General features: G+C 39.2%; 3 protein-coding genes and 1 long non-coding RNA gene across 11 annotated transcripts; 2 read left to right on the top strand and 2 right to left on the bottom strand.

Annotated features, from left to right (window-relative positions):
- Positions 1-13,380: 13,380 nt before the first annotated feature.
- LOC103227147 (olfactory receptor 2F2) lies at positions 13,381-14,642 on the bottom strand. The gene has a single exon (XM_007983315.3). It carries the CDS (start codon positions 14,607-14,609, stop codon positions 13,656-13,658), a length of 954 nt encoding a protein of 317 aa, XP_007981506.3. The 5' UTR covers positions 14,610-14,642; the 3' UTR covers positions 13,381-13,655.
- A 34,759-nt stretch (positions 14,643-49,401) lies between these two features.
- TCAF1 (TRPM8 channel associated factor 1) lies at positions 49,402-99,891 on the top strand. 7 transcript variants are annotated; one of them, XM_037991203.2, is made up of 10 exons: positions 68,478-68,637; positions 69,280-69,453; positions 74,694-75,327; positions 87,598-88,592; positions 88,881-88,978; positions 90,114-90,327; positions 90,976-91,215; positions 92,072-92,409; positions 93,887-94,137; positions 97,105-99,891. In XM_037991203.2, the coding sequence occupies exons 3-10, from the start codon at positions 74,708-74,710 to the stop codon at positions 97,112-97,114; spliced, it is 2,766 nt and encodes a 921-aa protein (XP_037847131.1). In that variant the 5' UTR covers positions 68,478-68,637; positions 69,280-69,453; positions 74,694-74,707; the 3' UTR covers positions 97,115-99,891. The 7 variants fall into 7 exon arrangements, with proteins under 7 accessions (XP_007981489.2, XP_007981488.2, XP_007981490.2 ...); XM_007983298.3 differs by lacking the exons at positions 68,478-68,637; positions 69,280-69,453 and adding an exon at positions 49,402-49,531 and having other exon boundaries at positions 93,887-94,163; XM_007983297.3 differs by lacking the exons at positions 68,478-68,637; positions 69,280-69,453 and adding an exon at positions 49,403-49,531.
- Positions 99,892-101,496: 1,605 nt separating this feature from the next.
- On the bottom strand, positions 101,497-114,227 carry LOC140709718 (uncharacterized). Its single transcript, XR_012090454.1, has 2 exons — positions 114,122-114,227; positions 101,497-106,838 (listed from the first exon to the last, which is right to left on the bottom strand). It is a non-coding gene; the product is annotated as an uncharacterized lncRNA (long non-coding RNA).
- On the top strand, positions 114,139-143,293 carry LOC103227143 (TRPM8 channel-associated factor 2). Of its 2 annotated transcripts, XM_037991201.2 has the most exons (8): positions 114,484-114,569; positions 117,329-117,965; positions 133,395-134,386; positions 135,031-135,128; positions 136,366-136,579; positions 136,919-137,158; positions 138,066-138,403; positions 140,582-143,293. In XM_037991201.2, the coding sequence occupies exons 2-8, from the start codon at positions 117,343-117,345 to the stop codon at positions 140,834-140,836; spliced, it is 2,760 nt and encodes a 919-aa protein (XP_037847129.2). In that variant the 5' UTR covers positions 114,484-114,569; positions 117,329-117,342; the 3' UTR covers positions 140,837-143,293. The 2 variants fall into 2 exon arrangements, with proteins under 2 accessions (XP_007981485.3, XP_037847129.2); XM_007983294.3 differs by lacking the exon at positions 117,329-117,965 and having other exon boundaries at positions 114,139-114,569.
- The last annotated feature ends 886 nt before the right edge of the window (positions 143,294-144,179 follow it).

The raw sequence follows: 144,179 nt of genomic DNA, 5'->3' as shown, positions 1-144,179 counted from the left end.
CAAATACAAGGACAAAAAGAGACAAAGGAATTATAAGAAAACTAGAGACCAATATCTCTTATGAGCATAGATGCAAAAATCTTCAACAAAATATTAACGAATTGAATCAAGCTACATATAAAAAGAATTATACAATATGACCAAGTAGGATTTATCCCAGTATGCAAGGTTGGCTCAACATTCAAATATCAGCTAATCCAATCTATCACATCTGTAGGCTTAAAAAAAAAATTACATGATCAAATAAATAGATGCAGAATAAAAACTGACAAAATTCAACACCTATTCATGATATTAAAAAAAAAAAAACTCTCAGTAAACTAAGAATAGAAGGGATTTTATGCAGAGGTAAAAGATCTGCAAGAGCCAACACAACATTGAAGAAGAAGAAGAAGAAAGTTGGAAGACTGACATTACCTGATATGGATTTATTACAAAAATTTCCTAGATTTGAAAAGAATATCTATCCAAACCTACAAGTAACATCATATTCAATGGTGAGAAACTTGAATCTTTTTCATGAAGATTAGGTATGAGACAAGGAAGTCCCCTCTCACCACTGCTTTTTAACATCATACCGAAAATCCTGTCCAACGCATGCAATAAGAAAATACAAAGAAATAAAATGTATACAAATTGAGAAGGAAGAAATAAAATTGTCTTTACTCACAAAAGACATAATTATCTATGCAAAAAATCTGAAACAATAAGAAAAAAACTCCTAGAACTAACTGACTAAACGCTAATATACAAAGTCAATTACTTTTCTATATATCAGTAATGTTCAAGTGGAATGGCAATTAAAAACACAATTTTATTTACATTAACACCTGAAAACGAAACATGTACAAAACTAATAAAATACATACAAATCTAACAAAATATGTACATGATATATTTGAAGAAAATAAAACTCTGATGAAAGAAACCAAAGAAGAATTAAATAAACAGAGAGAAATTCCATGCTTATTAATAGGAAGACTCAATATTGTCAAGATATTAGTTCTTCTTGACTTGATCCATAGATTTAATGCAATCGCAAACAAGTTCCCAGAAAGCTAATTTATGAATATTGACAAACTAATTTCAAAGTTTTTATGGAGAGGTAAAAGACCCAGAAGAGCCAACACAATACTGAAGAATAATTAAAAGTTGGAAGGCTGACACTTCCTAGTATGGATTCACTATATAGCTACAGTAATCAGAAAAGAATGGTATTGATGAAAGAATAGACAGATCAATAGACCAGAACTGAGAATCCAAAAATTGACCCACATGCATATAGTCAACTGATCTTTGACAAAGGAGTAAAGGGAATACAATGGAGAAAAGGCAGTGTTTTCAACAAGTGGTGCTGGAAGAACTAGACACCCACATGTCAAAAAAAACAAAAAAGGAATCCATGCAAAGAGCTGACATTCTTTACGATAATTAACTCAAAATGAATCATAGTCCTAAATGTGGAAACAAAACAAAAATACAAAACTTCTGGAAGATAACATAGGAGAAATTTTAGATGACCTTGAGTTTGGCAATTACTTTTTAGGTACAACATGAAAGTCAAAGGAATGATCCATGAAAGACATAATTAATATGCTGAATATAATAAAATTAAAATATTCTGTTCTATGAAATAAGCTGTCAAGAGAATGACAAGACAAGACACAGACTGGGAGAAAATATTTGCAAAAGGCATATCTGATATAGGACTGCAATCCAAAATCTACAAAGAACTCTTGAACCTCAAAAATAAGAAAATAAATAACTTGATTACATAATGGGCCAAAGACCTTAACAGATGACTTACCAAAGGAGAGATACAGTGGCAAATAAACATATGAAAAGAAGCTCCACTTTATATATCATAAGGGAAATGCAAATTAAAATAACCACAAGATATCACTACTCACCTATTAGAATGGTCAAAATCCAGAATACTGACAATACCACATGCTGATAAAGATGTAGTTCAACGGAAGACTCATTCAGTGCTGGTGTGAATGCAAAATGTTATCGCCATTTTGAAGGACACTTTGGCAGTTTCTTACAAAACTAACCATGCTTGTTATGAACTGAATATTTGTGTTCACCCAAAATTCATATGTTGATGCCATAGTGTGATGGTAGTGGGAAGTGAGACCATTGAGAGTTAATTAGGTCAGAGGGTGGAGCCCTCATGATGGGATTACTGTTTTGTTTTTCTTTTTTTCCTTGAGACAGAGTCTTGCTCTTTGTGGCTCAGGCTGGAGTGCAATAGCAAGATCTCGGCTCACTAACTGCAGCCTCCACTTCCTGGATTCAAGGGATTCTCCTGCCTCAGCCTCCCAAGTAGCTGGGATTACAGGCTCCTGCCAGCATGCCCAGCTAATTTTTGTATTTTTAGTAGAGATGGGGTTTCACCATGTTGGCCAGGCTGGTCTCGAACTCCTGACTTCATGATCCGCCCGCCTCAGCCTCCCAAAGTGCTGGGATTACAGGCATAAGCCACGGCGCCCGGCCGGGATTACTGTTTTTTATGAAAAGATCAAGAGACCTAGCCCTCTCTCCTTTTGCTCTTCATCCATGCAAACATACAAGGTGACATCCACCTACAGACCTGAAAGTGAGCTCCTGCCAAATGCCTGGTCTTTACCACACTGACCTTGAACTTTCCAGTTTCCACCACTGGGAGAAGTAAAAGCTTGTTATTTAAGCCACTTCGTCTAAGGTAATTTCTTATAGAAGTGTAAACTAAGACAGTACTCTTACCATACAGTTGAGCAATCATGCTCTGTATTTCCCCAAAGGAAGTGAAAACTTATGTCCACACAAAAACCTACACATGAATATGCATGACAACTTTACTCATAATTGCTAAAACTCAGAAGCAAGCAAGATGTTTCTTAGTAGATGTAGACTGTGGTACATCCAAACAATGAAATATTAAGTGCTGAAAAGAAATGAGCTATCAAGCCATGAAAAAACATGGAGGAAACTTAACCACATATTACTAAGTGAAACAAGTAAGTCTTAAAATGCTATATATTGTATGATTCCAACTGCATGACATTCTAGAAAAGACAAAACTAAGAGTACAGCAGAAAAATCAGTGGTGGCCAGGGGTTGAGATGGAAGGAGGGGTCAACACGCAGAGTACAGAGGATTTTTAGGACAGTGAAACTACTCTGCATGATACTACAATGATGAATACATTCATTATAAATGTTCACAAACCCATAGAGTGTACAACTTCAAGAGTGAACTCTCATTTATACACTATCAAAACAATGACAAAGAAGTAAAGGCAATACAATGGAGAAAAGGCAATGTTTTCAACAAGCAGTGCCGGAAGAACTGGACATCCACATGTCAAAAAAAAAAAAAAAAAAAAAAAAGAAGAAGAAGAAAAAGGAACCTATACTGATTTCTTTATATTGTGTATTCCTTTATAAAGATCAGTCAGTGTGCATTGACCAATTGTACAGCTGACCTGTAGGGGATATAGGGGAAATCTTTGTACCTTCTGTTCAATTTTACTATGAACTAAAACTGCTCTAAGAAATATAGTCTATTATGGCTGGGCGCAGTGGCTCACGCCTGTAATCCCAGCACTTTGGGAGACCGAGGTGGGCGGATCACGAGGTCAGGAGATCGAGACCATCCTGGCTAACATGGTGAAACTCCATCTCTACTAAAAATACAAAAAATTAGCCAGGCGTGGTGGCGGGCACCTGTAGTCCCAACTACTTGGGAGACTGAGGCAGGAGAATGGCGTGAACCCGGGAGGCAGAGCTTGCAGTGAGCTGAGATTGCACCACTGCACTCCAGCCTGGGGACAGACCGAGACTCCGTCTAAAAAACAAAAAAAAATTTTAAAAATTAAAATTATTATAGTCTATTTTTAAAAACCTGAAAAAAAGAACATGACAAAAAAAAAAAAAACCCTAGCAAGATGGTAGATTTTAGCCCTAATAAATCAATAATTACATTAAATACAAGTGATCTAAGAGGACTAAAAGACAGAGATTGTCATATAAAAAACAGCAGACCTAACCATATTTCATCTATAGACTAAACTATACCTACAATAAAACAGTAAACCAAACTATATTTTATCTAAAAGAGTGAAAGGATTGAAAAATATATATCATGAGAGTTCTAATCGAAAGAAAGCTGAAGTAGCTATATTCACATCAGACAAAATAAACTTAAGAACAAAAAAAATTAACAGCAACAAATAAGAACATTGCATAACAAAAAGGGTCAACTTATCACAAAGTCATAACGATCCTACTTGTATATGTACCTAAAACCAGGGTTTCAAAATTGATGAAGCAAAAACTGATAGAACCAAAAATGGAAATAGATAAATTCACATTTTTGCTTAAAGATTTCAACATCATTATCTCAATAATTTCTAGAACAAGTCTGGAGAACATCTGTAAGAATAGAGAAGACTTGAACACTGTGAAACAATCTGATTTATTAGGCTGGTGCAAAACCAATTGTAGTTTTGTCACAAAAGTAATGGCCAAAACCACAAATACTTCTGCACCAACTAGTAATTGGCATTTTTGGAACATTCCACACAACAATAGTAGAACAAACATTCTTTTCAAGTACACTAAAAATTTTCACCAAAATAAGCTATATTCTAAGCCACAAAAAGTTGAAATAATACAAACTCTGTTCCCTAACAAAAATGAAATTATAGTAGAAATCAACAACAGAAAGATGTGTAAAATCTACAAATATTAGAAAAATAAGCAACCCGTTTCTAAATAGTATGTGAATCACAGAAGAATTTACAAGAGAAATTTGAATATATTTCAATTACATGATTTTTTAAAATCTAAGTTTGCAAGATGCAACTAAACAGTGTTAGAAATTGAGCACCAAGTTCTTAAATGAGAATACAAGGAAAGCCCCAAATCAGTAATTTAAACTTCCAGGTAAAGAAGTAAAACAAACCTAAATATATACACCTACTATGTAGTCACAAAAATTAAAAATTTAAAGTTTAAAAAAAGAACAAATTGAACCCAAAGAAGCAAAAATAAAGGCAAAATAAAGATACAGGCAGAAAAATATTGATAAAAGGAAAACAATAGAGAAAAATCAGTGAAACCAAAATCTGGCTCTTTGAACAGATGGAATTGATAAACCTTTAGCCAGACCGACCAAGCCAGAGAGAGAGAGAGAGCCATAAAAAGAGTGTGTGATGGAGACTGAGAAAGGCACAGAGAGATAAGATACAAATAACCAGTATCAGGAAGGAATAGGGGACAGCCTATCAAATGGACAAATTCCTTAAAACACACAAAACAAAGCTTTCTTCAGTAGAAATAGATAACGGGAATAACTATATATATACTAAATAATTAAATTCATTGTTAAAAGTTTTTCAACAAAGAAAACATCAGTCTCAGATTATTTCACTGAAATTCTATCAAATATTTAAGGAAGAAATAATACCAATTCTATACAAATGCTTCCATCAATCGAAGAGGGAACATCTTCCAACTCATTACATAAGGTCAGCATTACTCTGCTACAAAAATAAGAGAAAACATTACAAAAGAAAAAAGAAAAACAATAAAGCAAAACAAAAAAAGAAAAACAATAAAATTCCCACATGAATGTAGATATAAAAATTCTTAACAAAACATTCAAATTAAAATAAACAATATTAAAAATTATAGTACATACATACTAAGCAGGGCTTAGTCTTGGAATACAAAGCTGCCTTATTATTCAAAAATTTATATTCAAAAATTATAATGCATCTCACAACCTCATCAGTCTGAAAAAGTAAAATCACATAATCCTCTCAAATAATGCAGAAAAAAGTATTCATCAAATTCAATATCCATTCATGGTTAAAAATAAAAATCAGCAAAGCAGGAGAAGAGACCTTCTTCAAACTGGTAGATGTCATTGACAAAAACTTACAACTAAAATTTTAATCGTGAAAGATTAAATCATGTAATCACTTCATTCTGAGATACGGTATAAGGAAATAATTTCTTTTCACATAACTCCTATTAACACTGTAATAAAGGCCCTTGCCAATTTTATAAGGCTACAGAAATAAATAAAGGATATTCAAATTGGAAAGGAAGAAATAATGTTTTGTCTCTTCATAAATGATATAATTATCTATGTAGAAATCCAATTATTCTATAAAACTAACTCATCAGTTTAGCAGGATCACTAGATATGGATCAATATACAAAAATCACTTATACCTGTAATTACTAGCAATAAATAATTGAAAATTGGAATTTTCAAGCAGTGCTATTTACAATAGGACATAAAAACTTGATAGAATTAAGCATAAATCCAGCAAACTATGTGCTAGGTCTGTCTTCTGAAAACTATGAAACATTGGTGAAAAAAAATCAGAGAAGGTCTTTAAAATGAAGACTTGTTCACCATGCTCATGTTTAATATTTTTAAAAATATCAATTCTCTTCCAAACTGATCTATAGATAAAATGCAAGACCAATCAACATTGCAGTAGGAAGTTCTGTATGAATTAACAAACTGATTCTAAAATTTTTATGCCAAAGAAAAGGATGTTGAATAACTTAAACAATTTTGAAAAAGAATAACAAAGTTGGGCAATTTACACAACCTGATTTCAAAATCTACTATAAATTAAATAATTAAGACAATGTTGTATAGATAAAAGAATTTACACATTAATCAAAGGAAAAGAAAGGTCCAGAAATAGATCCAAATATACATAATTAAATGATTTTTGGAGAAGGTGAAAAGAAAATTTAATAGGGAAAAGATTGACTTTTCAATAAATGGTAATGGACAATTAGACATCTATATGCCAGAAAGGGACCTGAATTCAGAGTTGGAACTATACACAAAAATTAACTCAAATTGGATCATGGACTTAAATATAATGGACTAGAGACTTAAGTGATGATTAAAATCTTTGTGGTTTGGGTTAGGCAAAGACTTCTTAGGACACAAAGAGTACGATTTATAAATGAAACAAATAGATAAATTTGACTTCTTAAAATTAAAACTGCTTTTTAAAAGAAACTGTTAAGAGAATGAAAAGACAAGCTATAGACTAGAAGATATTTGCAAAACATGCATTCCATGTAAGATGTCTGTCTATACTATGTAACAAATCCTGAGAACTCAATAATAAGAAAATAAACATCTCAATCAAAACTGTTCAGGATCTGAAAAGACCGCCCACCAAAAAGTCATTCAGATGACCACAATACATAGGAAAATATGTTCAATATTACCAGTCCTTTTAAAAAATTCAAATTAAAACCACAATGAGATGTTACTATCAATCTATTAGAATGTCTAATTTCAAAAAATTGTATTAAATTTCATTCCTAACAAGAGTGTACAAGGGTCTTTTATCTCTATGCCCTCCCCAACATGTTGCCTGTAGTATAATTTGAAGTTGGGTAGCCTGATGCCCCCAGCTTTGTTCTTTTTGCTTAGGATTGCCTTGGCTATTCAGTCTCTTTTTTGGCTCCATGTGAATTTTAAAATAGTGTTTTCTAGGTTCATGAGGAATGTCATTGGTAGTTTGATAGGAATAGCATTGAATCTGTAAATTGCTTTAGGCAGCATAGCCATTTTAATGATATTGGTCCTTCCTGTCCATGAGCATGTGACGTTTTTCCATTTGTTTGTGTCTTCTCTGATTTCTTTGAGCATGGTTTTGTAATTCTAATTGTAGATACCTTTCACCTCCCTGATTAGCTATATTCCTAGGTATTTTATTCTTTTTGTGGCACTTTGATTTGGCTCTCAGTTTGGCTGTTGTTGGTGTATAGGAATGCTAGTGATTGTTGTACATTGATTTTGTACCCTGCAACTTTGCTAAAGTGGTTTGTCAGCTGAAGGAGCTTTGGGACCAAGACTGTGTGGTTTCCTGGATATAGAATCAGGTTGTTTGCAGAGATAGTTTGACATCTATGCAGCCATAAAAAAGAATGAAATCATCTATGTAGCCATAAAAAAGAATGTCTTTTTCAGGAACGTGGATGGAGCTGGAGGCTATTATCCTTAGCAAACTAACGCAGGAATAGAAAACCAAATACTGCACGTTCTCACTTACAAGTGGGAGCTAAATGATAAGAACCTATGAACACAAAGAAGGAAATAACAGCCACTGGGGTCTACTTGAGAGGAGAGGATGGGAGGAGGAAGAGGAGCAGAAAAAAATAACTATTGGGAACTGGGGCTTAATACCTGGGTGATGAAATAACATGTACAACAAACCCCCATGACATGTGTTTACCTATGTAACAAACTTTCACATGTATCACCAAACCTAAAATAGACATTTTAAAAAAAAATATTTAAAAAGTTGAACTCATAGAAGTAGAGAGTATGATGATGGTTACTAGAGGTTGTGGTGGGGGTGGGGTACAGAGGGAAACAAGGAGATATTGGTGAAAGGGTAAAACGTTTTCATTGGACAGAAGGAATACATTTTGAGATCTATTGCACAGTATGATTACTATAATTAATAATGATGTATTGCATATTTTAAAATTGCTAAGAGCATAAATTTTAAATGTTACCATCACAAAAAATAAGCCTATGAGGGGATGGATATGTTAATTACCTTGATTTAATTACTTCACAATATATGCATATATCAAAACATCTCATTGTATCTCATAAATATATACAAGTGTTATTTGTCAGTTAGAAATAAAATAATACAATAATAATTATCATTAGTAAATGTTGACAATGATGTGGAATAACTGATATATGATAGTATGGATGCAAATGCAAATGCAAAGGGTACAATCACATTTAAAAGTAGTGCAGCACTTTCTTATGAACATAGACATGCTCTTGGCATATCGCCTAGCCACACGACTCCTACAGGAGATTTTATTTTACCCAATTGAAATAAACACTTATGTTTACCTAAAAATCTGTACTTGAATGTTTACAATAGTTTTGGTCCAATTATAAAATGTAGAAACAATGCAAATGTACTTCAAAATAGCAAATTGACATATTATGCATGCATATAATGGAATATTAGTCAGCAATTAAAAAGAATGATCTACTGTAACATGTAACATCATGAGTGCAACTCAATGTATTATGCAAATATAAAAGTCAGAGTAAAAAAGCTACATGCTATATATATTATTTCATGTATATGATATTTTGCATAGGCAAGCATATAAAGACAAAAATCTAATTAGTGATCACCAGTGGGTGATGTCCAAGAAAATAAATTGAGCACAAAGGAACACAAAGGTATGTTTGGGGAAATGAAACTCATATATCCTGATTGTGGTAGTGTTTATGTAATTACATGCATTTTTCAAAACATAGAACTGAGAATAAAAAGGGTGAATTTCATAGTATATAAATCATACCTTAATAAAGAATACAATATAAAAAAGTATTCCTTATTATTTATTAATAGTAGCATAGCATTTAGGCTCAAAAAAATCAAATGCAAATTATGGACTTTGCAGTGTTGATTCAACATCAGTTTATACCATAAAGACTTGAAGCTTTTTGATTGAACATTCTCAGTACTGGTTATTTACTTTAAAAGTTGAAAATCTAAAGCCATCTAAACACATTTATAATACTTACAAAGTCCAGGTTATAAGAAACAGATAGCATTGTGAGTTACTTGAAGACAAAAAGCATTTGTAATTTATAAGAAGTATAGTTCTAAATGGATATCCTAAGGATATTTCTGAAATGATTATATTAATAAAAATCTTTATGTGTTCTTCAGTAGGCTAATTGCTGAAATAAGCAATTCTAAAATAACCATCAGTTAGCACAAAAAAACTTTCTTTCTCATTTACACAAAATTTTTACGCAGGTGATGCTGGTGAAGTGGTTCTTTTGGGTAACTCTCGTCCTATCAGTGACTCCGGACCCACACCTTGTCCACCAGGGACTCTTCTACTGCCTGGGCCCACCCTGTTCTAGAGTTCCAAGACTGAGATGATTTCAGAGCAAGACAATAAGCACCAGACGCTGGCACTCAGGAGGTTTCAACCAGCCAGGTCTGGAGGTGGCATATTTTCTGTGTATTCATGCTCTAGTAGTTAGAGCTTGATCCTATGGCCATAGCTGCCTTCAGAAATAGGCTCATATTTAGTTTAATTCTGTACCAAGGAGAAGAAAAAAATAAGTCCAATTAGCAACTAGCCAGTCCCTGCCACAGAATTAGACACTGATCAGATCAGGTCACAACTGAAGTCACGGGTTTATTTCAGACCTCTACAACAAGCCCCTTAGAGGAAAGCCCTGGATAGTAAGAAGCCTAGGATACAGGCTAATGAATATGCATTTGGAAACATTTAGCCTGATAATTTAATTCTCTGCATAACCTTAGCTTTGGAAAAATTATACCCTTGCATACACCTATGATTTCTCACTATTAAGATTTGACTGATACTCATTCTGCCACTTATAAAATTCTTCCCTCCTAAATCTCCTTATATGAAATTATCTAACCAGTTCTTCTATACACATCTATGCTTTCTTGATCACTAGAGCAGAAGGGATCCATTCCCTTCTTAAAAGTTTTTGGCTGTATCTTTATTCATTTCATAACTCAGAAGACAAGGACCCAGAGGCAGACACTGTGCATACAGTATGCCAACCCAGCCACGCAAGCCCCAGACCAGTCCATCTCTCAGGAAAGTCTGTGGAACCCAACCTACTTCCCTCCACAGGGAGGGATAAGGCCTGGGGAGTGTCTGTTCCATCTTGACACCACACACTTCACACTTCTTAACTCCCTGTCTGCAGGAGCCCAACCAGGGTCATCTTATGAGGATTCAGCAGGAACACATGGTCTTAAGCCTCAACAGACCAGACCACAGAATCTGATCCAGATTGGAGATCCAGTTTCCTTCCAACTTGGTTTGCTCTTGATCCAAGAAACAAGTAGTGCAAAGAATAGGTTGAAATATAGGCAGGGGACAGGTTGTATTTCATAGAAGCTCATCATAAGTCAATAATCCTTGAAGATAATTATGAATAATCTTCAATAAGCCTTGAAGAGTGAGTCATTCATATCAGTATCTTCAACATTACACCATACTCAGCATAACTTTTCTAAATAGTGAGCTAGGTCATCAAGGCCTAATGTCTGGGTAATCAGACTTGAAATTTTTGCTATAATGATAATGATGCAATTTCCCCTTTTATCTGCACCTGTGTTCAAAACTCAGTGATCTCCATAGTTTTCCATTTGGGATTTACCATGAGCTGACCTGGCTATGCTCACCCAGCCTGCTGAGCTCAGTCCTGCAGGCCTAAGACCACCGTCACACCCTTAGTTCAGATTCCTCTAGTGTCTAAATGATATTAATGGAGGAGCCCACTAGATTGACTCCTTGCTTCCAATCTTTTATTCCTCTATCTCATTTGCCAGTGATATTTCAGAAATGTAAAATTTATCAAGCCATTCTTCTGCTTTAAAATCATTACTGACTTCTGGTGGGTGCGGTGACTCACACCTGTAATCCCAGCACTTTGGGAGGCTGATGTGGGTAGATCATGAGGTCAGGAGATCAAGACCATCCTGGGTAACATGGTGAAACCCCATCTCTACTAAAAATACAAAAAATTAGCCGGGTGTGGTGGCGGGCACCTGTAGTCCCAGCTACTCGGAAGGCTGAGGCAGGAGAATGGTGTGAACCCAGGAGGTGGAGCTTGCAGTGAGCGGAGATCACACCACTGTAATCTAGCCTAGGTGACAGAGTGAAACTCTGTCAAAAACAAAAAAACAAAAAAATCATTACTGACTTCCCATTGCTATTAGAATATAGTTGAAAGATAATGTAGCATTCAGTGCCCACCATGAATCAATGCATACCCACTTCATCCTCACTACTTCCTCACTCTTCTCTGCCCTACAAGCACAGCTTCCAGATATTTCTGGATACTCAACTCTCACCCTCTGCACTTTGGCTCAGGTTTTTCCTTTGCTCTAATTCCTTGTCATCTGGATAACTTGCTCTCACTTTCCTGGTCTCAATCTAGATCTTTTCTGTTGTTTTGTTTTAACAGGAAGATTTCTGTGACACCCCTGATGGGCTTACCCTATCTGTAATATTTACAACATTACTTTATAATTGCTTCATTGTCCATCACCCCTGCTATGCAACCCAGAATTGTATCATATTCACCACAGAATCTCCAGAACTATTCATTGTCACTGACACGTACTAGTCATTGTCACTGACACGTACTAGACACTCTATTGATAATGCTTAAGTTAACAGCAATAGAAGTTTTAGTTTGCTGCCATTGACATCTTTGGGGATGCTTGCCTACCTTGCAAAATTTAAGACAGAATAGTAATTAAGGTAAAACTGATATTTCAAAAGGGCTTTGGATTATATGAACCTTCTTAAATACCTGAGGTTCTGTGACAACATGGTTACCAGTGGAAGAACAGAAAATTAACTTACTGAAAGAAGAAACAGGACTTAGATTACTTCAAGGAAGTGAGATGATCAGCTACTATCATATTTTTTCTCCTCTTTCCCCTTCTTTACCTTATATATTTGTTTCTTCTTCTTTTGTATTATTTAGAAATTGTAGCAGCAGTGAGGCCCACTCTCGAGCTCAGATGACTAGGTTTAGAAAGTTGACCAGTGCTCTGTTGTATGTGTGAGAAGGAATAAGAAATATCCTTAATATGGAAACTTGAAAGTAACATTTGCACAGGTGAGGCATCTATCCTGACTCCCCAAAATTCATGCTAAAATTGTTTTCTTTTCACTGGTATTGGCTAGAGTGTCATTTCTTAGATTAACTATGTCTTTGATGTTTTATAAATTATCTCATAATTTATTGCTTATTTTGTTTCTAAACATTCAAAAATGGAGTTTGTGAATTTTCCTGAGATTGGACAATTTTAATATGTTAAACAATACCTCTTATGTGTAAAATTCCTCTCAAACTGAGTACTGTGAAGTAGTGCCTGAAACTTTTATTTTCCTTGGCTAATAATAGTCTTCATTACAAACAACCATTTTTTAACCCTATCAGGGCAAAACAAGAACTTTAGTTGATATTTCTTCACTGAATTACCTCCAGCACTCAGAGTAAAACATTTTGTTCACATTTAGAAAGTCCTGCACAAAATCATTTTAATAAGCCTTGACAACAACATCCTTCTCGGAATGTTGACTCATAATTACTGTATGTGGCTACATAAACAACCAATTATTTTAAGTGAGTCTTCAAATGTGAAAATGCATTTTGTTTTAAATGCAAACACTATAACCTTTTACAAAATGTCAATAAATAAGAACCACTGTTCCAAGGTAAGATGTATGAGTAGGTCTATGATTATAAATAATGTGACAAACCAAAACAGTAAGTAGTACTTTTTTTCAGTTTTTATCAGAACGTAAGAGTGGAGATTGAGATATTGTGGAAGGTTCTGTTACAGCAGTAGCTAACTCCACTAATCATACTGCTGGGATATAAAATTATCCCCACATCCCACACCGCATCCAACTCAACCACTCAGCCTCCCACATAACATCCCTAGTACATGTTACATCATCTCCTTCCTGGTTGCCAGAGCAACATAGTTTATCCTTGCCATATCTGAGTTGGGTGGAGAACAATGAGGCAAAGCTTTTTCTCAAAGTGATGTTCACAAGTCAAGTTGCCAGCTTTGATGTTATCCCAGAGAATTTCTCTAATAGTTTATGCCAGGCCCCCTTCACCTCTTTATTCCTTAGACTATAAATCATAGGGTTCAGCAGAGGCATAACAATGGCATAGAAGACAGAGATCAGCTTTTCTTGAAGGACTGAGGGACCAGAGTGGGGCTGGATGTAAGTGAAAATGGTTGTGCCATAGCACAGGGAAACCACTGTGAGATGAGAGGCACACGTGTGAAAGGCTTTCTTTCTTCCTTCTCTGGACTGGATCTTTAGGATGGTGGAGATGATCTGGATGTAGGACAAAAGAACCAGGCAGAAGGGTGTCATCAGAAGAACAATGCTAGACACCATGATGGCGGCCTCATTGGAAGAGGTGTCCACACAAGCCAGCCTGACCACAGCTAGGAGTTCACAGGATATATGATCAATAAACTTGTTAGTGCACATGGGCAGCTGAAAAGTGATAGCAGTCTGCACAAGAGAGTTGATGGAGCCACTGACCCAGGATGTGATGGCCAACCTAGCACACAGTGCTCCATGCATGATGGCCGAGTATCGCAGGGGGTCACACACAGCCACATAGCGGTCATAGGCCATCACTGCCAGGAGAACAAACTCAATCCCACCCAAGGCCAGGGAGAAAAATAACTGGGCTGCACAGCTCTGGAATGGGATGGATTTATGTTCTGCAAGAAAATGTGCCAGCAGCTGAGGGACTATACTTGTGGCATAGGAGACATCGACAAGGGAGAGGTTGGTGAGAAAGAAATACATGGGAGTGTGGAGTCGGCTGTCCAGTCTGATTAGAAGGACAATGAGACAGTTCCCCAGCACTGTCATGAGGTATGTGACCAAGAACAGGGAAAACAGGGAGACCTGAGTGCACCAGTCACTGGATAAGCCAAGAAGAATAAATTCTCTCACCCACGTCTGGTTCTCTATTTCCATTTAAAAATGTGAGGAATATTAATCTGCAGAAAGAGTCAGAAAAAAACAGAAGCTGTTGAATCAAAGAATCACAAGAATAACTTCTTAGGAATGCATACTGTATATGACATTCCAGCCTTGGCCAAATATTTTAGATAATTCACGAGGCCAAGATAACAGGCTTGTTTCCAACACACAATGTATTTACTTTGCACCAGAGAGACAGTAGGGCTTTCATAAGGACATGGTGTGGACTCACATAAGCCAGTTAAAGCCTGTACATAATGCAGTGCAATTTTTGCAAGCTTTACCTCTTTACTCACTTACCTCAGTATCCAGGGCAGGGAGTTTGTTTTCTGGTGATGTCAGCAAAAATGAAGAATAGAAAGTCCCAGACTCTACTCTTCTCTACAGAACATTCAGCTAGCAACTATCCCCAGACCAGAGTATCTTTTTTAAAACTCCATTACTTGGACACTAACGTGAGACAACCACAAGGTACATGGAATGAAAATGGAATTAGAAGGCTAAGAAGCATAGTTTCACTTCAACCCTGCCACGTTGCCCCCTGCCAAAGTTAACACAACACCAGACAAAGAGGGTTTTCCTGGGCACATGGTTTTTACTAGAGGAAAAGAAAACTAGAGGCAGTCATTCAGCATCTCTAGTATTCCAAGATGCTTCTCAGAAATCCCACTCTGGGCTTACCTCATGGAGAACACTGGAGGTAACAGCATAACTAGACTACCTAGTGTCAAGTAGAAACAAAGAAAGGAGGCAGAGGTCGTAGTGACTAGTGACTAGCACACAGATCATGGCGTTACCTTTGTATTCTTGCTAGCTGTGGTGCCCAATCAGAGACACTAGTCAACTCATAGTTCATTTACTAAGCTAAACTGGTCATCTTCAGAAGCATGGTAGGAAGTGCAATCTAGCTTGAGGCCTTAGATAGCTAGTCCCCATGTCCTGTCTCAGAGCCCATACCAGTGATCTCTGCCAAGACAAGGAGATACACACCTCCACCCATTTCAGAAAGACACATGAGGTAGATCTGCTTGACCCAGGAAGTCAATCCACAGCTCTACTCAGCTAAAAAGCCCCATCAAGGACATCTACATGCCTTTCAGAGAAGCATGAGGGCTAGACCTGCTTGACCTGGGAAGTCAAACTCAATTCAGCCCAAAGGCCATCTTACAGGGAAGAAACCCCACAGGGAAGCTCCATCTTAACAAGCAAGAAACCCTCCACTGTGGGAGTGTAGCCTCTGACCCCCATCATTCTAAGCAGCAACTTCTCCTAACTTTGGAGTTCAGCCTACAGCCCTGCCCAACTGAAAATCCCTGAGGGGGTGGCCTGCCCCTCCACACCTGTGGGCGTTTCTCGTTAGGTGGAACGAGAGACTTGAGAAAAGAAATGAGGCACAGAGACAAAGTATAGAGAAAGAAAAAGTGGTCCCAGGGGACGGCGCTCAGCATACAGAGGACCCACGCCGGCACTGGTATCTGAGTTCCCTTAGTATTTATTGATAATTATCTTTACCATCTTAAAGAAAAGGAAGTGGCAGGATAATAGGATCATTGTAGGGAGAAAGTCAGCAGTGAGACATATGAATGAAGATCTCTGTGACATGAATAAGTTTAAGGAAAAGTGCTGTGCCTTGATATGCATATGTAAACATCTCCATAAACCTTTTTAGTGCATAAAGAGCAGCATTGCGCTAGCAAGTCCCGCCTTTTGCCTTAAGGCGGTTTTCTCCTTTCTCAGTAAACAGGACATACAATCGGGTTTTATACTGAGATGTTCCATTGCTCAGGGAAGGGCAGGAGACAGATGCTTTTCTCTATCTCAACTGCCAACAACCGCCAAGAGGCCTTCTTTCCTCTTGTACTAGTCCTCCTCAGCACAGACCATTCACAGGTGTCAGGCTGGGGGACGATCAGGTCTTTCCCTTCCCACAAGGCCATATTTCAGACCATCACATGGGGAGAAACCTTGGACAATACCCAGCTTTCCTAGGCAGAAGTCCCTGCGACCTTTGGCAGTGTGCGTATCCTGGGTACTTTAGATTAAGAGAACAGTGATGACTTTTAACCAGCAAGCTGCGGCACTTGTTTAACAAAGCACACCCTGTACAGCCCAAAATCCTTTAAACCTTGAGTCACCATAGCACATGTCTCTTGCAAGGACAAGGTTGTGGGCAGGGTAACAGATTAACAACATCTCAAATACAGAACAAAATGGAGTCTCTTATGTCTGCTTCTTTCTATATAGACACAGTAACAGGCTGATCTTTCTTTTCCCCACAATCCCAGAAAGCACAATTTTCCAGCCAGGGAATAAATTCTGTGACTAGTCTGACCAGAAGATATTTAAGCACCCAGTCAGTAGCCCTGTGTGATAACAGAGCCCAGTCAGTGGTCTTGCCAGACAGCAGGACCAGTCAATAGCCCCAGCCAATATCAGAGCAAAGGCAGCATCCCAGGCAGGTAGAAGATCCACAGTTAGCTTTGCCTGCCCAGGGTCATTACCAGCTGGTCCTTGAAGAATTACAGGCTACACTAAATAGTATAGGTCTAGCCCTGCCAAAGAACACCTGTAAAGGCCAGAAGGAGGGGGTACCTCTTCAAATGGAAAGATAACAATGCAAAGACACAGGATTACACAGCACTGGGGAGTTACGACACCTCCAAAAGAAACTAATGAAGTGCTAATAATGGACCCTAAAGAAATGGAGATCTATGGAGTGACAAAGAATTCAGAATAATCATTTTAAGTTAAAAAAAAGTACAAATAGAAATTAAATAAAATTTGGAAAAACTACACAAACAAGATGAGAAGTTTTACAAATAAGTAGAAACAATAAAAGAGAACCAAATAGAAATCCTAGAGATGAAGAATAAAAAGACTGGACTGAAAAATTCAATTAGAAGTTTCAATGGCAGACTCAAGCAGAAGAAATATCAGTGAGCTGAAAGAGAACATTTGAAATTATCCAGTCAGAGGTGCAAACAGACAAAAGAATGAAAAAGAATGAAGAAAGCCTATAGGAATTATGGGAGACCAATCCTTTATATAATAGGAGTTGCAGAAGAGAAGTAGGAGAAAAAGGGGCAAAAACCATATTTAAAGAAATAATGGCTGAAAAATTCCCTAATCTGGAGACAGAAACCAACATCCAGGTACAAGAAGTTCAGAGATCTCCAAACAAATTCAACCCAAAAAGGAGTTCTGCAAAACACGTAATAATCAAACTATCAAAATTCAAAGATAAAAAACAAAAAAAACGATTCTAAGAGGAGCAAGAGATAAGAAACATATCACATATAAATGAGGTTCAATACAACTCTTAGCAGATTTCTTAGCAGAAATCCTGCCGGCCAGGAAAGGTTGGGATGATATAGTCAAAGTGCTGAAAGCAAAAAACTTGCCAATCAAAAATACTTTACCCAGAAAAATCTGCATTTCAGAAATGAAAAAGAAAAAGGCTAAGGGAGCTCATCACCACTAGGCCTGCCTTATAGGAATTATTAAAGAAAGTTATTTAATCTGAAACAAAATGTGGCTAATTAATAACATATAACTTACTAAAATAGAAAATTCAGTAATATAAGTAAAACAGAGCCATACTCAGAATACTCTAGGACTGTAATGATGGTGTATAAAGCAATTATATCCCTAGTACAAGTATTAAAAGGCAAAATTACTAATAACAACTACAGCTAAAATAAATTATCAAAATATACACATTAAAAGTAATGGTAAATTCTGGGTCAGGCACAGTGCCTCACACCTGTAATCCCAACACTTTGGGAGGCCGAGGCAGGCGGATCATTTGAAGTCAGGAGTTTGAGACCAGCCTGGCCAACATGGGGAAACCCTGTCTCGACTAAAAATACAAAAATTAGCTAGGCGTGGTGGCAGGCACCTGTAAATCCAGCTACTTGGAAGGCTGGCACAGGAAGAGAATTGCTTGAACCCGGGAGGCAGAAGTTGCAGTGAACTGAGATCATACCATTGTACTCCAGCCTGGATGACAAGAGAGAAACATGGTATCAAAAAAAAAAAAAAAAAAAAGTAATGGTAAATTTCAATATCAAAAACATAAAAATGTGGCTGGGGGACTCAGGAGTTCAAGACCAGCCTGGGCAACATGGTGAAACCCCATCTCCACTAAAAATACAAAAATTAGCTGAGTCCAGTGGCATGTGCCTGCAATCCCAGCTACTCAGGAAGCTGAGGCAGGAGAATCACTTGAGCCTGGGAGGCAGAGATTGCAGTGAGCCCAGACTGCATCATTGCACTCCAGCCTGGGTGACAGAGCGAGACTCCATCTCAAAAAAAACAAAAAACAAAAAACAAACAAACAAACAAACAAAAACAGACAAAGAAAAACATTATATAATGATAAAAGGATCAATTCATCAAGAGGATATAAATATTGTAAATATATATGCACCCAACATTGGAGCACCTAAATAAATAAAACAAATATTAAAGGATCTGAAGTGAGAGATAGATGGCAACACAATAACAGTAGGGGACTTCAATACACTATGTTCAACAATGGATGAATCGTTTAGACAGAAAATTAATGAGGAAACATTAGACACGAAAAACACTTTAGACCAAATAGACCTAACGAACATATACAGAGCATTCCATCCAACAGCAGCAAAATACACCTTCTTTTCAAATGCACACTGAACATCCTTCCATATAGTACCCAGGCGAGGAAGGATGGTAGGTAAAATGATAAACAATGAAGACAAACATGGTTCAAATCTCAAGGACTACCCTGCATATATCTACCGCATCAAACATGATGAAATGTATAAATAAATTACCAGAAAAGATTCAGAAGAGACAGATGCATAGTAACAACGGAAAGACAGGGTATTAGAGAATCTGGATTTGAATCTTGTTTTTTATGACTTACCAGGTGTGTGATTTGGATTATAAACTTAATTTTTTATGTTCAAAATGGGATAATACTACATAACTCACTAGAATATACAAGCTCAAACATAGATAACTCATGGAGAAACCTCTTCATAAACTGAGCCTCAGAGTCAAACAAGCCACATCCCTTTCTGCTTCTTGAGACTTGGAACAAGCTACTTAGCCTTGATGTGCTTCATATTTCTTTATCTGTAAAATATAGATAAATACTGGTTAATCGAAAGGTATGTTGGTGAAAGGTATGTTAGGTAGTAGTACTCTGGTAGTGCAGATATTGGTGGTAATATGACCTCTACCCTGGGGGAGACAAAGTAACAAACGAGCTTTCCCCTTACATCCCCTCAAGTTCAGACTTTTTGAAAAAGGAAGAAAAACTGTTAATATATTTAAAGTCTTGGAGGTAACTTATACTATTTGAAGTTCCTGGGAACTTTGGGTCTTACTGAGGATTTAGGCTCTTTCAATCTCTGGTAAAAGAGGAAGGGGAGTGGTAAATATATCTTGTTGTTTTTATTTTTCTATTGTTCTGTTTATTCCTACTCACTCTTTTTATTTTTCTAAGAAAGCCTTTGCATAGGGTCTCAGAAAAAAGAGGGTAGGAAAATGGCTGCTTAAGCTTTCTAGCATAAAAGGAAAAACGTGTCTGGTAACCTTTGTTGACTGTATAGCAGATCTGCCTCCAAAGTAGATATTTCATTTCAATTAATTTGGCAAACAACTATGAAGTGCCATTTTTACTAGATGCTGAGATTTCAAGGTGAGTATTACATTTCCCTGTCCTCAAAGAGCTGACCTGGCAAGTGGAGTAAAAGACACAGAACAAATTGTTATCACAAAATGTGTTCCTCTGCTGCACTATGACAGCTGCCTGGAGAACATGCAAGCCCATGACTCATATGCTCTTCTCACCCACTCTGCACATCTCTCTACTACAGCCTTTGTCTCACTATGACTGAATGACAGCATCACATCCTAGAAAAAGCATGAGCCTCACAGCCAAATAATCCACATCCCTTTCTGCTTCTTGAGACCTGGAACAAACTACTTAGCGTTTATGCACTTCATATTTCTTTATCTGTATAATATGGATAAATATTGGTTAATTGAAAGATATGTTGGTGAAACCTAATGCATTGAAGATCTAAAGTTGCTACACTAATGACTGAATCACTTTATGGCTCATCATTTAGTGATGATAATTGGTTGGCCTTTCATTTCATGTCCTTGATAACTTTCAGTAGCATATTCTTTCATTTATTCCCCCTCTAGCATCCTCTGGTTTTATTGCTCTTGATGGACTCCCACTTGCTCATTATAAAAACTATACAGACTCTTTTGGGGAGAAGACCTTTTGCTACATAATTATTATTTTAATTCTCTCTTTTCTTTCACATCCAGCATTCCCAAATGATTGGTATCCACTTGTTGGGTTTATTTCCTCATAACATTCATTCTTTAGGCCCTGAAAATCTAATTTCCATCTTCACTAATCTATAGAAACTGCACTCTTAAAGGTCACTTGTAGCTTCCTAAAAATCATATCCAGAGACCTTTATTCTACCTTCATTGTTTGTCTTTTAACCTATTTAACTATTTGTTTCTTAAAACTCTCAACTCTGTGAAACTCTTCTGTCCTGATTTTATTCCAAACTTATTTTTTTTCTGTATTCCTGGATAATTATTTCAAATTTTTCTTATTCCATTGCTGTTAGTATTTTCTTTTTTTTTTTTTTTTTTTTTTTTTTTTTTTTTTTTTTTTGAGACAGAGTCTCGCTGTGTCACCCAGGCTGGAGTGCAGTGGCGCGATCTCGGCTCACTGCAAGCTCCGCCTCCCGGGTTTTACGCCATTCTCCTGCCTCAGCCTCCGAGTAGCTGGGACTACAGGCGCCCGCCACCTCGCCCGGCTAGTTTTTTGTATTTTTAGTAGAGACGGGGTTTCACGGTGTTAGCCAGGATGGTCTCGATCTCCTGACCTCGTGATCCACCCGCCTCGGCCTCCCAAAGTGCTGGGATTACAGGCTTGAGCCACCACTGTGCTCAGAACTTGCTTTCTCCTTTCTATAGCTTTTTCTTGAAGGACTTAACTGTAATAATCATTATCAACTCTATATGGCCCAATCTCAATTCTACATTTATCTCCTATACTTCTCTCCAAAGGTTCAGTTGCCTCCTTCAACAGCTTAATGAATGTATTCTAAATATTTCACTGTAGACTCAACTTGTAGAGTCAGGTCTCTACAACCACCTGACTCCCATATTTCTATCAACGGAACTAAATGTATCACGTTTAATTTTTCTCTTTCTCGCCCCTGCATGGAATACATCAGCTTCTTGTATTCTTGTATTACATACCTCCCATCTCTCCTTAGTTTTCATTCACACTGCTAATGCCTTAACACATGCCCCATCACTCTCCATCTGATGAAATACAACAATCTCTTTATGAATCTCCCTGATTTGCCCTGTGCCAACTCCAAACCACCTTACACTGTACTCCAAACTGATTATCCTAAAATACATTCATACCTAAATTATAACCATGCACAAACATATCTTATGATGTCTGACTACAGGATTAAGTATATTCTGGACAGAGGAGTGTCCGAATTCTTGATAATAAGTTCTACCCTATCTTTTATTTTATTAGTTGTAGCATTTACTATCATGTATGTGTTTAGAACAAAGTATTTTACTAAAATATCCCCCAATGCTAAATACCATTCATAAGTATGTCAGCTAATTATTTTTAATCCATGAAAGACTATATTTAGCATTGCCTTCATTTTAAAATAATTTAACTTTAAAATAACTGATATCCAAATATTCCTGGTTTTTAGCCATAGAGTCCCTTCTTAGATTCATGGTAGATAAAGAAAAATAGAAATATTGTCAGCATTTAAAAAGATAAATGGAGGAGGAAATGTGTTAGATGATTTTGACACACCTGCAGTTAACACCATCTCCTCATTATCTTGGACTCAGTTTTCAGCTAAATAGAGATGGATTCCTAATCTGTCTTCAGAATGAAGAATGAAATAATTGCTAGATAGTGTTTTGCATATCCAAACACTTGGTGTCAGAAGTCTAAAGCTTGGCCTACTCAACTTCAGTGTTTCAGGGGATCTGAAACTATTCCAAAGCCTGTTGCTCATTGAAAATCAACATCAGTGAAAGATAATATCAAAAAAGATAGATTTTTGAGAACGTTTGATCCATTTTTCTCTGTACAAAGCATTCTGGTTTGGTTACCTGGCTTTTCACACATCTGAGTCCCATTATCTAGACCCAGTTTCTCAAATATGTGTATCTCCGACATTCACCTTTGGTAACATAGTTTATTATGGTCTTGTTGTGTAAATTTTCACCTTTATATTTCTCATCCCCCTAGTCTTTTATTTTTTATTTTTATTTTTATTTTTTTTTGAGACGGAGTCTCGCTCTGTCACCCAGGCTGGAGTGCAGTGGCGCGATCCCGGCTCACTGCAAGCTCCGCCTCCCGGGTTCACGCCATTCTCCTGCCTCAGCCTCCCAAGTAGCTGGGACTACAGGCGCCTGCCACCACGCCCGGCTAATTTTTTTTGTATTTTTTAGTAGAGACGGGGTTTCACCGTGTTAGCCAGGATGGTCTCGATCTCCTGACCTCGTGATCCGCCCCTAGTCTTATTATAGGGCTAAGGACGCAGCTTTTGTTCAAAAGCCAGTTTTGAACATCAGCACAGGTAAGAGTCAGTTCTGTTGAGATCTTCCTCCTCTACAAGCCTGTTTTTGTGCTCTTTTCTCAGTACTCATCCCAACTCCAGCTGTTTTATCTTTTTGAAAGCACCTCATTTTCCTTTAATAATCAATAAAATCCAATTTGACATCTGCTGGGTCCTATTATCCTCATACTGGACACACCTCAAACCATACCTCTCTCTATGTTTTGAGATTTATCTATTCAAAAATAAAGAATGTGCTCTGTCTGTTCAGAACATAGTATTGAAAAATGACATGCCTCTGAGGTTCATGTTCTTAGACATGAGCACCAAGGAAAAAAGACTTCATCATGCCTGCTTTGTGAATTCTGGTGGATATAGAGTAATTTTTGTGGTCAGAACAAATAGAACACAATAAGCGATATAAGAAAGTTGCCATTAAAATATTCTGCTACAAATTATCTCCTTGTTGCCATCACTAATGACTGAAATTCCAATATTAGTAATTTATTATTTTATATTGAAATTTTCTTCCTTGTGAATTTTTAGATGGAATTATTCTAAATGGAATTTTTAAAATATGAATTACCTGGCCTTATTGTGATCCTTTAAAATAAGTCATGCAAGAGCAGAAAACTGAGACCCTTACAAATGAGTAGAGATGAGGAATGACATTTAAAATTGTAGGAAAAATTAGACATGAGGTATAGATAGCAAAGACCAACTCCTCATTGTTAAAATATTACTTTTGTTTGCCCTAGTTAAAAGTATCATCATATACTGTCTGTTATTAACCTTTATTAATAGTTACAGTGAACAGAGCCAAGATGTCTTCTATGACAGACGATAAAAGCAGAAAACAAATATTTAGATTCCTAATATATAAAATGTTTTATATAACAATACAGATAATTTAAAAGTTCAATTGTAGTTAGTTATGGTTTTTTGTGTAAATCGAGAGAATCTAATTATTCAGCATTGAACATATTTGACCTTCTGTTTTGGGGTTCTAAATAATCTTGGCTGGGACAAGTGAAAGCCTAAATACAGAAACAGAGCAAAAAAGGGCAAATGTTTCTTTCTACTAGTCAAAACAACTCAAAGTCATACCTTTATAAAGTTGAACTGTCAATAGAAACGGCACCTTCATTTAGAGAAAGATTTCTCTGACTGGTGTTTGAAGGGTTGGTTGATGTAAACACAGTGTGCGTCCACCATGAGCAGGAATATTTGCACTATCCTAATGTTTGGAAACAAAGAACCCCAGGACCCTCTGGATGATGAATATCTCAAAGATAGGTTTGACATCCTGAAAGAACAATTTTTTTTCCTCTTTGAGATCTTTCTATCTTCTTTCAGTCTGGTTTGATTATCTGACTTTTCACATACCGGAGTCCAATTATTTAGATCCAGCTTCTAAAATAGGTGCAACCCTGATGTTCACTTTTGATAGCATATTTTACTATGGTCTTATTGTGTAAATGTTCACCTTCTTTATATCTCTTGCCACCTGTAGTTAAGAATAGGGCATTCTTTTGCAGTATAAGGTATATAATTCTTTCCATTAGCAAGTCTTCATAGTGCAGTCCCTACAGCCAATTCTAGAAAAACCAACCCTAGAATAAGATTTAGGAGACCTAAATTCTAGCTCTAGTTCACTCTCTGAGTGCCAAAGTTCTTTGAATAAGCTATTAATCAACTTATATTTCCATTTTTCTGTTATTAAAAGGAAAATCATAATTTTGTGTAGATGAAACCCTTAGGGAAATAATTGAAATAGGAAGCTTTAAAGCAATTGGCAATTTATCTTACTTGGAAATGTACTATACTAATATTCCTACCACCTACTAATCAATATCAATACCTAAATAAAAATTTTATACTTCTGGGATTCTCTAAGTATTATTCTCTCTCTAAGTCAGTACTAAATATCGAAATTGAGAAGTCTGTTGAAACTAAAATGTACCCAAGTCTCAAGCTTCTGCAAAGCAGTTATTTTACATTTGCTATAATACTTGGGATGAGACGATTTTTACCAGCCGTGTCCCATACTCCTAATCCAAAGTCCCTAAGAAGTCAAATTATTTCTATTTCATTCCCTTCTCAACCTACAATCCCACATTCTGTGGAAACCTCTCTAACATTAATCAGTGCCTGACAAAATAGGCATGTCTACTTCATTCTAGGTTTAAGTTGGCTTCTAAAGATTGCCTTCCTCCAACAAAGTGACAGACCATGTAGATTAGATATCCCAAACTCCTTGGGCTCCTGAACTCATAAATCACTGAAGATTAATTGTGATTATGAGAAACACTGCTGGGAGGAAGTTGACAGGAGCTCCGAAAACAGCTAGAACACAGGCCTGACTAACGAAGCTTAGCAGCGGCTCCATTGACAATGTAAGTGGACGGATTCCCCTTAGGAGCCTTAGAATGTTAATTGTTGTCACCACTCCCATTTCTCAAGGGCAGGGCCTCTCTTCTGCCCTTCTTCTCCCAGTGGAAAGCTGTTTTCCTCCATTCCTCTCTCCTGTAACAAACACCTTTACTGAAGTCTTAGGTCATTCCAAAAAGTCAGAGAAGCTAGTACATTTCTTATGGTACAATTTAAAGTCCAATTATAGTAGCATCACATAGACATATTGAAAACTGCAAATCTGTGTAAAGTTGGTAAAAGGAGTATTACTGGCTATTGCAAAAATAAAATAAAAAAGAATCAAGATCATCCAAAATCTTTAATTTTGTGAAAGTATGAAATTGCTACAGCTCTTCAAATTTTATTGTCACTTAACCTTTGTATTTTCAGATCATTGTAGATTCATGCATTATTTTATGAAATAATACAGAAGTATCCCTTGTGCCCTTTGTCCAGTTTTCATCAATGGTAGCATCTCGCAAAGCTATACTAAAATATAATAACCAGATATTGGCACTGATATGTTAAAGACACAGAACATTTCCATCACCACAAGAAAACCTAATGCTGATATTCTTTCATAGCCATACCCAACCCAATTCTGTCCTGCCCCATCCTCTCCATAACCTCTGGTAGTCACTATCTGTTCTCCATATCTATAATTTTGGCATTTCAAGAATGATCTATAAGTGAAATCATGCAGTAAATCCCTTTTGTGATTGGCTTTTTTCACTCAGCATAATTTTATGAAGATTCATTTAGGTTTTCATGTATGTCAATACTTCATTTCTTTTTATTGCTAAGAAATATTCTGTTGTAGGTACCTTTTATTTAACCATACTCACGTTGAAGGACATCTGGGTTATTTCTGGTTTCAGGCAATAATTAATAAAGCTGCCACAAATGTTCATGTACAGGTTTTTGTGTGAGCATTGCGTTCATTTCACTGGGATAAATGCTCAGGGATATAATTGCTGGTAGTTGCTTGATTAGGTCTTGGGGTTTTTTGCTTGTTGTTTTAGGAAACTGCCAAACCATTTTCCAGAATGACTGTACTGTTTTATATTTCCACCAGGAATAGATGAATGATCCAGTTTTTCTTCATCCTCATCAACATTTGCTATTGTCAGCCATTTTTACTCTAGTTATTCTGATGGTTTTTCTTTTAATTTTACTAACAGTTAATAATGTTGAAAATCATATGTGCTTATTTGCCTTCTGTATATCTTACTCAGTAAAATACCTCTTCATGTCTTTTGTCCAAGTTCTATCTGGATTGTTTGCTTTTCTACTGTTGGATATTGGGAGTTTTTATGTACTCTAGAAAGCAGTACTTTGTTGGACATTGGGTTTGTAAATATTTTCTCCCAGTCTATAATTTAACTTTTTGTCTTCTTAATAGATTCTTTCTCATAGAAGAAGTTTTTACTCTTGAAGTCCAATTCATCATTTTTCATTTTATGGATCTTGCATTTTGTCTCAAGTCTAAGAATTCTGCCCATTCTACATCTCAAAGTGTTTCTCCTATTTTTTTTTTTTTTTTAAAAAAAAAAATGTGTAGTTTTGCATTTTACATTTAAGTATATGACCCATTTGGGTTAACTTTTTTGTAAGTTGTAAGGTCAATGGAGTTGCTTTTATTTATTTATCTAGTTATTTTTGGCCTATGGATGGCCAATTTCTCCAGCATCATTTGTCAAAAAGGCTATCTTTCCTCCACTGAATTGCTTTTGCACCTTTGTCAAAGGTCAGTAGATTGTTTTTCTGTGGGTTTATTCCTGCTTTTCTATAGTGTTCCAGTTATCTATGTGTCTATTCCTTTGCATTCCAATATTGACTTGATCACTGTAAATCTATAATAAATATTAAAATTGCATAGACTACTTCCTCCCAGTTTATTTTTCTTTTGCAAAGTTGTTATTAGCTCTTCTACATTCTTTGCTATTGCTATTTTATATAAATTGTAAAATACTCTTGTCTATATTTACAAAAAGAAATCCTGCTGAACCTTTGTGTTTTCTTTTTTTATTTTGTTTTGTTTTTTTTTTGTTCTTACTGAAACTTTGATATGTTAAACACATGTATTGATTTGTGGAGAACTAAAAGTTTTACTCTTTTGAGTTTTCTAATTTGTGAACATAGTATTTCTTTCTAGTTACTTAAATCCTTACTAAAACTTTGTTTCATTAAGATTATGTAGCTTTCTACATGTTTCTGTAATTCCTGTACATAATTTGTTGGATTTCTACCTAATTATTTTGTTTCTCAGCTCTTATAAAGGGTATTATACTTTGAATTCCAGTGTCGACTTTCTCACTACTAGCATGTAGAAATACAAGATTGTTGTATATTTATCTTGTATCCTCTAACTTTGCTTAACTCATTAATTCTAGAAACTTTTTAGAGATTTCTTAGGATTTTCTGTGTACACAATTATGTTTCTATCTGCAAATACAGACAGTTTTATTTCATATTTTCAAATCTATATGTTTTTATTTTCTTTCTTACTTTCTTACATGGATAGAATGTTTAGCACTATGTTGAATTGAGAGAAGATATCATCATCTTCTTCCTGACCTTGGGAAAGAGCACTCATTTACCACTGAGTAGAGCATTAGCTGTAGATTTTTGTTGACACTTTCATCAAGCTAAGAAGTTCCCTCCTATTCATTATTCTGAGGGATTTTTTAATCAGAAATATGTATTGAACTTTGTCAAATGCTCTTTATGCAAGAATTGATATAATCGTGTAATTTTTCTTTTCTAGACTGTTAATATGGTGAATTACATTGATTTATTTTCAAACATTGCTTGTCTTACATTCCTGAAATAAATCTTGCCTTGATCATGCTGTATAACTTTTTATACATTTATTAATTCTATTTGCAAGTATTTTGTTAAGAATTTTTGCATCTATATTCTAGAAAGATATTGCTTTGGAGAGTATTACTAGCTTCATAAATAAATTTAGAAGCTTTCCTCTACTATTTCTGGCCAACACTGGATAGAATTAATATTACTTCTTCTGTAAACATTGGTAGAAATTTCCACTAAGATCATATGAGCCTGTGGAGTTCTTCAGGAAAGTTATTATTGTTTTTTAATTACTACATCATCTGAAATCAGATGAGATCAGGTGTATTTGGGGAAGTAAAGACACTATAAAGCAACTACACAATAAAGTCTACAAAACAACTAGCTAACAATATGATGACCGGATCAAAATCTCATATAGCAATGCTAACTTTGAAAGTAAGCCATCTAAACATTCCACTTAAAAGCATAGAGTAAACTAGATAAAAAGACAAGACCCAACTATCTGTTGTCTTTAAGAGATCCATCTCACATGTAACAACACAGACAAGCTCAAAGTAAAAGGATGAGGAAAGATCTATCACACAATCAGAAAACAGAAAAGAATAGGGATCACTAGTCTTGTATCAGATAAAACAGATTTTAAATAAACTATAGTCAAAATGGGCAAAGAATAACATTATATAATGATAATGGATTCAATGCAACAAGAAGACAACTATTATATAGAAATACATACATATATATTCTAAATCTATCTATACATATGCATATATATATATGCACCCAACTTTGGAAGCACCCACCTTCATAAACGACTTTCTCTAGACTGATGAAAAGAGTTATAAATAACTGGGGTCTACTTGAGGGTAGGAGGAAGGAGAGGAGCAGAAAAGATAACTATTGGGTACTAGGCTTACTAGCTGAGTGATGAAATAATATTTACAACAAACCCTCCTGACACATGTTTACCTATCTAACAGACCTTCACATGTACCCTCAAACCTAAAATAAAAGTTACAAAAAAAAGACTTAGCCACAGAATAATAGACTTCAACATCTGATTGACAACATTAGACAGATCATCAAGGCAGAAAACTAACAAAGAAATTCTGGACTTAAACTCAACACTTGACCAAATGGCCTAACAGACATCTACCAAATATTCCACCCAACAACCACATTCTTCTCGTCTGCACATAGTATACACTCTAATATCAACAACATGTTGGCTGTGAAGCAAGTCTCTATAAATTAAAAAAAAAAAAAAAAAAGGAAATCATACTAAGCACACTGTCAGACTACAGGGCAATAAAAACAGAAATTACCACCTAAAAGACATCTCAAAAGCACACATTCCTTGGAAGTTAAACAACTTGCTTCTGAGTGACTTTTGGATAAACAACAAAATTAAAGATAAAACAAAAATTATTTGAAATAAATGAAAATAGAGACACAAGATACTAAAATTAGAGCAGAATTGAATGAAATCGAGACACCAAAATCCATACAAAGATTGATAAAACCAAAAGTTTGTCCTTTGAGAGAATGATATTGATAAACCACTAGCTAGATTAACAAAGAAAAAAAAACAGAGAAGATCCAAATAAACACAACCAGAAATAACAAGGATGACATTATAACTAATCCCACAGAAATACAAAAGACCATCAGAGAGTATAATGAACACCTCTAAGCACACAAATTAGAAAATCTAGAGAAAATAGATGCATCCCTGGAAACACACAATCTCTCAGGATTGAACCAGAAAGAAACTGAAAATCTGAACAGACCAATAATGAGTTCAGAAATCAGTAATAAAAAAATCTACCAACAACAACAGAAGAAGCCCTGGACCAGATGGATTCATGACCATAATCTACCAGATGTACAAAGAAGAACTGATACCAATCTTATTGAAACTATTTCAAACCATTGAGGAAGAACAACTTCTCCCTAATTCACTCTATGAAACCAGCATTATCCTGATACCAAACTCTGGTAGAGACACAATGAAAAGAAAAACTTCAGGCCAATATCCCTGAAGAACATAGATATAAACATCCTCAACAAAATACTAGCAAACTGAATCCAGCAGCCTATCAAAAAGTTCATTCACCATGATCAAGTAGGCTTTATTCCTGGTATGCAAGATTGGTTCAACATATTCAAATCAATAAATATGTAATTCACCATATAAACAGAATAAAAACAAAAATCATATGATCATCTCAATAGATGCAGAAAAAGCCTTCAATAAAATTAAACATCCCTTCATGATAAAAACTTGCAACAAACTAGGCATCAAAAGAACATACCTGAAAATAGTAACAGCCATCTATGGCAAACCAGCACCCAAAGTTATACTAAGTGGGCAAATGCTGGAAGCAATGCCCTTGATAATTGGAACAAGAAAGGATGCCCACTGTCACCACTCCTATTGAACATACTATTGGAAGTCCCAGCCAGAGCAATTAGGCAAGAGAGAGAAATATAAAGCATCCAAATAGGAAAAAAGAAGTCAAACTATCTTTCTTCACTGACGATATTATTCCATACCTAGGAAACCCTAAAGACACCACCAAATGGCTCTTGGAATTGATAAACGACTTCAGCAAAGTTTCAGGATACATAATAAATGTAAAAAAAATCAATTGCATTTCTATACACCAATAATGTTCTAGCTGAGAGCCAAATCAAGAATGCAATCCTATTTACAATAGCCACAAAAAGAATAAAATACCTAGGAATAGAGCTAACTTAGGAGGTGAAAGACCTTTACAAGGAGAACTACAAAACATTGTTGAAAAAAAATCAGAGACTACACAAATAAAGAGAGAAACAGCCATACTCATGGATTGGAAGAAAATGTATCATTAATATGACCATACTGCCCAAAGCAATTTACAAATTCAATGCTATTACTATCAAATTGCCAACATCATTTTCACAGAATTAAAAAAAAAAAAAAAAAACTATTCTAAATTTATATGGAACCACAAAAGAGCCCAAAGAGCAAAAACAATCCTAAGCGAAAAGAACAAACCAGAAGTATCACATTACCTGACTCCAAACTATACTACAAGTCTATAGTAACCAAAAAAGCATGGTGCTGGTACAAAAACAAACATGTAGACTAATGGAACAGAGTAGAGAACCCAGAAATAAAGCCACACATTTATAAACATCTGATCTTCAACAGAGGCAACAAAAAAAGCAATTTGGAAAATACTCCTTTCTTCAATAAATGGTGCTAAGATAACTGGCTATCCATATGCAGAAGAATGAAACTGGACCTCTACCCATCCCCATAAGCAAAAATTAACTCAAAATGGATTAAAGACTTAATGTAAGACCTCAAACCACAAAAATCCTAGAAGAAAACTTAGGAAATACCTTCTCAATACTGACCTTGGTAAAGAATTTATGGCTAAGTCATCAAAAGCAATTGAAACAAAAACAAAAATTGAGAAGTGGGACCTAATTAAACTACAGAGCTTCTGCACAGCAAAAGAAACTATTAACAGAGTAAACAGACAACACACAGAATGGGAGAAAATATTCACAACTATGCATCCAACAAAGGTCTAATATCCTGAACAACCTATAAGGAACTTAAATCAACAAGCAAAAAGTAAATAACCCCATTAAAAAGTGGACAAATAGCGTAACAGATACTTCTCAAAAGAAGACATATAAGCAACTCACAGGCATATGAAAAATACTCATCATCACTAATCGTCAGAGAAATACAAATCAAAACCACCATGAGATACCATATCATACCAGTCAGAATGGCTTCTGTTAAAAAGTCCAAAAATCACAGATGTTGTTGCGGCTGTTGAGAAAAAGGGTCACTTATACACTGTTGGAAAGCAAATTAGTCCAGCCATTGTGGAGGGCAGTTTGGAGATTTCTCAAACAACTGAGAGTTGCACTACCATTCTACCTAGCAATCCCGTTACTGGGTATATACTCAAAGGCAAATAAATTGTTCTTCCAAAAATATACCTGCACTAATATGTTCATCACAGCACTATCAACAGTAGCAAAGACATGAAGTCTATCCAGGTGCCCATCAGCAGTGGACTGAATAAAGAAAATGTGGTGTACGGAATACTATGCAGCCATAAACAAGAACAAAGTCATGTACTCTGCAGCAATATGGATGTAGCTGTAGGCCACTATCTTAATTGAACTAACACAGAAATAGAAAACTAAATACCACATGTTCTCACTTATAAGTGGGAGATAAACATTGGGTACACACAGACACAGAGACAAAGATGGGAACAATAGATGCTGAAGGTTCCAAAACATGACAGAAAAGGAGGGGGCAAGTGTTAAAAATTGCCTACCAGGTATTATTTTTACTCCTTAGTTGACAGGATCATTAGAAGCCCAAACCTTATCATCCATATACCCATGAAACAAACCTGCACATGTACCCCCAATTTCAACATTTCTAAATCCAGTAATAAAATAATAATAATAATAATAAATTTAAAAACCAATTTTCAAAATCTTGGCTGTATCCCCTACTAACAATTTCACATTAAGGAAGTTTCTTATCCTATTTGTGCCTCAGGAATAAAAGTGCCTTCCCCAAAGGGCAGCACTCAATGCTAAATGAGTTAACACATCAGAAGTGCTTCCAACTACTCCAAGTAAGAACTGAAAACTCAAAATTTTCCCTATATTGTTCAGAACTTTTTTTTAAAGTAATTAGTCTAATGCTTAAGGGTTCACAGACTTCATAAGGTAATCCATTACCCAAGTATAATAACTTATTGAAGAATGAATATGACTCCAACTACAAAACAACATTTTGTGAGGTTGCTTTGCTGTATATGCTCTTATTGAGTGGTCTCGATTGGGGCAAATGCCCACCTGTGGACATCTGGCAGTGTCTGGAGAAATTTTCGGTTGTCTAATGAATAGAGGCCAGGGATGCTGCTAAACACTCTACATTACACGGGACAGTCCCCCACAGCAAAGTATTGTATGATTCAAAATGTCAGTAGTGCCAGGGTTGAGAAACTGCTCTAATCTATGACCAACATATGGTTCTGTTGCTTCCAGAGCCAGAAGAGTAGTCAGATCTAGGTTCCAAAGGGCATATTTTTCACTGTTAACACCTGTTGTATGAAAAATTACTCAAGCTGCATCCATGTCCCTACAAAGGACACAAACTCATCCTTTTTTATGGCTGCATAGTATTCCATGGTGTATATGTGCCACATTTTCTTAATCCAATCTGTCACTGATGGACATTTGGGTTGATTCCAAGTCTTTGCTATTGTGAATAGTGCTGCAATAAACATACGTGTGCATGTGTCTTTATAGCAGCATGATTTATAATCCTTTGGGTATATACCCAGTAATGGGATGGCTGGGTCATATGGTACTTCTAGTTCTAGATCCTTGAGGAATCGCCATACTGTTTTCCATAATGGTTGAACTAGTTTACAATCCCACCAACATCATTCTCAGCAAACTATCGCAAGAACAGAAAACCAAACACCGCATGTTTTCACTCATAGGTGGGAACTGAACAATGAGATCACTTGGACTCGGGAAGGGGAACATCACACACCGGGGCCTATCATGGGGAGGGGGGAGGGGGGAGGGATTGCATTGGGAGTTATACCTAATGTAAATGACGAGTTGATGGGTGCAGCACACCAACATGGCACAAGTATACATATGTAACAAACCTGCGCGTTATGCACATGTACCCTAGAACTTAAAGTATAATAATGATAATAATAATAAGAAAAAGAAAAAAAAAATTCAAATGCATAATTTTAAAATTAGGAATATTCTAAAATCCTTTATTTACTTTTATACAACGGAGAAAATAGAAAGACAAATCAAGATATTTTTGATTAACAAAAAAATGACTATTTATACATGTTCTAAAATTATACATATTAAGTAATGTTATCCATAGCGACCAATTATCATAAAGGCCTATGGAGATTTAAAGAGAAGTCAGTCTTTGAAAGCCAGATGTCCACTGCTTCTCAGCCTTTTGGCTAAGATCAAGTGAAAGTCAAATGTCCCCAAAGGGCATGTTTTATAGATAACCTTCAAGGATGTCTTCATGCCTACTGGAGACTGAATCAGATTTTTATTCTCAAATATTTTCTGGTGCTCGACTTTAAAAAACAAATTTCTTCTTAATGGCTTTCTTGGTTAGAATTTCATCTTATTTTGTCCTTGTATCAATAGCTCCTTCCTTCCTCCTATGTGTCCAAATGTCTTTCATAAGCAACTACTAAGTACGAGCGCTTGTAGTCTCAAGGTGGCCCACAGGACTTTAATTTATTAGCACTGGCTGGTAAAATGCCATCCTAAAAACTTAAGACTAGGCCAGGCGCCGTGGCTCATGCCTGTAATCCCAGCACTTTGAAAGGCCCAGGCGGATGGATAACGAGGTCAAGAGTTCAAGACCAGCCTGGCCAAGATGGTGAAATCCTGTCTCTACTAAAAATACCAAAACAATTAGCCAGGTGTGGTGGTGGGTGCCTGTAATCCCAGCTACTCGGGAGGCTGAGGCATGAGAATCACTTGAACTTGGGAGGCAGAGGTTGCAGTGTGCCGAGATTGCACCACTGCATTCCAGCCTGGGTGACAAAGTAAGACTGTGTCTCAAAAATAAAATAAAATAAAATAAAAACAAAGTAAGGCTATAAAATTAAAAAAGAGAAAAATAGAGGTCTAATAGGTTGACTATGACGTACATGATATTCAGTTTCCACATACTTAATGCCCACTCTAACATTTCTTCTTCAGAATGAAGATTCAGATAACCCCTCGGGTGAATAATCCAAACAAGCTAAGGAGCTGTGTGAGGGCAAAGGGATTATGGAATGGGTGGAGCAGAAAAGTCACAAACACTGTGACCGCGTGGCCAGTCACAGAAATGAGGATATAGCATCTTCACAAACTTTTCTCCTTGATGTGTCACGTGTATATTGGTATGTTTGATTAATTCTTCATTCATCTCCTGTCTTACTATTTTATTTGGGTTTGTTCATGGCTGCATATTTTTTAGATTGGTCCGCAGGTTATAGAATATCAAGGCAGGATTTTGACATTCCAGAGGAGGCCTGGTATTCATCGAAAACATCCAGTCTCGGAGATGGATGAAACTCTGACATCATCTGAGAAGATGGCTAGTGTGTTCTAACTGTGCACAGTGTCAGATGAGAGCATTTTAAGTGGGAGGAGTTGTTAACATGAGAAGAAAGAAGTGTGTGTATGTTGAAGGACCCAAAGATGTGAAATGTAAACATCTGTCATGATGTTTTTCTGTCCAGCGTCTTCTTCCTTTGATGCTTGGGGTATCCTCTCTTAGGAGAGGCTAAAATATTCTCAGCGTTGTCTGCAGTAGGGGCTCAGGTTTGTGACCCAGTCTCTATTATTCAGGTGTTTTTGTGCCATTCAAGGACTAGTGATACAAAAAGGGAGGAACTGCCCAGAATTAAATGTGGCAAGACTGACACTAGAGGCAGTAGTAAGTTCAGTTTCCTGAACAACTAGTGTTAACAATTCTAGGATTATCTGGTGTACCATGGGTATCAGCAGCACACACCACCCTGTCTGGGCCCCCCCAAAACACTGCATCAATGCTTCATAGAATCACTTCTGTAGAATGATTTTTTAAATGTTTTTCTTGATGGTAGTCAACCCCAAACATTATTCTCAGAGATTATGTGAACTATTAACACTCCTTAATAAATGTGTTTTCTGCTGAAACTAACCAAAGTTTGCATCTGCTGCTTGCAACTATAAATACCGGATGATGATGATAATGATGATGATGATACATGGAAACTTGGAAAAGGCCATTGCCACCACACCCGGCTAATTTTTGTATTTCTAGTGGAGACAGGGTTTCACTATGATCTTTTAAAAACACCACACTTTCAAGACTTGGAATCAACCCAAATGTCCATCAGTGACAGATTGGATTAAGAAAATGTGGCACATATACACCATGGAATACTATGCAGCCATAAAAAAGGATGAGTTTGTGTCCTTTGTAGGGACATGGATGCAGCTGGAAACTATCATTCTTAGCAAACTATCACAAGAACAGAAAACCAAACACCGCATGTTCTCACTCATAGGTGGGAACTGAACAATGAGATCACTTGGATTCGGGAAGGGGAACACCACACACCGGGGCCTATCATGGGGAAAGGGGAGGGGGGAGGGATTGCATTGGGAGTTATACCTGATGTAAATGACGAGTTGATGGGTGCTGACGAGTTGATGGGTGCAGCACACCAACATGGCACAAGTATACATATGTAACAAACCTGCACATTATGCACATGTACCCTAGAACTTAAAGTATAATAATGATAATAAATTTAAAAAACAAAAAAACCCCCACACTTTCTTAATTACTGTAGCTTTATAGTAAGGCTTAGAAGCAAATAGTGCAAATCCTCCCAATTTGTAATTCTTTTTCAAGAGAATTTTGGCTGTTATACACCATTATAAAATACTTGAGACCAGAAAATAACTACGTGTAAGGGTTAAAAGGAACAAAACCCAGTGCTACAATGGGCCAGGAGCAATGCTTATTCCCATCAATTAGACCAGAAGAAAAAACCCTGCTAATTTATAAGCCTTTGCATAGAGTACTTAGAGCTTCTTGCCTCAGCAGTGGTGAATAATTAACTCTAGAGTAAATGCTGCTCTCATCCTACCGAACAAATTCGAAAAGCAAGACCCAAAAGAATCAAACTAATTCCAGGTAATTTAACTGAATCCCAGAACAAAGTTCATAAATATTTAGAGGAATACAAAAATACCCAGCACTCAAAATGACAAAAACTCACAATGACTATCAACCATGTATACAAAGGAGCAGGAAAATATGACCAATTTCAAGAAGGAAACTTTATCAGTCAAGAAAGACCCACTTGGTAGGCTGAAGTGAGTGGTTGCTTGAGCCCAGGAGTTTGAGGATGTAATGTGGCATGATCTCACCTGTGAAGTAGCCACAGCCTTCCAGCCCGAGCAACATAGTTTGAGATTCCATCTCTAAAAAATATTAAGATTAAAAGAAGACCCAAATCTGGTATAGGCATTTGAACTAGCAGTCAAAAACATCAAAGCAATTATTATAACTGCAATCATATGTTTAAAAGATTAAAGTCATGGAAAATATTTTTAAAGAACCAAAACAAACTTCTAGACATGAAAAAAATACAGTCCCTGAAAGAAAAACACAACTGGATGGAATTAACAGCAGGATTATGCATTGTAAAAAAAATTAGTGAAGTTGGTGACACAGCAATAGGAACTATTCAAAACAAAATACAAAGAGGAAAAAGAGCAAAAATCTAACTGAGCATATATAAAATATGAGAAACTTAATCTACCTTATTTACATGTACTTGGAAAATATTTGGAGAAAGAATTACCCCTCAATTACCAAATTTGATGAAAACTATAAATCCAAAGGTCAAAGAACCTTGGTGATCCCCAAATACACACCACACGCACACACATACACACACACACAAAACTATACTAAGACATATAATAATTAAATTGCTTAAAAATCAGTAATAAAGAGAAAACCTTAAAAATTGTCAGAGGGAAAAAATATACATACAAAAGTACAAAAATAATGATGAAATCTCACTTCTTATCCTAAACAATGCAAGCCGAAGATAGTGGAGCCACATCTTTTAAGTCAGAGATGAGTAGAAGAGAGGGATTGTAAATGAGCATAGGGAAGGTCTTGGAGATCACCTCCAAATGTTCATTATCTTGATTGTAGTAATGTTTCCACTAGCATATACAGATACCAAAACTTATCAAGTTTTACACTGTTAATATGTGCTGTTTACTGTAGGTCAGTTACACCTCAATAAAGCTATTAAAAAAATAAATGTATGAAAACAAGGTCAACTTCACTAATAATGAAATGAGTATGAATCAGATCAACAATGATATTTCTTTGTCTCTTTCATGTGCCTAAATATGTCATTTTGATCTTAGTAATTAATGCTCTTGATAATCTAGTGAGAAATGACACTCAATGAATTTTTAATAGAAACAACACTTTGGAAAACAACTTGGAAGTAAGCCTCAGAAACTTTGAGCCATTAGATCCACTTCTAGTCATATACCAAGAAAATAATCTCAAACAGAAAAAATATTTAATCCAGAATGATTTTTCAATGCAATATTATATGTAAGAGTCCAAAAACTGAACTCAAGGCTACTACTGTGAAAATAAACAACACAATGGCTTTGCACACCAAAGTTTATTTCTTCCTTACGCAAAAATGCAAACCAAGGGGCATTCTTTCATCCGCTGATCAGAGATCCATACTTGCTCTGTCATGAGATTCTGCTATCTCAATACATGGCTTTTACAGGCACTTGTGGCAGGGGAAGAGAATATGACAAACTCATACGTTTACTGCTTCTGACTGGAAGTGAACCACGTAATTTTACTCACAGCCCATTGGCCAGCACTAATCCCACGTGCCCTATCCTGAATAAATGAAAGGCTGGTAACTGTGGAACATACAAACCAGCACCACAGGCGCTACTATAATCCACAAGACAGGAATTGCTTTGTAAAACATCGCCTAGCATAGCTCATGTCTTGGATATCCACCAAAAAATATTACATAGAAATTTATATAACGTTTTAAAAGAGCTGTTAATAACATGAAAGAAAGCTTATGCTAGGATGTTTTAAAAAACACATTATAAACTTCCATATTTTACTCATTCATCTTGCAGCCTTGTGATTTCAGATTAAATCATTTAATCTTTATACATCTTATTTTGTTCATAAGCAAAATGCAGAAAATATATCTCCCTCATCAGATTTCTGCAAAGAAAAACAAAACAGCTATGCATGTTGAATTCTTAGCCTAGTGCCTAAATCTATAAGCTTGTCAAGAAATAATACCAATTTTAAAAATGTATTTTTATCTATAGAACTCATCATCTAATACATATTATATATTCAGTTTTTGGAATTGCTTATTTTTTGTCTCTTCTCAGTAGAGACTCAGTAGACTTTTACTTGCTTAGTGATGCATTCCTAGTATCTAGAACAGGGCTTGGTACATAGAAAGTGTGCAAAAACTATATGTCATTAGGGGTCTATATGGCTATACAGTGGTAGCACAAGGGAGTCTCGTGGTAATGGAATAGTTCTGTACCTAGATTGTGATGGGTATACAAATCTAAACACATGATAAAGTCACATATAACTATATATGCATACATACAAATGAATGCATATAAAAGTAGTAAAATCTGAATAAGCTCTGTAGATTATTCAGATAATCTATTTCCTGCTTGTGCTATTGTACTATAATTATGCAAGATGTTACCATGACAGAAAACAAAGTAAAGGGTGCATAGGAATTCCCTGTACATTTTTCTGCAACTTCTTACAAATCTATCATTATTTCAAAAGGAAAACGTTTATTAAGTTGCTGCACAAATAAACGCAATTTGCAGCTATGTTTTAAAAATAGAAATTTGAAAAGCGAGAAGTAAATCTTTCTTTGGACCTTGTAACGATGGGATATTTATTTTTATCTTTCTATCTTTCTGTTAAAATTCTTAATGGAAAAAAAATTAACATTAGGCCTTAATTTTTGGTTTGTTTCTTTATTTCTTCTTTAGCTATTCATTTAATCTCCTGCCACCGGAAGAGGCTTTCAAATAATCTTTGGAATTTAAAGGCATCAACCTTACCTCAACCTCAGCCCCTAATTCAAGCCCCTAATTTGCACTAAGGTGAGAGAAGGTCCATGGAGTATAGTGAACCACACGGATTGTTAGAGAAGCTGTCTGGAGGTTTTCTGATCCTCACAATCTCTCTAAAAGGCTTTCTAATCTGCTTGCCTGCCTTCTGCCACTGCAACAGTCTATTCTTCTTGCTTAGAATTTGAAAACTCATTGAAAGAACAGATTTAGTTTGTGTTTTTTAGCTACTTTGCCTAAAGGAAATATTTTCTCCTTGCCCCACCCACCTGAAACAGAAAGAGATGCTCTGTGGGCAAGTAGTTGCAAAGCCCAAGCCCACGACTCATTCTTTCCATTCCTGGAAGGCAGTGCAGCTTTTACAATCATACTCATTTAGTTAATTTAATACAAAAGAATCTCCTTTCTTCTCCTTTATGCCACTTTACCAGATGGCCACTTGGCGATAATTTTCATAAATCTGTTGGAACTAGTAATCTCCCAAGGTGCAGAATGTCTCTGATAGTACTTCAGTGAGAAGGCTGTATCAGAACCAATGCCTAAGAAAGAACTTCATTAATAATAATAATAAAGCACATTTTCACAAGAGTACACTATTTCTAAATGGTTTTGTAATTTCTTTCCACACAGCTCCATAAATTTCCTAAGCACAGAAGTCCCATAAGTTGTCTCTATAAATAAATCTCACTGAATCATGGGGAAGCTCCACAGCAAAACTCCAGCCCCCTCCAACCTCCAGTCAAGCCCAGAAAGAAAGATGGCGACGTCTATGAACAATAATTCTGCTTTTCACGCTCTTTTCCTCCTTTTTTAATCTCCAGGCTGTTTGTCTGTCTCTTCACCACTTCTGTGAAAGTAAATCTCACTCTAAGCACATGTGAACTACAACATTAGTAGCAAAGAGGGTGTCTTTACCCCTAGGAGTTTCTGAAATATAACACATTTAGCTTAAAAGGCTGCAAGGACAATGGGGACAGAGGGACAGTTCCTTGGAAAGCAGTCCTAAAGCTTGTGTGCGGTGGAAGCTTTGGAAATGTGTGAAACACAGGAAGGTGTGTCTATGGGTTAGAGGTTCTGTAAGCCCAAAGGGGACAAAAGTGTCCTTGATGTTTATGCTTCTGTTTTTCTCATCTCAGAATTTTACAGTCCTGACCTATTCCTTTTTTATTGTGCAGTGTTGAAAGGGATTCCTCTCTCCTCATTTCCACAGCATGAAAACTAAGGTCCCAAGAAGAAAAAAGATTGCTCAGCATTACACAAGAGTTAATAACAGATCACAGGCTGCTTTCCCCAAGTTCTCGGTCTTTCATCTTGCTCTTCTTACTACATGACCGTTAGACCTGAGCTCATTCACCCACTGGCTCCCTGTGTTGGGAGACTGGAGGCAGGGACACCCCACCCAGCTCTTACTCTTGGCACACAGACCCAGGTGCAGGCACAACTCCTGATGGTGGAGGAGGACACAGCCCTCCCTCTTCAGTATAATTTTCCCACTTCACCCCCTCCTGACCTTCCCTTCAACTTCTCATTTGAAAATCAAAATTGTACTTCATATTTAATTTTCCAACAACCTAATATTTAGACAAATAATTTTAGTACATATATGAATATATATGTATGTACTTGATTTGTATATACTTGATTTTGTATATATACATAAATACACATATTTATATACTTAAGTTTGTTTCTATACAGAATAAAAGGAATTCTTTGGTCAGTCTTCCACACAAGAGATTGCACAGATCTGAAAATATAAATAAACTTTCTGTACATTAATGTGTATATTAAAAGTAAGATGGTGGAAACCAGTGGTACGGTGTTCCTATGTTTATATTGGGAACAAGTGATACTGTATATCAAAAAAAAAAAGAGATGTTCTAAATAATTAAATAAAAAGTCTTATGTATTTGTACAAATACAAATAATGCCAAATGAGTGGCCTTAATGATGCCATTGGTGCCACAGTTGGAAAGAGCGACTAGTTGGGACTGTAAGGTAGGATACACTAAATTAACTATATTATACGAGAGCTTGGAAGATACCCCCTTAATCAGGTAATGATCATGAACATCATTAGTAATTGGATAAATTGAGATCATGTGACATCTGACAGAATGAAGAGCTCAGCTTCACAGAAGTGATGATCTTGTTAAAATGCATAACCTGAAACTAATCATAAGGATACACCAGGAAGATCCAAAACAAGGAAATATAAAATAATTGTCCTGTAGTCTTCAAAAGTGTCAGTCATAAAAGTCAAAGACAGACTGAGGAACTATTCCAAACTGAAGGTTAAAGAAAGATAACAACCAAATGGAACACACAACTCTAGACTAGATCCTATTGCTATTAGCGCTACTATTGAGATAACTGGCAAAATTCAAATGGGGTATGGAGATTAGAAAGTAGTGATGCATCAATGATAGCTTTTCTGATTGTGATGATTATATGAAGCTTATATAGGAGAACTTTCTTAATATTCAGGGGTGATTTGTGGCACTATTTTAGCAACTTGTTCTCACACGGTTCAGGGAATAAAATGTTCTCTACACTTTAAACTCCTGTAGAGTTTGGACAATTTGAATGGTGTTGATTGCATCCTTACAATGCCCTTTTACATACTCCTTTGTTCACTATTTTTAAATGTATTTCTAAAAAAAAAAGTAGTTCATTTTTTCCACATTTTAAAGTATGCTACACTAGGATGCTTTTTATAATCAATGTCAAAAGAACCTGCTGTTTGCCAAACAGAGGGGTACCCCAGGCTTGAACCAGAGTTGTTAAGACATTTTTAATATCCTGCTTTAAAATAGATTGGTTTTTGTTTTTCCTTTAGGAGGATGTTAGGGCATTTTTTCCTTTCTCCAAACCACCCTATTTTAATTTCTTAAATGGGATTGAGGTGGGGCAGGAGAAAGGGGATGCAGGTTTAGGGTAGAGAGGCTACATATTTCAGTGACCAGAAAAAAAAACTTATAAATGTTTCCATTAGATAGTGTAAAGACTATGACTGCTTGAGAAGTCTGTCAAAGAAAATTGGTGAAATCTTCCCAGGAATGAGTTGGCTGCATAAATGTTTACTTCTGTTAGAAGGCAAAGGCAGAAATTGCCAAATAAAGATGCCAGAAAAAAAGATTTGCTATCAATATGTCATACAATAAATTTAAATAAAGTTTTAAAAACATAAGGAATTTTGTAGCATAAACCAAAGTAGGAATGGGACACAACCTCATTCCATAAACTTTGAGCAGTGAATATAATTTAATAGAAAATACAGGCAGGGCACAGTGGTTAACAACTGTAATCCCAGCACTTTGGGAGGCCAAGGCAGGCAGATCACGAGGTCAGGAGATCAAGACCATCCTGGCCAATGTGGTGAAACCTGTCACTACTAAAAATACAAAAAAATTAGCTAGGTGTGGTGGCACATGCCTATAGTCCCAGCTACTTGGGAGGCTGAGGCAGGAAAATTGCTTGAACCTGGGAGGTGGAGGTTGCAGTAAGTCGAGATTGCACCACTGCATTCCAGCCTGGCCACAGAGCAAGACTCCATCTCAAAACAACAAAACAACAACAACAAAAACAAAGAAAGAAAGAAAAAGAAAATACAATGGCATTTGCTGAGCATTTACTATGTGCTAGGCTTTCTTCACACTACATCTTATACAAGAATGTATATTTGAAGACAGACTATTTGGTTGCAAAATCTGCCTCCATAAAAATAAGAGTCTGGTTCATCTTGGAATGATGCTTAAACACTATCCTGTACTCATTCTGCCAAAGGGCCCACTCTGAGAGATTGTACAAAGGAAAGAAGTTTACAAAACACTAAGAATTCCAACTGATATCATCCTGTCTTCAAATAGTGGCCTGAGGTAATGAGTAGCCCCGAATAAGTCAGAATATTATCCTTCGAGTGTAGAAATGTTTTCCTCCCTCCACCAGTGTCTTCTCAGAAACCCAGAAATAACCCCGCAGCACTCACAGTTCCACCATTCATGGGTACCATTCCTTAATGGGATATCCTCCAATCATATGGAGAAAACCCCCACACTTAACAATATTTCAAATGTTCATATTGTGGAGAACCACTTACCTGAGCAATTCTTTGGTTTCCTTATCGAATTCTAGTGAAACTTTTCTTCTGGAGCCTGTCAGATCACCTTGCGAGGCTGTATCTGCTTTCCCTATTCAGGTTGCAACACTGCAGGAATCCCTTTCACCCACCCATGGGAGTACTACGCAGTGAAAGGGCATGGTTGGGAAACATTCAGGACCTGATTACAAGTCCCACTGCCTACAAAGGTCAGGCAGTAACGTGAAGGGGCAAAGTGGGCCTGGTACAGGATGTTGGGAAGGTAGGGCAGTCTAGCCAACGGAACACTCTTCTAACAGGGGGCTTTAGATTGTCATGCCTTGAGAATGCAGGCCCTCTGATGCTCTGTTTCCAAATTATTCAAGAGAAGCTGGGAGTCTGCTCCTTATGTAAAAACTCCTGATTCCTTAAATGTTGGAAATTAGTGAAAAGATTTAGAGGGCTATCCAGTTCCCCTAAACAGACCCTTGGGGACCAAGCCCAGCCTATGGGCTGCTGATCTGGGACCTCTATTATAAGTAAATTTGGAAAACATTTTTCCGCTTGCACAGGAGGCAAGTATCAGTCTCAGCTGAAAATTTCATGTATGTAAAACAAAAACGATTTTGTTTTTATTCAGTCAACTCAATGCTGACATTGAGTTCCTATCCCACTGATTTAACAGAAAATTCTGTCGTAGTCTTTGACAGGGTCCTGGGCATCCCCTCTGGAGTCTGGTCAGCTCCTTAGGGTACCCCAATAACACACGTGTAGGTCAGCCCATCACTGCTCTTCTAGGGTCCACAGGTCCTACCCCAGGTCTCTGTATTCTCTCCTCTTGGCTTTGGTGCTTTTCCAAAGCCCTCCCACCCTCACCTCACTGTCTAAGCACCTTTGGTAATCTGTCCAGTGGCTCAGGCTTTGACTAAAGACTGACTCCTTCAGGATGCCTTGCAGAAGCAGCTACACAATTTGGGGGCATGGTGGAAAATGAAAATGTGGGGCCTCTTGTTCAAAACATATTAAGAATTCCAAGGTGGAGACAACAAAGCGTTAAACCAAGGGTGAGGCTCTCCTGAGTGTGGGGATCCATGGGACTGCAGTGGTCACACATCCATGAAGTGGTCCTGACGCTTTGCTTTCTGCATTGGAAAGTACCTGAGGCAAGGAATTACAAATCCTAGCTACCGGACTGAGAGGTGGCAGGGAAGTTGGGAAATGGAGAGGATTACATTGCCATGTTTTCGAGAACTGGTTCAGGTTTAGACATCCTAAGGACAAGACTACAAATTTCATAAAGCTGAGAGCAATTTGCAGGCCACATCACCAAGGACTGGTTTCAGAATTCAGCATCAACCCTCTCCATCCATCCTTTCCAGCTTCCAGTCAAGACAGAAGGAAGGGAATCAGACGGGTTCTCTCTCTCTCTCTCTCTCTCTCTCTCTCTCTCTCTCTGTCTCTCTCTCTCTCCCTCCAATGACCTCACTCTAACATAAATAAGACCTTCTCCCTGCACTGTGGGTTCCTTCACCCCCACCGCTCTGTCTCTCCTCCCTACAGCACCTTTCTCAAAATCAAAACCCTTCCACTTCCCTTATGAGCCCGTTTGACCTGTTTTGCCTTTCTGCCCCAATCTCACAGGCCTCCCTCAATTCTGAACCCTGCTTCCCTTTTAATGCTCATTTCGCTTGGGTCTTTCTGTCCATCCTCTCTCTTCTATATTGTTCACTTTCATCCCCGAGATAATTTAGTTCCTTACAGGTAGAGAGCATCGTGGGCAGAAACTCTTACCAACAGACCACTTGCCTTGTTGTCTAGTACTGCACTTATTAGCCACCAAAAAGACTGCTGCTCTTCAGAGCTGTAACACATGCGATGATGTGTAAGAAAGGTCATCCTAAACTCCTAGGGGCTGTCAGCACTCTGCTTGCAATCTGGCGGGTCTCCCCCTCTCCTCCTTTCCTCCCAGGCTCCCAGCCAGTCTGTAAAGAGCAAGTCTGAGAAAGAGAGGAATGGGTGGGGGAGTGGTCGGTGAGGGGTGGACCACCGAGGGGTGGCCAGTAGTGGGAGGAGGCAAGTGAAATGGAAACTCCTAGCTTCAGCTAGCCCAGACCTTGCAACGGCCCAGGTCCGGGAGTCTTGGTGTGCTTGCTGGTGAAGGAGTTTTCTCTGCTACACTGGCCCCATGTCCTGCCAGCCCCTAAAACATAAACACACACACACATACACACACACACACACACACACACACACACAGAGAGAGAGAGAGAGAGAGAGAGAGAAACATGAGGCGCCGAGAGGACTAGCCAGTGATCTCAGCCTCAAGGACTTTGTACTGCAAGAGCACTGGCAACTGAATTCCAAGGTCATGCTCCATCTCTACCTGCTGCAAACCCCTTCTGCTGTTTGCATTTCACTGTTCCTTTTTCTGTTAATATAAAGGAGGAGAGTGGATGAGATGTTTTAGCTCTGAAATTCTATGACCAATTGCACCGCAAAAACAACAGCAACCAAAAATGGTGGGTTTTGCTTGTGTGCCTGGAGAGAGAGTGGGGGTGGGCAGGCTTATGTCCTGTTGACTACCAGCTTCTGAGGGGAGGAGGGATCTGGCAAGAGAGAAGTGCAGCTGTCTTGGCAGAGAGAATGAGAAATGAGAGAATGAGAAAGAGAGGTAACTGCAAGCAATCCTGGTCTTTTAGAAACACTCAGTCTACAATCCCCAAACACCCACCTGCCCCCACAGTTTCCCCCCCAACACCCCATTTAAGCGCACAAATACACCCAGACGCTGGCTTTTCCTTTCACCATAGTAGTCATAAACTATGCCTCTGTGCTAGTAGCTGGGTGTGTTCACTTCTAGAAATCTTTTAGAAGTAAACTCCTACCGATGTCTGTCCTCCAATCTCAGGCCAGGCCTGTGTAGTTTTGAAGGAGACTAGATTTGCAGGGAAATGAGGAGAGAATACACAGCTTGGAGATTTGAAGAGCAAAGGAGGCAAGGGTCAAGGAAATCATGGAAGAAGTCTGGAAGGATCTGTCCCTTCTCTGGTTATGGTGAACATTCACATAGGGTTTTCCATGTGCCAGACACTGCTTTAAGAGCTTTATCTGTATTAAGTCATTTAATCCTCATAAATATTCCACGAAGTAGAGACAGTCACACTATCCCCAATGTTACAGATGAAAACACTAAGACAGAAGCTAACAAGCCCTTTGTGATAGGCAGGAAAATGACTCCCTAAAGATGTTGATATGGTTTGGCTCTGTGCCCCCACCCAAATCTCATCTCATAGCTCCCATAATTCCCATGTGTTATGGGAGGGACTTGGTAGGAGATGATTGAATCAAGGGGGCGGATCTTTCCCATGCCTTCTCATGATAGTGGAAGGGTCGCAGATCTGCTGGTTTTAAAAATAGGAGTTTCTCTGCACAAGCTGTCTCTTTGCCTGCCGCCATCCATGTGAGATGTGACTTGCTCCTCCTTGCCTTCTGCCATGATTGTGAGGCCTCCCCAGCCACGTGGAACTGTGAGTCCAATTAAACCTCTTTCTTTTGTAAATTGCCAAGTCTCAGGAATGTCTTTATCGGCAGCACGAAAATGGATTAATACAGATGTCCAGATCCTAATTCCCAGAACTTGTGATATGCAATGCTGCATGGCAAGGGAGAATTAAGGTTGCAGACGGAATGAAGGCTGCTGATTAGCTGACCTTGAGATGGGAAATTATCTAGATTAACAGATAGGTTCAATGTAATCACAGGGTCTTTCAAAGTGAAAGAGGGAAGCAGGAGACTCGGAGAAGGAGATGTGACACAGAAGCAGAGGCTGGAGTCATGAAATTGCTGACTTTGAAGATGAAGGAAAGGGCTGCAAGCCAGGGAATGCCGGCAGCCTCTGGAAGCTGGAAAAAGCAAGGAAAATAGATTTGCCCCTAGATCCTGCAGAGAGAAACGCATCCCTGCTTACACCAGGATGATAGTCCAGTAAGACCTGTGCTGGACTTCTGACCTATAGTCCTGGAAGATGTAGTAAATCTGTGTTGTTTTAAGCCACTAAATGTGTGGTAATTTATCACAGCAGCCTCAGCAATGAATATACTCCCCAGCTTTTAAGCAGGGGATGTGGTGGCTTCAAAGTCCAGGCTTTTGCCCTGCTACTCCTTTATTTGTTTCCTCCCTCATGCTCAATATCTGTCATCTATTGATTGGTTAGTAACATTCTCAACGCCTTACTGTTTTATTAAACTTATAAAAACAATGTATGTGATTTTTAAAAAAACAATTCAGTGGTTGTGAAAGTAAGAATCAACAGACAATTTCTCCACCGTTAGCCCCGCCTCTTACATAAGCACATGCAGCATGTCTTCTTCATACAAGAATTTAATGCTAAAGCTGGTGTGGTGGCTCAGGCCTGCTATCCCAGCACTTTGGGATGCCGAGGCAGGAGGATCACTTGAGCCCTGGCGTTCGAGACCAGCCTGGGCAACAAAGTAAAACCCCCTCTCTAACAAAAAATCAAAAACTTAGCTGGGCGCGGTGGCGGAGCACTTGTGGTCCCAGCCACTGAGGAGGTGGAAGGATCACTTGAGCCTGGGAGGTTGAGGCTGCAGTGAGCTATGACTGCACCACTGCACTCCAGCCTGGGTGGCAGAACCAGACCCAGCCCCCGAAGAAAAAAAAAAAAAAGGAAATTAAGAAAGAAAGAAAGAGATCCTACTCTCAATTTTAATACAACTTGCTTTTTTAATTAAAAAATATATCTGGAACCGATAGATTTTACTCGTCCTTAAAAACAGTCGTGTATTATTTTATATAAACATCTCTCGCTATTTATCAAGGCCCTCACTTGTTCAGAAATAGTCTCACTTTTGTTTTGTTTTCAACAATTTACTCCCTGTATTCCTGGGCGGGCGCCTAGCCCTGCATCCGGGATTCGGAGCCACATCTGGGGGCAGGGCCTCTGATGTCTAGGGGTGGGGCGGCAACCCCAAGCCCCGCCCCCGTGCGCATCGACCAATCAGCTCCCGGGACGGCACCTCCTCGCCACCCCCCGCCCCCGCAGTCTCCGCCTACGGTTTCCACATCCTGCAGTCTCGAGCCCGCCGCCCTGTGCCCCCTGGGCAGAGAAGCTGCTTCCTCCTGGGAACAACTGCCTGCTGCTCCTAGCAGGTTCCTACCGCCCCGAACCCGCGCTGCAGGGAACAGCGGGGCAAACAGTGAGTGGGGTTCAGCGTAGACTCTGGACCAGGAGAGGCCCGCGGTGACCGAGGCCTGGGCTCCGGGTTAGTGTCCGGGGCGGGGAGCGGTGCGCGGGGTGCGATGCTGAGTGTCTGGGGAGGGCCGGGCGTAGACTGCGGCCTCTCCGCGCTCCCCCAGGTGATAGAGCCGTTCCACCGAGGATCCCTTCCTTAGTCTCTACCCCGTTGATGATTTTTCTCTGCAGCTCGGTCCCTATTTCATCTCGCCGCATTGTTATGCCCTCTGCTGGGCGGGAGGCGATGACCCTCCCTATTTTCGTAGGATTTGTTTTTTGCTCCGCAGGAAGCCATTAAGATCTAGATCTGAGCTAGCAGGCACCCTCGAGGCGATTTGATCTCGCCTGCTGGGGGCTTGCATTCTTCTAGGCTAGCTTGTTAAGCCCAGGTGGAAGTTCTTATCCACCCCAGTGCTCTAGGCGCCCACGGGCTCGGTGTGGGTTTGTGGTGGGGGAAGGGAGCTGGGGAGGGGTTGCGGTGAGATCCGCGCGGGGATTCAGGCTGAATGTTAGTCTGGAATGCATTTGGCCTGAAGCAGCAAGTGCTGGATGATACAGTTCGCTGGTAAACAGCCGACAGCTGGCCGCTGGTTTGGCCCAACCTGCAACGGAAGAAGGCCTTGAGTACAGGAGAAAAAGATCTTTGCGAATTGGATGATCATGGAAATTTAGAAGAAGTACAGCTCGAACTAGACATAAAGGACATAATGTGTCTGTCTAGCTGACCAGCCAACCATCGGTCCATCACTTTCATCCTCCAAACTAGTGATTTGTTGATGAATTGGTTTCAATACTTGGTTTTTAAAATGTTTAATAAAAAGTACAAATAAAAAACATTTTATTAAAATGTTTAATAAAAATAAACGAATGCCTGACCATCTCCTTGGGTCAAGAAATAGGGTGCCACAGTACCTTAGAAGCCCATGAGTCCAAACTGATGCCCATTCTCCTCCCTTCTCTGAGATGTGACATCTTTCGTGATTTTTGTCTTAATGATTCCCTTGCTTTTCTTTTTAGTTTTACCATATTTGTGTGTGTATTCCTAAAACATATGTGTTTGCTTTCTCAATTTTGTACTTTTATATCAATGACATTATCCTGTACGTATTCCTAAGTTTTATAGATTCATCTTTCATGCTTCCATTTTCGTCGTTTATGGTGTAAATGTACATAATTTATCCATTCTACTGCTGATGGACATTGGATTGTTTCTAGTTTTGGAGTGTATGAATTATCTATAAGCTATGTAACAAATTACCCCAACACCTAGCAGCTTCAAACCAAAGCGAACAAGCAAAATAAATCATGTTACCTCCTATCTTACAGTTTCTGTGATCAGGAATCCAGGAGGGGCTTAGCTGGGAGTCTCTGACTCAGGGTCTCTCACAGGCTGTATCAACAATCAAGGTATTGACTGGGCCTCAGTCATCTCAAGGCTAGGTGTAGGGTCGAGGACCTCTCCCAGGCTTACGTGATTGCTGGCAGGCCGAATGGCCTCACTGACCCTGGCTGGATACATCAGTTCTTTGCCACATGGGCCTCTGTGTAAAGAATGGTTGCAACATGGCAGCTTACTCCCCCCAGAGTGAAGGCTCCCACAGAGAAAAAGAGAAGACAGAAGTCAGATTCTTTTTGTAACCTTAGAAGCGACATTCCATTATTTTTGCCATTTTTTATCCATTAGAAGTGAGTCACTAGGTCCATCTCACACTGAAGGGAAGGGGGTGATAAGGACATGAACACGTGGAGGCAGGGATTATTGGGGCCACTTTAAAGCCTGCCCACGTCCTCTAATATTCAAGTACACTTGTGTGGGAGCTTCCCTAGAGTATACAGCTGGGAGTAGAATTGCCGAATTATAAGATTTATGTATATTCAATTTTATTAGGTCATTTCTAAACTGTTTCCAAAGTGTTAAACCAGTTTGCACTCCCTCCAGCAGTGGATGAACGTTTGTTGCTCTACATACTTGCCATAGCTTGGTCTTGTAAAATTTCATTTTTTGTTAGTCTGGCAGGTATGAAGTAACATTTCACTGTGATTTTAATTTGCATTTTCCCATAACTAATGAGATTGGCTGTCTTTTTATATGTTGATCAGTTTTTGTGCTCTTTGTGAAATTTTGATTCCTGTCTCGTATTCATTTTTATATTGGATTGTTTACCTTTTTTATTGACTCATTGGAATGCTTTCTTTATATAATCTGGGTACTAAACAATAATTGTTAGCTATATATGCCACAGACATCTTTCCGAATTGCTTTTGAGGTTTTTTTTTCTCTGTCTTTATGTCGGTTTCTTTCTCTGTCTCTATCAATGAATCTAAGTTTTGAATTTAATTTCAAGTTAGTAGTACTTTCTTTTATAGCTTGTCTTGTTTGATAATTATTTTCTCAAGATCATAGATTAATTTTAGTGTATCATTTTCTAAAAGTGTTATGGTGTGTTGCCTTTGGCTGTTAGACTTAATCCATATGGAAACTGATTTTTATGTTGTTTATTCCATATGGATAATCAATTGCCCCAGCACCAGTGATTTGCATGAATCAGGATTTCCATATAAGCATGAATTTGTTTTAAGCCCATTCTTATTTTCTATTTGTCTAACTCTGCCTCAATACTAATAATTTGTAACCACTATAGTTTTATTAAAAGCCTTGAAATTTGGTAGGAAAAGTCCTATCACCTGTTTTTTCTTCGTTAAGAGTGTTTTAGTTTTACTTGGACCTTTGACCTTCCATATAAATATTTAAATAAACTTATCAAGTTCTCCAAAACAAGAAACAAACAAGCAAATAAACCTGCTGGAATTCTGATTGATATTGGATCAACTCTGTGTCTTAGTCTGTTTTGCGCTACTGTAGCAAAATACCTGAGACTGAGTAATGTATAAGAAACTGAAATTTATCAGCTCACAGTTCTGGAGGCTGGGAAGTCCAAGACTGACTGGCTGGCATCCGGCAGGAGCCTTCTTACTGTGTCATTCCATGGCATAAAGGCAGAAAAAGGGCGAAAGAAAGTAAAAGGAGGGTGAACGCCACCTTTTATAATGAACTCACTCCCGTAGTGACGGCATTAATTCATACACTCTGCCGTCATGGCCTGATGGCCTCTCATTAAGCCCACCTCTCAACACGGTTACATTGGGGATTAAGTTTCCAGCACCTGCTTTTTGAGGGACACATTCAAACCATTGCACTCTATAAATCATTTTGGGAAGAAATTACTTGTAAGACATTGGCTCTCTTCCTCAACGATCATGGTTTATGACACTATTTGTGTCATCTTCAATGTTTTGTACTATTTTTTATTGTTTTGGCTCAGTTTTTGTTAAATTTCTAGGCACATTATATTTTTACTGCTATTGTAAGTATTTCCTTTTGTAAAAGTTATATTTTGTAGCTTATTGTTGCTGGCATACAGAAATTCAGTTGCCTTTTATATATCAATCAAACTTGAAAATTAATAATTCTAAATTTACCTGTAGCTTCTTTCAGATTTGCAACATAGGCAATCATCTGAAAATAATGATAATTTTGTTTATTCCTTTCCAATTCTTATACCTTTAATTTCTTTTTTCTGTCTTATGACAATGACTAGGAGCTCCAGTACACTGTTGAATGAAAGTAGTAAAGGGCATCTTGTTTTGTCCTTAAGATAATAAAGAGAAATATTTCACTATATCAACTTAAAAATGGCATTTGCTATAGTTACTTTGTAACCATCTTCCCCATGATAAGAAAGTTCTGTTCTTCTTTTGGTAAGCACTTTTATTATAAATGGATGTTTTTTCAAATGGTTTTCCTGTAGCTGTTGAGAATATATATACTTTTTTCCTTTAACTATATTAAGAACATAGTATAGTATTTAATTTCTGATATTAAACCAATTTTGTATTCTTAGAATAAACCTTTCCTGGTAAATATGTAGTAACTTCTGTAAGTGGATATAGATACAAAGGTAAACATTGGATATTTATATTTATATGTGTGATTTAAGATTGGCATGTAATTATACTTTTCTGTACTATCCTTTTCTGATGTTGGTATTATCATAAAATAATATGAATAGTATTCTCCCTTATACTATTCTTTGGAAGAATTTGTGCAAGATTGGGATTATCTGGTCCTTGAATATTTCCTTGAATCACCTGTAAAATCATCTGTGTTTGGAGTGTATTTTGTCAGAAGATTTTAATGATTATAGAACTACTTAGGTTTCCCTATGGAGTCAGTAGTGGTAAATTGTATTTTCCAAGATATGTAACAATTTCACATATACATGAGTGTATAAGTATACATATATGTATATGTTTATTCAATATATAAAAATACATTTGACCATTGAAGAATGCAGTAGTTGGGATACTGACCCCTGTCAGAATTGAAAATTTGTATATAACTTTTGAGTCCTCTAAAACTCAATACTAATAGCCTGCTGGTGAGTGGAAGTCTTACTGTTAACATAAGCAGTTGATTAACACATATTTTATATGTTATATTCTTAACCAGAGAAAAGAGAATGTTATTAAGAAAATCATAAGGAAGACAAACATATTTCTCATTCATTAAGTAAAAGTGAATCATCATGAAGGTCTTCCTTGTCATCTTCACATTGAGTAGGCTGAGGAGGAGGAGGAAGGGGAGGGATTGGTGTTGCTGTCTCTGGGGTGGTAGAGATAGAAGAAAATCCAGATGTAAGTGGACCAAGGCAGCTCAAACCTGCATTGTTCAAGGGTCAAATGTATATACATGAATATATATATTCAAGATCAATAAAATTGTTTATAATATCCTCTTATTCTGTTTATAAATCTTTCCATTATCTATTGATATGGCCACTTTTTTATTGTTAGTATGTGTGTATTTTCTTTCTCTTTTTGTTTTATTTTTTCCAGAACTTGGTCTACTTTATTCGTTGTTCAAACAGCAACATAAAAGCTTTATGTCTTTTTCATATTTTTACTTACTTTATTACTTCTTCCTTCTTTCTTGGAATTTTTTCTATGATTTATTTTCTAAGCTTTTATATGCTTAGCTCATTAATGTTGAGCTTTTCTTCATATGTAAGTTTTTAAAGCTATAAATTCTGTCACTACTTTTTAGCTACATCTTACAAGTTTTGATATGATTATTTTTGATCATGTAGCTTTAATTATAATTTTCCTTATAGTCTCTTCTTTGGGACATGAATTTTTTAGATAAGTACCTTTTAAATTCCATTTGGCCATTTGAAGTTTCTTTTGTTATCTTGTAGCTGTAGTTGCCTAATTTATATCGTCGTCAGAGATTGCATGGTACCAATTCTTTTAAATTCACTGAAGCTAGCTTTAAAACCCGGTAAGTTTTCTTTGTGTGCGTAAAAAGAATGTGTCGTCTGTAATTACATTATGTTCTGTGTATATGTTTAAAACAACTTTTAATTATACAACCCAATCTTACATATCTTTAATTTTTTATTTGCTTGAATCGTCAATTACAGAAATAGGTATGTTAAATATTCTCACTATGATGGTGGATTTGACAATTTCTCATTAATCTATATATTTTTGCTTCATATATTTTGAGGCTATGTTATCAGTGAGTTGTTGTAAATTGAACATTTTATAATATAGGGACCTTACATTATGATGCCTATTAATGTTTTTTGTTTTAAAATCCTATTTTTTTTTTCAAAGATCAAATCAAGGTTTCTTTCGTTTTTGCCTCATTTATCTCTCTTTTATCATTTGGCTCTAAATCTTCTGAATCTGTGTTTTAAGTATATATGTAGTAAACTTGCATTTTTTTGAAGGCTGGATTTTTAAAATATTGTTTGACAATTTATAACTTGTCATTGAATAATTCATGTATATTTATTGTGACTAGTAATACAATTAGATTTATTTCTACCATCTTATTATTTGCTTTTTATTTTTCCTGCCTTTTATGTTTCTTTTTTCTTCCTCTCCCCACCTTTTCTTCTGTCTTTCTTTCTTTGCCCATTTTTTCCTTTCTATTATTTGGATGTTACATGTTTTAGTTCTGATGTTTTAATTTTATAATATATTTAACCCATATAATTCCTATTTTTTAAGATGTTTAACTAGTTTTATAACAGATTTAATTTAGCATACTTAAGTTAAATTGATCCTTAGTACTTTGTCTCTTACCCCGCAAGTATCAAATGTTTATCATTCTTTAATACCATCAGTGTATTAAATATGTGTTTACCAATGTGTGTTTACAGATTTTTCTTTTTACAAAAAAGCCCGAGGTATAACGTAGAGTAAGGTTGACAAATACTAAGTGTACAGCTCAATAAATTTTAAATATGTATATGGTCAGATCAAGATATAGAATATTTACAGCACTTCAGAAGACTTTGTTTTTCCCTACTCCAGGTAATTTTCACTCTCAGAAATAACCACTATTCAGAACTCTGTCATGATATTGGTCCAATCTTGATCTTCACATAAATTGAGTCATAAATAGGTATCCTTTTGTGTTTGTTTTATGCAGCATTAGTTCGATGAAGATTCTTCCATATAGTGGCATATAGCAGTACTTTTTTCTTTAGTAATGTATGGTTATTTATCCATTCTACTGTTGATGGACTTTTATTTTTTCCAGTTTTTGACTATTACAAATAAATCTCATTTGAAGGTATCTTTGGTAGACATAAAAGCTTACTTTTCATGAACATACATCTAATCAGCCTAAGTCATGTCAAACAGTTTAGCCACATAGCTGTATCAGTTTACACTTCCATCAGAAATATATATAAGTTCCATCAGTTCCAGATCCTCATCACCATTTGATATTGTCACTATAATTAATTTTAGCCACCTGGAATGGATATAGGTGTCTTATTATGGTTTTAATTTGCATTGTTTTGATGACTAATTATATTAAGCATCTTTTTGTATGCTTACTGGCCATTTGAATGCCATATTTTGTGGTGCACCTGTAGATGTATTTTGTCCATTTGGGGGTAAAGGGATAGTTTCTTTTTTAAATCAATTTCGTGAGTGTGTTAAATTATATTCTGGATAGGCATATACTTTTTTTTTGTATCAGCGATTTGCAAATATCCTCTTCCAATCTTTGACTTGCCTTTTCACATTGGCAATTATGTCTTTTAATGAAAAGAACCTCTTTATTTAATTTTTATAATATCTAATTTTTTTGTTAGTAACCCAAACATTTATGCTTAGGACTTGAGTTGTATTGAAGAGAATTTTGCCTACCTCTAGATCACAAAAAGATTCCCTATGCTTAATAGTTCTGTCATTCACATTTTGTTTTATAATTTAGATTATTTTTTGTATATGATATGAGGGATGGGTTAGGGTTCATTGGTTTTTATACAGACATCCAATGGATCAAGAATTACTTATTGAAAGGCCTTTCACACCATTAGACTTTTTGAATCTATGTTCATTGAGTAATATTCGTCTCTAGCTTTTTGTTCTTGTCATGTACTTATGTGATTTTGCTATCAAAGTTATGCTGGGTGTAATAAAAATGAGTTGGGAAGGATTTCTTTGTTTAATATTCTCTGGAAGAAGTTTTATAATATTAGTATTATATTTTTCTCAAGTGTTTAGGAAAATTCACCATAAAAATCCTTTTGGGCCCAAACTCTTTTGTGGAATGTTTTGATTTTGGACTACATTTTTTTGATGTATAGGATTATTTATACTTTCTGTTTCTTCTTGCCATTTTGGATAAATTATGTTGTTTAAGGAATTTGAAAATTCATCTGAATTTGTTAAATTTATTGGCATATGGTTACTCATAATAGCACTTTGTTATATTTTTAATGTCTTTTGGGATTGTAATAACATCCCCTGATAATTATAATGGATTCGCTCTCTGTGTCTCTTTATTGATCATTCTTAGTTTGGTTCATTAAAACCAACTTTTGGTTTTACTGAATTTCTAAATATTTTTGAATTTGATTCTTGCTTTTATGTTTATTATATTCTTTGATTTACTTCAAATTTGTTGTTCTTTTTCTAATATTTTGAAATAGTTTACTTTCAGTCTTTCCCTTTTACTAATGTGGGCATTTACAGCTATATAGTTTTCCTTTATTAAGTAATTGCTCTTGCTGCCTCCCACAAATTTTGATAAATTGTATTTTAATTATTATTTAATTAAAATATTTTCTAATTTCTCTTGTGATTTCTTATCTGAGCTTAGGGGTGTTCAGAAGTGTACTCCTTAATTTCCAAACATGGGAATTTTCTAATTAAATTAGGGTTATTTATTTCTGGTTTAATTCCATTAAGATCAGAGAATATATTCTACACCTTTTTGAGCTTCTTGAGACTTGCTTCATGCCAATATATGTTTTATTTGAGAAAATGTTTGACATACACTAAAAATCAAGTATATTCTGTTGTTGGTGGGTGTATATGTACCATATGTGTCAACAGGGTCAAATTGGTTAATTATGTCATTCAAATCCTATATATCCTTACTGATTTTTTATGCACATGTTTTATCAGATTACTGAGAAAGATGTACTTAAATCTTCAACTATGCTTGTGGACTTGTCTGTTACTTCTTTTATTATTGTCAACTTTGCTTTATAAATTTTGAAGTTGTATTATTAGGGATACAAATTTAAAATTTTTGTATTGCTGTACTGAATTGATCCTTTTATCATTATGAAATGTGTTTTATATCTATAGTAACACTTGTTGACAGTAATGTTTACTTTGCCCATTGTACATATAGCCATACTAGCTTTCTTTTGGTTAACGTTTGCATGGTATACCTTTTTCCATCCTTTTACTTTCAATATTTCTCTTCTATGATGAGCTCTTTTTCTAATTGGATTTTTTAATCCATTTATATTTAGTATAATTATTTACATAGTTGGTATCTTAGTCATTTCGGGCTGCTGTGACACAAATGTGATAGACTGGTAGTTAAACAAAAAACATTTAAAGATAAACCAGCAGATTTAATGTCTGGTGAGGGCTGGCCTCCTAGCTTATAGACAGCTACCTTTCTCACTGTATTTTCACATGGCCAAGAGAGGGAGCTCTAGTCACTTTCTCTTCTTAGAAAGATACTAATCCCATCATGAGTGTTTCACACTAATTACCTAAATCTAATTACCTCCCAAAGGCCCACTTCCTAATACCATTCCACTGGGGGTTACAATTTCAACATACAAATTTTGGAGGGACACAAACAATCTATGCAATCTATAAAAATTGAGTTTAAGCAAGGTTGCAGTGAGCCGAGATTGCACCACTGCACTCTAGCCTGGCAACAGAGCGACACTCCATCTCCAAAAAAAAAAAAAAAAAAAAATTGGGTTCAAGTCTACCAATTTGCACAGTTTTCTCTTTGTCCAATCTCTTCTTTCTTATTTTCTCTTTTCTTGATTTATTTTGAATTCAACACCTTCTATTAATTTTTCTTCTATATTTTGAATTATAAATTTTTTATTATTTTATTGGTTACTTTAGAATTACAGTTCACCTTACTGATTTGTTATGACCTACTTTAAATTATTACTTCTATATACTCTCAATGTAAAATTTTAAAAGTTTATCTCCATCTTGCAGCTATACTGTTGTCTGTTTTATGTTTTTATATGCTTCTGTATTCCATAAGGAATTATATTTGTTTATTTAAAGTCAGTATTCATTTATATTGGCCTGTGTATTTACTCTTTTCAGTGTTCTCTATTAATTCCTAAAGCACTGTGCTTCTATGAGGAATAATTGTCCTTAATCATGAAAAAATAGTTTTAGTTGTTATATTCTGCTGGGAACACATTCTTTCAGCTTTAGTATATCTAAAATTATCTTTACATTGCCTTTATTTTTGGGGAATATTTTTCTTATGTATAGAATTTTAGGTTGGCAGATTTTTCTTTTTCTTCTTTTAGGAATTCTGTTGTGTTCTCATTTTCATCGTTGTTTTGAAAACTTAGCTGTATTTTTTGTTCATTTAAATGAGAAGTATCCTTTATCTCTGGCTGCTTTTCAGATTTTCTTTATGAATTCGGTTTTCAGCAGTTTGAATGTGATGTGTCTGAATGTAATTTTCTTTCTGTTTATTCTGCTTGGGAAAGGTAAAGTTTCTTCAGCTTGTGGTTTGATGTTTTTCAAATCATTAATTAGTAACATTTTGCTTGTTTTATTATCTCTCTCCTTTCTTTCTGGGACTCTGATTACTCAAATATGTTACAACTTTTCACCCTGTCTTGTAATCCTGTTACACTCTTTCTGTATCTTTTGATCTCTTTGTGTATCATGTTTTCTTTCCTCTTATGTATGAATACTTTGTACTTACCTTTGCTATACTTCATGAATTCTCTGGTCTTTTATGTTTAATATGCTATTAAAGCAATCTATCGAGTACCAATTTTAATTATTATTTTTCTTTTTTAATATTTCATTTTACTTTTTTTATAAGTTTTATTTCTATGCTGAAATTCCACAGCCTTTTTTCTATAGAATTTCTTAACATATTAATCACAGTTGCTTTGAACCACTGATGCCCATGTCTGTTTTCTGTTCTCTTGAGTTATTGGCAATTTATTCTGTTTTTTAACCTCTTTCTTAATTTTTGATTGAATGCAGAATATTGTGGATGAAAAAAATATTAAGGTTTTGGTTGATGTTATTTTCTTTCAAGAGGATTTTTTGGGGAAGTGGGCAGATAAAGTACCAGCAGATTACTTTGATGCTATCAAAGATTAGTTTTAGGCTTTGTTAGGACTAGCCCATTTAAGGTTTGATCTTTCTCCAAGAACATAGTCCTTAAACCATAAGATATGCTTCTTCATATGTCAGGGATTTTCTTATGTGTCAACTGAAATCATGGAGTGTTTATAAGAACCTTTCTTTTTGTTGGGGCATAAACTCCATTGCTTTTCTCAGAACAATATAACCACTGAAATGACTGCTCAAATGTTTAGCTTTTTGGCCACTATTTCCTACAAGTAGCCCTGAGGTCTCTCCTCTTGCATGTATAGCTTAGGAATAAGCCAGTGACATTAGGGGAATTCATATATAAGATTTTATGTTAACTTGTCTGGTTTCTTCATGTCTGAAACTTTGCCCTTTGAGCTCCACCTGGTTTGATAGTCTTGAACCAGTAAGACTGACACTTCCTATTCAGCCTCAGTAACCCTGCACTGTAAAATGGAAAATGTCCCAAAGTAAAAAGCCATAGCAAATATACAACTCATGTCCTGTTTTCTGTTCATCAAGGATTATAATCCTCTTGTCCTGTTTATGTTGTTTACTTTTCCGAGTCTTCAGTTGTTTCCTATATTTTGTTGAGCTTTTATTATTGTTTCCAATGGGAGGATTGTTCCAAAGATATGAGGGAATTTCAAGAAGTTTGTGGAAAAAATGGAATTAAACAATTAAAAAAAAAATAAATGTTGCCTCAACATAAGCGCTTTCAAGTTCAAGACACTTTTGTAAGCAGTGATAAAAGCAATTTAGTCCCTCACTAAGAAACTGAAGGTCCTGGGAATTTATCCGTGTAGATACAGTCTTTTTACATTATTAACTAAAGAAAAATGGGTGCCCTTCACAGATTTTTTAAGATAAGGAAACAAAAGTCAGAAGGAGCCAAATCAGGATTCTAAGGTGGATGCCTAGTGATTCCCCATTGAAACTCTTTCAAAATTGCCCTTACTTGATGAGAGGAATGGGCAAAGTCATTGCCATGGTGGAGGAGGACTGTCTGGTGAAGCTTTCATGGGTGTTTTCCTGCTAAAGCTATGGCTGACTTTCTCAGAGCACTACAGTAATAAGCAGATATTATCATTCTTTGGTCTTCCAGAAAGTCAACAAGCAAAACACCTTGAACATCTCAAAAAACTGTCGCCATGGCCTTTGCTTTTGACCAATCTGCTTTTGCTTTGACTGGACCACTTCTGCCTCTTGGTAGCCATTGCTTTGATTCTGCTTTGTCTTCAGGATCATACTGGTAAAGCCATGTTTCCTCTCCTGTTACAGTTCTTTGAGGATACTTCAGAATCTTGATCTTACTTGTTTAAAATCTCCATTGAAAGTTCTTCTCTTTTCTGCAGCTGATCTTGATGCATCCCATCAAGTGGAGAATTTGCTCAACTTTCATTTTTCAGTCAGAATTGTGTAAGCTGAACCAATTGAGATGTCTTTGGTGTCTTCTCTTCTTTGATTCACTACAAATATTTAGATGAGTATTTCTTTTTATCATTTTAGGATTTGTTAGACTCCCTGGATCTGAGGATCGGTGTCTTTCAAGATCTCTGGAAAATTCAATCTTTTATTTCAATAATAGCTCTCCCACAATCTTTCTGTTACATCTCTTTGAACCTCAGATCAGATGTGTCTTAGGTCTTCTCACTATACGCTCTATATCATCTATCCTTTTTCGTATTTTCCATCATTTTTTCGATTTTAGACTAAATTATGGATAATTTCCTCTACTCCGGATCCAGCTCAGTAATTCTTTCTTCAACTTTGTTTAATCTTCTATTTAGTCTCTTCAATAAATTTTTGAACTATTTTATTTCAATTATTTTTTATTTCTAGTTTTATTTGATTCCTTTTATAAATACAATTATTTTCTGTTCAAGTTTCTAGTTTCTATTTTATTTTTCAAATGTACAAAACATGGCTATTCTATATTCTGTGACTAGTAATTCTGATATCTGAATTTTGCCTGTTTCTGATTCTCTTGTTTGTAATGGCTCTCTTTCATTGTGCTTTATTTCCTGAGTGTTATGTGATTTTAAAAATTATTAATGTGAGCTTCTCCTTTCATGTGAATTTTTGTCCTAGAAATTATTTCTAGACATATTAAAGTTAAATTTCTCTAGAAAAGATATGCATGTGCATCTTCCAATTGAATACATTAGCAAATCGGGACCACCTCAAATTATTTGCTTAGGGTTTTTCAATCCACAGACGTAGCATGAATTAATATTGCAAACCTACATGGAAAACTGGTTTGTGGTTATTCATTCTCATTGATCTTTTTCCCCTTCATCTTTCATCAGGGTCAGGACAAGCAAATTGCATTGATTTCTTGTGTGATACGAATTTACTTACTATTTACCTTTACCCTGTTGGAATACCCCTTTGGTGTCTGAGCTTTGTGCCGGGATGTCACTTTAAATTAAATTCTTTATGTGAGCTTGGTCCTAATGTCCTAGGCTGGAAACCCCATAGAGTCACTCCCCATACATTCTCCAGGGTTTTGTGGAAGCATTGTGGTGACAGCCAGCTTTCATGCTTGCTTCCTTCAATGTTTCCTGCTTTTAGTTTGTTTCTGGCTTTGTGTACTCTTCAATATCATCTCAGTGATGAATTTATAATATTTTGTGTATATATGTTGTTTGCATCAGTAGTATGTTTTGGGACATTTATCTACATTTCTAGAACTAAAACATTATTTTTAACACCTCATTAAAGTTAGATATTTGCATGTGTGGTTATATATCAGTATATCATAAATGTACAGCTTGATACATTTTTACAAACTGAACACGACCTTGGGCCAGCACCTAAATTGATTAAGAGAACATTACCAGTGACCCAGAAGTCTCCTTTGTGTTCCTCTCTAGTTACTACCTGGCCCAAGAGTAAATATTATTCTGAGTCTTAATATCAAATATTAGTTTCACCTGTTTTTATATTTATGTAAATATAACAATATAGTATGTACTCTCTTATTTCTGGCTTAGTTCACTACAATATGTTGGTGAGATTCAGCTATATTGTGAAAAATGCAAATCATTCATTCTCATTGCTGTACCATATTTCATTGTGAATATGCCACAATTTATTTAAACATTCTACTGTTGATGGTACCCAGCTGATAGAGAGCAGGGTGGATTAGAGCTGAGAAAGCAGGGAGGGTAGGATTTGAGTAGTTTCCAGTTTTAGACTATATTGGATGGTGACGCTTTGAGGATTCCTTGTCCTTCAGTAAAAATGTGTATATTGGGTGCACACCTAAGAGTGGTATTACTGAATAGTCTTATTTTGCGTTCAAAATGATACTTGTAACATTTTCAAAATATGAAGTGTCTAAAGAAAAAAATTACTGCTCAACCCTCCCCCACTTCCTGAAGCAGCGAAATTTGTCCTTATGTTTTCTGTGCTTAGGTAAACATAAACACGCAATTACAGGTTTTTCCCCTGCAAAAAGTAGGGTCATACTTTTATTGCTGAAAATATACATTAAGACAATTTCTCAAGGTATGAATTGAGCTCATTTTAAAGAATTGCATAATATTTTTAATATGGATTTTTAGTTGTTCATTTATTCACATGTTGTGGAATATTTACCAAACTTAGTATCTCAAAAGTTATTTGAATACTTTCAGGATTTCATGGCAGTCTTCATTAGTCAGAGCTACTCCAAGCAGAACATTAGAAAGGAGAAAAAACTCAAGGGGAAGTAGAAATAAGAAAGGATCCAGGATTTAAAATTGAGCTTATAATGTGGTGTCTGAGACTGAGAAAGAGGAGATGGAACCAGCTCAATTTGAGGAAGCAGCCAGACAGGGTGGCTTGTACCTGTAATCCCAGTACTTTGGGAGGGGAAGCTGGAGGATCACTTGAGCCCAGGACTTCAAGACCAGCCTGGGCAACAAAGTGAGACCCCATCTCTACAAAAAAAAAAAAAAACCAAAAACCAAAAAACTCCCTGGGCATGATGGCACAGGCATCTGTAGTCCCAACTACTGGGGAGGCTGAGGTGGGCGGATCGATTGACCCAAGAGGTGGAGGTTGCTGTGAGCCTCGCTCCATTGTACTCCAGCACAAGACCCTGTCTCAAAAAAAAAAAAAAAAAAAAAAAAAATTTGAGGAAGCATTAAAACAAAAGAGCATGAAGGAAGGAGAAAACTTACAGCACAAGAAATTTGTAGTTTGATCCATTTTGTGCATTAGGCTGCTGTTTGTTTTGTTGAGGAATGATTCTAAGGATTTTCTTACTCCATTTCATCTATCCATCCAGTGGACATTACAGAGCACCTGTTTGTGATCTAGGTGAAGTGGGGGAATAGAAAGAATAAAATACAGTTCTTAACCTATGCTTCCTCTAGTTGGTACAGTTGAAATGAAACCGTTAATTTATACGGGATGTCGTACCGCGTCCTCTTCACCACTGAAGCCACCTTCCCCTGGAAGGTCCACTCTGGACACTACACTTTTGTAGTAGGGGAGAAGGCTTTGTGATGGTCTCTTCCTGAGAACAGTTTGGTCCCAGGACAACCCTTCCTTAGGTACCCAGCAAACAGGGGCCAGGGCAGTGAGGGGTGAGGAATCTGGAGACAGGACAGGGACCATGCAAATCTCCCTGGGTCCCTGGGGACCAGCCATAAAAAGAGACTCCAGGTTTTACAGTTGAGCTCTCCAGGTTAGATAAGCAGATGCGAGTGCAGGACCTGGTCAGGCATAAAGCCAGTTCCTGGTTCCATGGTGAGGTCTCCTGTTCCACTCAAATAACATGGATCAGAATTAGGAACAAAGTTCAAGAACCCTTTCCACAGAGAGAAATCATATTTGTTGAGAAGCCGCTGCCAGCCGCTCGTGTGAGGATATTTCATGTCGTGTTTTAGTTGATTAAATTTATTTTTATTACAAAATAATCGCCACGTGTGACTGTTGAAACGCTAATGAGGTGTATCAAGAAAAAAATAACAATCCACTTTCCTGTCTGAAGTAACTGGTTCAAGTAGTTTATCTTCCATACAATTTCTGTGTTTATATAAGTACATATGAACAGTTTTGAAGTTTTTTTTACACAAAATGGAACGTTTTTTACTATGTTAAATGTTTATTTTAAAAATAGTATATAAACATATATATAGATAGAGGCAATATATAAGTAGATTTATATAAGTAGATTTAACCCATCCTTGGAAATAGTTGCATATTATTTTATATAGAGATCGTCATTATTTATCTATCGCTCCCTTGTTAATAGTCTCAACGATTTACTTTGAGACAAATCGTCCTGCCGCACCCTCAGGGCGGGCGCCTGGGCCTCCATCCCGGATCTGGGGCTGCATCTTGGGGTAGAAACTGACACAAAGCGGGGCCTCAGCGGTCCGGGGGCGGCGGCCAAGCTCCGCCCCCACCCGCGGCAGCCAATCAGCTCCCGGGGACGCTCCCACCCCCACAGTCTGCACTGCAGCCCACCTCCCCCGACAAGCCTCTTCCCAGCCGCTTCACTACCAATTTGCAAATCCCCAAGGCGTCTGCCCCGGCGCCTTCCCCCACCTCTGTGGAAGACTCCCCTACTCCGAAGTAGCCCGGTGTGGAAATTGCTGGACGAAAGGGTGAGTCTCGTCCAAAGCTGGTTTCTGGGACTAGAGCAGGCCCGGGCACACGGACCAATTCAGGGGCGGCTCCCGATGCAGTCCGCTGAGGTGCGGGTAGGAGAAGGAGGCACTGGGTCGGGCTCCCTGGGGAACGCGGCCGAGGGGGCGCAGGCTGGGCTGCCAAAGTGGTCGCGGTTTGGGCCTGAGACTCGTTGGGTTTTGGGTCCAGGGAGATAGATGTCTTTCAAAGAGGGTTCCCTACGCTTCTCCATTGCTATTTCTGTTCCAGCTTCTTTATACCCGTCTCTTATTTCTTTCGTACTGCATTTCTTCTCCAGGAACCTAACCAGCAAGTCTGCCCCTTATAAACATGTTTTATTGTGAAATATATTTCAAAGCTATGCATAGAAGATAACATGACAGATTTATTATATGCTGACATTTTATCACCTTTGCTTCAGCGCTCCCTCTCTTCCTCCACCCCCCTTTCTTTCTAAGAAATAAAACAATTAAAACCTCTTCCCCTCCACCAAATCTCATGCCCCCATCCTCCGAGGTAAGTTAGCTTGCATCCCTTCTGCATCCCTTCCCTTGTATATTTCGTCCTTTATAATGTTTATTTTTAGGTAACCAATATATGCGTTTTTGTTCTGAATTTAAAATTTTTGCACGAGATTCAGTATTACAGGGTTTTAACCTGCGATGCTGTTAGTCCTGACATTGCAGACCCGGAAGGGATTTAGTGAGTGCCAGTTACCAGCCTATCTCATATAGCTGAAAAATCTGAACGCTGAAGAAGATAAAAGATGTGTTCACTGTCTCTCAGGTGGCCCGTGACTTGGCAGGATCCTGAATTCAGGTTCTCTTGATTTCTCTCCCTGCCATTTCTTTTGCATAAAACCTGCCGCTGACTTGTTCCTAATGATCCAATTTGGAGAAAGGGAGTTGAAGAAGATGGGGAAAGGGAGTATGGCTTGGGTTGGGACTCAAACCCTAGTCAGGATTAAAAGGTATGCATTTTCCTGAAATATGAAATAGTGAATCTTAGGATGATTTGAATATTTATCAGGCACTCATCCAGTCTTACCGTATACCAAACTTTTTTTTTTTTTTTTTTTTTTGAGACAAGAGTCTCGCTCTGTCGCCCAGGCTGGAGTGCAGTGGCCGGATCTCAGCTCACTGCAAGCTCCGCCTCCCGGGTTCCCGCCATTCTCCTGGCTCAGCCTCGGAGTAGCTGGGACTACAGGTGCCGCCACCACGCCCAACTAATTTTTTGTATTTTTAGTAGAGACGGGGTTTCACCGTGTTAGCCAGGATGGTCTCAATCTCCTGACCTCATGATCCGCCCGCCTCGACCTCCCAAAGTGCTGGGATTACAGGCGTGAGCCACCGCGCCCGGTCCCTATGCCAAACATTGATTCAAGAACTTTACAAGCATAAACTCACCTAATTGAAGCCTTATAATAAGGCTTAGTATAGGTATTAATTTTTTTATCCCCGTTGTATAGGTAATAACACTGAGGCACAGGAATTAGGTAACTTGCCCAAAGTCACACCGTTGGTAAAGTGTAGCTCTGGGATTTAAATCCAGTCCACCTAGTCTGGGTCCCTGTCACCACCCTGCATTTCCCATGCTGGAGCCAGCACCTGTGAACGGTGAAGTGGCCACACACACAAGAGAGAGGAGCAGCTCTCAGCTGATATCAGAAAGGAAAGAAATGGGGAGCGGGCGCGGTGGCTCACACCTGTAATCCCAACATTTTGGGAGGCCGAAGCGGGCGGATCATTCGAAGTCAGTAATTTGAGACCAGTCTGGCCAACTTGGTGAAATCCCGTCTCTACAAAAATACAAAAATTAGCCAGGCGTGATGGCGGGTGCCTGTAATCCCAGCTATTTGGGAGACTGAGGCAGGAGAATCTCTTGAACTCGGAAGGCGGAGGTTGCAGAGAGCGGAGATCGCGCTATTGCACTCCAGCCTGGGCGACAGAGCGAGACTCCGTCTCCAAAGAAAAAGAAAAAAAGGAAAAAAGAAAGAAAGAAATGCGATTTGAACTGTATACCGAAGAATACATTTTAGTTAACTATTGTTCGAACTATATTATTTTTAATTACAGAAGTAACACGTAACTGCAAACAGTGCAGAGTTATATAAAAGTTGCACCTCTCCTATTTCTCAAGTTAAACAATACTAAGGGGTAGAAATAGCCTTGCGTTCTCCCCACCATAATACAAATATATTCGGGGTTTGTTTTTCTTATAAAAACAAAAGCATATTCAACAATTTCTACAATTTGTATTTTCCCTTTGGCAATATATCACTGTGTATTCACCGACTAAATGGAGATTCAGGCTCTTCCTAAGAACAGAATAATACTAAGCAGAATGTTTGTCCCACAATTTGCTCAGCCTTTCCCTTACTAATGTAGAGTCAGATAAGTTTATATCTTTAATGAAACGGCCATCCACACTGCCAGGATGGGGTCGCCAGGCGTCCCTAAGCCGCAGCAATACCAAGCCACCAGGGCCGGCGACACAAAGAAGCGCTGTCCCCCGCCAAGCGCCGCCCTCTCGAGCTCCCACTCCAGCCTGGGAGGAAGTGGGGAGGAGGGGACTCCCGTGGAAACCCCTCCTCTCCTCCTGCTCCGGTCTCCTCCCCGCTCCCAAATCCCGGCTCGGTCGCCCAGTCACTGTGGTACAGGGAAGCCTCTTCCCTGTGCCACCGTCTCTACGCCAGGCTCTGCCCGCTCCCACCTGCCCCCGTGGAAATCGCAGGGTAACCTGGTGAGTGGCCCTCTCCAAAAGCCTCGCAGGCTGGAGAAGGGGCCAGCAATGGTGGACTCGGCCTGGGTGCTTGGGGAGGGTGGTGCGGGAGGCCGGGGCGGGGGTGCGGGGCGCGATCGATTGGCGCGCTGTGGGTCTGGGTGTGCTGAAGTCGGGGACAGAGAATCCCCTTTGTGTCCGTGTTTTTGCTGGTGATTTTCCTCTGCACTCGGGCCCTGCATCCCCCTGCCGCATTGCTCCTCCCCTCCAGGTTCTGACATCTGATGTTTGTGCTTGCTTTGTGTGGTTGAGTTACCTAAGGGCCTGACCTAGAGAACTGCGTCTAATCCGATGTTTTGTCGGATGAGAATGCCCGGAGCTTGAGCAGGGTCGCGGGTAGCTGGGACAGAGCATCGCTTGTGGCCTACTGTCCTACTGCCCTTTGATCTTTGTGAACACTGTCTTCGGGACTGAGATCTGTCCCCCACTGGCACTGGCCCCTGGAGACTGGAGTGAGCGTTCGTGTGTGTGTGTGTGTGTGTGTGTGTGTGTGTGTGTGTGTGTGTGTGTTTACGTGCACGGAGGAGCTCCCCTCCTCCCTGCCGGCTGCCCCCACTCCCCAGCCCCCTCCCTCCTCAGACGTCACCGTCGTGCTCTTTGCAGACTGGCTTTGGGCCTGGGAGGAAAAGAGAGTGGAGCCCCGCCAGACTCCAAGCTGAGTGCTGACAGCCCCTGGGAGTTTAGAACATCCCTTCTCACACACCGTGCATTTGATAGAACACTCCCTGAGGCACGCAGATCCACAGCTGGGGGGAGGCAGCACCCACATTTAAAAAGGTAATAACACCCAGGTCTTCTCACTCCTGGGCTTATGCTCCTCAATTATGTCATCCTCTTGAGTGACCTGGGAGGGAAGTGAGCGAACAGGAGTGAAAGCAGAGCCTCGGGGAACTTGAGAATTAAGTAGGCAGTTTGGTAAGGTAGAAATAGAGGACTAGAAGAAGCAAAGACTCCAACCCTGCTTACTCCTATGGGAATAGTGGAGGGGCTGAATGGGGAGGATCACAGAAGGGGCTTCAAAGATGGTGGTAAAAGTCTATTTTTTAAGCTGAATGGTAGGTATATGGGAGTTTAATTTTTCAGATTGTTTTATTGTTATTTTACCATCTGTATCCCTCCACATGTATTACATACTCTTACAGATGTATGAATTAAACAATCTTAAGTGAAAAATAAATAAGACTGAGCTGGGAATGTCTAGGACAGAATTCAAAAGAAGGAGTTGAACTAGCCCAATATCTTGGAAAAGATACTGGATGTAGAAAGAAAAAGAAACAGCAGGTTCGTGAGGAAAAAAAAAAAAAAATGCATGAAGGAGAGAAGACCCATAGAATTGAATGTCTGTAATATAAACCAATTTTCAAGGTCAGGTTAGCCGTTTGCTGAAAAAATGATCCTGGGTTTACCCTTATACCCTCATCTGTCATTTAATCATCCAGACATGGAATATCTATTCATCCAAAGAATACAATGTATACTCTGGCCTCACACACTTACTCTAGTTTCAGGATTTGAAATCACACTACCATACAGGATATGGGTGGTGCAGCATCCAGCATGGCCCTCCTTCCACCTGCCCTTCCACGCATTTCTCAAAGGGAAAACCAGGTTTACGAGCCATGGCGCTGTTCTGTGGTAGGAGTGGAAGCTCTGCTCTCTCCCTGAGTTACAGGTTGTGCCTTCAATACCTTCTGCTTTGGAGGTGGCTTTGGTTCCAGCAAGCTAAAAGGGGCCAGAGGTGGGCCCAGGAGAAAGAAAGCAGGTACCATGGGAGGGGTTAGAGAGAGAAATAAAAGGACATTTCCTCCAGGTTTTATTCATTTGAGCTCACCAAGATTGGAGGACAAACATGGATTCGGGCATAAAGAGGGGGCATTTGGTTCAAAAATCAAGTGATGGAATCACTGATAGCTGGTTAAAGTGGGGACACAACCAGCTGCAGAGTTCAAGGAACCCCCGTAGAGGAAGAAATCAAATTCATAGGTGGGCAGATGCACAACCCGGAAGGAAGACCTTCTAGGTCCAGTAAGCCAGGATCAGTTGGTCAGGCTACCTCATCATGTAAAAACTGTATCTAATCTTTTAATGTGTGTTTACATGCTTTGACTAAATTTGTATTAACTTGGTGTTATTTCTCGTAGTAGCAATACAATTTAAAGGATGCAGATTTGTATAAAGGCAGAGAGAATGGTTCACCGCTTTCCTTCCTAATGTAATCAATGTGATTATGTTGAAATGTGGCCTCCATAGATTTTCAATGCCTATAAAGCCTGGTATGTAACAGATACTTTTGTATTCCTGGTGCTTGAGAGTATGGACTCCAGCACTGGGTTTCCTGGATTTGAGTCCTAGATCCACCACCACTTACCACCTGTGTGATTTTGAGCAAATAACTAATTCTCTGGGCATTATGATTTTGGAGTTTTTGTTTTGCCCATTCATAAAATGGGGATAGTGATAGTAAATACCTCATAGGTTTATTGTCAGCATTAAATAAGTTACAGAAATCACGTGTAGTAATGCCAGGAACCTGGTAAGCATTGTGTTGTTACTACTACTAATAATAATTATACTACTGCTACTAATTACTACTACTACTGTTATTATCTTTGCCCATACAAAAATGACTTCATGTTCCGCATATCATAGTGACTTGAAATTTTCACTTAAAATGTATCTAGGACATTCTTCTAGGTGGATGTAAAATTTATTCAACTCATCCTTGAACTAGCTCAGAAAACAAGTAGTGAGACAGATATGTGAGGTCTCTGTTGTGGTTGTACTTGTGCCAGCACTAGAGGCAGCAGAGGCTGAGGGAGAAGGGTTCTAATGGGCAACTCTTTAGGGGGTGTGTATGGGTAGATGACAGGGGGCAGTGCTACAGGGTCTTATGCTGGGTACAATGGGGTATCTGGGGGCTATGTGAAAGCTGGATAGGTGTGGGTTTGGGTTAGAGATGCTGCACCCACAAGAATCAAAAATGGTTCTAGGAAACATTCTTTGTCATTAGTCTATCTATCTGTACTTCCAGGTTTTCATTTATCTCCATTTGTAATTTGGTGTAGCAGTAAGCATCCCTGTACATATATCTTTGACACTGTCCTTATTTCTGTAAGAAGGGTTATTAGAAGAAGGGTTGTTGGGTCTAAATATAGGCACACCTTTGAAGCCAAGTAGGCACCCTAAAATTGTTTCTGAAAAAGAGTGCAGACATTCTCCATCATTCCTGCAGACTGTGATGGTCTTTCAGTATTGAACATTATTAGCCTTTCAAATATTAAACGTTATTAGCCACCTTTGTCATCTTCATCTTCATTTTCTTCCCCTTCTCCTCCTCCACTTTCTCCTAGAAAGGAGTATTGTCTTTTTTGACAATATTATGAGCAACACACAATATATTTTCCATTACTTGACTGCTAGTGAGATTGAGCATCTTTTCCACAGAAGTGGCCGTTTAAATTTTCTTTTCTGTGCCATATTTGCTCTTGGAAGGATGGTATTTCTACAGATAGAAAGATTTGGGAGAGGGAACGGAATGGAAAGAGAATGGGAAGATAATCTAAAATGAAAGCAGGGCATGTCCAGGGGCACCTGGCAGACTGGATGCTGCGGGGAGACAGGCAGCAGGAGAAAAGGCAGGAAAAGCCAGGGGGTGGCCAGCTCTGCAGGCAGTCCACACCGGAAGGCAGTACATTGTCCCTAGAGACTAAGATGGAGCTTTGAGAGTAAATAACATGGTTAGAGTGGTCTTAGAAAAGTAAAGGGTGGGAACAGGTCCTGGTAACTTTGAAATTGGGTCAGTTGAGTCCAGGCATGAATTACTAAGGACCTAAACTAGGTTAATGGCAGTGTGATTGGAAACCATGAACAAGGGCATTGATAAGACTTGTGACCAGCTGGATATGGGAGCAGCAGGGAGAAGGGACATACGGTGACACTGTGCGCTTTGCTGTCCTGATTATTTATGGGCACCAGGAGGAGCAGGGAAGAGACAAGCTTCTTGCTTACCAAATGTTCATGTCAGTATCTTCTTAATAGTTCCCTGAGATAGGTAGATTATTAATGCTTCTGTTTAACTACTAGAAACATTGAGCTTATGTAATTTGCCTTAAAAGAGCTCCCTTAGGGGGAAATTAATAAATTTAAGACTTTTTTAGTTTAGACACTGGCTATAAATGGCCATTGGGGTCTTGAACTTGTTACCTCAAGACTGGGGCTATTTTATCCTGGCTTGTGGAAGGCACATAGAGATACATGAGAAATGAATGTAATAGTAGTTAGCATTAGTGTTAGTATTAATATTGGTAACAAAATATGAAAACTATTAAATCAGAATCAATACATGCTCAATTCAGTGCTTATAAAACCTATGTTAGGTTAAATTCTTTTTCCACTTTGCAAGAATTCTCTATTACTCACATACTTAAATGGTTTATTCTTAACCAAATAATTATAAGCATATATGAGTATGCATATATAAATAATTGAATACTTATGAAAAGGCATTTAACTTATGTTATTTCCTTTAATCCTCAGGACAAGCTTATATGGCAGATATTATAATTCCTATTTAATTAACAAGGAAACTAAATCTGAGATGTGCTGTCTAAGTCTCACAATTGTTAAGCAGCAGAGCTGAAATTCAAACTCAGACTGCCATAAGTCCAGAGCCCAAGTTTATAATCATGTTGCATATTAGGTTGAGAGTGAGCATGTTATCTGACAAGGGAAATAGACAAGTGGTAAGGGCCAAAGATTAAAATGTAAGGACTATCTGCATATTCCAAGAGGAAGTCAGAAAAGGACAGAAAGTAAGTGGTTCTAGAGGTTGGATACAAAGAGGTTACCTTGGGCCATACTGACAGAGGTGGTTCAGCCTCATGGACTGGGAGAGCAATGATGTCCTGTGCTGCTGAGTGGTCACTGAAGATGAGACACCCTGCATGACCTGACCATGAAAACACATCTATCCTTGGAGGAAGTATTTCAGTACAGTGCTTGTAGCAGAGGTCAGACCATAGAGCATCATTAGTGGGGATCTCATTGTGAAGAAGCAGAGGATATTTGTGAGTTCACCTCCACACTGTTGTCAGCTGCATCCCAGGTGCAATTAGGATTCTGCAATAATTTCATATCTTGTTACCTTCTGCTCCTGGTGGTAGGAGACTTGCATTTAAACCACAGAGGACTTCCACTTTCCTCTTACCTAGCCTGTGGCTTTGACCAAAGAACCTTCTCTGAAAACCCAGGCATTTCACATGGAAGTTCTGAGTAATCTGATTAGTGTGGGAGCCAAGAGGGATGGAATGGGCTGGAAGCACAACATGCCGCTCCACTCTGTGAATTCCCAGCAGCTGCTGTAGCAAATGACCACAAATGGGGTGGCTTAAAATAACAGGAAGACATCATTTCACAGTTCTGAAGGCTTAGAAGTTTGAAATCCAGGTGTCAGCAGTGTGGAGATTCTGAGGCAGAATCTGTTCCCTGCCTCTCTCTTAGCTCCTGGTGTTTGCCGGCAATTCTTGGTCTTCCTTGGCTTGTAGACTCATCACTCCAATCTCTGCCCCCATTTTCTGATAGCATTCTCCCCTGTGTTTCCAAATGTCCTTTTACGAGGATATCAGTCATTGGACTACGACCCATTTGAATCACATATGACCTCATCTTGGCTTCATTACATCTATGAAAACCTCTTTCCAAATAAGTCCTATGGGTTAGGATTTCAAATGTCTCTTTGGGGGACACAATTCCATGCTCATTCCTTCCTTCTGTTTGTTTCCGTCTGTGATGGAAAAGTATCAAGCTCTCTAAGTTTGACCACAGAGTTTAAGAGGAGAGGGCCCAGTGGGGTCTCCTGGACTTCAGTCACTAACACCGAGTGCTTGAATCATTTCCCAGTGTCAACCTCACCTGTGTAGTGGGAAGAATCGCCCAGCTACTGGAAGAGTGAACTGCTCTATTTGTTTCTTTGTTTATCCATTGTTCGCCAAGCTGAGCCTTTGCTTTCTTCTCTGCAGAAACCAACAGAGCCATGGCGACTCCTTCTGCTGCCTTCGAGGCCCTTATGAATGGCGTGACAAGCTGGGATGTACCCGAAGATGCCGTTCCATGTGAACTGCTTCTTATTGGAGAGGCTTCATTTCCTGTGATGGTGAATGACATGGGCCAGGTCCTCATTGCTGCCTCCTCCTATGGCCGCGGGCGCCTGGTGGTCATGTCCCATGAGGACTACTTGGTGGAAGCCCAGCTCACGCCCTTTCTCCTGAACGCAGTAGGGTGGCTTTGCTCTTCCCCTGGAGCTCCCATTGGTGTACACCCATCCCTGGCACCTTTGGCCAAAATCCTCGAGGGCTCTGGAATGGATGCAAAGGTTGAGCCAGAAGTGAAAGACTCCCTGGGGGTTTACTGTATTGATGCCTACAATGAAACCATGACGGAAAAGCTGGTCAAGTTCATGAAACGTGGTGGCGGCTTGCTCATAGGAGGACAAGCCTGGGACTGGGCCAACCAGGGTGATGATGAAAGGGTTCTCTTCACATTCCCTGGGAACCTCGTGACCAGTGTGGCTGGCATTTACTTTACTGACAACAAAGGGGACACGAGTTTCTTTAAAGTTTCCAAGAAGATGCCCAAGATCCCAGTGTTGGTTAGGTGAGTACCTTACCCCCACTCGGGAGTTGGCTCCAGGGTTAAAAAGCAGACCCAGTTCTTAGCTTCAGGTTGCTCCAAGGCTAACGGAAGAGTGCTCCCCCACACTGTTATGGAATCACTACATATCAACTAGATTTTTTAAATGCCCTGAGGCACGGGAGAGGCAAGGTCCTCACTGCCCCTGTCTTCCCAGACCAGACCATTTAGCTCTTTGATAGTTGGAACTTACTGATGGCTATGGTCCCAGTGTCTTGCGTAATCGAAACTGTGCTGCTGACCCCAACAGTTGGCGTAGTTAATCCAGATGGTTTATAGGAGAGGTTGCTTTCAATAGGAATGTGAAGAAAAGGAAAACAGGCATGAAGGACCCCATGAACCAAAGCCTAGAGAGGTGTGGGAAAGGTTTTGAAATGTCCATCCAGGTGAGGTTAGGATGCGATAGGAAGTAGAAGCCTTCACAAGTTAAGATATCAGAAAAGATGGTCCATGTTATATGTGCTAAATCTAGGATTTAGGAGGGGCAAAAGATTGATGATCAGTAATGAAGGAGTCAGGTGATGGGTACGGGACAGCCTGCACGGGAAGTTATTGGAGTGTACTGCCCTGTCTGCTTTGCTTTCACTGCACTCCAGCACCACATATAGTGCCTAACAGATAGCAGGTCAGTAGGTGCTCAGTAAAAATCTCTTACATGCATGACTGCATGAATGAATGAGAGGGATTAGAAGCTGGATTAGTCCCAGGAGCAGAAAAAGTATGTTAGGTCACTCTCCATATTCTATATTAACATTCTCAGCATCCTCAGAACAAACAACACTGATATTTCTGACTGATGGGAATGGAGCAAGGTAGGACTGGGTGAGGAAGACACACCAAGGGTACCACGAAGGTGTGGGAAATGAGCTATGACTTCTCCTTGGCATGGGACTTTTAGGGAAGTTTTAGGAAGATCAACCAGAATAGTTAGTCTACTCTGGTTTTGGACAAAAAGATGACTCGTATCATTTTAGCCCAAATATTGGGCTTCTGCAAAGGAGTTCAAACTCTGTTCATTCATCCGTTTATTTAGCCAGAGTTTATTGAATAGATTATATATCCCAGGCATTATTTCTTATTTCAAGAACCTGATTTGCAAAGATCTGAGAATTAGGGGCGCAGGAACATCTCCAATTATAAGACTTGGAAACAAAAGTTGAAAACGAAGTAACTGTTGTAGGAAGAGGGCTATGCTGTCATTGTTCATAAAACCTGGAAACCTGGATCTAATCTACAACCAGTAATTGCACAGTGTGGCCTTAGCATGTCCTTTCAATTCTCTTTTTCTCTCTAAAGGAAAGTGTTGACATAGAAACTCCTGTCACTTGTAGCTATTATTCCAGTTTTCAGTCTACAGTGATCTCTGTATGTTCACAAAGTTATCAGAGATGCATAGAAAAGAACGCTGTGCAAATGGTCATACTCTAAATGCCCAAATGCTCTAATAAATTTGGTTTGAAAATACCCCCACGAAACCTGAATTGACCAACCTTATAAATTAATGCTATGTATGCCCCCTTCAGTGTGAAAAATGGTGAAGGGACATTAGACACAAAAGAGACTTGGTTGTAAGTTTATTTATAATAAGCATCTTGCACAGCCTTGGAGGTCACTGCTGGTTATTGCTGGTTATATGTTAGGCATATATAGAATCCTAATTAGAGGTTTTAGGTCAGAATCAACACTCAAGCATGGTGAGGTGAATGTTTTTACCTAACTCATGCTTTGTACTTCTTACTATTTTCTTAGCCATATATACTAAAGTTGTTTTAACTGATTTTCACACAAAAGAACTTTTTAGAGAGTGAGCACAAGTGCCAAAATATGCTATTTTATAAGAGAGATTGCCTCATCACAATTGTTTTCTTTTCCTTTTAATGAACATTTTTTCCTTTTTAATTTTAAAATACGTGCTTCTTGGGAAAAAAGTAAAATAATTCAGAAGCATACAAAGTAAAAAGTGAAAGATCTTTGTTCTCCACCTCATCCTCTGCCTCTCACTAATTCTTTTCTTTGCCCCTTCCCAAGAAATGATCACTGCTAATGGTTTGGACAGTATCTTTTCTGATGTTTTTCCTCCATTTATGTATTGGGGTTAGAGTTGGGAGAGCTGGACTGGTAGAAAGAGAGACAGAAAAAGAGAGAGATCTGCAACTTGCTCTTTCATTTACTATATCCTGAGCATTTTTTCATATCCCTATAAGAAGATGGGCATCATCCTTTTGAAGACCATCTTGCATTCATTTGGATTGTCCTGAAATTCATTTAACCATTTGCCTATTAGCACATTAATGTTATTTCTAGTTTTTTCTTATAAATGAAAATACATTGACTATCTTTTCACTACAATCCCTAAGCTTGACGTACCCCTTTTCATTTTAAAGACTTGGCAGTTTCCTTTTAGAAACATCTAATTTTGGAAATTTTTAAATACATAACAGAAATAGAAATAGAACAATGAGCACATGTACTCATCACCCAGGGAATGGTATCAAATCACACGCCACCCACTCCTTCACCTTTCCCGTTTGTTTTGAAGCCAGTCTCCAACAGTGTATCGTTTTACCCATAAAACAGTATATCTCCAAAAGATAAAGACAAATTTTTAAATATAGTCACAATACTGTTAGCCCATTTTTAAAATTATCACTATTTTTCTGTCCTAACAAAATGTCAATAACCATATCACTTTCAAAAGGATTCCATAAGTGTCATCTGTTATGTACGTATGTCTGTACTTACTCTTTAAATCAACTGATTATATAATCAGTTAAGTCATGGAAATATAAATAATATATTTATATTATATATTGATCTAAAGGGTAAGTATAGAGGTATGTATATCACAATTGTTTCATACTCTCAATGTCATTTTAGAATTGAATTTGGCTTTTGCTTTATATATTTCAAAGCTATATTTTACGTTTATAAAAACTCATGACTTTTTTATGGCTCATACATTTTTGTCATCTAAAATATTATTTTTGCATTTAGTATTTTTCACCTTAAACTCTATTTTGTCTAACATAATTATGACTCCTACTTTGTTTTATTTGTTGATCTTTTTATTCTTTCTTCTGTTTTTAAAGATATATCTCTTAGTATAAATCTGATTTTTTAACCCAATTAAGAGTTAAAAATGTATATAATTAAGGACATTGATGTTTTTATATAATTAAGGACATTGATGTTTTTCTTCTAGTTCCATCATCTTATTTGATGTTCTTTGTTAAACATCTTTGTTGCTTCTTTTTAAATTTTCCTTTGATGCCTTTAGCTTGATTGGAGTTTCTTTTCTCCTTCTCTCTGTTTGAAAATTATATACAATTTTTGTATCATTATTGTAGCTACCTTTAGTTTTTCCTAGCTCTTTCTTTCAAATTTTTCACACTTAAGGAAAAGTCAGAATAACATAATAATCACCACACCCTTTACCTAGATTCTCCAGTGGTTACATTTTGTCACATATACTGCATAAGTATACATAGGAAGAGATTATTTGGCCTAGCCATTTGAGAGTAACCTACAGATCTCAAGAATGAAGGAGGCAGGTGATTAGGTATGACACATCCTACCTGACTACTTCAGCCTGTAGCTCCTAACAAGGACATTCTCCCATATAACCACAATACAGTTATCTCGCTCAAAACATGCAACATTGATAGAATGCTATTATCTAATGTCCATGTTCAAATGTCTCTGATTGTTCCAAAAATATCCCTTTTTTTAGATTTTTAAAAATATAGGATTTAATCAAGTTTCTGTATCATGTTTCTTTAGTCTCCTTTAATCAAAATAGTTCCCTAGCTTTTTAAAAATCTTCCAGGACGTTGGTATTTTTGAAGTCTGCAGTTCAGTTGTTTTATGGAATGCCCTTCAGTTTGGCTTTGCCTAATTGTTTTTTTTTTTCCCATGATTACACTCAGTTCACACATTTTTGGCAAGAAAATAATTTGTGTTGCTTTCATCACAGTGTCACAAATTAAAGGCACATGAGCTCAGTTTGTCCAATTATTGGTGACGTTCAAATTGGTCATTTAATTAAATTGGAGTTTGCCAGATTTTCCTGTTTTACTGATTTTATTATATTTTATTTCTATTTATTCCTTTCCCCCCTTTTTTTAAAAACTAATTTAGTGCGTGGTGTGACAATTTGAGATCTGTATGAATATCCTGTTTGCCAACAACCTTTCACCCAGTGGTTTTAGCTTTTATTGGTGATCTGTACCTGAGTAAATATTTATGAAAGTGGCTACTTCTACCACTTCTGCCACTTCTGAACCTTTCTTCAAAATTCATCTCAGGTATCACATCTTTAGAAAGCTGTCCCTTACTCCTCTCCTCTCATTCTGATATAGATGAGTCTTTTGTGCTCCTATATTAACCTAACATCTTAGCACTTAACCTCAGGCTACGTGTTGGTTTACTTGTAAATTTCTCCAAGAACTGATTGACATCCTTTGGTAAATAAGACCTTTGCCTCCCCACCTTCACATTTACTGTTAGGTTTGTTCTTTTTAAATGTTTGTTTTAGTATCACTCTATACTCATGGATCCTTTTCTTTTAAGATCGAATACATTACAATCCATTTATAGTCAGTATTTTTTAAAGGTCAAGTTGTCTCAAATTTGGCAAGTTAAAGCCTCATTAAGCTGTCTCCTGAGCCCATCAGGTTTTTTTTAGTATTTACTTAATTTCTGACATAAAACGATGTTGCAAGTTTATGTTGTACTTTTCTGGTTCAAAACCTGGATTCAGCCATTTCCTCAAGGAATGCTAGTTCCTTTTAGTGGTGAATGGTCTTTAGAAACCAAGATCTAAAGCATGCTCACTGCTATGATGTCATCATTTCTGGGTTCCTCAGAAGAGACAGCCATGATATCTTTTAATCATACATTCATACTGATACCCCCAATTTTAATTCAAAACCACAGGATTCTTCTTCTCTTTCACTCATTCCATATTAGTATTCTTCTGCCATAGTGAGAATCCTGGGTTCAACAGCTTCAACATTTACTTATTTGCCCAGTCCAGTAATACACACAAATGAGTTTCATGATTACTATACCCATACTGTTACCAATAACAAACTTGATAAGTTATTTTTACCTTCCGAATATACCACCCTGAGCATATAGAGTCCAGCAAATACTATATTCAAAAGTATTTGAGATGCTTTTTATGTTTGGGCCTGTTTTTATTCTATGTGGGGTTTTCTCCATATTTGTTTATTTAATTTTATTTTATGAATGCTAACAGTTAGCATGGCTACAATAGCAGAATACACATTCTTTTATGTGCACATGAAATATTCATGAAGATAGACCATTTGCTGTGCTATAAAATAAGCCTTAGCAAGAGTAAAAGAATTGAAATCATACCATATATGTCCTCATCACAGTGGAATTAAATTAGAATTAAATAACATAAAACATATCTGAAAAATTCCTAAATATTTATAAATTTAAAAACATGTTTCTAAATACTCCTTAAGTCAAAGCGGAAATTACAAAGGAAATTAGAAAATATTTAGAACTGAATAAAAATGAAAGCATAACATGTAGAATTCTATTAAAAGTGCTAAGAAAGATATGCCTTTAAATACTTTTATTAGGAAAGAAGAAAAGTTGAAACTCAATTAACTATGTTTCCATATTAAGAATCTAAAAAAGGAAATTGAATTAAACCCAAAATTTGTAGAAGAAACAAGGAAATAATAAAGAGAGCAGAAATCTGTGAAACAACTTAAAAAAAAAAAAAGTAAATCACTAAAGCCAAAAGCTGATTAGTTGAAAAAAAGTCATTAGAAGTGATTAACCTCTAGATAGACTATGACAGTAGGAGAGATAACACAAATTATGAATTTCAGGAATAGAAGAAGAAACATTAGTACAGATCCTACAGACATTACAAGGATAATAAGGGAATATTACAACTTTATGCCAATTAATTTGACAACTTAGATGAGATAGACCAATTTCCTGACAGACAAAAATTACCAAAATTGGTACAAAAAGAAACTTGAAATATATGCTAAATAAATTGAATTGTAATTTTAAACATTCCAACACTAAATGCAATGTAGTATCCTGGATTGGGTCCTAAAAGACATTGGTGTGAAGACTGATGCTATTTATATAAAATCTGGAGCTTAGTTAGTAGTATTCGATCACTGTTGACTTCTTAGTTTTGACAAACGTGCAATGGATGTTTTACTATTGCAAGTTTTCAATTTTCTTACACTTCAAAATAGAAATTGTATTTAAAATCAACAACACAAAGAAAATTCCAGGCCCAGACAGCTTCATTGATGAATTTTATCAAACATTCAAGGAACAAATAATACAAATCCTACATAAACTCTTTTTAAAAATAGAAAAGGAGGGAAGATTTTCCAACTTGATTTATTAAAACAGCATTTCTCTAATACTGAAACCAGAAAAGGACATTGTAAGAAAGCTACAAAACAATATCCTTCATAAATATAGATGAAAAAGTTCTTAATAAAATATTAATAGAATACAGAAATATATAAAAAGAATAATACATTATGACCAAGTAAGGCTATCCTAGGATGAATGACTGGTTTAACATTCAATAATCAGATTAACTCACCATGTTAATAGAATGAATGAGAAAAACCGGGCATGGTGGCTCACACCTGTAATCCCAGCACTTTGGAGGCCAAGGTGAGTGGATCATTTGAGATCAGGAGTTTATTTGAGACCGGCCTGACCACCATGGTGAAACGCTGCCTCTATTAAAATATAAAAGTTAGCTGGGCATGGTGGTGTGTGCCTGCAGTCCCAGCTACTGGGGAGGCTGAGGCGTGACAATCATTTGAACCTGGGAGGCAGAGGTTGCAGTGAGCTGAGATCGTGCCTCTGTACTAAGCCTGGGCAACAGAGTGAGACTGTCTCAAAAAAAAAAAAAAGAAGAAGAAAAACCATATAATTCAATAATACACATACAAAATATTGACCGAATTCAATACCAAATCATACCAAATTATGATAAAATTTCAGCAAATGAGAAATAAAAAGGAACTTCTTCAACCTGATAAAAATGTCTATGAAAAATATATAGTTAAAAATATTCTTAATGGTGAATACTGAACATTTCCCCCTAAGACTGAGAACAAGACAAGGAATAATACCTGCTCTCACCTCTTCTATTCAACATTGTGCTACAGGTCCTACCCAGTGTAATAAGGCAAGGAAAATGAGGCATAGAGATTGGAAACTAAAAATAAAAACTTATATATGTGTTTTGTTTTTCTAGAACACTGAGCCAAAAGACAGGAAATGTTTGAATCTTGGTGTCAGAAAACAAATTTAAAAGAAAAAGTATTTTACACATTTAGAAGATTTTTAAATGACAAGATCCATTTAAACATGAAGTCAGCAGAGCATTTCCTAGAATGGAATTATTTTATTTTTAGAAGTATTTGCAAAAAGCATGATCATCTATGTAAAAAAAAAATCCTAAAATATCTACAGAAAAGCTATAATAATTAATTTTAACACGGTTGTAAGATACAAAAATCAATTTACAAAAACCAATTACTTTTTTAATATATTAGCAACCAACAATTGGTAATTAAAATGTAAAAATACAGCATTTAGAATAGAACCCAAATTATGAAGTAGTAAGTGTTAAATTTAACAAGATATGTCATGAGACCTGTATGGTGAAAACTACAAAACATCTTTGAGAGAAATTAAGTAAAACCTAAAGAAATGGAGAAATATACCATGTTGATGAATCAGAACACTTGATATTTTAAGATGTCAGTTTACCCCCACTAACCTACAGATTTAATGCAGTCTGTAGTTCAAATTGATTCTAAAACTATACAAATGAAATAGAACTAACATAGGCTAGTTTTAAGACTTTTTACAGAGATGAAGTAGTCAAAACACTTTGATATTGGCATAAAGATAGACATGCAGATCAATGAAACAGACCAGATAGTTTAGAGATAGACCCACAGATTTATGTTCAATTGTTTTTTGACAAAGTTGCTCAGGTAATTCAATGAGGAAATGATAGTCTTTTCAACATATGGTTCTGGAACAACTGGTGAATTGTGACCCTCACCCCACTCCATAAAAGCAAATATTTAAAAATAGATCTAGACCTAAATGCAAAACCTAAATTTTAAAAACTTCTACATGAAAACATAGGAGAAAATATCTGTGACCTTGACCTTTGCAATTTTTGCCTACATAGAACACAAAAAGTATATAAACCATAAAAGGAAAAGATTAATAAATTGAGCTTTATTTTTTAAAAGTAAATAGCTTCTGCAGTTCAATAGTCAGAATTAAGGAAACAAAAAGGCAAGCCACAGACTGGAAAAAAAAATATTCGCAATACTTATATCTGATAATGGACTTGCATTCAGAATACATAGAGAACTCTTACATTCCAATAATAAGACCACCTATGTTTGTTTTTGTTTCTGTTTCCTGAGATAGGGTCTCCCTTTCTGTCCCAGGCTGAAGTGCAGTGGCACAAACATGGCACTCAAGCAATCCTTTCTCCTCAGTCTCCTGAGTAGCCGGGACTACAGGTGCACACCACTACACCTGGCCATTTTAAAAATTTTTTGTAGAGATGGAGTCTCGCCATATTGCCCAGGCTGCACTCAGTCTCCTGGGCTCAAGCAGTCCTGCCTTGGCCTCCCGAAGTGCTGGGATTATAGGCATGAGTTACCACATCCTGCAAGTTTTTTTTTTTTTTAAGCCTAAATATTTTAACACATTTCACAAAAGATAAAATATAAAAGGCCAAAAAGCCCAAATGATTCTGTCATTAATCATCAGAGAAATGCAAAAACTAAAATCACAATGAAATACCCTATGGCACCATAAAAATGGCTAAAATTAAAGACTCACTATACGAATTGTTGACAAGAATGTGGTGTTATACATCGCCAGTGGGAATATAAAATGATACAACCACTTTGGAAGATGGTTTGGCAATTTCACATAAAGTTAACTGGCAATTAACATATAGTTTAGCTATTTCATCACCCTTTATCCAAGAGAAAGGAAAACATGTCCACACAAAAACTTGTACATTAATGTTTAGGGCAGCAAGCCCAAACCAAAGACTACCCAAATGTCCATCAACAGATGACAGGATTAACAAAGTGGAGACTGTCCCCAGAATGGCATAATACACAGCCGTAGAAAAGGATGCATTACGGATAGTGCCACAGTATGCATGGTTCTCACGAAGTTATTCTGAGTGAAAGAAGCCAAACTCAAAGGAGTACATACTTTATTATTACATTATATGAAGCTTTAGAAAAGACAAATCTAATGTTTATGGATAGAAAGCACATCAGTAGTTGCCTGTGGTTGTGTGTGGGACCTGGATCGATCATACTGTGGCAAAAGGTAGCTTTTGAGGGTGATAAAAAAGTTGTATATTTTCACTGTGGTGGTGGTGGTGGTGGTGGTCACTCAGATGTATAAACTTAGCAAAAGCTCATCAAGATGTACTTTGTGAATTTTATCACATCAATGAAGATTGTTAAAAATGGGCATGTTTGAAATTTCAACACCATTTAAATGGGTGCAATTAAAGAAGTCTCATTCTCTTCCCTATTACTTGTAATCTGTTCCCACTAACTCCTGTAGGTACCCAATTTCATTAGTTTCTTGATTGTTACTTTCTCTGTTTGTTTTTGATGGAAGTATATGTGCATAGATACATATTGTTCCAGATATTTCACAAATTAAACATAGCATACTATGCATAAATTTTTGAAACTTGCTATTTTCTTTTATATGTTTAAATCAACCCATTTACCATTTTTAATTTATTTTACTGTATATATTTAAGTGTACAAGTTTTGATATACAGAGCAAAATGATTACTATAATCAGACAAATTTACATATCCATCACCTTCCGTAGTTACTTCTCTTCAGTATGTGTGTGGTAAAAGCACCCTACTCTCTTAGCAAAATTTCAGTATACATTATTCAAGATAGTCTTCATGTCATCCATAGTTATCTAGGCTTTTTCATTCTACATAAGTGAAAATTTCCACCCTTTGACGTACTCCTCCCTGTTTCCTCCCCTCCTCATCCCTAGTAACCACCATTGTTTTATTCTCTTTTCCTATTTATTTGATTTTTTTCATTTTTTTGTTTTTGTTTTTGTTTGAGATGGAGTCTCGCTCTGTCACCCAGGCTGGAGTGCAGTGGCGTGATCTCGGCTCACTGCAACCTCCACCTCCCGGGTTCAAGCAATTCTCCTGCCTCAGCCTCCTGAATAGCTGGGATTATAGGCACCCGCCATCATGCCCAGCTAATTTTTGTATTTTTGTAGAGACAGGGTTTCACCAGGATTTATTTTTTAAAATAACTTTTGTTTCACTTCAGAAGAGGGTAAGGAAGAGAAGTAAAATCCAACTCATTTTTTCAATATATGAAAGAATTACTTAGCCCCTACTGTATATAAATCATGGCTGTTGGAACTAATAGACAGATGCCTGTGAGGGTGCCCCCTGGCTAAGCACTGAGCAAGACCTCACGTACTCTCATTGTTCAGATGAAGTTCTAATAACTCAGTGTCTGAATCTCAGCTTTGCAGGTTTAATTTCTCTCATCTTGTCAGTAGACTCGTGTAGAAATCCTGAAGCTGATGTATTCACTTAGAGCACAGTAGCCCACCTCTTCACTGATTTTACTCTTAAAAAAAAATAATTGCATGAAATCTGTAAAGAAGGCCAGGTGCCATGGCTCATGCCTATAATCCCAGCACTTTGGGAGGCCAAGGCAGGAGGATTGCTTGAGCCCAGGAGTTCAAGACCAATCTGAGCAACATAGTGAGCCCCCCTCTCTATTAAATTAAAAAATCAAAAATAAAAGAGAAAAAAATGTATAAACAGAACTCTAATTATGAGAACTAAAACACATTTTTCATTAAATTTTGCATACATGTTTAAAGTACTACAATTAAAATGAAATTTTAAAAAATTTTAGAGTCATCAAATTAAATACAGACTATCCAAAATGTTGCTTGAATAAAATACATAAATGTTACAAATCTAGAATATTCTGGTTGGCCTAGCCAGTGACTTCTTTCTCTCATTAGGCAGGTGATCATGGAAAGCAATATTATAATCACAGAGTTGTTTGGTAAGCCTCGAAACAGATCAAGAAGAGACAGTTGAATGATGTTAACGATAGTTGTTTACGGAGTTAGAGACTCATCTGCCAGTTAGTATGGTGTCTTTAGTAAAGGTTTGTACTTGCTAAGACGACCATAGCTTTCCCATCAGTAGAGCTCTGCCAGCCATAGAGAGTACAGCACGAATACTGCAAATTTGTTGTCTACCTGACCCCTATTTCTTGGTGTTATCTTACAGCTGCATCCTGCTATACAATTGCCATAGCTTTACCTAACAAAAGTGATAGAGCCAACTCTGGAATCTCAAGCTAGAGAAGCCACTCTACTCCTTAACCCCACCTTATCCAGTGTTCCATCTCATTTTGGATTTATGGGCATCTTGAGTACTTCTAGGGCTGGGTTACCCACAGACAGTAAACAGATGGTGCTGAGCAAAACTTTATAGCATGGATGTGCATCACTTCTGTTGGGCAGGCAGTGAACAAGTGGAGTTCTAGATGCAGACAGTAAAGTCCTCTTGGGCTCCAGTAACCAGAAGTTCCCACTAGAGTTGAGGCCAGTCAGTTCCCCCACCCCACCTTTTGAGATAATAATGATTCTTCACTAGCACTACTGACTTGGCCTTCCAGACTTTATTTGTAGGAAATTAGCAGCAATTTCCTGCAATTTATAAATAAGACGCCTTACAAGGAAAAAAAAAAAAAAGCACGATTTCCCATTCTTTTTTTAATATATGTATTGCTTAGAGGGTTGAAATAACCATGAACTTAAATCTGGAGTATTTAAGACATGGTGTTGGGTAAACACAGCAGGGCTCCCTTTGCAATTTCCATTGGAGAATTTGTGCTCTAAGAATGAGCAGAGCAGAATTAACACTGAGTCCCTCTGCCACCCCTCCAACAAGTCTCCATACCCAGTGAGGTCAGATCTGTCCATTTTGTTCTCCCAACTTTCCCCTAAGAATTCAAAATAACAATATTAGCAAAGTTAACACATCTATAGCACTCACTGTATGTTGTCCACTGTTCTAACAGCTTTGTACAGAACTGTACCTCTAATAAAGAATGCATGTGTCTTTTGCAGTTGTGAAGATGACCTCTCCGAGGACAGAGAGGAGCTTCTGCATGGGATTTCAGAGCTGGACATCAGCAACTCGGATTGTTTCCCATCCCAGCTGCTAGTGCATGGGGCTTTAGCCTTTCCTCTAGGGTTAGATTCCTACCATGGCTGTGTTATAGCGGCTGCCCGCTATGGCCGGGGCCGGGTGGTTGTGACTGGCCATAAGGTATTATTCACTGTTGGTAAACTGGGCCCCTTTCTGCTCAATGCCGTCCGCTGGCTGGATGGGGGCCGCAGAGGCAAGATCGTGGTGCAGACAGAGCTGAGAACCCTGAGTGGCCTCCTCGCAGTGGGGGGCATAGACACCAGCATCGAGCCCAATCTGACCAGTGATGCAAGTGTCTATTGCTTTGAACCCGTGAGCGAAGTGGGGGTCAAAGAACTGCAGGAGTTTGTAGCAGAGGGTGGCGGGCTGTTTGTTGGAGCCCAAGCCTGGTGGTGGGCCTTCAAGAACCCCGGAGTGTCCCCTTTGGCTCGATTCCCAGGAAACCTCCTCCTCAACCCCTTTGGCATCAGCATTACAAGCCAAAGCCTCAATCCAGGGCCCTTTCGTACTCCTAAAGCAGGGATAAGGACCTATCACTTCCGCTCCACCTTGGCCGAGTTCCAGGTTATAATGGGCAGGAAGAGAGGAAATGTGGAAAAGGGCTGGTTGGCAAAGCTGGGACCAGATGGTGCAGCTTTCCTGCAGATTCCCGCAGAAGAGATCCCTGCCTACATGTCTGTGCATCGACTCCTGAGGAAGCTGCTAAGTCGATACCGGCTCCCAGTAGCAACCCGAGAGAACCCTGTTATCAATGACTGCTGCAGGGGTGCTATGCTTTCCCTGGCCACAGGGCTGGCCCACTCTGGAAGTGACCTCTCTCTGTTAGTCCCAGAAATTGAAGATATGTACAGCAGCCCCTATCTGCGCCCCTCAGAATCTCCTATCACCGTCGAGGTCAACTGCACCAATCCAGGTAAGGAGCAAGGGTTGGGAGCTCAGTATTACGGGAATGGAGGAATGGGGACAGGCTGACGTCAGCAGTCCATTTCAGGGACCCAATCATGTCCAGAGGGCGGTCTCTGTTTTTTACCATGAACTTTGAAGAAGATAAGGGTTGGAATTTTAAGTACTGTTTGGAAGAGTTGAGTCGGGGCGGCATGTAGGGGAAGATACGTGCTTACGAGGGGTCTCTGGTGACGCTGGGTGGAGATGGCATCATGGAGGAGGGATAAAGTCTGCCTACGCCTCCTGCTTTTGGCAGGCACCAGATATTGCTGGATGAGTACTGGACTCTACATACCTGGAAGGCAAATTATAGAAGTCTCGCTGCCTGAAGCTGCTGCCTCTGCCGACCTGAAGGTAAGGCCATGCCCCACCTCACCATGTAACACGGAACCCAAAGGCTCTTCCTAGCACAGTCAGTATCTTATTTGATTCTCACAAAGCCCTGTTGGTAATACAGAGCAGGTGATTTTACCCTTGTTTTAAGGATGAAGTAACTAAGATGCAGAAAAGCTGATTGATTGATTGATTGATTGAAATGTATAGAGCTAATACAAGTAAGTGCCCAGGACTCAAACCTAACTAATTTCTGGCTCTTAAGTTTTGTGCTTTTGCCTTACATCCTAGAGTAGGGAATAAGAGATATGAAATGGAAGGTAACCTCACACAGAGTAGGCATTCAGTAAATCTGAGTTCACTGTTCATCTCCATATCCATTCCCATGGTAGCACAAGGTCTTTCTGACTTCGGCTTCTTCCCCGTGACACCCAAGACCATTCCTCGATTGCCCAGTTCGCCTTCCCTCTGTCAGTTTCACGTAGAGATACACCCCATTTGCAAAATGAGCTTGCTGTCCTTCCCTATCCCCCTTGAGGGTCACTGTGATGGTTAGCATCTATTCTGTGCCTGTGCCTATCCTGGAACTTGGTGAGCATAAACTCAGGGAAAAGAATCCTAGGACTCTACCAAGTACCTGCCCAGGAAGATAGCTTGGAGAAAGGGGAGAAACTGAATCAACCCTCAACTATCTTAGCCAGATTACACTGCCTCCCACTGGGCCCTCTCTCTGATCAGCAAAAGGCAGGGTTCCCTCTGCCCCATTCCAAATGCTGGAATCACCACCATGAGATAGGTGACCGAGTGTTCTATTTGTTAGCAACACCAGAGGACTGGGCATGGGAGTCAGCCCTCCTCAGAATTGGCCTTATAGGTTACACCTGGCACTCCTCACATTAATGTCTGTCTAACATGACCCATTATGGAGCTGTTTGAATGCCTTGGAAAAATATTTATACATTCTTCAGCCCATATGCCCCAAGGAATGCTACAGTTTCCCGGGGGTATCACACATGGTTCATCAGTGGTGGGAAGGCTGGGCTCGCGTGGGGTCATGGCTGAATGACCCATCCTGAGTCCCTTGCTGGGCTCTCTTCTTCCACCCATTCGTGTCCCATGGTGACTTTTGGGGGGGGGGGGAATCTCTCTGCTCCAGATACAGATTGGCTGCCACACAGATGACCTGACCAGGGCCAGCAAGCTTTTCCGAGGCCCACTCGTAATTAACCGGTGCTGCTTGGACAAACCCACAAAATCGATCACGTGCCTCTGGGGTGGACTCCTCTATATAATTGTGCCTCAGAACAGCAAACTGGGTTCTGTGCCCGTCACCGTGAAGGGGGCTGTGCATGCTCCATACTACAAGCTGGGTGAGTGGAAGCCCTGGGTGCTCCCGAGGGAAGGGAAAGAACTGGGATGACTCCAGAGAGCGTGGGAGTCCAGGAGGTGACTAAAGCCTGTTTGATGCACAAGGAGAGAGACACGGACTAATAGAGGAAGGAGGGTCAGCTTCCTTAGATTCGGCTTTGGGGTTGTACAGATAAAGACCAAACCACATCCTTGGGGACTTCATAGAAAAAGCATAGAGAAAAGGGATATGGCCTCAGCAAACTAATGCAGGAACAGAAAACCAAACATGACGTGTTCTCACTTATAAGTGGAAGCTGAACAATGAGAACACATGGACACAGGGAGGGTAACAACACACGTTGGGGCTGTCAGTGGGGTGGGTAGTGGGGCAGATGGAGGGAAAGCATCAGGATAAATAGCTAATGCATGCTGGGCTTAATACCTAGGTGATGGGTTGATAGGTGCAGCAAACCACCATCACACACTTACCTATGGAACAAACCTGCATGTCCTGCACACGTATCCCGGAACTTTAAATTACTTTTTTTTAAAAAGAGGAGGGATGTGGCTGTTCATGATTTTGGTGTTCTCCTCCTGGAGTCCAAGCTGTATGTTGTAATTTGTGGGATTTGGGAAAGGATTTCAAGCTCCATGATCTCTCTTCCTAGGGGAGACCACCCTGGAGGAGTGGAAGAGGCGTATCCAAGAGAATCCAGGGCCCTGGGGAGAGCTGGCCACGGACAACATCATTCTGACCGTGCCGACCGCAAATCTTCGTACTCTGGAGAACCCTGAGCCACTGCTTCGCCTCTGGGATGAGGTGATGCAGGCTGTGGCGCGACTGGGAGCTGAGCCCTTCCCTTTGCGCCTGCCTCAGAGGATTGTTGCCGACGTGCAGATCTCAGTGGGTGGGTGCTCCAAGCAAACCCTCTGTGCATGCTGCCTCCGAGCGCCTTCCTGTGCTTTATCAGCCATGTAGTAGGCAGCCATTAGGGGAAACATACTTTGCTAGCAAGACATATAGATGTATCCTTGCTATTTAAATGGGAAGGAAATATATATATGATATATATATAACAGTTTATGTCAGCATGTCAAGGACATCAAGAAATGCCACCTGAGCTTTCACAGGCATTCATCAGGGACTTCAAGCCGGTAAAAATGGCAGAGGGCCTTGACCTAGGTCAGAATTGTTGGGTTGGAACAGGGATATTTTACAACTTTATGAACACACTGAATAAAGTGATCTTTGCCTATGGTCAAGGAACATGAAAAATGAGGGAAATATACAGACATTAAAGAAACATGGGAATTTCTCTGGACCCTCATTTTCTTCTCTTGTACAGATGTCCACTGTAAACTTGTGTTGATGTGGCAACACCATATCTGAACAGTGAGAGAGGAGCTACCTTAAAGAGCTCTGAATTTTGAGAAAAGGTTATAGTGACACAGGTTCACATGGATAAGGCATCCTCATCAAAATAGAAAAATTGAATGGTAACATGAACAGCTCCTTATCTATAAGCTGCGTCTCCTTCCATAGTCACACTATTTTGTGTCAGAGTGAAGATGAAGGAATTCTTACAGAATGAGAAGAGGAGAAGGAACACCTAGCAGGGTCTTGGTTTGGGTTGCTTTTCTGAGCATTATGGTGTGCTGGAATTTGGCTGGGGTTACTGTTTTCAAACAGACACAATACACAGAAGAATGTTACTAGTTAAATGGGGAGAACCCTAACGCTCTCTTCCCTACTGCATTTTCCAGGCTGGATGCATGCAGGGTACCCCATCATGTGCCATCTGGAGTCAGTGCAGGAGCTCATCAACGAGAAGCTCATCAGAACCAAGGGGCTGTGGGGCCCTGTCCACGAGCTGGGCCGCAACCAGCAGCGGCAGGAGTGGGAGTTCCCACCACACACCACCGAGGCCACCTGCAACCTGTGGTGTGTGTATGTGCATGAGACGGTCTTGGGCATTCCTCGAAGCCGTGCCAATATTGCTCTGTGGCCCCCAGTTCGGGAGAAAAGAGTCAGAATCTACCTGAGCAAGGGTCCCAATGTGAAAAACTGGAATGCATGGACCGCACTGGAAACGTATTTACAGGTACTGGGCAAGAACGGCAGGTGACGGGGGACCCCTACTGCGGGGACCATCCGGGGAACTGTCAGATAATGTTCTAGTGGCCCAGAAGACCTCCCATGGCCCCTGTCTCCCACACCAGGATATGGAGGCCCTGACAAAGTCCAACTGTGACAGTCGTATTGATGATGTCTCTCAGTGCATCGCTTTGCATGACCCTCAAGTGGATTTAATTGCCTGAGCCTCACCTTCCACCCCACAGAGCTACATAAGAGTAAATAGAAAGCACTGAGAAAGGTTAAAAATGGTAGAGGCAAATAAAGTACTATACATGTACTCACTGTCTCTGGCTTTAAAGCCAGACATACCTGAGACTGAAGCCAAACTCTCCTACTTAATAGCTATCTAAAACCAGTCTCCCCTCCCCCATACACATAATCCATAGGCTATGACTTATGTTTTTTTCTTTAGATGAATGTACCATCTTCTCATTATGCCTTGGCCATGCCTCAGAGTCCCCGTTATGTAGGCAGTCCAAGAGTCCTCACTGACCTGGACAAGGAGGTGGCCTTGCCTTTGACCAGTTGTTTAATGCCCAGTTCCCTCCCTGCAATGCCTGTATCAGTTCTTGGCATGAAACTGGAGAGTTTCATCACCTTGAATTTCAGAACTCAGTCTCAGGCCAAGCATGCGCTATTCTGGTTCTTCCACCTGCCGGAGGCTCTCTTATTCATTCCCACTGCCATGAGAATTATGGGAAACAGCCAGCGAGGCTCCACTTCAACCTTGTTATAGCTGCTTTGCCCCAGGAACACCAAGTTTCTCATTGGTGAAATAAATGTGAAGTTGGTCTGGAGAACTGCTCAAGTGCTTCATAATTCAAGCTCTGTAACTCAACAGCCTCAGAATGGCTGCCTTTTTCAAAAATTACAACTTACTCTTAATTCTAGTTACCCAGACAATCTGTAGTCTTCTACTTCTATCCAACTCACTTTTTTCCCCAAAGGCCATTTTAATAGCCTTGCACATTGACGAAGATCTATGATTAATGAGGATTTCTTTGTGCCAGGATGAGGTGGAAGTTTCCCTATTATTGAGGTTTCACTTTTCAACTCTTGAGAGATAAGAGGATTTTTCCAATTCTGCCAATTTTAAATCCTTGTGTAATATCGTATCTCTATTTGCATGATCTAGTGGGATATATGGATCATGACAGTGGTAGAAAATATTGATATTAAGCATTGCAGTTATTACCATGGCCCTCACTGATTGAGTGTTCACTCGGTGTTGAGCACCGTGCTGGTCCCAAGGCCCTTTCTAAGATTAGAATGTGGGAGAGCAGCGCCTGAGGCCAATAGGCAAAATGGAGGAGAGCAGGTCGGTGATAGACGTGAAGCTGATGGGTAAGGGGTTACATACACTAAGTTCACTTATTATAGTGGTTCTTGTTGGACCCTCTTTTATTTCTCAATCTCACTTGTATTTTTCTTTCTCTTTCCAGCTACAGGAAGCCTTTGGTTGGGAGCCATTCATCCGTCTCTTCACCGAATACAGGAACCAGACCAACTTGCCCACAGATAATGTTGACAAAATGAATCTGTGGGTCAAGATGTTCTCCCACCAAGTGCAGAAGAACCTGGCTCCGTTCTTTGAGGCCTGGGCCTGGCCCATCCAGAAGGAAGTGGCTACCAGCCTGGCCTATCTGCCTGAATGGAAGGAAAATATTATGAAATTGTACCTCCTCACACAGATGTAAGGAGTGCCCATCGAGGTGGCAGGTAGAGAGGTTTGGGGAGGTAGGCAGAGGTGGGGATTCATTCCTCTACCTCTGCCTCCCAGGGTCTGGCCTTGTCCTCTTAGTTCATTGCCCTATACCTTATTACCGACTTCTGTCTCTAGGAAGTGGGTTCAGAACACAGCCAAAAGTGGAATCAGAATTTCTCAGGTGCAAGGGCTTCTGTTTCTGCATCTTATTCCTCTGCTCTCAGCTGTCACATTCCCTCCTAACCCTGCACTGGCCCAGTTCCGAGAGCTTTGGCACCTGCTTCTATATCAGCCCTGATTCACCATCACAGGCCATAGCCCAGAGGGGGTAGTTCTCATGTTGGCCTCCTGAGGCCTCCCTTTGGGCTTTTGTTTCTGATCAGTTGTTCCAAAAACTTGACCATAAAACTCAACTGGAACACAAATTTACCATGAGACCCAGACAGCTCCCAGATAGGCTCATATATTTTGTGACTTGAGCAGTTTTCAAAGTGCTAGACAAGCATTCTGGTATAGTGGGAAGAGCCCAGAACTAGGTAGGGTTAGCTCTTGGGAAAGTCATTTCAACTTGGTACTCTCATTTCCTGTGTGTAAAATGGGGATAAAAATTCCCAGTTCACAGGGTTGTCTGGAGGTTGAGACTGATAAATTCTGAAGAGGCTTGTGAGGTCTGCAGAGCATGTCATCTAAGGGGTTTTTCTATTTTATGCTAGTCCACAGGATAATGAGCTTACTATTTTCCATCCTCTCTCCAGAATTTAGAGGTTAGGATAACTCTTTCTACAAGTAGCTTGCCTGTGTTCAAATTCTGGTTCTTTCACCCACGAATTGTATAACCCTGGCAATTGCCTTAACTTCACTGTGATTTAGTTTTCTCATCTTTAAAATAGGATCTATCTCATAGGATTATTGTGAAGATTACATTTTATAAGACCTCTAAAAAGCAATGGAACAGTCCCTGGCAGGTAGTAGGTGTTGAGAAAATGTCTGCTGCCATTATTATTATCGAATTGACTGATCATTCTTTATGAGCTAGACTTGACTTTTAGATTATATTTACAGAGGCGGTTGTAGTTAATCCTAGCCCATGTTGCACTTTATACAGCAACCTCTGGAAGGATTCTGCTATGTTGCTTTATGAATCTAAAGGAAGAGCTCTAGAGAAGAGAGGAAAGGAAGAGAATTTAGAAATTCACAATAAGTTTTTTAAAAATAGCTAAAAATTTTAGTTTTTTAAACTTAGATTTGTAAAGCTATTTATAAGAACCCCATTGTGAATTTGGAGCTCTTCCTTGGATCTCCTTACCCAGTTCTATCTTACACATCCAATTCCTTCTTTGATTAAATCAAGACTAGATGTCTTAAAGAAACGAGATCAATTCCATAATGACATTTGGCCTTAACAAACAGAGTGTATCTGGTTTCATGACGGTGTTTATATTTCTGTAACGCAGATTCAAGACACAGTCCCTGTCGAGTTACTCACCAGTTTGGCAGACAAAGTCCACACACATAGAGGACTTGACTCTGAAACAAGATAATTGGATAGAGTTCACCCAAACTTACTTCCTTTTAATTTTATTCAGAATCCCCCATTTCTTTATAGTTTTAACTAAAGTTGGCTCCTTTTGATTGATGTCATATACATCCAGCCAGTTTTTCTTTAGCTCACTGTTTATTTTAATTATTTTAATATATCATTTTATTTGCTTAACTGGTAATTGGGTAGATATGTAGACTGTAAGATTTGACCTATAGAGTTTTTTCTTTGGATTTTTTTTTTTTCTTGAGATAGAGTATCACTCTTGTCACCCAGGCTGGAGTGCAATGGCACTGTCTCAGCTCACTGCAACCTCCACCTCCCAGGTTCAAGCGATTCTCCTGCCTCAACCTCCCGAGTAGCTGGGATGACAGGCACCCACCACCACACCCAGCTAATTTTTTTGTATTTTTAGCAGAGATGGGGTTTCGCCATGTTGGCCAGACTGGTCTCAAACTCCTGATCTAGGTGATTCACCCACCTCGGCCTCCCAGTAGATTTCTTTATCATGTTATTTGTCAGTCCTAGGATTATTTCTCCTGATTGCATGAATATCCATTGCCTAGCTGCTTTAAACATTAGACATTGGATATTTGTTCAACATTTAAAATAATTGTTATCAATTATTGGGTGTATACCAGTTATTGTAGTGATTCCTTTATATAGATTGTTTCATTTAATCTTCACAATAATCTCATGACATGGCAACTATTATCACTCCCATTTTATTTTATGAAACAGAGAACTGAATTTAATGAAGATAAGGTAAATTATCTGAGGCTATATTGCTAATAAGTGGTTGATCTGGGATTTGAATTCAGGCATTCTGATTATAGAATGGGCATTCATAACTACAGTGCTTTGAATGACCCAATCAATAGGTAAATAAAGAAGCCAACCAGCAAACCAAAGGATCATTATGTCCCTACTTGCCAGAGCTTTGGCTGCATATACTTACCCATCATCTATTTTTATCAGAACAAAAAGTCATTTTGTTTATCCCAAATGACAATTCAAAGAATTTAAGGTAGGCTCCTGAAGTGCTTCCCAATATACAGTGCTGGAGTGAGCCCTTTAGCATCAGCCAGATCTTTTAGGTTCTGGGTTATTCTTTCTAGGGTACCATGAAAGTGTTCTCTAGTTTGTTGGATTTTGAATGATGGACTATTTCGGTGAAGTACCTGACTCCCAAAGATCCCAAACACTGCAGGTTCTCAGAGAGGAAATTAGAACCTCCATCTTTGAGAATATGTGTATCCATTCTTGCCCTCTTTAATATATTTTTAGCAGTACATCCCAGGGATATATTTAAAATATAAAGTTATCCATGTTACTTCCGTGTCTAAAAGCCTCCAGTGGAATTTCTAATTTGAGATAATGAACTAAACATAAGTTTACCTTCCCTCCCTCCCCAGGCCCCACTGAAATTGAAGTCAAGAAATGCAAAAAGGAATTGACACATCTCAGCAAAGAAAACTGAAGGGATTTGGTTATAAGTGGAGAAGATCTCAGCACATTTCTGGAAGAGAGAAAGTGGATGAAGCATGATAATGAAAGAGTGAAGAACCTTTCAGATATAAGCTGATCTGAGCAACATAACCCCAAAGAGACTTGAGTACCTGAAAAGTTTGTCTACTGAAGAATTACTCCGGTTGTAAAATTGAGCCCTCTCCTACTCTTCCCCAACTCTTATGCACAGAACACAGGCAGTCTCCACTATTGATACCCATTAAAAATGTCTTGTTATTGTTGCTGTTGTTTGTATAAAGGAATTGAACAGACTGCCTGCAGAGAGATAAGAGTTGGTGTTCCAGAAAAAAATTTCTCTTCTAGTGGAAATAAGTGTCCCCAGCCAGTAGCTAATTCTCTACTGACAGCTGAGACCTCCTACTCAAGTGCCTGTTGCCTTCAGGTATAGAAGAGATTTGCTGAAGAAACAGACCTAACCGTACAACAGCAGAGGAAACCCATGCTGACTGTTATAGAAGTTAACAGTTATGTTGATTCTTAAATGGGAATAGTGAGTTAGAAATTCTCAGACATGGGTGATGGGGAGGGAAGAAGAATAAGAAAAGTCACCAGGTAGAATTAGGGGCCTTGAAGATATGACAAACTCTGAGGGAAACAAAGACAATGTGGAAAGAATAACTTAATTTTAATTCCATCTTCAGAGAGAGTTGAGGTGTATTTAAGATGAAAAACAGGATACTACAAAGAAACAGAAAACTCAGGAGTTCGAGACCAGCCTAGGCAAGATGGCAACACCCTGTCTCTACAAAATAATTTTTAAAAATTAGCCAAGCATGGTGGTATGTGCCTGTGGTCCTAGCTACTTGGGAGGCTGAGATGGGAAGATCACTTGAGCCCAGAAGTTCAGGGCTACAGTGAACCATGATGGTGCCACTGTACTCTAGCCTGGGGGACAGAGTGAGACCCTGTCTCTTAAAAAGCAGCAAAAGAAAGAGAAAACTGAGAATAAGAAGATCTCTTTGAAAATAAAATAAGACTGCTATAAGTATTTGGTATACGGTCTGGAAAATAAAGTTGAGGGAATCTCTCCAGATAAAGAGCAAAAAGAGATAGAAAATATAAAGAAAGAAAAGAGACATAGACAATCAATATTTAATGTTAGGAGTTCCTGGAAGAGAGAACAGAGACAATGTAGGTGAAGAAGTAAAAAGAAAAAGAATTGAAGAACAGAGCAAGCTAAGTCTCCAGATTTAGAGGTCCCAATAAAATCTACATCTAACACAATATTGTAAAATTTTGGAATATTAAGAATAGAAGGAAGAGATTAAAGTGGCCAGGGAGAAAACAAATGAGGTAATCACGATTAGCTCAACACAAAAATGGATGAGAAATAGACTGCTGACAGATTTGTCATCAGCAACACTGAATGCCAGAAGTCAATGGGTCAACATCTTCACATAGCTTATGGAAAATTTTTATACCTAGAATTTCACAGTAAGGCAAACTGTCAAGAAGAATATCAAAGTGAAGACATTTTCTGACAGGCAAATTTTCAGAAAGTCTCCCTCCTTTGCACCCTTACTGAGGAAGTATCTTGAGGAAGCTCTCCAGCAAAATGAGGATGAAAACCAGGAAAGAAGAAGGAATGGGATCCATAAAACAGCAGAAAGAAGAAGAAATGGGATCTATAAAACAGTGGACCTTACTTAGGATGTCTCATTCTAGAGTGACAGTTATCCAAAAGGATGTCTTACTCTAGAGTGACAGCTATCCAGCAGACTAATTTCAGATGAGAACATAGTCTTGGGCTTTCTGGGAAGAATGTGCATTCAGTGCCATAGATGGTATCATTGAGAAGCTGGGATGCTTGAGAAGGTTATTTAGTCAAGAAAAAGACAAATCAACAATATGTCAAAAAATTCAGGTCCAATTATACAGCAAAATAAAATGAGGCATGATTTTGAGTTATTCATGAAAAATAAGAAGAGGCTTGATAGGTACATTTCCTTTTCTATGGCACAGGCATGATGATATTGGGTGTGTAGGGAAGAAAATATCCTAGAAAGAAAATATAGTAAGCTCTCAGTAAGAAGTATCTAGCCAAAATAATGTCGATATCATTTATTAGTATTCAGTGTTCAGATCAGCCTATTGACAAAGTGTGAAAGGCTTCATTTTTTATTCAGAACTGAAGTTGAAAGTAATTAATGCTGACAAAGGGAAAGAAAGCAGAAAGAGATTGAGAATTAGAGGAAGATAGGTGGAATCAAAGGTAGAGATACTTATATATTCAAAGTGGGGATGAAAAGATCTTCAGTTAATGGAACAAGAACTAGAGGATTAGTATATTGTTCAAAGCTATAAATCAAACCAATAGATGTATTAAAAAGTGATTTAACTATCAGACATTTGGAGAGAGATGGACAAAGGAAAGTGGAGATAGTGTAAGTTAAATCCTTATCTTTTGTAATGGGGAATTATTAAAGATGGTGTAAAGTCACTAAGTCAGGAAATTATTGCTCAAACATATTATTTAAAGTTAGAAAGTTAGTTACCAGACGATCTAAAATAAATATTGTTAAAAGCATTACCTCTAGGGAATGGGACTAGATGTAAAAAGGGTGGGATGGGAAACTGTGTTTTTCATTTTAAGTCCTTCTGTACTATTTAATTTTTTACCTTGTGCATGTATTACTTTGAAAAAATTTCTAATAAACCCAAATAAAAATCTTCCAGTGACTTCACATTGATTAAGATGCAACCCAGCTAAAGCTTTTAACATGGTTTTCGAGGTCCTCAAGTACCTAGGTCCACTTGATGTGTCCAGGCTCATGATATCTCCCCACTAGTCTCTTAAGTATCTTCCAGTTGTTAAAACACATTAAGTATCTTCCAGTTATTAAAACACACTTCACATTCTTTTGTTTGTACAGGTGTTCCACAAAAAACAAAGCCTGCTGCTGATCTCACCATGTCTGCTGAGTAAGCTTACCATCTAGTGGTTTTTTTAATATTTGTTGCATGAAAGAATGTCCAATACAGCATTGAATGAAGTTTGCCAACTTTATTCTTTTCCAAGAAGGCCTTTGATGTTTGCCCCTTTTCTGGGAAACATTTAAAGAAGGACCCTCCAGGGCCCTAAGCTTTCCTGCACTCCTCTTCATTTGACAGTTTTAATAAGTTTTAGTCTTACATGAGGCCAGCTGGTGTCAGAGGATTTCTGTCCACCTGTCAGTCTCCCTGGTGTACTCTTTACTACTTTCCCTGAACATCATAACCTCTTTTCAGCTATTTTTAACCCTGTACTTTGGAGAAACAGCCAACTATCTAATGGAAATCTTTAGGCCACCAAGTTTCTTTTTTTTTTTTTTTTAAGTTTTATTTTACTTTTAATTGACTCATAATTGTACATACTTATAGGGTATAGTGTGATGTTTTGATACATGTATACATTTTGTGATGATCAAATCAGGGTATTTAGCATATTTTTCACCTCAAGCATTTATCATCCCTTTGTGGTAAGAACATTCAAAATCCTCTCTTCTAGCTATTTTGAAATATACAATATACTATTGTTAACTATAGTCACCCTATTGTGCAGTAGAACACCAGAACTTGTTCTTATCTAACTGAACCTCTGTACCTGTTGACCAGTCTATCCCCATCTCCCCTGCCCCACTACCCTCCCAAGCCTCTGGTAACCACTATTCTACTCTCTACTGCTATGAAATCAATTTTTAAAATTATAGAATCTACTTTTGTGTGAGATTGTATAGTAGTCATCTTTACATGCCTTGCTTATTTCACTTAACATAATGTCCTCTGGGCCCAATCATGTTGCCACAAATGACAAAATTTCTTATTACAGTTGAATAGTATTCCATTGTGTATACACCACATTTTCTTTATCCATTCATCCACTGATGGACACTTAGGTTGATTCCATGCAGCTATTGTGAATAATGCTGCAGTAAACATGGGAATGCAGATATCCTTCCACATAACTGATTTTATTTCCTTTGGATATATGCTCAGTAGTGGGATTCAGGATCATATGGTACTTCCATTTTTTAATTTTTTTAAGGAAACTTCATTCTGTTTTCCATCATTGCTGGACTAATTTACAACAGCATATAATATAAGACTTCGTCTTTCTTCACCTTTACCCCAACATTTGTTATTTTTTGTCTTTTTGATAATAGCCATTCTAACTGAACTGAGGTGATACGTCATTATGGTTTTAATTTGCATTTCCCTGATGATTAGTGATGCTAAGCATTAGTATGTCTTCTTTAGAGAAATGTCTATTCAGGCATTTTGCCCATTTTTAAATGGAATTATTTATTCTTCTGCTATTGAGTTGAGTTTTCTATATAGTCTGGGCATTAACCCCTTGTCAGATGCATAATTTGCATATGTTTTCTCCCATTCCTTAAGTTACCTTCAATCTGTTTCTTTTGCTGTACATTTGAATTTTAATCTACTGTAGTACCATTTCTCTATATTTGCTTTTGTTGTATGCTTTTGAGGTCTTACTCAAAAAACCAATGTCATGAATTGTTTCTCCCATGTTCTAGTATGCTTACAGTTTCAGCTCTTAAAGTTTTTAATAAATTTTGAACTGATTTTTATATACTGTGAGAGATAGGGGTCTAATTTTATTCTTCTACATGTGGATATTCAGTTCTCCCAGTGCCATCTATTGAAGAGCCTCTCCTTTTCCTAATGCATGTTGCTGACACTTTTGTTGAAAATCAGTTGGCTGTAAATTCATGGATTTATTTCTGTTCTGTATTCTGTTTCAGTTATCTATGTGTCTATTTTTATACCCGTACCATGTTGATTTGGTTACTATAGCTTTGTAGTATATTTTAAAGTCATGTAGTGTGATGCATCGAGCTTTACCTTTGCTCAGGATTGCTTTGGCTATTTGGGGTCTTTTGTGGTTCCATAGAAGTTTTAGGATTTTTTTCTATTTCTATGAAGAATAGGGATTGCACTGAATTAGTAAATTGCTTTGGATAATATGGACATTTTGACAATGTGAATTTTTGCAATTCATTGTTATCTTTCCATTTATATGTGTGCTCTTCAATTTCTTTTATCCGTATTTTATAGTTTCCACTCGAGATCTTTCACCTCCTTGGTTTACTATATTCCTGGGTATTTATTGTATAGCTATTGTCAATGGATTGCTTTCTTGATATCTTTTTTTAGGTAGCTTGCTGTTGGCATATAGAAACACTACTGATTTTTGCATGTTGATTTTGTATCCTGCAACTTTATTGAATTTATTTATTCTAACAATTTTTTTTTGTGGAATCTTTAGGATTTTCTATATATAAGATCATGTCATCTGCAAACAAGGACAATTTGACTTCCCCCTTTCCTATTTGGATGCCTTTCATTTCTCTTGCCTAATTGTTCTGGCTAGGACTTCCAGTAATATACTGAACAAAAGTGGTAAATCTGGCATCCTTGTCTTGTTGCATATCATAGAGAAATAGCTTTCAACTTTTTCAGTATGATGTTATCTATGAGCTTGTCATTTATGGCCTTTATTGTGTTGAGGTATGTTACTTTCATATCTAATTTGTTGAGAATTTTTATCATGAAGGGATGTTAAATTTTATCAAATGTTTTCTTCTTTGTCTGTTGAAACGATTATGTCATTTTTGTCCTTCATTCTGTTAATGTGATGTATCACATTTATTGACTTACATATGTTGAACCATCCTTGCATCCCTGGGACAAATCCCACTTGATTGTGGTGAATTATATTTTCAATATGCTGTTGAATTTGTTTCACTTGATTTCATTAAAGATTTTTGCATCTATGTTGATAAAGGAGATTGGCCTATAGTTTTCTTTTTGTGTTATATCCTTGTCTAGTTTTGATAATGTTGGCCTCATAGAATGAGTTTGGAAGAATTTCCACCTCTTCAACTTTTCAAAATAGTTTAAAAAGAAGTGATATTATAATTTACACGTTTGGTAGAACTTAGCAGTAAAGTCATCAGGTCCTGGGCTTTTCTTTGATGGGAGACTTATTGCTGATTCATTCTTGTTACACATTATTGACCTGTTTAGGTATTTTATTTCTTCATAGTAGTTAAATTTTGGTAGGTTTCATGTGTTCAGGAATTTATGTAGTTTTTAGGTTTTCCAATTTATTGGCATATAATTTCTCATAAAAGTCTTTTATGATCCTTTGTATTTCTGTGGCATCTCCTTTTTTTTTTAATCTCTGTATTTATTTGAGTCTTCTCTGTTTTGTTAGTCTAGCTAAAACATTTATCTTTTCAAAGAACCAACTCTTTGTTCTACTGATTTTTATATTATTTTCAGTCTCTACTGCACTTACTTCTTCCTGATCTTTATGAGTCTTCTGGTAGTTTTGGGTTCAGCTGGCCCTCGTTTTTCTCATTTCTTGAGGTGCTGCATAAACTTTTTTGATGTAGGCATCTATTGCTATAAACTCCCTCTTAGAACAGCTTTTGCTGTATCCCATAGGTTTTGGTATGTTATGTTTCCATTTTTATTTGTCTCAAGGAATTTTTAAATCTTTTTAATTTCTTTATTGATGCTCTGGTTGTACAAAAACTTGTTTTTAGTTTTCATATATTTGTGTATGTTCCATAGTTCCTCTTGGTATTCATTTCTAGTTTTTACTACATTGTGGTAAGAGAAGATGCTTGATATGATTTTGATTTTTTAAAATTTCTTCAAATATGTTTTGTGGACTAACATATATTCTATCCTGGAGAAAGTTCCATGTGCTATTGAGCAAAATGTACATTCTGTAGTTATTGGGGGGAATGTTTTGTAAGTATCTGCTGGGTCTATTTTGTCTAGAGTGTAATTTAAATCTGATAATTCTTTGTTGATTTTCTATCTGGATGATCCATCCATTGCTGAAAGATGGTGCTAAAGTCCTTTTTATTTTATTTCAATGTTTCTTTCCCTTTAGATCACATAATATATGCTTTATGTGTTGCTTTATATATTTACTTTATATATTGGGTGCTCTGGTGTTGTGTGCTCATATACTTACAACTGTCCTAACCTTTTGCTGAATTGAGTTATTATATAATGACCTTCTTTTCTCTTTTTACAGTTTTTTACTTAGAGTCTATTTTGTCTGATGTAAGTATTACTACACCTGCTCTCTTTTGGTTTCCATTTTCACAGAATTTCATTTTCTATTCCTTCACTTCAGTCTATGTGTGGCCTTATAGGTGAAGTGAGTATCTGGTAGGCAGCATGTTGCTGAATCTTTTTTTTTTTTAATCCATTCAGTCACTGTATGTAATTTAATTGGGAATTTATTTCATTTACATTCAAAAGTTATTATTGATAGGTAAGGACTTCTGCCATTTTGTTCATTATTTTTTGGTTCTTTTGTTTATCCTTTGTTCCTTCCTCTCTCATGTTTATCTTTCTGGCTTGATGAGGGTATTTGTTGTGTTAAGCTTTTATTCCTTTCTCTTTCTCATTTGTATGTCTGTTGTAATTTTTTCTTTGTGGTTAGTATTGGGGTTACGTTAAAAACTCTCATACTTAAAATAGACTATTTTAAGCTGATAACAAGTTAACTTTCATTGCATACCAATACTCTAGACTTTCGTTCTGCCCCCAAATTTATAATTTTGTTGCCTTAATATACATCTTTATAGATTGTTTATTCCTTAACAACTTATCATAGCTATAATCATTATTACCATTTCACTTATTGGCATCCCACAGAGCTGCATTTTTTAAAAAAATTATTCTTTTTTAAAATGGGGTCTCATTATGTTGCCCAGGTTGGACTTAAACTCCTGGGCTCCAATGAGACTTCCATTTCAGCCTCCTAAATAACTGGGACTACAAGCACACACCACAGCACCCAACTGTTGTGGTTTTTAACCTTCATACTAGAGATTTGAAAAATTGCATATCACCATTGCAGTAATGAAGTATTATGAATTTGATAATGCATTTACTGCCAGCAGTGAGATTTATACTTCATGTTTTTTAATGGTAGCAATTATCATAAAAAGTTTTTTTTCCAATAGAAATACTCAAGCATTTCTTGTAAGTCTGGTCCAGTGGTAATGAGTTCCCTCAGTTTTTGCTGATCTGGGAAAGACTGTTTATCCTTCATTTCTAAAGAAAAGATTTGCTAGGTATAGTATTCTAGGCTAGCAGCTTTTTTTTTTCTTCTAGTATTTTAAATATATCATCCCATTCTCTCCTGGGCTGCAAGGTTGCTGCTGGGAAATCTGCTAATAGTCCAATGGCAATTACCTTTTATATGACTTGATGCTTTTCTCATGCTGCTTTTAGTATTTTTTCTTTGACTTTTGGCAGTTTGGTTATATGCCTCAGAGAGGAGCTCTTTGGGTTGAATCTCTGGGATCCTTTGAACTTCATGGATCTGGATGTCCATATCTCTCCAAGAATTGGGAAGTTTTCAACTATTACTTTGTTAAATAAGCTTTCTTTGCCTTTCTTCATCTCTTCTTCTTCTTGTCAAAATGCAAACATTTGTTCACTTATGGTGTCCCATAAGTGCCATAGCCTTCTTCATTCCTTTTTTTTTTCTTTACCTCTGACTGGACTATTTCAAAAGGCCTGTTTTCAAGTTCAAAAATTCTTCTGTTTGATCTATTTTGCTGTTGAAGCTCTCAATTGCATTTTTTATTTCATTCTTTGAATTTTTTGGCCCCAAGATCTTTGTTTGGTTCTTTCTTATGATATCTCTCTCTTTGTTGAATTTCTCATTCAGGTCATGAATTGTTTCTCTGGATTGTTGAATGATCTGTTTGTGTTCTTTCATGCCTCACCAAGTTTCCTCAAGCTCACTATCTTGAATTCCTTTTCAGGCAATTCATAAATTTTTATTTTTGGTTGATGTCAGTTACTAGAGAATTATTGTGATTCTTTGGTGCTGTCATGTTTCCTTGCTTTTTTATGTTTTTTGTATCCCTGCACTGGCATCTGTGCATCTGATGGAATAATCACCTTTTCTAACTTTGTAGAGTAGCTTTCATCGGAAAAGACTTAACATCTGCCGACGTGTCCTAGCATGTTGGTTGGGTAGAGTACATTTATTTTTGTTCTGGGTGGATGCAGTAGTGTAGTCTCCATGCAGCTTCTTTAGCTGTAGTTAATGTCAGTATTGCCTGCAAGTACCTCAGTGGCCTTGGCTGCAGAAGTTTGTGTGACTGGTATGCCTACTCAGATGCTTGTCCCCTGAAGGCTGGGCACTGGGCTGTTCTGTTTTCTGAGGATCTATGGCTGGTAAGTTCTCCTTGGGTGCTTATCTTTTGGTGGCTGCAAAGTGAGCTGGTCTGTGGTCTAGGGAAGTGCAGGGCTTGTTGTCCAGTAGCTCTGCGATGTTGCTCCTGCTTGTAGGCAAGGCACCAGACTGGTTCATACTCACTACCAGGTTTTTTGTGTCCTACTATCCCTAGTTTCTTGGTAGCTGTTCCTTCTCCATCTTCATTAACATTTCTGTCTGAAGGTAAATATTTGTATAAAGACCTTTTCTTACCTGAATTAGCATCTGTCCTATTTTCCATGTATTGTAATAGAGATTTATCCTCACAAATGGGAGTAGTTTCCAGATTGCTCATGTTATCACAGAAATAACCCAAATTATTTTGTCTTCTACCACATAACTGAGTCTGAATTCCTGTAAAGAGAAATTGAAATATGTCATGAGTTTACTTTCCTCTGTTGTCTAACTCCCATAGTCAACTGGAGCTCTCTGATGAGTATTGGCCTTAAAGCCAATATTCAAAGCAGTATTTATCAGAAATACTTCCTATCTCCTCTTCATGGAATTAATCTGATCTATTTAGTGCTTAAAGCAATGTCCTCACCCAAGGTCAAAACCTAAACTAATATATGTCCCTAACAGGCCAACAGATAACTAGGGATGGCCTTAGATGTTGACTCTTTTTTGCCAACAAAAGTAACATACTCTATCCCTTCTTTAAAGACTATTTCCCTCCTCTATTTTCTACTCCTTACAAAGCCTCTGTACACCTGCTTGGCTTCTACTTTTAAAATGATTTCTTTCTTTGACCCACATCATTGCAGTCAGTCTTCGATAGGGAGGGGGCAGAAGGTGATCTTCAGCTTCTCAGAGATCTTTCTTCTAACTACACACACAAAAAACTTACCTCACAATCAAGAGAACTAAGAAATGCTTCCTATGCATTTGGATTCTTGTGCATCTGAGTGCTATAAAGAAACATGTCTTTGATAGGAAAGTTTGAGTAGCTTAAGTTATTGATGTTCTAGTCTGAGACTGGATGCATTTCATAGGTGCTCATTATATTAGAAATAAATAGAATAAAGGATGAGTAAATAAATGAAAGATAAATAGAGATTGGGAAGCAACTGCACCTTTTTGTAAAAATGTAGTGACCAATGATGACAGTAAGGAACGAAGGTTTATTTTAATTCAAATATGTGTACCTGAGGGTCATTCAAAAGTTACTTCTATTCTTAGGAACTCAAATATACATAATTGGTTAAGAAATCTGTACATGTAGGTACTAAAAAATATTTCCATGAATTGCTTAGTGACATAAAATTCACTTTTTACATACTGCCAAAATTATTTAGTATATTTAAAGTCTGAGATAGTGCCCAAAGGGGGTTAGGGGAGGACAAAGTGATCAAACATACAATGTAAAAACAGTCTATAAAAGAGTCTAGAAGAGATCTCACAGGTTTAGAGAGAAGACCCCTCTTCTTCCTGAACAGACCCTGTAGGCCAGGACCCAGCAGGCTTGCCTATTGTCTGTGAGGTTTTTATGCTTCAAACAGGAGCCAAAAACCTGACAATAGGTTCTAAACCTTTTCTTGACCCTCCACCAAGGCAAGTGGAGCTTTAATAAAACAGAGTTTTTCCTTATGTTCTTGCTGCTTGTGTAGCCTGGGAGCCAAAGTATTACAAAGGAGAAAATAATAAGCCTTAATTAAGGCTTTTGACATTTAATCACAAGACAGCTGGCACTCTGAGCTTGTGACTTTCAACACCTAGAGCAGACTTAAATATCAGATCCTCATACAAAACTCTGAGATAAACTATTTCAGCTGGCAAAAGCATTAAAAGGCAAGCCACTGACTTGTGTCAGTAATGTTAGAGTGACCTTTAACAGAAAGCCTGGTGGATCTCTAGCACTGGAAAAAGTACTTTTGGCTGTAGGGCATTATTAATATTATTAATGCATTAATAGTACATAATATTATTAATGCCCTACAGCCAAAGACCAACAGAAACACACCTACAATTAAACAAGTTGAATCTACTGTTCATTGCAGCTAGGGAAAATGCACACCATAGGGAACTGTGGGTACATCAGTAAAAAGGTGTCAGAAAGAACCTATTACAGGCCGTGGGCTTTGGTTGGATAATTTTGGGAAGTGTCTGACTTTATTTTGGATGACATACTGTCAAGAACCAGAAGCAATTCTACGACTAACATCTCAATAAATTTCATATATAAGGAGAGCTGACTAAAAGGAGCATAAAGGCTAGGCGCAGTGGCTCACACCTGTAATCCCAGCACTTTGGGAGGCCAAGGTGGGCGGATCACCTGAGGTCAGGAGTTCAAGACCAGCCTGACCAACATGGAGAAACCCCATCTCTACTAAAAATACTAAATTAGCCAGGCGTGGTGGTGCATGCCTGTAGTCCCAGCTACTTGAGTGGCTGAGGCATGAGAATCACTTGAGCCAGAAGGCTGAGGTTGTTGTGAGCTGAGATCACGCCATTGCACTCCAGACTGGGCAACAAGAGTGAAACTCTGTCTCAAAAACAAAAATAAAATAAATAAATAAAATGAGAATAAAGCTGCGATTGGTTTCTAAAAAGTGCAATTACTCATTTTAGATAAGAGAAGGATAATCAGTACTTTGTGGGTTGCATGGTGATCTTGTATGTGCCTCACTTTGTGATGGTCTCAGAGTGACCTTGTCTGATGTTGATGTTTTCTGAAATTGTTTTTGTACAATGGGAGAACAATATGGCCTAGCTGTTAGTGCCAGACAAGTTTCTGGATGGTAGGGACTGCTGCTTTTTTTTTTTTCCCCTCAGTTCAAAAGTAAAAAAGGGAGAAACTCTGCTCTTCTTATAGAGATTCAGATCTGCATTTCTCTTGATTGCCCACAAGGGACAAACGGAAAAAAAAAAAAATTAATAGCAGAAAGTATGCATGATGTACCTTGGGAAAGGACGGTCCCTACAGATCCCCTAGACTTGGTAGAAGTCTTGGGGCAAACCAAAATGAAATTAAGACTATAAGTCTCAATATATAATGAAAAGCCTTGAGAAGGAACGATCTTGATGTCACAGGAACTTTGTAATAAATCCATTGGGAAATAATTGCTTACATTTCCAAATAAGTAAAGAAATAGATGATAATAGGCACTGGTCCCGTAGGAGTAGGGATTTTGACTCACTTTCTGTAGGAATTTTCTTATATAGAATTGACCTACTATGACCCTCAATTCCCATACACTATCCCCCCGACATATTGATATCTACAACCCTTGTGGGATTGTGAATGAAGACATTTATATTACACTAATGTATATTAAAGGTGCAATTAAAGAAAATTGGATCTATTGAGCACCTGTCCAATGAATCTAATATTTCAAAGACAGAAAGAGAAAAAGGACAACCACTCTCATTCTTGGGCTAACTCAGTTCCACTGGCTCCCAGACAACTAAAATCTTCAGGACAAAACCAAACTTTATGTCTGGTTTGGTCATGGGAGAAACAGTTTAGAAATGTAAGAACATCTCACCCCCACCCCAGCCATGTCCCTGACTAGAGGAAGAAAGTTTCAGCACCTCTGGAGTGGCAGTGATATGTCCCAAGACATCCTCTGTGATTGGAATATAACTGGCTCTTACCACGTATGTTTCACACACTTATGATCCAAACAGAAAAAAAAAATGTATGCCCAAGTATATTTTACAAATATGCCAAAGCAGAATATGAAAGCTTTCATAACTCTGAATTAGGGCTGGCCACTTGTCAAGAGAAGCAACAAACTCCCTCGTTGCTTCAAAGTTCCACTGTTTTCAATGAAGAGGCAGGCAGGAACTTGCCCTTGGAGATAGACCATGCTATAATTGGGATAAAAGTTATTATAAATGTGCTAAAGTATGAAACTTAATGGGTGAGTGTTTCATAAATACTCTCAAGTTAGTAACTTTGCTTTTTACTCCCACTACAACACAATTTTAGTAATTACGCTTGAGAGATTTAAAGTGAGAAGATATAATTATGACAGTACTTGTGTTATTCTGGGTCCTCCAAGAAGCAAAAGCCAAGAAAGGATCAGATATGCAAGAGATTTATTAAAGGAAAGGCCTGTGAGAGAAAATGTGGAGGGAGCCAGAGGAGGCCGGGAGAGCCACCATTAGACTGCAATGTAGGTTTAACCCTTGGGAAGGAGAGAGCAAAGGAAAGAAAGGCTTCCACTGAAGTACAGGTCTCAAAGAGTTTCTTTCAGGACCATGAGGAGTCCTTGAGCCAAACTCACCCATCAGGAGAGTCCCATGTCTTCCAGGAATGGGCCTGCCTTAGGATCCTCACTACATTTAATCACCAGCCTGGAGAAGCCCTTGGCAGCATGGCCTTGGCGCCAAGGATTCCAGAGCACACCAGCTGGGGCCAGCTGGCAATTTCATACCCACCCCCTGCAGCTGGACATCCGAGAGGAACATTTTCATCGCTACCACAGGACTCATTCTTAAAGCAGCTGTAGACACCTGTTCTGGATCATCTTAAATAGTGACTTAGTAAACCTTCCCAGTGACTCATAACAGTAAATGTCCATAGGTGAATTCATCCATCTCTGTTCCTAAATTAGAGTGTGGCTAATTCTTTCCAGATTCTTAAGGTCCTTAAAAGAAAGAATATATGGTACCACATTAAGTTAAGCTCGTGACTGAAAATAATTTAAGAAGGAGGCCAGTGACTATTAATACTAGCCCACAATTAGAAGGCACATGTATGAGTTACCCCTGCATTTGGCTTAGTGATAAACTGCAATTACTGCAGCAATTTCTCTCTATTTGACAAAACATGGACTGACGTACCAATGGTAAAAATAATATTTCTGATTTCTGTTTGCTTCTTGTATATGGTGGACAATGAAGTATAATATTGTTTACGTATATTTATTTTGTATAACCCAGAAAGAGTCTGTCATGGAAGCACAAAAGGTATGAGTTAGCCTGCCTGACTTAAGCAAATATAGATCTACCCTTGGAACTGGAGATGACTTCATTGTCCCCTGAATCTCATAAGGGAGAAGTGGATTATCTGGTTAACAAAAAAAAAAAAAAAAAAAAAAAAAAAAAAAAAAAAAAAAACAGATTTGGTTAGAAAGGACAATAGGAGTAGTGTAAGGAAAATAGATGTTGAGGAGGCAACCACAGTGTTTACTAAATGATACTTTCGAAAAATCTTCCTCCAAACTGTAGAATGGAATCCAAACTCCCTAGTATGGCAGCCGAAGTTCCTCTAAACCGCGCCCAAACTTCTCTTTAGAGCTAGCACTATGCAAGTTCTGCTAACAAGTTTCAGTCACTATGAATATTTTGTCTTGCTCAAATTAAGCCTTTCACATTCATATCTCCGTGCTTTCAAATATTATACAGTCTCACATTGTAATACCTTCCACTCTTATCTCCCCACAAATATACATTTTTCTAAGCTGAATTTCTGTGTCACCTTCTCTGCACATTCTTCTCTAATCCTGTGATCAGAAATAATTGCTGCTGCTTTTATGTGCCCTTGCACCTAATTTGTAGCCAATTTTGGTATAGTTGTTTTCATGTCTTTTTTCCTCTCTAGATTTACTGACCATAATAGCATTTCTGTCTCCCAGAGTGCCTCACAGAATAAGTCCAGTAAGGAGATGTTGACTTTCACTGAATGGCTTCTGTTTTCTCCCAAGTAAAAGGAAAGATCTGGGGCCTGCACCTTTGCATAAGTAATAACCATTTCGAAGCTTATCCAACCTGCCTTATTGTTGTTGTTGTTGTTGTTCTGTTTTGTTTTATTTTAGACTTCTAGCAGCCTGAACTCATGGTTTTTAGTTTCTGTCTCTAGTGAAAGGAGAAAAAAGGGATGAGGAAGGGGTTTTACTCACCCAACCAGAAACAGAAACTAAGAACCCATGACTGTATTCTCTGTCAGACACCGTTTAGGCAGAACGTAAATGCTGGTCTCTTTCTCTCTTTCTTTTCTTTTCTTTTCCTTTCTTTTCCTTTCCTTTCCTTTCCTTTCCTCTCTCTTTCTCTCTCTCTTTCTCTCTTTCTCTCTCTCCCTCTCTCTTTCTCTCTTTCTCTCTTTCTTTCTTTTCTCTTTTTGTAATGAGCCGTTGTGTCGATCCTGTGTTGTTAGGTTCCATTCCTCAGGCAGCTCCTGCTCCCAAATGGCAGGTACTTTCTGCTTTCTGACCCTGGAAAATCACCTTTGTTTAAAGCCCTTTCTTCTATTAGAGCAACACCAAAACACTCTCAGGAGTTAATTTAGAACAATAGTGGTACTTTACCATGAGGAGTGAGGTTGATGGCTGGAGTGCAGTGGCATGATCTCTGCCGACTGCAACCTCCGCCTCCCGGGTTCAAGCAATTCTCCTGCCTCAGCCTCCCGAGTAGCTGGGATTACAGGCCTGCGCCACCATGGCCCGGCTAATTTTTGTATTTTTAGGAGACAGGATTTCACCATGTTGGTCAGGCTGGTCTCGAACTCCTGACCTCAGGTGATCCACCCGCCTCAGCCTCCCAAAGTGCTGGGATTACCGGCGTGAGCCCCCGCACCCGGCCTTGAGTCAGCTTTTAACGTGGAACTTTACTGACCCACTTTTTTGATGTCCATCTCCCACTTCAACTTCCAAAGGTCTGTTGTTCCCTGATATGAAGCCTAAGAACTCAATGTACTTCACCACACGCTGGATTTCTAACCTGAATTATTCCAAATTCTGGCAAGTCTTATCCACACTTTCTTTTCTGTGTAAGTTTCTCCTTGCTATTTGTTTCTGAAACCTGAATGTATTTGGTCCTCTGCCAATCAGATTTCCACTAGTCCTCCAAAGAGTCAGTTATTAACTCACTAATTCGACAGATATTTTTGGACGTTCACTGTATCCTTATTTATTTAGCATATATTTAGTTATTTATTAAGAAACTAAAGCCTATTCTATGTCAGAAATGAAAATAGGCCATGAGGACCCAGTGGTGGGCAAAATGCAGACAGACTACTCTTTTTTCCCTCATTCTAGCATAGTCATCACTTTCCTAGGAAAGACGTTCGTAATCTCCAGACTCCACCAAATCCTCCTCCTGACCACACCCTTCCACCTTGATTTTCACCTTCTGACCTCTCTTGTGTAGAAATTCGAGCAACAGCCACTCTATAGCTTTAGCTTAATTTCTCCAGCCATGCAAGGACGAATCTGTGTTAGTGATGCCACAGGCACGTTTCCTTCCCAGCAAGAATATCACTTACTGGGCAGCATTTCTGTGGATACTACCAGAGAAAAATGTCCTCCTAGTTGAGCACCCGCCCCATGGCCATAAGCATCCACCGGGCTCGAAGTGCATGGCCCGCCGCTGACCACTAGGGGGCAGCCCTCCACGCAGAGGCTCGAGCGACGGGGACGACGCAGCGGCCACCGGCTCTGCTGAGCCCACCCCAGAATCAGAAGGAAGGGAGCCTGATTCCACGCGGGGCCTCCCCCGTGGCATACGTTGTTGTTAGGCAACTATTCGCCCCGAATATGGTTTATTGGAGACTTAGGGTTTGCTTTTCTTATCAAGTGCGACAGCAACCTGGCTGGGTCCCCTCTCGCATTCAAGAACCCGCAGAGACTCTTGGGGAGCCAGTTTGAGGCCCCATGCAGGCCAAAGCATCCCTCCGAGAAGGCGGGGTCGCTCACCTGGTAGGTGCCCCGAGAGCCCGCAGCACGGCCCGAGGTGGCGTCCACCGATGGAACGGGAGACTACGGGCGTGGCTCAGGGCGCGGTAACCGCTCTCCAGGCCCGCCTCAGGGACGGCTCCGCCTCACCCCAGCCTGTGCCCCGCCTCCGGGACAGCCCCGTTTCCGAGACTTCCCAACCTCCGAGACGGCTCCGCCCCCAGAACAGCCTCGCCTCCAGGACGGGCCCGCCTACCGTACAACCCGCCTCCGGGACAGCAGGGCTGCACCTTGGAGACAGCTCCGTACCCCGGGACGGCCCCGCCTCCGAGACGGCCCTGCCTCCAGCACTGCCCCCACCTCCGAGACCGCCCCGCCTCCGGGACCGCCCCGCCCCGCCTCCGACACGTCCCCAGCGCACCACTGCAGAGCCAGCCCATCCGTCCCCAGGGATCCGCACTGCTCAGGGGTAAGTTTTCCAATCCGAGCGGGTCCTGGGTGGGGGCGGTGGCTGAGCACCTAGGGCACTGGGAGTAGCCGCAAAGTGCTAGAGGCCCCAGGCCATTCCCGGCATCAGGGGGTGTCCCTCCCTTCTTAGGTCCAGGTCTGATTTCATTTCGTCTTGTTAGTCTGGTGTTATTTGCAATTTGTCTCAAAACACATTTCTCCCTCCTATTTGAACTTGTAAATTATGAATTTGACAAAGATGTGCATGGTGTGTGCGTGCACGAGGACACATGTCCTTGCGGAATGCTGGGTCAGCTTTCCGGGACATATTACTCATCTGAGGTTTCTTTTGTCTGTTTTTGTTTATCCTGTCAAACTGGTTCTGCCTCAGAAGTGAAAGACGTCGCTTGTCTTTTGCAAAGTAGCTAGCAAGATCTTGAGCTTAGGCTTCCGGATCTGTCTCTCCGCTGCTTTTTTTTCCACTGGTAACTTCTAAGGCTGAGATCATGTACCCGCATTCTCAGTGCTCTGCTGAGTATTCGCTCTTTTTTGTGAATTTCTTTTCCGCGATCATTATTAAGAAAAAGGTGGTGGATAGGAAGGGAAGAGGGGAAGAGATGGAATTCTACAGGAAACCCAGGGCATGCTCAGAATGCCAACCTTTCTGAGCTTGGAGAGATTTCGTGGAAGAAAGTAGCAGGGAAAACGTCCAGTAATCACTGGCATGCCAGACCCTGGAGAAGTCAGGCTGAGGCGCTCTGCAAGTTTCACCTTAGAGACAGTGGACGAAATGTAATGTAACGGTTCTTGTTAGAGTTCTTGTAGAGGACGACTGTGGATGAGAATACATCCCGGGGACTAAAACCAGATTGGTTTAGTCTAGAATGATTGCCAACTAAAGGAACTGATGTTTGAGAGCGATGGTGAGAGATTAACAAAATGAGGTGGTTGACTGCATATAGGAACAGGAGGAAGAGAGGAAGGAGGCACGTGTGGCTCAAGGGCTTGGTGTGTGTTTTAGTTTAGATTCTCCCCTAAAGCAAAGCCTTATGCAAGGGCTTACCTGCAGGTGATTTTTTTGCGGTAAGGGAGACCAGAAAGCCCAAATGAGGAAGTGGAGAGAATGAGACAAGGAAAAAGAGACAGCCGGGAGGGGCATGTGGCTGAGGGTCTTCCACGTGGCACTCCGTTCCTTTGGGTGCCTTCCCAGGATCTCTGTGATGGGCGCCTCTGGAAAGCCATTGGACACTTTTCTATGACTCCCCGCTCTACTGGGCGAAGCTCACCCTGGTGTCAACTCACTGCTACTTCAGGGCTGCCCTGTGCATCTGCAGAGGTGAGAAGCCATCTGAACACACAGGAAAGTCCCTCACAGTGGGCTCCTCCGAGATGCACGTAGGGAGGCGACACAGGCAGCCGGGGAACTACTGCAGGACTGCAATCTACAGCACTGTCCTCATCAATCCGGGAAACAAGAAAGGACAGCAAAGGGACAGACACTCTTGTTTATTCCTTGACCACTATGTGTGTACCAACTCCAGACAAGGCATTTTTAGCCGTATTCTTTGTTTTGTTTTGTTTTGTTTTGTTCTGTTCTGTTCTATTCTATTCTATTCTATTCTATTCTATTTTTTGAGGCAGAGTCTTGCTCTTTCGCCCAGGCTAGAGTCCAGTGGTGCGATATCGGCTCACTGCAACCTCCATTCCCGCCAGGGTTCAAGAAATTCTCGTGACTCGGCTTCCTGAGTAGCTGGGATTAGAGGCGCACACCACCATACCCAGCTATATTTTGTAGATTTAGTAGAGACGGATTTTGCCATGTTGGCCAGGCTGGTCTCGAACTCCTGAGCTCAGGTGATCCACCCGCCTCAGCCTCCTAATGTGCTGGGATTACAGGCATAAGCCACCGTGCCTGGCCTATCCGTATTCCTTTAATCTTCAAAAACAATCTTCCCAGGGCCGTATTATTCTCTTTTTGTAGATGGGGAAACTGAGGCTGAAGTCATTTATCCAAGAGGATCTGCTTAAAGGAAAAAATAGGCTCAGTTTTAGGCACAGCAAATTTTAAAAGACCTCCGGAAACTGCAGAATGCTACCAAATAGAGGGAGGCCCTCTCCATTAGGGCAGACTTTATAAATTGGGGGGCACTTTCCAACTTATCAGAGCTGTCAGAAGAAATGCATGTTTTGACAGGTCTATGACCTTTCTGTTCAAAAAGATCAGGGACTGTGTCAACTCAGGCTCACGAACTTAACTACCACCTGGATCTACCAGGCCCGCAGGATCTAGCCCCTCCCTCCCTCCTCCTAGGGTCCTGCTCTTCCCTGCCTCTGGCTCTCAGGCACCCCAAAGTGGTCTCTTTGCTGGAATGCTCTTTGCTCACTGCATTTCACGTTTCAGCTTCAATGCCAGTTTCTCAGAGGCCTTTCCTATCACCCAATCTAAAATAATCTTCCAGTTCCTCCATATCCCATATCATCATGTTTTATTTTCATCATAGTGATTGCTGCATTTTATTTATCTTTCTATCTACCTATTTATTCTTCTTTCTTTCTCCTTCTAAAATATTCAACTCACAAAAAAGGGAAACCTTATCTGTTTTGTTTCTTGCTGTACTCCCAGTGCTAGAACACTGCTTGGCCCACAGTAGAGAATCCAGTAAAATTTGGAGGTGAATGCATTTAGTTGTTTGCTTTTTTCACCTGTTCCTTCATCTGTTCTGACCAGCAGTGCATATCAGTATCTCTTAAATACATGAAAGTCTTTGCTTCCCCCTGCAGCAGCTGATAGAACCATGGCGACCACTGCCGCTGCTGCATTCGAGGCCCTCATGGATGGAGTGACATGCTGGGATGTCCCCAGAGACCCCGTCCCCAGTGAACTCCTTCTTATTGGAGAGGCTGCCTTCCCCGTGATGGTGAATGACAAGGGCCAGGTGCTCATTGCTGCCTCCTCCTACGGCCAAGGCCGCCTCGTGGTTGTGTCCCATGAGGGCTACCTGTTGCATGCAGGCTTGGCTCCATTTCTCCTCAATGCAGTGAGCTGGCTGTGTCCCTGCCCTGGGGCTCCCATGGGAGTGCATCCATCCCTGGCACCTCTAGTAAACATCCTGCAGGATGCTGGGCTTGAGGCACAGGTCAAGCCAGAACCAGGAGAGCCCCTAGGGGTTTACTGCATCAATGCCTACAATGACACCATGACTGCAACACTGATCCAGTTTGTGAAACATGGAGGGGGCTTGTTAATCGGGGGCCAGGCCTGGTACTGGGCCAGCCAGCATGGCCCTGAGAAGGTGCTCTCCAGGTTCCCCGGGAACAAGGTGACAAGTGTGGCCGGAGTGTACTTCACCGACACCTATGGGGACAGAGACCAGTTCAAGGTCTCTAAGAAGGTGCCCAAGATCCCACTCCATGTCAGGTGAGTGTCGGTTCCCCTCTTAGGGAGTCTGACTTAGGGTAAACAATAGAGTTGGTTCCCCTCCTCAACGAGCTTCCATTTTTCAATACAGGTGATTTTCCACCCAGTTTGGAACCACCACAAATCAAAAGCAGGATGATTAAAATGCACCAAGACACAGGAGAGGCTGGGCCCTCACTGCCACTCCCTCCTGTGGCCAAAGCTGAATAGAAAAGCTTGTCTTACCACTCTATCTCCACATCTAGTACATAGAACATAGAGAGTGCTCATCGGGTACCTCTTAAATGCATGAAAGAATAGTTGTTTGTTTGCATGAGCACCTACTGTTGGTCACGCCTCATTCTGGATAATGGGAGTCTAGCAGAGATCGAGGCAGGCAAATCATGCCATCACGAGGTTTGTATTCCAGGGGAGAGATAGGCAATTAAGGAAACTAATATATATGTGCTCTGTCAGGCATTGCTAAGATCCATGAAGGATAATAATATAAGTGGATAGCATGACAACTGGAAGGCTGATGGAGGCTATTTTATTTAAGGTGTTCAGGGAGGTCCTATCAGTCAGGCCAAGTTGGATTGGTCAGGATTTGTTGGCATTGCTAGCAGAAGGGATTTAGTGTGGGGAATTGACTATACCCATGATAGAGGAGCTGAAAATACACACAGGGGCCAGCAAGAAACCCAGAGATCAGCAACAGCAGAACCAACAGAGGGAGATGGTGGTATTACTGCAGTCTGGGTGCTGCGGCCACCTGGTAGAAGCTGGAGCCATGCTACGCCTTCCCAGCAGGAGCTAAACACAGATGCAAGGTCTGTCTGCTGGGAGCTGGAGTCTCAGAGAAGACACTGTGGTTACCAGAAATACAGCCTGAAGAGAGAAGCAAAACACTTAGCCTCCTTCCCTCTTCCTTCCTGATTTCAGTCTTCTACCTCTGCCTCCCATGGGCTGAACCCACCAGGATCCAGGGAACAGGGGAGCCACAGAAATGCAGTTTTCTGCAACACGGAGGCTGACCAAGATGAAAGGGGAATGGAGATGAGTACAAACAAGCCCATGGCTAGCTTGGAAGGCTGGTCTGGTAGGTGACACTTGAAAGGAGACCTCAAGGAAGTGAGGGAATGAACCATGTGGGCATCTGTGAGAGGAAGATTCCAGGCAGAGTGAGGAGCGAGTGTGAAAACCTGGAAGGGAAGCCTGCTTGGTACGTTCCAAGGGAAAGGGAGTGGCCCTTCTGTCATGTCAGAAGGCTCTGCAAAGCCCCGGGGGAGAATAGCTGAGGCAGCTGTTCTGTGACCCTGAGGCAGAGGGCAAGGAGTAGGTACAAGTGAGTGTAGGGGAATTTGTCTTGATCAAACTTGTTTGTTTGAAGTTGTACAGGAGCTGACATTTGAACATCTGCATGCATGATGTTCTATGAATGAGGAACAATAAATGTTAGTCATTTACGGATTGTGTAGGCTCCAGGCTTTCGGTATTATGCCTGCAGTAAATAAAAGCAAGCAGCTTCAGCTTCTTGGAGCTACTCTGTGGCCACTAGAGCCAGGCAGTCACCTAGCTGTTCTTATACTGCATACCTGTGTCTGAGCACTCATTTCATCCATCAGCCAGGGACACACCTGGCAATCAAGGAAGCCAGAATGATGGGAGCTCAGTGAATGACAGCTCAGGTCATGTAAGAACTGACAGGCCAGGAGTAGAACTTTAGATCTTATTTGCAGTGAGATGGGAAGGCATTTTGTATTCTCTACAGAAGATTGCTATGATGTGACTTAAATTTCAAAAGGAACCCTGTGATTGATGGTGGAGAACAGACTGTGGGAGGCAAAGGTGGAAGCAGCAGACCAATCAGGAGGCCGCTGACATAGACCACAAGAGAGATGATGGTGGCCCAGACAAGGCTGGTAGAAGCTGTGGAGCTACTGAGAACCAGTTCCCTTCTGGACACACCTCAAAGGGAGAACCTAACAGGCTTGGCTGATGGATTGAGTAAGGAGAAAGAGGATCTGAGACTTTTGGTCTGAAAAAGACAAAAAATTAAACACAGGTGCTGCTGTTTAGTGATCTGTGAAAGGACAATGAGAAGATGGATTAGAGGAGATCAGGAGTTTCATTTTGGACGTTTTGGGTTTCAGATATTAGTGACTACTTACTTATGTTTGCCCACGTGTAGCAGAAGCCTTAGTATAGCCGATTAACCATGTAGCTGTTTATTTTTTCTATGAAACATGAAGTACGGGTAGGTAGTCCAACTCTGGGTCAGTGACTCCATGATGTCCCATGGTCGGTCTCTGCCTCCCTATCACTGCCTGCCCCTGTCATGGTGTGTTATTTTATCCTTATGGCTACAAGATTGCCACTACTACCCCAGGCACCATAATTACACCCATGCAATAATAAATTGGAATGGATACACCTACTTTAAGTTTATACAATCATATATTTTCTGGAAGTCCTAGACTTCTATTTGTATTTTAGTGGCCAGCCTCGTTAAATCAGTAGTTCCTAACCTTTTGCTCCCAGGGACCTGTTTTGTAGAAGATCATTGTTCCATGGACCTGGCAGGGGTTTCAGGATAATTCAAGTGCGTTGCATTTATTATCCACTTTATTTCTATTATTAGTACACTGTAATATATAATGAAATAATTATACAACCCACCATAATGTAGAATCAGTGGGAGCCCTGACTTCCAGACCTAACTACCAGAAGGTCTGAAGGGCTGGTTATTTTTAAATGGGCGCTGGCGTCTCTGAAGAAATCAAGATTCTGTAGAAAGAAGAAGGGGCATTCAGATACTAGTGAGCAGCTGGCAGTGCCCCGAACCCCCAGCCCCGAACTCTGGACCTCTTTGAATTCCTTTCCTTCTGAGAGATTTGGGGAGGGGATGGGTTTTCTCAGAGACATTAGAGTGGATCTGATTCACTTCAACTTTTTTATTCTAATACTAAGGAGGGACAAGCAGGTGAAATCTCATCACCACAATGCCTCTTAATTGCCCCAAGGGACTCTCCTATTTAGCTAACTCAACCTACTTTTCTTCATCTATACCTACATTTTTAATCCCTGCCACCAATTCTCAGGTATATTTTGTGTGTTTGTTATTCTAACTCTTAATTACTGAAAACATTAAACATATGCAAAAGTAGACAGAAGAGTACAATGAACCCCCATGTAGCCATTCCCCATGCCCAAAATAGTCAACTGCAGTTCTATCTTATTTCACCCATAGACCCACTCTTCCCTACCCAAGATTATTTTGAAGCAAACAGCAGATATCATGTCTTTTCATCTGTAAGTATTTAAATATACATCTCTAAAAGTATGAATTATTTTGAAAACATAAATGCAAGTCACCATTATCACACCTAAAAGAATAATTCTTTAGCATCATCATTTATTTCCATGATTGTCTTATTTTTTAAAATTTGTTAACGTTAGGCCAGGCGTGGTGGCTCACGCTTTTAATTCCAATACTTTGGGAGGCCGAGGCAGGTGGATCACTTGAGGTCAGGAGTTTGGGACCAGACTGGCCAACATAGCAATACTCTACTAAAAATACCAAAATTGGCCGAGTGTTGTGGTGCTCGCCTGCGGTTTTAGCTATTCGCGGGGTTGAAGTTGGAGAATCACATGAACCTGAGAGGTGGAGGTTGCAGTGAGCCGAGATCGTGCCATTGGACTCCAACCTGGGCAACAGAGTGAGACTCTGTCTCAAAAAAAAAAAAAAAAAGAAACCAAAAAAAAATGTGTTGACATTGACATTTAAATAAAGCCCAAATATTCTGATTTCCTGATACAAATTTTTTATCTCTTTTAAGATACACTTTTCCTTTCCAGCTTTCTGTTTCTTGCAGTTTTGTTGCTATTGTTGAAGACACCAGCTACTCCTTATCAAACAGTTTCCTTCAGTCTGGACTTTGAAAGTAGACCTCAAGGAAGTCAGGGAATGAGCCATGAGGGCATCTGTGAGAGGAGGATTCCAGGCAGAGTGAGGAGCAATGGTGAAAACCTGGAAAGGCAAATTCATTGGCTTCCTATGGTATCATTTAAAATGGGGGTACCAGTCTATGGCCTATTAGGAACCAGACCACATAGCAGAACGTGAGCAGTGGGTGAGCAAACAAAGCTTCATCTGTATTTACAGCTGCTCCCCATTACTTGCATTACCACCTAAGCTCCGCCTCCTGTTAGATCAGTGGCAGCATTAGAGTCTCATAGGGACACGAACCCTGTTAAAAACTGCTCATGCAAAGGGTCTAGGTAGTGTGCTCCTTATTGAGAATCTAATGCCTCATGATCTGTCACTGTCTCCCATCACCCCCAGATGGGGCCATCTAGTTTCAGGAAAGCAAGCTCAGGGCTCCCACTGATTCTACATAATGGTGGGTTGTATAGTTAGTTCATTATATATTACAATGTACAAATAATAGAAAAAAGTGCGCCATAAATGTAACGCACTTGAATTATCCTGAAGCCCCTGCCAGGTCCATGGAAAAATTGTCTTCTATAAACACGTCCCTGGTACCAAAAGGTCAGGGACCACTGATTTAACGTATTCATCTTTTCCTTGTATTTCCTGTATAATACAAATTAAAAGTTAGATCTTGATTTTAGGTCAGGATTGACAAACTTAGACCAGCCCCTGTTTTTGTGAATGAAGTTTTGTTGGAGCACAGCCATGCCCATTCATTCACAAACTGTGACTGCTTTCAATCTCCAGCGTTTACCATTGTTGAGTAGTTTTAGCAGAGACCACATGACCCATATTTGTCTAAAATATTTGTCAGGCCTTTTAAGGAAAACTTTCCTAACTCCTGACCTAGAGGTTTGATCAGATTCATGTTTGAATTTTTGACCTACTTTATAGGTGGTAGTATGCACTTCCATTGGATAGAACACAGTGGTCTAATTTTCTCTCTTACTGTGAGGTTGGCCGTCCTTAATAACCATTGCTTAGCCCTAGACCCATTAATTTGTGTTTATAAAATGATGACTTTAAAATTTTAATATTCCTTTTATTTGTTATTTGGAATAGTTGTGTAAAACACACTTTCCTTCACCAATTACATACTCTATGGTATAATTTATATAGGAAAGGCAAAATAAATACTTAATTCTCTCTTTCTCATTTTAAAACCGGTTTCCAATATTGAGTTGGTTCCCTAGCATCTTCCAGAGGTCACCAATGTTTTTAAATTTTTCTTAGAATTCTTATGAAATCATGATTGGAAACACAATGTGTTTCATTTATTGTTCTTACTGATGTTGAAATTGTCCGGTTTGGCCATTGTGAGCCAATTCAGGATGATTCCTGAATCTTTTCCACCCAACCTTAATGGGCTTCCTGATTTTTTAGTGTAACAGGAAGGTTCAATTTGGTCTCATGTATTTCCTTCTCAGGCCCAGGAGCTGCCATTTCTCCAAAAAGCCCTATTTTTTTTCTTTCTTCTATTTTTTTTTTAACATACAGCCCATATTTCTAGGAGTCCTAATTTGCATTTAGAAACCCCAATCTTGGTGTTAGAGGTGTGCATTGTTTGATCATTGTTTCTAGGCCTTCTAAATAGGCACAGCTAAGAAATGGATCTTTTTGGTTTATACTGATACTTCAGATCAGATTTGGGGCTACAGGGTTTTAATTTGATTTCAGCAATTTACCTCTGCATCTTCTATCTCTCATGATGAAAAATTCTGGTTCTATAAGACACCAGTGTAATTACCCATTTGCTCTATCCCATGATATACAAACAACAGTTGCAAAATATGAATAATAGCACTACTACCAGCAATATGATGATTATTGTAGCAAAGATTACTTGCAGTTCTTTTTTGTCCCAGTGAGAGATATATATATATATATATATATATATATATATTTTTTTTTTTTTTTTTTTTTTTTTGAGACAGAGTCTCGCTCTGTCGCCCAGGCTGGAGTGCGGTGGCGTGATCTCGGCTCACTGCAAGCTCTGCCTCCTGGGTTCACTCCATTCTCCTGCCTCAGCCTCCCAAGTAGCTGGGACTACAGGCGCCCTCCACCATGCCCAGCTAATTTTTTGTGATTTTATAGAGACGGGTTTCACCGCGTTAGCCAGGATGGTCTCGATCTCTGGACCTCGTGATCCACCCACCTCGGCCTCCCAAAGTCCTGGGATTATAGGTGTGAGCCACAGTGCCTGGCCCCGATGATATATTTTATTATATATATGTAAAGTCAAAATACTATCTTTAAAATCACTTCCAATACTTCTTCTTTTTGTGGTTATATTGCTAAACAGATGTACATGTCAATTCATTGGTTATTTTATTTAGTTTTGGAATTGCTTGTGTAATTTAATTTTGTTTAAAATTATGTAAAATAGTAATCTGGGTCCAAAGTAAAATTTTAAGAAACCTATATGCTGTCCCTGTTTCCTTCAAACAATTCCCTTCTTCCTTCCCTGCTTTTTTTAATGGTTAATGCTCCATGATTTGTTTATATATCCACAAACACACACATATTAGTAGTCTTCTCTTCACTGGATAAGGCAATTACATACTCTATACATTTTTTCCTCCTTACTTTTTTTCACTTGACATTATTTCCTGGATATGGCCTCAGAGTAGTATGTAGAGATACACTGTATACTCTATTATACCATGGTATATGGATATGATATTGTTTATTCAATAAGTCCCTTATTGACAGGCACTTGAGTTTCCAGTATGAGTTATTTTTCTGGTACTTCTACTGTTACACATGTGCTGCACTGAATACCTTTGTACGTGCATCCTTATATTTTGTGATATCATTGGAAATGGGATTTCTGAGTCATGGGGTAAATTCATACGTAATTTCACTAGGTACTGCTAAATTCCCCTTGTTGCAGCTGGGGTTCCTAGGAATCTGACTCAGAGACAGAGACAAATGTGTGGGAGGTTTATGAGGTTGTGCTCTCAGGATCAGCAGCTGTGGAAAGGTGAAGGAAGAAGCATTGGAGACAGGGAGAAGTCGGGCTATGAACCAAATATTTTTTACCTATATTTTCACTGTTAAGTGAAATGGTGGAAGAAACGTGTATCTGTAATAGAAGATTGCTTAAATATTCAGATATTTTCTAGTTGAGTACTGGGGGGTTGGCGATAACATATGTTATCCATACACATCTTTGAAGTATTTTAGAACTGTCCCTCAATGTAAGGACCACAACATGTAACATTAGGTTTCTTGTTTTATAAAATATCAAGCTTTTTCTCAGCTCTTGAAAATCCAATTTATTCTTCTTAATTCGTTTCAACTCAAACACCCTCCTCAGAGCAGTCTTCCCCAGTGGCCATACTGAAATTAGGACTTTCCATCCAGTTTAACTTCATCACATTTCTCCATTTTATTCCTTAAACATTATCACTCTCTATAACTATCTCTGCTGTTTCTTGCTAGGGCCTCTCTAACCAACCAGAATATAGAGCTCTGTGATCTTGCCTGTTGCATTTACTGCTTTATTCTCAGTGCCTGGAGTATTTAACATTAGAGATCAACAAATATTTGTAAACTATATAAATTAATGAAAAAATAGGAATGAATACACATCCAAATCCATAGCAAGAGAAAAGGCAGCCTCACATACTAGTGTTAATCCTGCAGACAGCTTCCTGCTAGGGAATATGGGGCTAGGGGTTGCGCCAGAGCCTTCCAGCCTCACTCAACAACAGAGCCAGAGCTAACCAATTCCTTGAGAGTCTCAGAAGGTCGGAGTCTGAGTCTCTGGCTCAGATTCTTCCCACCTTCAGAGCAAGTCCCATTAGAGGTTTTCAGTGAACATTCCTGCCAACAAATATTGGTCAAAGGCGCTTGGACTGACCCAGCAGGTTCCTCAACTTCAAATCTCGGCTGGAAGGCCCTGGAGCTTCTTAAGAGAACTGATTGCTGGCCTGCCCCAACTCTGCCTGCCAAGGAGTAGGGCAGTCTCTAAAACCCAACAAAAGCTCCTCTCACATCCTATCTGCAAGGGCACACCTGTGTTTATATAACAGGAGGATAGTGCAGTTGCTTTAATATTTAAAAGCAAATCCAAAGGCACTTGCTACCTTTATACCATGACAGAAGAGTCTGGAGGAAAAGTTAACCTCAGATACCAACCAGCCACCCATTACACTTACACATGGTATAATCTACAAGCTCTAAAACATATTAGCAGCTGCCCATATAAAAGTAAATATGTACCTGGGCATGCTGATGCACATGTACTCACATATTCGAGAGGCTGAGGTAGGAGGCTCTCTTGAGGCTGGGAGTCCAAGGTTGCAGTGTGCTATAATAGCACCTGCAAATAACCACTGCACTCCAGCCTGAGCAACATAGTGAGAACCTGTCACTATTTTGTAAGTAAAGATTGTAAATATGTACTAGTGGCTTAGGTTTATGACTCTCTTGAGAATTATTTATTATCTCTGTCCTCAACAAAGTCCTGTAGAGTAGAAAGTCTTTGTCCAAGGAGTTCCAGATGACAAGCACCACATACCTTTGTGTATGTATCATTATATTTTGCCATATCACTGGAAATGGGCTTTCAGAGTCACGGAGGAAACTCATACATAATTTCTCTAGGCACTGCTAAATTCCACTTGTTTCAGCTTGGGTTCCTGGAAATCTGACTCAGAGACAGAGATAAATGTGTGGGAGGTTTATAAGGTTTATATTCAAGATCCGTGAATGCAGTTTCCAGGTAAAAACTGTGAAATGAGGCTAGATCCCAGAATTGCTCTATCAAATTTGACAAAATGAATGAAAAATAATTAATAAATGACTGGATATCAAAGGTTTTTATGATGATGACATACATTCCTATACACTGGCCAAGGAGAACAGGTGATTGATGAGTGGCCCAGGATGGAGTATCTCCTAACACCAATCAACCTCCCATGTACAATGGAAAGAAAATAGTCAAAATCACAAATTCAATAGTTATCATTAATGCTTTCTAATTCATAGAAACGTGAACAAATTGGGTGAATAGACAAGAAAAAAAACTTTCAAGTATAAACTCCCCATGTGAGTTCCATCTGTGGTTTGGTGAAGTGGGCATAGCTTACTAGGTCCCCTAAGAGTGGGGAGACCAGGCCTAATCAAAAATCCAAAATCTGAAATGCTCCAAAATTCAAAACTTTTTGAGTGCTACCAACGTTAACACCAGAAGCGGAAATTCCCACTTTTGGGACACCTTTGCTTTCTGATGGTTCAATGTACACAAACTTTGTTTCATGCACAAACTTAAAATAATATTGTATAAATTACCGTTAGGCTCTACATAAAGGTATATAGGAAACATAAATGAATTTTGTGTTTAGAGTTGGGTCCCATCACCAAGGTGTCTCCTTATGTGTATGCAAATATTCCACAACCTGAAAAAAATCAAAATCTGAAACACTAGTGGTTGGTCCCAAGCATTTTCCATAAGAGCTGCTCAACCCTTTATTATCTCCTTCAGTTCTAACAATAATCTTCCAATAATATTGGAAATGTAGTTTATTAAACCAGGAGAAATAGTAAACATTATGACATTCATAGGAATGTTTGTATGTTTAAGCAGGGTTTTGGTCTGATATATAAATATGGATATATCTGTGCTCACAGTCAAAATACATCTGTATTCTGACTATTCCAAGTGAGTAATTTATGTACCTGCAATTTGTTACAAAAGTGAGTTTTCCAAATTATTTTCTTAAATCTGACAGGTTAAATAGGTTAAATAAAATTGTGTGTCTAATAGGCATGATTGAGACCTAAAGAGATTTTACCCTGTATTTACCAGCTTAAAATAAAAGAAAAAAAATACATTTACAATTTCAAGGCACCTCTCTGACCATCTATGCCCATATTGTTCAGTGATGGTGAAGACAGTTTTTAAAGTTTTGTTATTTACTATGGTTTATCTGTATTTAAGGAATTAAAAATACAAAAAAAGATACTCAAGTGTTGGGGGCTGCAGATCTTCAAAATGTTTTTTACAGCATCTGATCAACATAGTTCTCTCTAGTCCTTTTCTTGATGTTACAGATTCTAAGAAAACATTATTTCTAGATTCTAGTGTTTCTGTCCTGTTCATATTTATCAGAGAGTGAAATAAATCCAGAAGAGTATTTTTACATCCTATACAATCTGAACAGAAAAACAAAACAAGCTAAGTGAAGATATATTTGATTACTACCAGTAGACTTCATTACTTTTATATTCAAGAAAAAATATTTAAATTGTTAGATGTTTTACCTTCAATATGGTGAAAATGACAGCAGCGCACTTCACACTTACTGTTTTATTCAGTGCAGTACCTTCCTAATTTGGCAGTTTTTAAATTGACATTCAGAAACCTATCGCCCATGTTTCCTGTCTGCTCAGGTGTGGTTTGTGAACATTTCCTAACCATACCATCATATCCCTTTCTTTTTGTCCTCAGTGGCTTCCCCTACACTTCCAGCTCTGAAGTAACACATGCTTTTCCTTTCTTAAACGCAGTTTTATTCGCACCTTCACATCCTGTAAAGCTTCCTTTGCACAACATGTACCCAGATGTAGGTTCCGTCAAAGCCTCAGTAATTGAGTGACAGAGTTCTGGTGTGTAGGCATCAGTGGCTTTGGAAGAAATCCAGCCTGGGTTTAGTAAAAATTAAAGAAATAGATAAGAAACATGATAGATGGCTTGACAGTCAAGGACAGGTTTAATTTGAAGAAAACAAACATGAGAGGGGCTTCTGGCCAAGTTAGGTCAGAGGCACACTCCCTTACAGACTAATAGTTTTTAAGGATTCAGGGTGGGAGAGTTTATCAGAGACTTCGACTGCTTCTTTGTCTCTTTGTTGTGCTTATCTGGGAGGGAGAGTTGTGTCTCTGTTCCCATAACTCTTTCTGCAGATGCAGGCATACCCCACTTTTAGCTTCTTATCTTTTAGCTTCCCTGACAGTGCACCCAAAGGGAAAGGAATGTGCTTATTAAGGCCCACTGTTTAACTGGGGCTCATTGTGTGAGGATGAAGTTGGGCAGTTACCCAAGAGACTTTGCCCCCTCCTCCCTCTGTGCCGGAGCTGTCTTATCTGTGTTTTACTGTCTGCTCTTTCTGGCTGCTTGTAGTTAAAAGAGAAGTGATTTCCTTGAAATGCATGGGGCTACAAAGGGAGCTGGAACATAAATTAGTGGTGTGTGTCTGAGATGTGCTCCTGCTCTGTCAGGTTTGCTTCCTGTCCCTGCCAGTTATTAACTAAGAAACATGGAGAAAATTGCCTAGCTTTTCCAAACTCCATCTTTAAAGTGAGAATAATAACTTTCAAGTTTATTATAATGATTGAAAGAGATAATACATATATTAAATGCCTAGCATATATTAAACCTCATTAAATAGCAGCTACTTTCATTGTTTTCCACACTTAAACATTGTAAACAGATATCATACAAGATTTAATATTGGTAACTAGCTGTCTGAGATCATTAATCCTAAGTACCCTTAGGATACTGTCAAATCATCTGTTGAAATTTACCTGGTATCCTAACTGCTATGCTTACTCACTTTTCCCTCCCTCCCTCCCCACTTCCCATTTCCCTTCCCCTCCCTCCCTCTGTCATCCCCTTCCTTCCTTCTTTCCTCATTTCCTTTCTTTCTTTATTTTTCTTTTTAAGAAATGCCTCTTTATGAAAATATTTCAAAAGGAATTCAAATTTATTGTGAAAAAATGCGCACCAATACAGAAATATAGAGAGGAAAATGGCAACTCATCCTCCTCCCCACACCACCAGCTCCAGTCTCATGCCTCTGGACTGAGGTAGCCAATCCTAAAAGTTTGATCATCTCAGATGCTTATCTATGTGTGTGTGTGCTCTGCACATTGATTTTTTAGTTAATATATCATGTTGGAGAATGTCCACCTTTTTACTTTATATTTATGCAACAACTTAGCAGAGCACAACATTTTAGGGTCTCATTTTCTTGTCCTCAGCATTCAGGACAATTGTCTTCTGGCTGTAAGTAAGCTTGTAAGTCATTCTGATCAAATCATCTCCATCCTTTTTTTTTTCCCAATGGATGCTGAGAATACATTACCATCTCCAAATGTAATGTCAATTCATATTTTTATTTTCTTTGTAGCAGTTCTTGCTTTCAGTATTGTGTTTTTGCAGGACATAAAAATTAATAAAAATTTTATTTTTGTTAGAGTATAATTTTTATCCATAGAAAATGTTCATTTTTAATTTTTCCTCTTTGAAGTTATTGCATCCCTTAGTAATGCTGGCATGTCTGCTTTTGTGTTTTTGTATTTTTTGAAATAAAACTTTGTTGATTTTGTCATTTTCAATGCTTTTATGCCACTTAGTTTCAAGGGTATCTTTTATAAGCAGCTTATATCCAGATGTTTTTAAACTAATCTAACAGCCTCTATCAAATAGAAATTCAATACATTCATATATACTGTGATGATTCCAATGTATTTCTTGCTCTTACCCCCTTTTAATTTTATTTTCTATTTTTATGCTTTATTTCTTTTTACATTTTTCCTTGCTTGCTACTAAGTTTTATCCATTTCTTAAATTTCCTCAACACATTTGTGGATTATACATTTTACTTCTATTTTTGGAGCAGTTATCTTAACATTTTATATTTAATTTTGAATAACCTGAGAAATATAATTATACATTCTCCTTATTTGAAGAAATAAATTATTGAGGCAAAAGCCCTTTTGATCATCTCTTTCAATGTCAGTCCTTTCTGTCTATTCCACAATCCAATAGAAAATTATCCATTTATTGTGGTTGTTTCCTGACATTTTGGATATATACTGACGTATGTTTACTTTGCTTTATATTGGTCTTCCATAAGTAACATCACCAAGTTCTGCTATTTTTGAAATTGTTTTACTCAACAAATATTTTGAACATCTTCCCTTGTTAATTAACATAGGTGGACCTATTCTTATTGACTGGTAAATAGTAATCCATCGTATGATTAAATGCCAATTTTTATTTGCATTCATGTTAGTGAATATTTAACTTCTTCAAACTTTTTCACTATTGCCAACAATTTGCAATGAACTTACTAGTACTGCCTCCGTGTATACTACTATAGGCTATTTCTATTTTTAATGTTATTGGATACTGCCAAATTGATCTCCAGATTTTATGAAAGATTATTTTTCTCCACACTCTTGCCAGCACTTAATATTGTTAGCTTTTGAAACTTTCACTAATTTTCTGGATAAAAAACGTTATTGTAAATAATTTGCATTTACATGATTATATCTTTTCAAATGTTGGATATTTCACTTGGATTTCATCTTTCATGAGCTGTTTGAGAATATAGTTTAAAACTATTTTCAGTTTTTTTGCTTTTCTGTTTATTCTTAGAAATTACTCATATATTCTGGATTCTAATTTTGTATCTGTTCAATCTGTTGCAAATATTTTTCTCTCAATGATCTCACCTTCTTTAACTTTATTTATGCTGCCTTTATGCTAAGAAGTTCTTGGGTTTTTTTCTTTAATTCTATGTGGTTGTTGCAACTTTTGTCACCCATTCTAGTCACTTCCTAGATTCCCAATGCTACTGTGGTTTGTATGTGTGTGTGGGCACGTGGATTGAATGTATGCAATCATTTCAATTAGCTGTGGAGACGGTATCTGCAGGTAACTGCAGCTTTCCATAGTGAAGGTTTACTGCCATTAGCTGAGACTTTGCCAGGTGCCTGTGAGAAGATGCTAAGCACACTTAGAGTGGAATGTTTTATTATTAAGTCTTGTAGCTCAATGTCATTAACTCCCCCAAATTATCTTGAGTTTCAACAGGTAACAAAAAGCCACAGGCAGAACTGATACCTGATATGACATTTACCATGTCAGCCTGAAAATGGGATGGCAAAACTAAGACATGCCATCTCCTCATTTTCATGCTGAAAAGAAAGAGAATCTGAACAAGTGTTACATTTTTCAATAATGTTTTACTACCAGAATAAATGAACTATACTTTTAAAAAATATAACATTTAATTTTTAATTATAAGAGAAGTAGATGTTAATTTTAAAATTTGAGACAATAAAGTTTTATAAGATAATTAAAAGGACCTAAAATCCCACCAGCCAAGACGACCACTGAAGACTTTTTTTTTTTAACAAAGATATTTTGATAAATATGCTTTAGGTTCTGCTTCAATGTCTGGTTTTATGGTTTTTTTTTTTCCCCTAAAATTTGGCTTATTTAGAGCATGGTATCCTGGAATCTAATCTTAAAAGTTTTTCCGTTAAGCATTTTTCAAATTATCTGATAATTATTTTCATCACAATATGGTTTGCAATCTATTGTTAACCATAACTTATTTAACCAACCTCCTATTGCTTGACATTTGCAGTATATACAAATTGTTTTTAAAAATTCTTGAAATACAAAACCTTTTATTGATTCATTACATTTTGACTATTCCTTAATAAAAAGAAGTGAATACTCTAATCAGATCTAAGTGAATTTTTAAAAACAGTGTGTGTTTGTATAAATCTTCAAGTATAGTGTTAAACAATTTACTTCTGATGTGTTCCTAGATCAGAACTACCCTATGGAGAGTCCAAATTTGGTGTTTTTGCAATCTTCCTTTGCAGAAAGTTAGCTCGAGTAATTCATAAGCAGTACTACTTTCTCTGGACAGAATAAACTAATTTTTCTAATTTAATTTGTTTATATGTTTAATTATTTTAAAAGTCAAGAAACTGAAGCTACAATATTCAACACTTAGTTGACTAAATGGGAGGAATTCCTGGAGGTGTTCATTTAGAAAATGTGGATTTTAAGATATGCAAGTAAGGGCACTACCTCTATAGCGTTTCCTGAAATCTATGTCAACATTGATTGTGAAAAATGCCATTATTTTATGTATCACTGAGAAAGACCACAGTGGACGTGGTGGCTCACGCCTGTAATCCCAGCACTTTGGAAGGCTGAGGCGGGCTCACAAGGTCATGAGATCGAGACCATCCTGGCCAACATTGTGAAACCCTGTCTCTATTAAAAATACAAAAATTAGCTGGGTGTGATGGCGGGCGCCTATAGTCCCAGCTTCTTAGGAGGCTGAGGCAGGAGAATTGCCTGACCCCGGGAGGCAGAGGTTGCAGTGAGCTGAGACTGTGCCATTGCACTCTAGCCTGGTGACAGAGCAAGACTCCATCTCAAAAAAAAAACAAAGACCAAACATTGCCAATTAAATGATAATATGCCATCAGTTGTAAAAAAAAAGTGAAAAAATATGTCTTAAACATGATAAAAATAAATGATGTTAACATGCTGAAATCCTAATATTAGTAAGAATGTGAAGATTGGCATCAACAATGCAATCTTCCTACCTGCACATAGATTTCGCTATTCAATGAGTTTGATTCAGTAGCTCATTAACTGACTGTAGACTCACTGTTTCTCCTGTCTCTTCCAGGTGTGGGGAGGATGTCAGGCAGGACCAGCAGCAGCTCCTGGAGGGGATCTCAGAGTTGGACATCAGGACAGGGGGAGTCCCCTCACAGCTGCTGGTGCATGGAGCCCTGGCCTTCCCTCTGGGGCTGGATGCCTCACTCAACTGCTTCCTGGCAGCTGCTCGCTATGGCCGAGGCCGTGTGGTCCTGGCTGCCCACGAGTGCCTGCTCTGTGCTCCCAAGATGGGGTCCTTCTTGCTCAATGCGGTGCGCTGGCTGGCCAGAGGCCAGACAGGCAAAGTTGGGGTGAACACAAATCTAAAAGATCTGTGTCCCCTCCTATCGGAACACGGCCTGCAATGCAGCCTGGAGCCCCATCTGAACAGCAACTTGTGTGTCTACTGCTGCAAGGCGTACAGTGACAAGGAGGCTAAGCAGCTGCAGGAGTTTGTGGCTGAGGGTGGGGGGCTGCTGATTGGGGGCCAGGCCTGGTGGTGGGCCTCCCAGAACCCTGGCCACTGCCCCTTGGCTGGTTTCCCTGGTAACGTCATCCTCAACTGCTTTGGCCTCAGCATCCTGCCTCAGACTCTCAAAGCAGGCTGTTTCCCCGTTCCCACCCCTGAGATGAGAAGCTACCACTTCCGCAAGGCGCTCTCTGAATTCCAGGCTATCCTGAACCATGAGAATGGGAACTTGGAAAAGAGCTGTCTGGCAAAGTTGAGAGTTGATGGTGCAGCCTTCCTACAGATTCCTGCGGAGGGGATCCCTGCTTACATATCCCTGCATAGGCTCCTGAGGAAGATGCTACGAGGGTCGGGCCTCCCAGCTGTAAGCCGGGAAAATCCAGTTGCCAGTGACTCCTATGAGGCTGCCATGCTCTCCCTGGCCACTGGGCTGGCTCACTCTGGAACTGACTGCTCCCAGCTGGCCCGGGGGCTTGGCACCTGGACCTGCTCCTCTAATTTGTACCCCTCAAAACACCCCATCACTGTGGAGATTGACGGAATCAACCCAGGTATGAAAACAGGAGAGAATGCCCAGAACATTAAAGACATAGGGGAAAGTGGGATTGGCTGACACTACACAGGACATTGCAAGTACTTACCTACAGGAAGATTGACCCCATTTTTTTTTTTTTTTTTTTTTTTGAGACGGAGTCTCACTCTGTCACCCAGGCTGGAGTGCAGTGGCGTGATCTCGGCTCATGCAACCTGCGCCTCCTGGGTTTAAGCAATTCTCCTCTCTCAGCCTCCTGAGTCGCTGGGACTACAGGCACATGCCACCAGGTCCGTCTAATTTTTGTACTTTTAGTAGAAATGGGGTTTCATAAGCAGTAAGAGAAATAGCATAAATGCATAATAGTAAGGCTGGTCTGGAATTCCTGACCTCAGGTGATCCACCTGCCTCGGCCTCCCAAAGTGCTGGGATTACAGGCATGAGCCGCTGGGCCCGGCAGACTGCATTCTTTATCAGGTACTTTCAAGAAGATGGGGGCTGGGACTCTGCTTAAGGTTTAGGAGGGATGAGTCTAAGGAGAAGTGTGGATGACTTGAGATACACAGGGGAGAAGCTGTGCCACTGGGAGAGGCTGGGAGACCCCAAGTGGAGATAGAGTCACACGGGAAGGAAGAACTGAGCCTTCTCTATGACTTTTGTCAGGCAACAGTGATTGCTGGGTAAGTACCGGGCTCTACCTCCTGGAAGGACAAAATGCAGAAGTCTCACTGTCTGAAGTTGCTGCCTCTGCTGGCCTACGGGTAAGGTCTGAACACCCACATCTGCCACCCCTCAAAACCCTAGAGCTGTGTCATTCTCATCCACTGTCTAGTTCCAGCTCATGGCAATGCTGCCAGGAGTACAGAGGTGGATTATTCTGCCCATTTTACAGATTTTACAGATGAAGGAGCTAAATTTTAGGCCATCTAAGTGAGTGACTGAAGTGCCTAGTATTATCAAGCAAAAGAAGCTCACTGCAGAATGGACTAGAAGCCAAAACTATGACACTTGAATTTTTCATTTTAAAAAAAGCATTTTATTGCAATTGGACTAACAAGGAGACAGGAGCCCAGCTCAAATCTGTCCCATTGTACTTAAAGAGTTACTTTATTAGAAAAGGTTTAGGGGGTGGATGATGTGATTAGTAGGTGACTGACAGAAGGAAAAGGAAGGGCTGGGAATCCTCGGGCATGGGCAGTTACCTCTTCGTGCCTCCTCATGGGTCCCACGTGCAAATTCAGAGGGAGTTAGTGTGAAACATGCGGTAGAAATTTGGGCTGGGTGTCAGCAAGCTCATTCTACACAAACTCTGGTTTTATCTCTTTATCTTGACATCTGAAGGGTGTGAAAATCCCATCACTCCCCAAAATATGGCCTACATGCAGAATTTAAATTTATTCGGCCTCCTTGACTCTGAGGGCCACTTCCTACCACAGCTAGGGCCTCTTTTCTGTCAGCATTCTTTCTGGAGCTTGCTTATATCAAAGCTAAGAAAAGCAACTCCAGGACTCCAGACAAAACAGATCTCCACCCATCTGGCAGCCAGAAAGGGAAGCTCTGGACAAAGAGGGAGAGAGAATCAACCTCATTCACTCTGAATGGGCCTCCTGTGTGTTCACAGAGGACAGAGCACAGTCCCCCAGCTCATCCCCAACATCAGCATCACCAGACTGGCTTAGGTCCTATTAGAAGAGCCCAGGATTTTGCCTGGCAGAAAGACAGAAGACCTTTGCCAGGATTAGCCTGGTCTCTCACCAATTCATGTTAGGTGAAGATTTATGGTGGAGCTGTTTAAATCCTTGGAAAAATGATTTTACATGCTTTGAAGTCCAGATGACTTTGGACTGCTAAAATTGAGAAGTTTCCATGCCTAGCACATAGATAAGGGAAGCTGGGGTTTCATGGGCATGTTTGTCTAATATCTTCCATCTAAACAATCTCACACGCACATCACAAGGATTCTAATTCCTCCATCACTTGGTGGAATCACCTGTCCAGGTACAGATTGGCTGCCACACCGATGACCTAACCAAGGCCAGGAAGCTATCTCGAGCCCCCGTGGTGACTCATCAATGCTGTATGGACAGGACTGAACGGTCAGTCTCCTGCCTCTGGGGCGGCCTCCTCTATGTCATCGTGCCCAAGGGCAGCCAACTAGGCCCTGTGTCTGTCACTATCAGGGGGGCTGTGCCTGCCCCATACTACAAGCTGGGTAAGTGGAATGAACATCTAGGGAGGAGGAAGAGCGGCAGATGCCATGGAAACTGTGGGATGGTTGCTAAATGGGAGAGAAATAAGGTTTGGTGGAGAGAAAGAGGAAGAACTGTTGGGGGAGAATGTGGAGGCAGGAGATATGGAATACCCTGTGTCCATGGATACTTCAGAGCAGACAAAGAGAAGAGTTAGGAAGCGTTTTCTTCACTTTATAGCCTATAGACCCCTGTGATAGGAGTTCATTATTGCAATGTTCTTCCAGAGTTCAGATGGTATTTTTCAGCTCAAGGGAAGTTGGGCAAGTGGGTGTGGTAGGTTCCATGATATTTATTCCCAGGTAAGACATCACTAGAAGAGTGGAAGAGGCAGATGCAGGAGGACCCAGCTCCGTGGGGAGAACTGGCCACGGACAACATCATCCTGACAGTGCCAACCAAAAACCTCCAGGCCCTGAAGGACCCCGAGCCTGTGCTCCGCCTCTGGGATGAGATGATGGAGGCTGTGGCCAGGCTGGCGGCTGAACCCTTCCCTCTCCGCCGTCCCGAGAGGATTGTGGCTGATGTGCAGATCTCAGCTGGTGGGTGCTCCCAGGGAATCCTCCTAGTCAGTGGAAACCATGTATCTATTACTTTGCCTTTTATGAACGTCCAAGATGTGTAAGCATAATTTTATTAGTAAAGCAAGGGAAAAAGATATAAAAGACATTGACCACAATGGGGATGAAAGAATGTTTACATGTGAAAAAAACAAATTATTGATATCTACAAGGTGAGATTTCACCAGATGGTAGAACAATCTCAGAAAAAGTTGTACTGCGAATTCATAGATGGCAACCAGAGTCATTTCAAGGACAGCATAGAAAATCAACTATTTTCTTCAAACATAAGCCAAGTTGGAAATGAAAAGAGGAAATACGTAAGGAGGTTTATGGTAAGTACTGAGTGATTAAAAAGAAGGAGGTGCATAGGAAGAGAAATAAGGAACTCCGGATCCCACATGGGGAAAGTTCATACCTCAAATTTCATAGCTTCAAATAAGGACAAAAATTACCTCTATCATAGAGTATAAATTTGGACAAAAATAGTATACATGGGGAAGAAAGAATGACACTGTTCTAGCCCTCAAGGATCTCAGATCCAGTCATAGGACATCATATATCAGACTGACATGTAAAGGACACTCACACACACAAAATGAAGGTGTCAAATTACAGCAAGAATGACTATGTAAAGTGTAACCGTATTCTCCGGGGCCAGAGTGAGGAGGAGGCCACAACTCAGATTTGAGAGGCTAAGAAGGGGATTAGGTACTATTGAGTTTCTGACCAAGTAGGAGAAAGCTATTTGCTTTCCAATCAGCACAGAGATTCTGCAATTATTAGGGATAACCAGGATGGTGAAGAAAAGTCCCATAATAGAGAAGAATGAAGGAGATAGTTTGGGCAGACCCTCCTCAATGCTCATCTCTTCCTTCTGTGTTCCCAGGCTGGATGCATTCAGGATACCCCATCATGTGCCACCTGGAGTCTGTGAAGGAGATCATCAACGAGATGGACATGAGGAGCAGGGGTGTGTGGGGCCCCATCCATGAGCTGGGCCACAACCAACAGCGGCACGGATGGGAGTTCCCCCCACACACTACTGAGGCCACCTGCAACCTTTGGTCAGTCTACGTGCATGAAACAGTCCTAGGGATCCCCAGGGCTCAGGCCCATGAGGCTCTGAGCCCTCCAGAGCGAGAGAAGAGAATCAAGGCCCACCTGGGAAAGGGAGCCCCTCTGTGTGACTGGAATGTGTGGACAGCCCTGGAAACATATCTACAGGTACTGAGCAGAAATTGTGGGAGAAGGGGATGACCAGACCCTTCAGTTATGTAGCGACCTGGATCTCAGTAGCTCTCCAGCTCCTTCACCACCCCACTAGGTCCAGGGACCACCACCTCCCCTGGAAATGAGAGGGACTGGGCCGCATGGTGGTGCTTCTTGGGTTATACCCCTCTAAGGCAGAGAGAATAGCACCTGTCTCACTCACCTTCTGATTTTGCGATGTACGAGGAAATGAAAAATATTATGAAAAAATAGAAATATAGCATAAGTTAAAGAATTTAAGCAACCTGTCCAGTATCCCCCATTTAAGTGAAGGACCTAGAACTTAAAATCAGGACCTAATGACAAGCCCCAGGCTTTCGCATTGCCATACCCTCTCTTAGTTTTTTGTGCCTTTCACTAATTTTGTGAAGAGTGAATGTGAGACAGTCCCAGTTAATGAGGTAACTTTGTACTGCATTCATTTCCGTATCCTTAGATAGCCAGTCTAGGGGCATATAGGACCACTGACCACAATGGTAGGTTGCCCCTAAACTGTAAATTTAAGCCCTGATTCTGTCCTATTCTGCTACCTACCCACTGTGGAGCCCCGAATATCATTTCTCAATAGCTCTAGAGAGACCAAGTCTGGGACTTGGCCTCAAGACAAACAGGCACCTTCTGACTCCTCTTCCTGCTAGAGGGCTTCTCCCCAGCATCCATGCTGCTGCTGCCTTAGCTCAGGCCTCATTAGTCTTCCCTCAGTGTATTCCAGTAGCCTTCTAAATTGTCCTAGCATCTTGCCTCAATCCTCTATGATTCATCTTCCTTACACTCCTTCCAGAATAATGTGAATACTCTGTCTATAAAATGCTTACAGTGTTCTCTAGCACATATAGGGAAAAGTCAAAGCTCATTAGCAGGGCATAGGAGGCCCTTCATGACCAGCCCCACGAGCGCCTCTAGCTACATCTCCTGCTCTCACCTCCACATTTATCCTCCAGCATGCCAATCTGCTTATGCTTACGGACACATCTTGCTGTTTTGGCTTCTGTGCCTCCCCTTGTTTGCTTCCTGCTGCTGAATCATGCTGGAACATCTTGTCCATTAGCTGTCAAGTCACCTGTCCAAATTCAGCTCTGTTGTCCCCTTCTCTCCTGGACATCGCCTCCTTGATAAACGAACATTTTTAATAATGTGTTTATTTACATGTGTTTCTCCCTTTGGCCAGTGTTCTCTAGAAGGACAAGAGCTCTTAATCATGTTTGCCTAGCACAGTAGCTGGCAGGGTCTGGATGTCTAATACATGTTATGTGTTTATTAAATGCTTAATTTATTGATGTATTCATTAATAAGTGTCAAAGAGCAAGCCAATAAGAACAGATGAGCAATAATGAGGGTACAGCAGTGAGACTCTGAGGGAGGCTTGACTTCGATGGTGTTATCTATCCTTGGGCTTTTATAAGCTAGAGTCAGACAATGCTCATCTATTAAAGGGAGAGTGGAGATAGAAACCCCGGATCCCTGCTAACTGGAAATTTGTATAATCTTAGTGAACAGGGGCCTTCTGCCAAGGGCTTTCCGGAGGACTGCCCCTTAAGAAGTATGAGCCACTCTCATTTGTAGCCCCTCAAGACAGGCTGGAGTTTTTTTCTTTTTCTGCCCTAAATGCAGTGTTCTACAGAGCAATTTTGTATCATTGCAGATAGTCACAGGTCCGAGACGTTTATTTAAAAAATAAGGATTAGTATCATACCTGGAAAGTATGGTATTCGAGGTTTGCAGCTTTTAGAATCTCAATAGGCCAAATATGTAGGAAGTGAGGGTTTCTCATCTCAGTCAGGTCCAATCCTGTCCTGATGCGGAGGAAAACACTTGAGATCTGGGAAGACAATTTTTTAAATTAAAGATACTAATAGTGGACATTTATTGAGTGTTTACCTCTATTCAGACATTAGGTTTCCCCTGAGCACCCCCACTAGATTCAGGGGGTAGTGTTTTGTGGCTGAGAGGTGGAATGAGCAATGAAATTGCATTATTGTGCAGGGGTAGAGTGGGGAGATAGGGACACATACCCAGGATGAAGGTAACGATTGAGGGGAGGTGATCATGTGAATGAAATATATTTAAGAACGCACATGTCGCATCACTTTTGCAAACATGGCACCTCATTCTGTTCCTTCTTTCCCTTTTCAGCTCCAGGAGGCCTTCGGGTGGGAGCCATTCACCCAGCTCTTTGCTGAGTACCAGACCCTCTCTCATCTCCCCAAAGACAACATTGGCAGGATGAACCTATGGGTAAAGAAGTTCTCTGAAAAAGTGAAGAAGAACCTGGTTCCCTTCTTTGAGGCCTGGGGCTGGCCTGTCCAGAAGGAGGTGGCTGACAGCCTGGCCTCCCTACCAGAGTGGCAGGAAAACCCCATGCAAGTATACCTCCGTGCCAAGGAGTGAAGGATGCCCCGCAAGGCGGGAGAGAAAAAGCAGGGTCACGCCGGCAACTCCACCACGAGGCTTTGGCCATGTGTGCTCAGTATCTGAGCCTGGATCCTGCTTCCAAGCCTGACCACTAGATGGTGGCCAAGGTCATAAGAAAAAATGGAACCCCTTTCTGAAAAAGGTGCTTTGTGCTTCTTTTTATTGTTTTTCTGCTTACACTATTGCTTTCCCCAAGAGACTCACCTCACCTCTTAGTCTCCCAGAGAGGATCTTTCATCCTGCCATCCTGAGGCTTCTATTTTTGACCAGTAGCTCTAAAGACCATGGGTTCCCATAACAACCTGATATCTCTTTCTCATCCCTGCCGTCCCTGAACAAGGCTTCTAATTTATTATGCTTTAAGAAGTTTTCGTATAGCAAGCGAGACACACTGAAATAGTGGAGAGAGCCCTAAACCGGCTTTGGTTCTATGGAAAATCACTTCACCTCTCTGTGTTTCTGTCTCACATCCATGACATGAGCATGCAAATCTTTTCCTCGCACCGCTGTTGTTTGATAATGGTGAACGTGTTTGTGCACCACCACATGCAGAGACATTACGTGTCTATAAGGGTATTCCTGAGATTTCTCCTGGTCCCATAGTGGACTGTTATGGTGTTCAGTCTAGTGTGCACATCCTGGGCACCGAATCTCTCTTCGGTGTTGACCCCCTTGGTGTTAGCATTCAGTCCTTGTATATTTAGAGAATATCAGTGTTTTCCCAGACATGGTAATAATGGTAGTTGTCAGCAGTATCCTAGCCCTTTCTCTATTTATTCTCCCACTTCTGGAATGATTCTCACGTATAACCTAACCCAAAGAAAAATGCCATGTGCTCAAACTGAGGGCTGTGAGGTTGGGTCTTTGGGGTTAGTTCCATCTTCCAGGGTTTGCCCTTTGCCCTTCAACCAAAGGACAAAGTCATGTTAACAGCTGCTACTAAGTCTACATGCCTATTCATTCATACCACAAAACAGGCATCTGTCACCACGGAATCAAGGCACTTGATGGGGGTGGGGGCTCCACAGGCACAGTGGGCTTCACTCTGGAACAGAATTACTGGGTGCAGCAGACGCAATCCTCACTTCATCAACCCACACCCCAGCACCCTGAGCTTTCTCTTAATCTCATTCTAGCCCATCGTGACTCTTCGGTTAGGAAGGGTTCTCTCCGGAGATTTATCTCTGGGATTAATGGGTGTATGCCTAGCTACTTTCTCCAGTTTACTTTTAGACCATATTATTGTTTGTTTTGAATATCATTCCTTAGGCTTTGTGGAGAGTAGAGTGACTTCCCACGAGGAGAACTAATTTAGGGCATGTCTTTTGCTGAATCCCGTCAGTATATCCTTCCCAATTTTAGATAATTTCTTTTTATATCTCTAGTACCCTTTGCCAGGGGCTTTACACATGAAAGGTGTTCATGAAACATTTGCCAAAGGGAAGAACAGTAATGACACGTAACACGTAATACGTGATTAGTATGTTCCAGGCATTATGTGAGCTATTTACTGTGAGTGATTTCATATTATCTTCCCAGCAGACCTCTGAGGTAGGTACTGGTGTCATCCCCATTTCATAGATGAGGAAACTGACACTAAGGGACATAAAATAAGTTTTTTGAAGTCACGAAGTGAATAAGAGGCAGAGCCAGGGCTTAATTGAAGTCCATAGCAATGAAAACATTGTGGAACTTATTCTTCATGAATGGTTTACAATTGAAACAAAATGTCACCTAGAAAATAGATGAAAATATGTTCAACAGAGTCTGGATTTTTCCAATGTTTACTACTGAATTTTCAGTCAGTAACAGATTGAACTTCCAGAAAGGTGTTGGTATCTGATTTTCTGCCTGCCTCAGAATGTGATTTGTCTGCCTTTGGGTAACCCAGCTTTGGGTAGAGAAGGAATTTGAAACCAGGAAATTCAACTCCAGAACTGGTGTTCTTCCCCCCCCCCTTTAAGTTCTGGGATACATGTGCAGAACGTGCAGGTTTGTTACATGGGTATACATGTGCCATGGTGGTTTGCTGCACCCATCAACCCATCATCTAGGTTTTAAGCTCTGCGTGCATCAGGTATTTGTCCTAATGCTCTCCCTCCCATTGCCCCCAACCTCCCGACAGGCTCCAGTGTGATGTTTCCCTCCCTGTGTCCATGTGTTCTCATTTTTCATCTCCCACTTATAAGTGAGAATATGTGGTATTTGCTTTTCTGTTCCTGTGTTCGTTTGCTGAGATTTATGGCTTCCATCTTCATCCGTGTCCCTGCAAAGGACATTAACTCATTCTTTTTCATGGCTGCATAGTATTCAATTGTATATATGTGCCATATTTTCTTTATCCAGTCTATCATTGGTGGGCATTTGGGTTGGTTCCAAGTCTTTGCTTTTGTAAATAATGCTGCAATAAACGTATGTGTGCATCTGTCTTTATAGTAGAATGGTTTATAGTCCTTTGGGTATATACCCAGTAATGGGATTGCTGGGTCAGATGGTATTTCTTGTTCTAGATCCCTGAGGAATCACCACATTGTCTTCCACAATGATTGAACTAATTTACACTCCCAACAACAATGTAAAAGCATTCCTGTTTCTCCACAGCCTCACCAACATCTGTTGTTTCCTGACTTTTTAATAATCGCCATTCTAACTGACATAACTGGCATGAGATGCTACCTCATTGTGGTTTTGGTTTACATTTCCCTAGTGACCAGTGATGATGAGCTTTTTTCACGTTTCTTGGCCGCATAAATGTCTTCTTTTCAGAAGTGTCTTTTTATATCCTTCACCCACTTTTTGATGTTTGTTTTTTTTTTCCTTGTAAATTTGTTTAAGTTCCTTGCAGATTCTGGATATTAGACCTTGTCAGATGGGTAGCTTTCTAAAATTTTCTCCTATTCTGTAGGTTGCAGAACTGGTGTTCTTTTGATGTTAGGGTAAAATGATGGATATCACTGGGTTTAATAGATTGCCCTAGAGACAGAGACAATGTCTGGCTTCTCCCACACATACACACATTCCTGGTAGAAGCTGGAGTCTGTAGCTCCTTGTCTCTCATACGGAGAGACTGTGACTTTCCCTCTTATTTTAAAGTTATAGTTAATTGTAACTGCAATACTTTCAGATCATTTTGTCTATTCACAGAAACTAATTTGCTGCCAGTGATAGGGATAATCCATGATTTCTGAGACATCTACTTCCATAATTTCACAGTTCTAAGTCTAGAAAAATTATTAGAAGAACATTATTGGGTGGTCTTGGAACCAACCCAAAGAAAAATCATGTCCTGTGAACAGTAGGATAGATACTGAATCTAGTT

Source organism: Chlorocebus sabaeus, chromosome 21 (genome assembly GCF_047675955.1).
Source record: "Chlorocebus sabaeus isolate Y175 chromosome 21, mChlSab1.0.hap1, whole genome shotgun sequence".
NCBI classification, from domain to species: domain Eukaryota; kingdom Metazoa; phylum Chordata; class Mammalia; order Primates; family Cercopithecidae; genus Chlorocebus; species Chlorocebus sabaeus.
Note: the sequence above shows the minus strand (reverse complement) of the source record. Positions and strands in the feature narration are given on the sequence as shown.

What these genes read in the sequence shown, in the direction of transcription:
- LOC103227147 (XM_007983315.3), bottom strand. Translation starts at nt 14,609, where the DNA reads ATGGAAATAGAGAACCAGACGTGGGTGAGAGAATTTATTCTTCTTGGC.
- TCAF1 (XM_007983297.3), top strand. Translation starts at nt 74,708, where the DNA reads ATGGCGACTCCTTCTGCTGCCTTCGAGGCCCTTATGAATGGCGTGACA. An exon ending in GGTCAACTGCACCAATCCAG is followed by an intron (nt 88,593 to 88,880) that starts GTAAGGAGCAAG and finishes TGCTTTTGGCAG; the next exon opens with GCACCAGATATTGCTGGATG. An exon ending in TGCTCCATACTACAAGCTGG is followed by an intron (nt 90,328 to 90,975) that starts GTGAGTGGAAGC and finishes CTCTCTTCCTAG; the next exon opens with GGGAGACCACCCTGGAGGAG.
- LOC103227143 (XM_037991201.2), top strand. Translation starts at nt 117,343, where the DNA reads ATGGCGACCACTGCCGCTGCTGCATTCGAGGCCCTCATGGATGGAGTG. An exon ending in TGCCCCATACTACAAGCTGG is followed by an intron (nt 136,580 to 136,918) that starts GTAAGTGGAATG and finishes ATTTATTCCCAG; the next exon opens with GTAAGACATCACTAGAAGAG. An exon ending in TGATGTGCAGATCTCAGCTG is followed by an intron (nt 137,159 to 138,065) that starts GTGGGTGCTCCC and finishes CTGTGTTCCCAG; the next exon opens with GCTGGATGCATTCAGGATAC.